The sequence below is a fragment of the Apium graveolens genome, chromosome 11 (assembly GCF_009905375.1).
Source record: "Apium graveolens cultivar Ventura chromosome 11, ASM990537v1, whole genome shotgun sequence".
In the NCBI taxonomy this organism is placed as follows: domain Eukaryota; kingdom Viridiplantae; phylum Streptophyta; class Magnoliopsida; order Apiales; family Apiaceae; genus Apium; species Apium graveolens.
This window is the reverse complement of record NC_133657.1, coordinates 153,881,963-154,026,141: the sequence shown is the minus strand read 5'-3', so window position 1 is coordinate 154,026,141 and position 144,179 is coordinate 153,881,963.

Here is a 144,179-nt window from a genome sequence, read left to right as displayed (position 1 = left end):
CAAACACAACATGTATAGATTCAACAACAATGTTGGTTCTTAGATTGTAGACTCTACATGCTTTACCAACAGCATATCCAACAAAAATTCCTTCATCTGCTCTAGCATCAAACTTCCCATTTTGATCAGTTTGATTTCTCAGAATATAGCATTTACAGCCAAAGACATGAAGAAAGTTCAGAGTTGGCTTCTTGTTCTTGAACAATTGATAAGGTGTCTTGCATTTTGCTTGATTAATCAGAGAGATGTTCTGAGTGTAGCATGCAGTGTTGACAGCTTCAGCCCAGAAATATGTTGGTAATTTTGATTCTTCAAGCATTGTCCTTGCAGCTTCAATAAGAGATCTATTCTTTCTTTCCACTACTCCATTCTGTTGTGGAGTCCTTGCTGCTGAAAACTCATGCAGGATCCCATTTTCCTCACAGAATGCTCTCATGACATAGTTCTTGAACTCAGTTCCATTGTCACTCCTGATTCTTCTAACTTTGAAATCAGGATGATTGTTAACTTGCCTTATGTGATTGATGATGATTTCACTAGCTTCATCTTTGGGCTTTAGGAAATAGGTCCAAGAGAACTTTGAGAAATCATCTACAATTACTAGGCAAAATCTTTTCTTTGAGATTGACAAAACATTGACTGGTCCAAACAAATCCATGTGAAGCAGTTGCAGAGGTTCTTCAATTGCTGAATCAAGTTTCTTCCTGAATGATGCTTTAATTTGCTTCCCTTTTTGGCAGGCATCACACAGTCCATCCTTTGTAAACTCCACCAGAGGAATGCCTCTAACTAGCTCTTTCTTTACCAGCTCATTCATGGTCTTGAAGTTCAAATGGGATAGCTTCTTGTGCCATAGCCAACTTTCATCTTGACTTGCTTTACTGAGAAGACAAGTTACAGATTCTGCTTTATTTGAGTTGAAGTCAGCTAGATACACATTTCCTCTTCTCACACCAGTGAGAACCACTTTGTTGTTTTGATTATTAATCACAACACAGGTTTCTTTGTTGAAGGTTACTGAGTTGCCTTTATCACAAAGCTGGCTGATACTCAACAGATTGTGTTTGAGACCATCCACTAAGGCAACCTCTTCAATGATGACATTGTCCTTTGAAATCAAGCCATATCCCACAGTATAACCTTTGCTGTCATCTCCAAAAGTGATACTTGGGCCAGCTCTCTCTTCAAACTCTGTGAGCAGGGTAGAATCACCAGTCATGTGCCTTGAACAACCACTATCCAAGTACCAAAGATTCCTTCTATTTCCCTGCACACATCAAAATCAAATCAAGTTGATTTTGGTACCCAAGTTTCCTTGGGTCCTGCCTTGTTAGATTTCTTCTTCTGTTTCTTAGGTTTTGACTCATTTGACTTAGGAATTTCAGATTCTTCCTTAGTCATTTGGGTTGGGCCTTTGAAACCACTAGGTGCTACAGAATTATTATGCATGTTATGGCTAACAGGAAATGGCATGCTTGGTACAAACATGTTGTTCCAGTAAGGCATGCTAAATGGCATTTGAGGCATATTATATGCAGCATAATATGGATTAGGTGCAAAAGGCATATTAACAAACTGTGCATTCATGTTCTGTGTAGGCATAGCATTAACAGGCATAGGAGGCATGGCATTCATGTTAGAGAATTGAGGCTGAACAGACATGGGAGTAGGCATGGCAGATTTGCAATTAATAGACAAATGATTTACACTACCACATTTGACACAGATTTTTCTAGGAGCATATTTGTCAGGTGTGTAGTTGTTATATTTGTTAATCCCTACTTTACCATTCCTATTATTTTTCCTTTTAGTTTCTGTTTTTACCTTTATCTTCTCAAGTCTGTCACTCAACTGTTTGACAGTCATGTGACCAACATTAGCCTTCTTCCCTTTCTTGGCTTGACTTGACTCCCCTGAAACAAAGTTCTTGGAAACAGACCCATACTTTTCATTAAGCTTGGTTAATTTGGCTTTACTAATGGGTTTGTTCACAGCCGACGGATGAGGATTTTTATCATTCGATGGATAACACATTTTGTTATCCGACGGATAGTCCTCATCATCCGTCGAGTCTACATCTGTCAGCAATCCATCTACCAAAATAGGTTCTAGTTTCTCCTTATTCTTTTTCCAGGCTTCATCACAAAAGGACTCAATTCCTTGAACCTTGGTGATTTGAGCATGAACATCTTTGGATGTTTTCCATGCCTTAATCACCTCCTGTTCACGATCGAGCTGCTTCTTTAAAATTTCTTCCTTTTTCAAGGACTCAGTTAATTCCTCCTTAGCAATTCTACACTCAATTTTTAGTTTCTCAAACTCAACAAACTGAGACTCAAGCACATTATTCCTCTCACTCAAAAACAAGTTATTTTCTTTGATTTTAGCATTTTCTTTAGTGAGGGACTTAAGTGTAACACCCAAATGATACAATTCTGTAGACATGTCATTTATTGCATCATTACACTCAGCTTTAGATAAATGTGCAAGGTTTGTAGTAATTACCTGATTGCTTGAGGAACTTGTCTCTGTTTCATCAGACTTGGCCATAAGGGCTAGATTGACATAGCTGATCTCCTCATCTTCATCCAAACCATCAGCTGCCCAGTCATTCTCTTGTGTAATAAAAGCCCTTTCCTTCTGTTTGAGTAGATCAAAGTATTTTTGCTTATAATCCACAGACTCAAATCTCTTCTTACTAGAATCTGACTTTCTACACTCATTTGCAAAATTTCCTGCCAAGCCACATTTGAAACACTTGAATTTTGACTTATCCACCATGTTTCTATTTGGCTTGGCAGCTCCAAAGTTCTTCTTGAACTTGAGCTTGGCAAATCTTCTTGAAAGGAATGCTAGGTGCTCATCAATGTCCTCCATGTCATCTTGACTCAAAGAATCTTCACTTTCTGCAGCTAGCCCTTTACCCTTGCTTTCACAGGCCTTTGAAGTTGATTCCACAGCTTCCATCTTCACTTTCTTCTCCTTTTCCAGTTCAGCAACTAGTGCAATGGATCCTCCTTTCTTCTTTCCTCTCTCCATTCTTTCATCCTGTTCTATTTCAAGCTCATAGGTCTTCAGAATGCCATACAGTCTCTCCAAAGTAAACTCCTTATAATCTTGTGAGTTTCTCAATGAGACTGTCATTGGTTTCCATTCCTTTGGAAGAGATCTGAGAAATTTCAGATTGGAGTCTTTAGTCTGATAGACTCTTCCATGCAATTTAAGAGCATTTAGTAGCTTTTGGAATCTACTAAAAATGTCAGTGAGTGACTCACTTTCTTCATTGTGAAAATGCTCATATTGCTGAATCAGAAGCTGCATTTTATTTTCTCTTACTTGCTCAGTACCATCACAGATTATCTGTATTGTGTCCCAAACTTCCTTGGCAGTCTTGCAGTTGATGATGTTATCAAACATATCTGCATCAACACCATTGAACAGAATGTTCATGGCCTTTTTATCTTTCCTGACTTGTTCAAGATCAGGATCAGACCATTCATGCCTTGACTTTGGAACTGATGGTTCATTTCCTGTTGCAGCTCTCATTGGAACATGAGGGCCTCTTTCTATGCAGTCCACATAGGCCTCATCTTGAGAAAGCATATGAAGATGCATCTTTACCTTCCAATGATGGTAATTATCTTTATCCAGAAAAGGAATCTTGATTCCAACATCTTTCTTGTTCATCTTGCTGAATTGTTTTGATCTTTAAACTCTTTGTAGATTAAGAGCTCGATCTGATACCAATTGCTAGTCCCTTAACAATATAGCAAGAATTACAGAAGGGGGGTTGAATGGAATTCTTTATCTTTTTCTTGAAATAAAAATGTTCAACTCGATTATAGATATGTCTGTTTTGATTAGCACAATGCGGAATATAAACTTTAATGAATCAAAACAAGAGTAATTAAAAACAAGAGTCTTTAAAAACTTTCTGGTGGATTTAAACAATTCCACCAGAGATATATATTAATATATCGAGAGAACTCTGTGTGTAGAAATGCTCACAGCTGCTTTTACAAGATAGAACAACTAAGAACACAGGAAATGCTAAAGATAGTGCTTACAAAGATTTCTCTGTGTTTGTTTCTAAGCTAACTTAGTTTTCTTAGTTAGTTTTCTATTTGCTACTCTCTTGGTTTATATATATTACCAAGATTACAAAGTCAAAAGAACTGAATAAATATAAAATCTAACAGTCTTGATCTTTGCTGCTTTTCGTCCTCTATGACCCAGTTAATAGGCTTCCACAATATTTGTATCCAATCTCGACGGTTGTGTGTCAGCTTTCACTGTTCAACTGATGTTTGAATCTTGATATTATCATCCGTCGACTTTCAGATCATCCGTCGATGACTTACTTGATCATCCGTCGACTGCTATTTTGAACATCCGTTGAGAGTCATTTGATCATCCGTCGAAGCTTTGTTAAGCATCCGTTGATAGCTATTTTGGCACTTGACTTCATTTCACTTATACAGAATTACAAGACATTGCTTATGTACAGTTAATCAACCTATTCTGCATATCTAGTTAAAGTCAACATGACTTATATGCTACTACAGATTCTATACAAAGGTGCATACAACACTGTGCCACAAACTTATCATTTTATAAGCTACTCACTCGATGAATAATAAATTACTCATCCGTCGGTACTCAAAATGAGTTATCCGTCGGAATTATAATTCTTATCCGTCGAGTGCTACATTATTTCACTAAGTAAAATCTACTTAGATGTTTTGTTTAGGTAATCATCAAGTGCACAACATATTCACAACATATGTTTACTGTTACTTGTTTTCAAAATTGATTTGATTGTATTCTACACGGTATTCAACCCCTTTCTACAGTGTTGTGTGACCTAACAAGTGGTATCAGAGCCTATCTATTAACACACATATAGTAAAGATCCAAAACAATCATGTCTGAAGAAGCAGAAAATCCAACCAAGCCCGCCAAAACTGAAGAAACTCAAAAGACTCAAAAACACAGTCGATATGAGACTATAAGGGTTCCCATACTAAGACCTTCTTAGTACCCCATATGGAAAGTGAAGATGGCTATATTTCTGGAAGCTTCAGATCCAGAATACCTTGACAGAATTAATGAAGGACCGCATAAGCCAACCAAGCTCTCTGTTGTAGTTGCAGATCAGCCAGCAAAGACCATACCAAAGGAGAAAAGTGAGTACACAGCTGAAGATATCTCATCCATTGCCAAGGATGCAAAGGTAAGACGTTTGCTGTATAGTGCCATTTATAATGTCATGTCAAACAGGGTAATTCACTGCAAAACTGCAAAGGAGATATGGGATGCTTTGGAGACAAGATGCCAGGAAACTGATGCAATCAAGAAGAACATGAGGACTATACTCACTCAAGAGTATGAGCACTTTGACTCAAAAAGTGATGAGTCATTAACTGACTTATATGACAAGTTTGTCAAACTCTTGAATGATCTGTCACTGGTGGACAAGGAATATGATCTTGAAGATTCAAATCTAAAATTCCTTTTAGCTCTTCCTGAAAGTTGGGATTTGAAGGCTACTATTATAAGAGACAACTATGCTCTTGATGAAACTACTCTTGATGAAAAGTATGATATGCTCAAGACTTATGAACTTGAGATGGATTAAAGAAGCAAGAGACAAGGGAGAAAGTCAAGGACAGTTGCTCTTAAGCCTGAGGAGGAATTCCCCAAAGTGGATGTCTCAAAGAAAGGCAAAGAAAAAACTCTCATCACAAAGTCTGATTCAGAATCATCAAGTTCTGATGTTGATAATTCAGAAACTGAAAGTTTATCTGAAATAGATGTTGATGAAGAGATGATGAAATTGTGTGCTCTTATGGTGAAGGGTATCACAAAGATAGCCTACAGGAAATTCAGAAGGGGAAAGAAGTTTTTCAAGAAAGGTGGAAGTACTGATAAGAAAGGTTTCAGAAAATCTGAAGGCAAAGGTGTAAAGTCTGACAGAGGAGACAACTCAAAAGTCAAATGTTACAATTATGGTGAAAGAGGCCACATATCTCCTGACTGCAAGAAAGAAAAAGTGATAAAGTCAAGGCACTTGTCACAAAGAGGAAAAGCTGGACAGACTCTTCAGATTCTGAAGATGAGGTGAACTATGCCTTGATAGCAAATGCTGATGGCAGCCCTGAAACTGCTGAATTAGGTACCTCAAACAACTTATGCCTTTCATACTGAAGATATTACTGAGTTGAGATTATATCTTAAAACCATGTTTATTAGCTACAGAGATCAAACTTTAACATGTGAAAGATTTACTTCTGAAAATATTGCTTTTAAGAAAAAGAATAATTATTTAGAAAAGCTAATTATGTTCCATCAAACTCAAAAAGAGAGAGATGATACTTTTTATGTTAGAGATGAATTGCTAAAATTGAATAAATCTCTCAAAACTGAGTTAGAAAAAGAAAAAGAGATTATCAGGACTTGGACTAACTCAGGCAGAACAACTCAGAACTTATTAAGTAGTGGAAACTGGAAAGAGGGCTTAGTTTATGGAGATGATAAAAGTGAAAAAGGAACTGAACAAATTGAGCCAATTGTTGTTAAACAAACTGTTAAGCCAAAGGTAAATCCTGTTAAGTTTTTAGGTAAAACTGTAAATTCTGATTCTGAAAAGATGAAAGAGTCTGTGACAGAAGTTAAGGAGAAGTCAACTTCTGACAAATTAGAACAGGATAAACCAGCTGAAGTCAACATAGACTTAATGACAAAGAAGCAGCTTAAGCATAAGCTGAAAGAAATAAGGAATGTCAACAAGATTAAGGCAGCTAGGAAAAATAGGAATGGAAAGGAAGGTGTGAATAAAAGTAATAATTATATGCTTGTTCCTAATACTCCTAGAAAGAAATGTTATAACTTTGGAAACTCTAACCATCTTGCTTCTTTTTGCAGGAAGAATAAGAATATAAACTCTTTACCTCCTAAGTCAGGAGTTAAGAGTCAGTTTGTTAGGTTTAAGCCACAAAATCCTTGTTTTCATTGTTATAATTTATGGCATTCCATTTATACTTGTAAGGAATATCATAGTTTATACTATGATTATTATCAAATAAAACCTTATTTAAAGAAAGTTGCTTTAATTCCTTCTAGTGTAAAGTCTGATGCAAAGCCTGATATAAGTTCTGATAAACAGCATGTTAGCATAAACTCTAATATTAAATCCGCTGCAAATGTTAACAAACTTAAAAAGGCCAAAGGATCCAAGCAAGTCTGGGTCCTTAAAACTAACCATTAGTGGTCTTTGTGATTGCAGGGCAACAGGAGAAACATCCTAGTACTGGATAGTGGATGTTCAGGACATATGACTGGAAATAAAGCCCTGCTCTCAGATTTTATGGAGAAAGCTGGCCCAGAAGTTTCTTATGGAGATGGCAACATGGGAAAACTCTGGGATATGGCAATATTAATCTTGAGAATGTCATCATTGAAATAGTAGCTCTCATCTCAGGACTTAAACACAATCTGCTGAGTGTGAGTCAAATCTGTGACAGAGATTATCACGTGAATTTCTTTGAAGAACACTGTGAAGTTGTAAGCAATTCTACAGGCAAAGTGGTTCTGAAAGGTTACATGCATGGTAACATTTATGAAGCAAGACTTTCAACAAGTTCTGATGGTTCTGCAATCTGTCTGTTGAGTAGAACATCAATTGAAGAAAGCTGGAATTGGCACAAAAGACTCTCTCATTTAAACTTCAACAACATAAATGAGCTTGTAAAGAAAGTTCTTGTGAGAGGATTTCCAAAATCAGTATTTGCTTTTGATGGCCTTTGTGATTTATGTCAAAAGGCAAAACAAAGAAAATATTCTTTCAAGAGCAAAACTGAGTCATCAATTCTTGAGCCTTATCACCTACTGCATGTTGATCTATTTGGTCCAGTCAATGTCATGTCTATTGCAAAGAAGAAATATGCTATGGTTATAGTGGATGAGTTCACAAGGTACACATGGGTGTACTTCTTGCACAAGAAGAATGAAACTGCATTTACTTTAACTGATCATGTCAGAAAGTTGGATAAGTTGGTCAAAGATTCTGTTAAAATTATAAGAAGTGATAATGACACTGAGTTCAAGAATTCAATCATGGAAGAGTTCTGCAAAGAGAATGGAATCAAACAGGAATTTTCTGCACCTGGAACTCCACAGCAAAATAGAGTTGTAGAAAGAAAGAACAGGACTCTCATTGAAGCTGCACAAACTATCTTGATGAAGCAAAGCTGCCAACCTACATTTGGGCTGAAGCTGTGCAGACTGCTTATTTTACATAGAATGCAACACTCATAAACAAGCATGGAAAAACACCATATGAGATGGTGAAGAAAAAGAAGCCAAATCTAAAATACTTTCATGTATTTGGATGTAAGTATTTTGTTCTTAAGACTCATCCTGAACAGCTATCAAAATTTGATCTAAAAGCTGATGAAGGAATTTTTGTTAGATATCCACTTTCCACAAAAGCCTTCAGAGTCTACAATTTAAGAACAAGGGTTGTCATGGAATCTATCAATGTATCTTTTGATGATAAGAAGATTACTGGACTTGAAGATTTCAATGATCACAATCAGTTGAGATTTGAAAATGAAGACTTTAATTCTGTAAATTCTGATGACTTAAACTCTGAACCTGTAAGTACTGATGTCATTAAATCTGTGGTAACAACTCCAAAGGAAAATGCACCCGTCCAGGGGGAGCAAGCTGAAGATCCTACCACATCTCAAGACTCTCATGAAATATCAGAACCTGTCACTGGCTCTTCAAGTACTGATTCATCTAGTTCTGATGAGCCAAATTCTGATAATTCTGGAAGCTCTGATACTTCAAATCCTGAAGGATCTAAGTCAAACTCTAAAGTCTCAGAGAGCATAACTACAGGGGGAGCATCAGAAAATGCTGATGGAGACAACATGGATCATGGGGGAGGATCCAGTTCTAGAAGTCAACTTCAATCTGCAAGGAAGTGGACCAAATCACATACATCTGACTTAATAATTGGAGATCCTGAAGCAGGTGTCAGAACTAGAACTGCAACATCAAATGAATGTCTCTATCATTCTTTTCTATCTCAGACTGAACCAAAGAAAGTGGAAGAAGCTCTTCAAGATGCTGATTGGGTGCAAGCAATGCAGGAAGAGTTAAATGAATTTGAAAGAAATAAAGTCTGGACCCTAGTGCCAAGACCAAAAAATAGATCAATTGTTGGCACAAAATGGGTGTTCAGAAACAAAACTGATAGTGATGGCATAATTACAAGGAATAAAGCAAGGCTGGTTGCTAAAGGCTACTCTCAACAGGAGGGTATTGATTATGATGAACCATTTGCACCAGTTGCTAGATTAGAAGCCATAAGGATCTTTTTGGCTTATGCTGCTAAAAAAAAGTTTAAAGTCTTTCAAATGGATGTGAAAAGTGCTTTTCTTAATGGAGAATTGGAAGAAGAGGTCTATATTGAACAACCTCCAGGCTTCGTAGATTCAAAATTTCGAAATCATGTCTACAGGCTTGACAAAGCACTTTATGGCCTTAAGCAAGCTCCTAGGGCATGGTATGAGACTTTAGCTCAATTCCTTCTGGAAAGTGGATTTCACATAGGTACAATTGATAAAACACTGTTCTACCTCAACCATGGAAATGACTTACTTTTGGTACAAATATATGTTGATGATATTATATTTGGTTCTACAAATGCCAAACTCTGTGAGAGGTTTGCAAAGCTAATGCAGTAAAGATATCAAATGAGTATGATGGGAGAACTTAGTTATTTTCTGGGCCTTCAAGTCAAGCAAAATGAAGAAGGTACTTTTATCTGTCAATCCAAGTACACCAGAAACTTACTGAAGAAGTTTGGAATGCAAGATAGTTCAACAACATCCACTCCCATGGCCACTGCAACCAAGTTAGATAAAGATACTGGTTCATCAGTAGATATTACTAAGGTATGATTGACTCTTTACTCTATTTAATTGCAAGTAGACCTGATATCATGTATGCTACCTGTCTTTGTGCAAGATTTCAGGCTGATCCAAGAGAACCTCACTTAATAGCTGTGAAAAGAATTTTCAAGTACCTTAAGGGTATAGCTGATCTGGGATTGTGGTATCCTAGAGAATCAGATTTTAAGCTAATAGGTTACTCAGATAGAGATTTTGCAGGATGCAAAATAGATAGGAAAAGCACTAGTGGAAGCTGCCAATTTCTTGGAGGCAGATTGGTTTCTTGGTTTAGCAAGAAACAGAAGTCAATTTCCGCATCCACCGCAGAAGCAAAATATATTACTACAGGAAGCTGTTGTGCATAAATTCTTTGGATGAAGAATTAGTTACTGGATTATGGGTTAAAATTTTCTAAAAATCCCTATTTACTGTGATAATCAAAGTGTTATTGCTATGACATGTAATCCAGTTCAACACTCAATGACAAAGCACATCAGCATTAGGTCCCATTTTATAAGGGAACATGTGATGGAAGGTACAGTGGAATTGCACTTTGTTCCAACAGATCAACAACTAGAAGATATCTTCACAAAACCATTATGTGAAGCTACCTTTACAAGATTGGTAAATGAACTGGGAATGGTTTCAGGTTCTTTCTCTAAATCTGCTTAGATTTTGTTCTCATGCATCAGACTTTATGATCAGTGTTTACAGATTATTTCATTTTCATATAATCTGTGCTTAAAATTAAAATTCATTAAATGCTGATTGTTATCTGATGTGGATCTTTAAACTCTGATAGTGTTTGGGATGTTCTGTGACTATTCAATCCAATGAGGATAACTGTGCTAGATGATGACCTAGTAGTTTTTAACATACTAGAAATCCCATGTTTGAATTAGTTGTTTATGTGGAAACTCATTAACACAAGCAAATTCTAATTTTGAGCTTAGTCAAGTTTACTTTGTGTATCTTATTACTAAGTCACAAACTAGATTATTGTTTCTTATCTGTGAGATTCTGATGTCGGTAAATCTTAAAGATGAACTAAATGCTGATAAGCCTCACTTATCAAAAGAAAAGAAAAGAAAATAAAAGTCAGGTACTCCTTTGAGATCTAGAGTAAATATGTGGAAGGGAAGACCCAAGTGCATTGCTGGTATTAAGTAATATGCATTAGAAAAGCAAATAAATTTTCTTGGTGACTTTTCACATTCTCTGATTACTGAAGAAATACTCCGACAACAGCATAAATTCTGATAAGCAGTCGTGACTCACTTATACTGAGAAGCCACTGTAAAAAGAAATTTCAAAAGATGCATAAAATGAGCACAAACAGTTGAGGTGGACTCTTGCATAAATTTTTTCTATAGTAGACTTCATGATTGATGACATATTTTAAGCACTTTTCTTAGTTATGCCTTACTTCTAAGATGTACTGAAGTTTATCAGACTTTAATCTTTATCTGATATTTTGCTAAATGCACACACTTTCACTCCATATGAATGATGAAAATTACTGTGGTGATTAAGTTGTTTTTGACAAATAGATATGTGTCATTTGCATAAATTCTGAGGACAAGTTCTGATGGAAGTTCTGATGATTAAACTCTGAAGAAAACAAGTCAGTATTTGTATGAAGAATCACAGAAAAAGATATTCACTTTTTGAGTTCAGAAGCCATATCCTGATGACTGTTAAAATCTGATATAAGTTAAGTTCTGATATTAAATCCTGATGGGATCTTTGATGCTTATGTGGCATTTCTCTTTACTTGACTTATTTGTGGTAAAATCTGAAACAGTCATATTTAAATCAGAATATATTTTGGTAAGATAAAAATAGTCATAATCATTTTGGGTTAATGATAAACGTGTTTGTCTTGAAAAACTGCATGTGCACAGTAATTATTGTTTATTTTACGTGCTCATTAACTCTTGCTTTAACTTTTTACTAACTGTTATTATTACACATCGGTTTAGGGAGACGAGGCATCATTATGTTTTACTCTTAATCGTAAAACAGTCCTCTCGTCCCTTGGTATTCCATTAGCTATTTAAATGACTGATCATCCTTCGATAAAATCATATCTTTTCCTTTCTCTTAAACAATGGCACATTTTAGTTGGTTTTACTGCTATGACACAGACACTGTGACCATTTTTAGAAATGGAATTCCGACTTCATATCCTATCAAAAATATTCCTTTCGACATCTGGATTCAACTTCCAGACAACATTAAAAATGATTTGTTATCTTTCCAAAGAGAAGTTTATCTCCGTATTCTTAAACAGCAGGAGAAAATCATGCGTCTTGTTGTTCTCTTTGTTGAAAGTAGGAAGAAGAATTAAAAGTCATCCATCCATATCTCTCCACCATCAGCTTTGTCAGACTTCTTAGACGAAGGCTGTTGATGTTAAGATTCTTAGAATAGGACTATCTTGTAATTTTTGCATGTAATCGATAAAGTTCATGAACTGTACTCGTTTGATATATTAATGAAATTTCCTTTAATTGCAAGATTTAGTCTTTGTTTCTCAAATTATGTGACTGTGCATGTTTTAATTACAATTTGTTAATCTTTACTTCATCTATTTTTAACTTTATCCTTTGATGAATGTTTTGATTACAATTATGGTCAATAATAAATTTGTTGATTTGAGGAAATAGTTGAAGCACGGGTTCATGCATCAGAACCTGTGATAATTGAAGCTGAGAATGTTACTTCTCAGAAAGAAACTGCAGCTCAAAGTTCTGATACTTTGAAGAAAAAATCTATAAGTTCTGAAGCTGCTGAAGCAACTCCTTCATTGGCAAGGGAGATTGAAGAAAATGAAGGCTAGGAGGTATTTGGCTAAGGCTCCATCAGAAGATACTGAAGAAGCTGAGGAAGGGGATCAAAAATCTCTGATCTCACAAGAACCAATTATAATTGAAGCCCTTCCAGCTCAAGCCAAAGACACTGCTACTGATACAGTTTTAACCCCTCCTGTCTCACCTATTAAAGCTACAGATGATGCTAAAGAACACACTGAAAATTCTGAAATATATATTTATAATTTGAATATACCAAATGTTCTTTATCTAGAAGCTACATCTACATAAGCTCAGCAATTTCCAACTCAATTTCCAATTCTAATTGTTGAGATACCATCTACATCAATCACACCAGCTTTGGAGATAAATTCTGATGTTCAGAATTTAAATGAAGCTATTCCTGAATCTCCAGTTGCTTCACACACTGTTGTGTTGTCAGAACATAATGAGTCTTCCTCAAGTTCTGAAGATAGTGTTTCTGCTGAGACTCCAGTTCCTATACTAGGAAAGGAAGAATTGGTGAAGAAATTTGTTGAAAAGGAAGTACCTATTCCTTGGAAAGATACTCACAGAGGTGTGGAGTCGACCAAGAAGTGGAATGACACTGATTTCATTCCAAGTTCTAACATTCTGACAGGGCATATTGCTAAAGCTGATGAGTTGCTCATAAATGCTGATTTAAAGACACAACTCAAGATCACTGCTCTATCTACCAAACATCTTCAAGGTCTACATTCTTCTACTCTTGAGAAGGTTGATACACTAAAGGAACATGCTGATAAGCTAGATCTATAGCTTAAGCTTGACAAGAACATATATATCAGACCCACTCTTGAGAAAATTGAAGCAATTGAGAAGATTCAAGAGAAGCAACAGACCCAAATTGATGAGGTCCTGGCTAACCAAGTTTCTCAGAAAGCTCAATTAGAAGAAATCCAATCTTCAGTTGAACTTCTTCTTTCTCTCTTACTTCCTGATGATGCCAAAAAGGGGGAGAATGTAGTTAAGTCCAAATGCTCACCTACTGAAATACTGAAGAAAAAGGATGATAAAAGTGATGACCATGGAAACTCTGATAAGAGTAGAGGTCAAGGAAAAGTTCAAGGAAAATCTTCTACACAGAACAAGTCAAGTTCTGATGCTGTGAATGCTAAAAGACTGAAGTCAAGTTCTGATAAACAAAGTCTGATGTCAAGTTCTGATATTCTGATTCAGTCAGGATCTAAAGACTCTCAAAAGTTTTTACAAACTCTGAAGCTAAAGGGGAAGCAGACTACTGTTTATTACAAAAATCCTTAAATCCAGACACTTGATGAGGAGATAGCTGGAATATTATTTCTGAAACAAAATCCAGGAATGGATTTGTAAACTCTCAAGGAGGAAAAAGCTAGATTTGCTGCTGAGAAGACAAATCTTAAGTCTAAAGCTTCTGATGCAAAGAAACCTCCAAGGCCTAAGGAAAAAGGCATTGTGATCAGGGAAAAGTCAAATTATGAGACTTCAAAGTCCATGACTAGATCACAAACTGAGATTGATCCTAAGTCAAAAGGAAAAGAAAAGGTTAGTGAACCTTTAAAGATTGAGAAAAAGATAAGTTCTTCCATTCCAGTCTATCAAACTATAATGCATGATGATGATTTGATAGAAGATGAAACTGTTCAAATTCTGAAGAAAAGAAAGATAAAGCTGGATTAGGTTCTGATGAAGAGAAAATACAAACATGAGTAGAAGTTACTCTAAGAGATCCTTTCATGTTGACAGACAAACCATATGAACAAATCAAACAAAAGCACCTTGACAAGGTGTTGTCTGCTCAAATCGTGATAGATGCTCATGATAAGGAAAATCTAAAGGAGAAATTGATTTTATTTCTCTATGATGGATTAACTTATAGACTAGCTGATACTGATGTGCTAAAGAAGTCTGTCAGAGAACTTCAACATATTCACTATCTTCTGGAAGTAAAATCTGATGTTACAAGAAGATGGTCAAAATATATTTTGAAGGCTATAAGAGATCTATTCAGAATCTCTGGTACAAAGACTTCTCAATATATACCAATGATTACTGAAGATGATGGAAGAGAAATCCCTATGCTGAAGAATTCTGCTAAGGTGGAAGTTATTCTGAAAGGAAAATGCTTATGTTATAATGAAAACGCTTCACATCCTAGAGTTATCAGACTTGGTGATGGACTTGAAAGAACATCAATTCAAGCTCTCAGAATTGCCATTTATCAGATTGGTGATAGTAAAGATGAAGAACTGATGCAGGTCAAAGCACAGTTAGTTGAAATTCTGAGGAAAGCTAAAGACAAACTGGTAAGAGATTTTGTTAAGAATCATTATGGATTCAGATTGATCCAGTGAAGTTGGTAAAGCTATAAGGACTGTAAGTTGTAGTTAATAGTTAAACTCTTATTCCATTTGAACTTAAATGTTTTTGACATCATCAAATCTATTAACTTATATATTTCGCAAAATTTACAAGTTGGGGGAGATTGTTAGATATATTTGAGATGTCATGTCTAATATGTTTCATGTTTAGTTTTCAGATCTTAACAAACAGGAAATATCAGTAATTACTATAATCAGTACTTACTGGAAGTCAGAACTTAAGGATATCATGACTTAGATTATCAGAAGATAAATATCAGAAGATGGATATCAGAACTTAAATACTGGAGGACTAACAGTTAAGGAAGGAAGCTAATTTATAGGAAAGAAGATCGAGACTAATACAAAAAGAAGATATGCATGGAAAGAGTTAGAGGACTTAAAGAATTGTATAAGATATTTGATTGATATATTTTAGGAGACAGAATTATATTCCATATTAATTAGAAGTTATCTTGTAACTGTGTACTATATAAACACAAACATAGGTTTATACTATATGTGTTATCATTATCGAGAAGATCATACATTGTAACCTAGCAGCTCTCGTGATATTTGTTCATCACTGAGAGAGAACAGTTCCATTGTAACAGAGTTTATTATATCGAATATATCTGTTTACTGTTACTTGTGTTCGAAATCAATTTGATTGTATTCTATACTGTATTTAACCCCCTTCTACAGTGTTGTGTGACCTAACATAAAATACCCACCATTTAGGGGTTTAGTGCCCAAAATACCATTTGGCGGGACGGGGTGCCCAAATTACCTGTTGAATACGTATGTTCAACATGCGAATTTCGCTTTTTAAACATTTATAAAGGATATGCATGTCTGACATGCGTATTCAGCTTTTTGTTTTCAGCGAATATGCATGTTGTTAGTCCCTAACAATACAACAAGAATTACAGAAGGGGGGTTGAATGGAATTCTTGAACCTTTTTTAGAAATATAAAATGTTCTAACTTCAGATATATATATGATAGTGTTTTGATTTACAAAGTGCGGAATAACAAGTTAAATATGAATCAAAACACAAAGTAATAAAAACACAAGTCCTTAAAACTTTCTGGTGGATTAGAAAGTATCCACCAGATATATATATATATATATATATATATATATATATATATATATCGAGAGAACTCTGTGAAGCTTGAATAGGTCACAGCTGCTTACAAATAAGAACAACTAAACTTACAGAGAAATGCTAAGGATACAGCTTACAATTGTTTCTCTGAGAATTTACTTTCTTAGTCTTCTTGTTTTTCTAATTTCTACTCTTGGTTTATATATCATCAAGATTATACAGTAATAAGACAAGATAATAAAAACAAAACCTATCAAGTCTAATACTATTCTACTTCATTACTCTATTCCAGCATCTTTGAATATCTTCATAATAGCATGGAAATGGCAATGCTTCTTTGTTCTAAAAACCCAGCTGAATAGGCTTCCACATTCCTTTTGCATACACTCGACGCATGTGACTATGTTGTCACTGTCAACAGATGTTTGAATTGATTATCCGTCGGGTACATGATCATCCGTCGGGTTGCCTTGTTGATCATCCGTCGGGTAGCTTTGTTGATCATCCGTCGTGTAGCTATTTGACACTTGACTTCATTTCATTTATACAAAATTGCAAGACATCATCTATGTACAATTAAGCAACCTATTCTGCTTATCTAATTAAAGTCAACATGACTTATATGCTACTATAGAATCCAAACAAATGTGTTTGCAGAAATGTGCTTCATGACTTATTATTACATAAGCTACTCACTCGATGGATAACAAATCATCATCCGTCGGGACTATATTGAGTCATCCATCGGGACTATATTCCTTATCCGTCGAGTGCTACATTTTTCACTAAGTTAAATCTACTAAGGTGTTTTGTTAATGAAATCATCAAGTCCACAACATATTCACAACAATCTCCCCCAATTTATTTCTACTAGAATTGTAGCCATAAATTAAGAGAAACTTGATGATAACAAAACACACTAAAAATACAAATTTAAATGGAAGTAGATAAAACTGTAAAGTGCTTCAATTAACAAAATATACAAAGATTTGCTCACAGTCATTTTCAAGGTGCTCCTCTAGCCTGAGCAGATTAATCTATTTCCTTGAAGATCTGGATCTCTTTTCAAGCTTTCTGTTGTTTTCTTCTATCTGATTTTGGAGCTGTCTGTGGAATTCCAGTTCATCAGATTCTGAGAGATTTAGCATTTCTTGCATTTCCAAAAGAGTCTCATTGCTAGAGATGCTCAATTGGTCTTCTAATATGAAGAATCTTCTAACTCCTTTATCATCCATGAATTCCATCAGCCAGTAGGGCCTTAGATGCACTCTACTTCCTGTGTAAGGAATAGTTAGAGTCTTTGGGAGTGCATCTTTGGCTCTAATACTCCTCAGTTCTTCAATCTTATTTAGAACAAGTCTTCTAGCTGTCACATTGAATCCAAAGTTCTTCTTGAAGGATGAATAAACCTTTATCAGCACAGATTGACTTTCTTGAAGGATCCTATGAAGTGGCCACTGTATCTCTTTTCCTCCCTTGTACTTGAATACTAACCTTTCAGGTAGATTCCTATAAGCATCAACCCCTCTAACTTCTTCCAGTTCATCTAGATAGAGGTTTAAATCTGAGAATTCCTTGATGTCACAGATGTACATTATATCTCCCTTGTTGACTTTGGTTTGGGCTTTGGTTAGGGACTTGGTTTTGAGAGTTGAGGACTTCACTTTCTTGACTGCTCTGATCTTTATCTTCTTTGGCTTCATGAAGTTAGGTAGATTGAGTTCAGGTATTGGTAGACTATCCTAGTCTATTGGCTCATCCTTTGGAATGATAGGTTCACAATGAAAGTTCTTGGATGGATCTATCTTGAGTTCTCCATGTTCTATAGAGGGCATGGATGTTTGAGTTGTTGCAGATATAGACTCTTTGGGAAAATACCCTTCCATCTCCTCATCACTGAAATCCAACTTTCTCTTTATTCTTTGCTTGGCTTCTTTGTCTGTGGAGGTTCATTTTGCATTACTTGATCTTGAGATTCAACTGTTTCAGATGGTTGTGCAGAAACTTGTTGTGTAGGTTTCACAGCTTGTAGCTTGGCCAAGATAGCAGCTTGCTCCTTCTTTTGTTTGACCTTTTTAGCATCTAGAGCAGTTTGCTTCTTTTCTTGCTTCAATCTTGCCTTTTCTTCTCTCTTTGCTTCAGCAAATTGAGGGTGTTCAGCCACCACACAAATTTCTTTACCATTCCTGAAAACTTTAGCAATTCTTCTTTTCAATGCTGAATCAGCTGGATCCTTATAGAATGCTATGGACCTGGCCAACAGCTTCTTTTCATCAGGCTTTGGTGTCTCATACACTGTATCCAAGGGGTTCTTTAGTGAAGGTTTTGGATAGTTCACCCTTAGCTTCAAAATTAGCTTAGTCTTTGGAGATTTGATGCATGATGGTTGTCCTCTTTCTAGATTCTTCATGCTCATTTCATTCACAGATATTTGCCTGACATGATAGTGATGAATGGCTGATTTTTCTGGCTTTTTTACTAACCCAAATCTCTTTTGTATATCCTCATCAATTTTCTCCCAGTTGATTGGACTCAACTGCTTCTTTTCAGCTGCTCTCAATGAGGCTACTGCTTCATTTATTAGATCAATACTATTTGTTGTTGGTGGCTTGGTGAAAGTAATTGTAGGCACAATTACTTTACTGACTTGAATGTTAAGTTGTTTCTCCCCCTCACTTGATCCTTTCTCCCCCTTTTTGTTATCATCAAGTTGTGTGGGAGGGAGTTGAGCTGCCACCAATTATTGGGGTAATGCAGTCTGAGCTTCTTGATTGTTTAGTATCTTGGCCATTGACTTCTCTACAGCAGATAGTCTTGTGTCCATGGCCTCAACTTTCCTGTTTAGATCAGCCTCCTTCCTGAGTTTGTGAGCAATTTCAGTCATGGTGCTTGTAGGGAGTCTAGCATCCATCCTTTCTATAACATCCTGCTTGACTTCAGAAATTTTCTGCTTGATGGCATCCACACTCTGACTATGTTGGAGGGCTTGAATCTTATGCAGCTGGAGTGCTTCAAGATGTGCTTTGAGCAGTTGCTTTGTGCTAGCATTTGAAGATGCCTGAATGGCTGCTTGGGTGTCATGAATCAGCTTGAAAAATGTTGATTGGAGATGTGAGTAGGAGCATTCTTTTGTAAGCATCCAGGCAGGAATATCTGCATCTCCCCCTATGTCCATGATATCTTCCTCATCATTACCACCATCATCCCCAAAAGAAGTCTCATCCAGTTCCAAATCACTGCCAATGTTGGAAGGCATAGCAATGATTGCATCCTTTGCTCTTTGTTAAGATTATGTACACCAAGTTCAACAATCTTTCAGCCTCCTCATTGCCCTGTACAGCTAGAGTTTGGTAAGCTGTCACAGGGTGAGTAAATATCTCAGCATCCAGGGAAATGGAATCTATAACAGCTTGATATTCTTGCTGAAATAGTCTTTTTCTTTCTGCATCATTGACATTCATTGACTCACTTGCAATGGTTTCCACCCTTATCACTCCTGTACCTACATTTCTCTCTTTATCTCTCTTTTGTTGCATCAAGGTCTCACCTTGGCTTTCCACCCTCACCTTCACCATCTAAGTTGGGACTCCTCACACTCACTTTTGCCAATCCTGAAGAAATGGATTGTATTTGTTCATTCTTTTCCTCTCCTTTTTCCTGGGAGCAACCCAGACTCTCACTCATTTCACTCCCTTCCCTCAATCCTAGGAGTGATTGCACTACCACTAAGTCTTCTGCACTTGTGATAATTGATGAAATTTAAAGCTGTACAGAGACACTCGGGTTAGCGGTTTGACTATCCGACGGATAACTGCTGTTAAGCTTATCCGTCGGGATACAATCACTACTCGACGGATGAACAATATCCATCAAGAGAGTAGAAATAAATGAATTTGGAGTGGAGACTATTGTAGACTTTGTGCAGATTGATGAAAATTTTGGCACAGATGTCTCAACAGTCTCAGAAAGAAATGGCAAGTGAGCCAACAAATCATCTAAAAGATGATGCTCACTTGCTTGAATTTTTGGCTTCTCCAAGAGAGTTAAAGATGGAGAATTTGGAAGTGATGTGTTTGTCATGTCAACATCCAAGGAGTGTGTGGGAGAGTTTGGTGTTTCAGGGGCTTCAATTGTTAGAGATTTTGGCTGTGACTCCATATTTGTTGGAGCCACATCAAACTGACTTTGAGAAGGTGCAGTGACTGTGTCTTTAGCACCAGTTTGCATAGTGTGTGAACCCTGTGTATCCCCAAAGTTCTTTGGTTTCTTCTTTCTAGTATAGGTTTGGGGTGAGCTTGTGTCCCTTACCCTTTTGGCCTGTGCTTTTGGTTGAGAGCTTTGTTCAATAGTCACATCCTTTTGGGAGGATGCAACTAGCAATGAGGTTATATCCTTATTAAGCACTACAGTTTGTTGGGAAACTGTAGTGTGGCTAGGCTGGGAAACACTCACCTCTCCAACCTTATCCTTATGGTTTCTTTGATGTTCATCCTGTCCCTCACCTTTCTTACCCACCTTCACACCCCCTCTTTTGGTTTGGTGGATTTTACAACTGACATCTTTTGAGAGACACCAGAGGGGGCTTTCTTTATCTTGGTTTTTGAAATATTGGGTTTGGCAGCTTGGGTAGTAAACTGTTGGGTCAATGACACAGTTGTCATAGCTACACTAGAATGCAAAGAAGTGTGTGAGACTGGAAGAGTAGAGACAGATGAACTTACCTCACTTACCTGAGGTGACTCCATAACAGGAAAATAGAAGAGTGACACCTCTTTCTGATGGTTTGCCCTGTTCAAATCTGCAATGATTCTTCTTTCTTGAACTCAACAATCTAATTTGTTGGTTGGGTTCTCAAGCACAATATCCTCAGAGAGGTGGTTAGCAAGCATCATTAAAAATCTAGCATAGTAAATATTTTTACCCCTCTTATTTAGCTCCGCTAACTTAAACCCCAACTCAATTATAACAAGATCTCTAAAGTTGAAAAATTTATCAGTTATAAGCATGTAAAGCATGTTAAGCATAGAGATATTAACTGAATCAAAATTACTGATTTTACCAGAAAATACCTTAGTAACTACATCACATAAATAACTCCATTCCTTCCTAAGACCCAACCTCCTAATTTTACTTAATTTAGAAGTAGAGAGTGCATAGCCCATGGAGTTAAGCATATTAACAATGTCAGTGTCTGTGTGTGGTGAAGTTACAGTATTATCAGGAATTTTGAAACATGCTTTAACAATGTCACTATTAACACAGAATTCCTTACCTTTAATAGTGAAAGTGATAGTCTTATCAGCTGAGTTGTATGTTGCAGTCGTCCACATCTTTTTAACAACTTCACAGTATATGGTGGGTGATTCCAGCATGGCGTAGTTTAGTTTGCAGTTCTTCACAAAATCCATCATCTTGTGGTAGTCGCCAGACTGTTGAATCCCCTTGTTCACAAGAGCAGTGAAGTTGTTTTTCTCATAGATAAATCCAGTTTGAGACATTATCTTGACGACTGGTGCCATTATTAGAGAGTAAAAACTTGCAGAGAGAGAGAGAGTATGTGCTTTTAAGAAAGAGAGAAGTTAGAGCAGATGATTTGAGAATGATAAAAGGAAAAGCAATGAAAATGAATTATGCTTTTATACTATCTCAAAAATAACTGTCAAAAATAATAAAGTAAAATAAAGTGACTAATAAGAATTGCCCAAAATAGCCATTTAAAAATAAACTATAAAAATTCCATCAATTATCCATCGTGTTATGCTTATAAACTGTAAGTATACTCGATGGATAATGTTCAGAGCATCAACGACTAAAAATAAGACAATTCGACGGATGGGGATAAATCAGTTATCCGTCGAGACATAAAATATTCTTGAAAAATAATTGATTTTATTAACAAATAGTATACCGACGGATGATCAAACTCGATGGATAATGATCATCCGTCGAGATGTAAATTTTGACTTTGCCAAAATTTCATCCAAGACTGAAAAATTAATTAAATTTCTGGCTTCATTACAACTTGCAAAATATCTATAAAGATTCAAAAGTAATTTAGCATACCTAACTCACTTACCAACCTTGAAAATGTGGATTCATCCAGTGGCTTGGTAAATATATCTGCAAGCTGCTTTTCACTTGGAACATAATGTAGTTCCACAGTACCATTCATTACATGTTTCCTTATGAAGTGGTACTTGATGTCTATGTGCTTTGTTCTTGAATGTTGTACTGGATTTTCAGTGATGGCAATTGCACTTGTGTTATCACAGAAAATAGGAATTCTTTCCACTTGCAGACCATAGTCTAGCAATTGGTTTCTCATCCACAAAATCTGTGCACAACAACTGCCAGCAGCAATATACTCAGCTTTAGCTGTAGAAGTAGAAACTGAATTTTGCTTTTTACTGAACCAGGACATAAGCTTGTTTCCTAAGAAATTGACAGGTTCTTGTTGTACTTTTTCTATCAATTCTACAACCTGCATAATCTGCATCTGAATAACCAGTTAGATCAAAACCAGAATCTCTAGGGTACCAAATTCCAAGTTTTGGTGTTCCCTTGAGATATCTGAAAATTCTCTTAATAGCTACTAAGTGAGATTCTCTACGATCAGCCTGAAATCTAGCACAAAGATATGTAACAAACATTATATCTGGCCTACTAGCTGTTAAGTACAGAAGTGAACCAACCATGCTCCTATAGCTTGAAATATCCACAGACTTTTCAGTAGTGTTTAATTCAAGCTTAGTTACAGTGACTATGGGAGTTTTTGTAGATGAGCAATCCATTAGATCAAACTTCTTTAAAAGATCATAAATGTATTTAGTTTGACTAATGAATATTCCATCACTAACTTGCTTAACTTGCAAACCAAGAAAGTAAGTTAGTTCTCCCAATATGCTCATTTCATACTTACTTTGCATCAATTTGGCAAACTTTTTGCAAAGTTTTTCATCTGTAGAGCCAAAAATAATGTCATCTACATAAATTTGAACAAGTATACTAGAACCATTAACATTTCTAAAGAATAAATTTTTATCTACGGTATCTCTAGTGAAGTGATTCTCTAAAAAAAACTTTGACAAAGTGTCATACCAGGCTCTAGGTGCTTGCTTCAGTCCATAAAGTGCTTTTAGAAGATAGTAAACATATTCTGGAAAATTTGGGTCTTCAAAACCAGGAGGCTGACTGACATAGACTTCCTCCTCCAAATATCCATTCAGAAAGGCACTTTTGACATCCATTTGATAGACCTTGAAGTTGGCATAGGCTGCATAGTCTAAGAAGATTCTGATGGCTTCAAGTCTTGCAACAGGAGCAAATGTTTCATCAGAATCTATTCCTTCTTGTTGACAATAGCCCTTAGCAACCAATCTAGCTTTTTTCCTGACTATTATGCCATTTTCATCCATCTTGTTTCTGAATACCCATTTGGTATCTATTGGATTCTTGCCTTTAGGCTTGGGCACCAGCTTCTATACCTTATTCCTTTTAGATTGATTTAGCTCCTCCTGCATAGATAAAATCCAATCAGGATCCAACAAAGCTTCTTCTACCTTCTTTGGTTCTTCCTTAGAGAGGAAGCTGCTATATAGACATTCTTCTTGAGTTGCTCTCCTTATTTGAACTCTAGAAGATACATCACAAATGATAAGCGCAAAGGGGTGATCCTTTGTCCATTTCCTTTGTTGAGGTAAATTAGCTCTAGATGAAGAGGCCTCATTGTTGTCTTAATGTGTGATTGAGTTTTGATTATTAGAAACTCCCCTTGAGTTTATGGATCTTTGATTTGAGAAAGGAGAACTTCTTGGTAAGTGATCTATTCCAACTTTCAGCTTCTTTTGATGACCCGGCGGATGGTGAATTTTGAGTACCGACGGATGAAACTGGTTGTCTCCCGACGGATAAAGCAGACTGTCTCCCGACAGATGAAGCATTTTGCAACTCAATAGATGTTGAATTTTGTGCTTCATTGGTAGTGGATTTTTCTGCATTATCCTTTGATACTGTTTCTTGATCACTTTCATCATCACTTTCATCACTAACCATCTCCACATTGTCAAATTTGAGGCTCTCATGATAATCTCCATCTTGCAGTCCTTCAATCTTTTTATCATCAAACACAACATGTATTGATTCCACAACAGTGTTGGTTCTCAGATTGTAGACTCTGTATGCTTTACCAACAACATATCCAACAAAAATTCCTTCATCTGCTTTAGCATCAAACTTCCCATTCTGATCAGTTTGATTTCTCAAGATATAACATTTGCAGCCAAATACATGAAAAAAATTTAGAGTTGGCTTCTTGTTCTTGAACAATTGATAGGGAGTCATGCATTTTGCTTGATTAACCAGAGAAATATTCTGAGTGTAGCATGCAGTATTTACAACTTCAGCCCATAAATATGTTGGTAACTTAGATTCTTCAAGCATTGTCCTTGCAGCTTCAATAAGTGATCTATTCTTTCTTTCTACTACTCCATTTTGTTGTGGAGTTCTTGCTGCTGAAAACTTTTGCAAAATCCCATTTTCTTCATAAAATACTCTCATGACAGAATTTTTGAACTCAGTTCCATTGTCACTCCTGATTCTTCTAACTTTGAAATCAAGATGATTGTTGACTTGCCTTATGTGATTGATGATGATTTAACTAGCCTCATCTTTGGACTTAAGGAAATATATCCAAGAGAACTTTGAGAAATCATCTACAATTACTAGGCAAAATCTTTTCCTTGAGATGGACAACACCTTGACTGGTCCAAACAAATCCATGTGTAGCAGTTGCAAAGGTTCTTCAATTGTTGAATCAAGCTTCTTTCTGAATGATGCTTTAATTTGCTTTCCCTTTTGGCAAGCATCACATAGTCCATCCTTAGAAAACTCCACTTAAGGAATGCCTCTAACCAGTTCTTTCTTTACAAGTTCATTCATGGTCTTGAAGTTTAGATGGGGTAGCTTCTTGTGTCATAGCCAACTTTCATCTTGACTAGCTTTACTGAGAAGACAAGTAACAGATTCTGCATTTGATGAGTTGAAGTCAGCTAAGTACACATTCCCTTTTCTTACACCAGTGAGAACCACTTTGTTGCTTCTCTTGTTTGTCACAACACAGGCTTCTGAGTTGAAGGTTACTGAATTGCCTTTGTCACACAGCTGGTCGATGCTCAACAAATTGTGCTTGAGACCATCCACTAAGGCAACCTCCTCAATGTTGACATTGTCTTTTGAAATCAAGCCATATCCCACAGTATAACCCTTGCTGTCATCTCCAAAAGTAATACTTGGGCCAACTCTCTCTTTGAACTCTGTGAGCAGGGTAGAATCACCAGTCATGTGTCTTGAACAGCCACTATCCAAGTACCATAGATTCTTTCTGTTTCCCTGCACACATTAAAATCAAATCAAGTTAATTTTGGTACCCAAGTTTTCTTGGGTCCTGCCTTATTAGCTTTCTTTTTCTATTTCTTAGGTTTGATCTCATTTGACTTGGGGATATCAGATTCATCCTTAGTCACCTGAGTTGAACCTTTGAAACCATTCATTACAACAGAATTATCATGCACATTTTGATTAACAGGAAATGGCATTCTATTAGTAAACATATGGAATATAATTCTGTCTCCTAAAATATGGAATATAATTCTGTCTCACAGTTACAAGATAACTTTTGATTGATATGGAATATAATTCTGTCTCCTAAAATATATCAATCAGATATCTTATATAATTCTTCTAGTCCTCTAACTCTTTCCATGCATATCTTCTTTTTGTATTAGTCTCGATCTTCTTTCCTGTAAATCAGCTTCCTTCCTTAAATGTTAGTCCTAGAGGTACTTAAGTTCTGATATCCATCTTCTGATAATCTAAGTCCTGATATCCTTAAGTCCTGACTTCTAGTAAGTCCTGATTCCAGTAAGAACTGATATTTCCTGTTAGTTAAGATCTAAAAACTAAACATGAAACATATTAAACATGACATCTAAAATATATCCAACAATCTCCCCCAACTTGTAAATTATGCAAGAATGTACAAGTTAATAGATTTGATGATGTCAAAAACATTTAAGGTCAAATGCAATAAGAGTTTAATAAGGCTATTAATTACAACTTACAAAACATCCAGCTTTACCAACATCACTAAATCAATCTGAATCCATAATGATTCTTAACAAAATCATTTATCAGATTATCTTCAGCTTTCTTCAGAACTTCAGCTAACTGTGCTTTGACCTGCATCGGTTCTTCTTCTTTACTATCACCAATTTGATAAATGGCTGTTCTGAGAGCTTGAATGGATGTACTTTCGAGTCCATCACCAAGTCTGATAACCTTAGGATGTGAAGAGTTTTCATTATAACATAAGCATCTTCCTTTCAGAATAACTTCCACCTTAGCAGAATTCTTCAGTATAGGAATTTCTCTTCCATCACCTTCAGTAATCATTGGACTATAATGAGAAGTCTTTGTACCAGAGATTCTGAATAGATCTCTTATAGCCTTCAAAATATATTCTAACCATCTTCTTGTAACATCAGATTTTACTTCCAGAAGATAGTGACTATGTTGAAGTTCTCTGATAGACTTCTTTAATACATCTGTATCAGTTAATCTATAAGTCCTTCCATCATTGAGAAATAAGATTAATTTCTCTTTTAGATTCTCCTTATCATGAGCATCTATCACAACTTGAGCAGACAACACCTTGTCAAGATGCCTTTGTTTGATTTGTTCATATGGTTTGTCTGTCAATATGAAAGGATCTTTTAGAGTAACCTCTACTCCTGTTTGAATCTTCTCTTCATCAGAATCTAATCCAGCTCTATCTCTAGGTTGCTTGGATTTCAACCCAAATGTAGCAAGTTGATTAATCATGAAATTGGATTTTGGTTCAACTGGAGTAGCTTTCTTCCATAACAGCTTCTTCTTATTAGAAATTGTCATTTTATCCAAATTAACTTGAGCATTGTCAGTAGTTGATGTCTTGATAGCTTGATCAGAATTTGCTGTTTCTTCTGTACCTTCCTGTCCTTTATTCTGAACAACAACTTGAGCAGTATCAGAGGTTGTTATAGAATCTTCATTTATCTTTCTTCTTTTCAGAATTTGAACAGTTTCATCTTCAACAAGATTATCATCAGTTACTTGAACCATTTTACACACTGGTTTCATCAGATCTTAGAAAGTTTTCAAGTCCAGCGACTTGGTTTGTTCATAAATTTTTTCTTTCCCTTTGTCTTTGGGATCACTCACAGTCTGTGATCTAGTCTTGAACTTTGAAGTTTCAGAATTTGACTTTTCCTTGAGCACAATGCCTTTTTCCTTAGGCTTTGGAAGTTTCTTTGCATCAGAAGCTTTAGACTTAGGATTTGTCTTCTCAGTAGCAAATCTAGCTTCTTCCTCCTTGAGAGTTTCTAAATCCATTCCTGGATTGTGTTTCAGAAATAATCTTCTTGCTATCTCCTCATTAAGTGTCTGGATTTTAGGATCTTTGTAATAAACAGTAGTCTACTTCCCCTTTAAATTCAGAGTTTGCAAAAACTTCTGAGAGTCTTCAGATCCTGACTGAATCAGAATATCAGAACTTGACATCAGACTTTGCTTAGCACCACTTGACTTCAGTCTTTGAGCATTCACAGCATCAGAACTTGACTTGATCTGAATATAAGATTTTTCTTGAACTTTTCTTTGACCTCTGCTCTTTTCAGAGTTTCCCCGGTCATCACCTTTATCATCCTTTTTCTTCAGTTCTTAAGTAGGTGAGCATTTGGACTTAACTACCTTCTCCCCCTTTTGGCATCATCAGGAAGTAAGAGAGAAAGAAGAAGTTCAACTGAAGATTGGATTTCATCCAATTGAGCTTTCTGAGAAGCTTGATTAACCAGAACCTCATCAATTTGGGCCTGTTGCTTCTCTTGAGTTTTCTCAATGGCTGCAACTTTTTCAGAAATAGGTCTGATACACCTGTTCTTGTCAAGCTTGATCTGTAGATTGAACTTATCAGCTTGTTCCCTGAGTGTATCAACCTTTTCATGAGTAAAAGTATGTAGACCTTGAAGATGTTTTGTAGGCAGAGATGTGATCTTGAGTTGTATCTTGAAATCAACATTTGTGAGCAACTCATCAGCTTTTCAAATATGCTCTATCGGAACTTTAGAACATGGAATAAAATCTGATTCATTCCACTTCTTGGTCCACTCAACACCTCTGTGAGTATCCTCCCAAGGAATAGGTGCTTCCTTTTCAACAAATTTCTTCACCAATTCTTCCTTGCCCAGAGTAGGTACTGGAGTCTCAACAGAAATACTGTCATCAGAACTTATTGAAGACTCATTCTGTTCTGATAGCTCAACAATGTATGAAGCAACTGGAGATTCAGGAATAACATCATCTAAATTCTGATCAGCAGAATTTATCTCCAGAGCTGGTGTCTTTGATGTAGATGGAGCTTCCAGATAAAGAACTTCAGGTATATTCAAATTATGAATATCTATTTCAGAATTGTCAGTTTGTTCTTTAGCATCATCGGTAGCTTTAATAGGAGAGACATGAGGGGTAACAACTGTGTCATTAGCAGTGTCTTTGGCTTGAGCTGGAAGGGCTTCAATGATAATTGGTTCTTGTGAGATCAGAGATTCCTGATCCCCTTCCTCAATTTCTTCAGTATCTTTTGATATAGCCTTAGCCAAATACCTCCTAGCCTTCATTTTCTTCAATCTCCTTGCCAATGAAGGAATTGCTTCATCAGCATCATAATTTACAGATTTCCTTTTCAAAGTATCAGAACTTTAAGCTACTTTCTCTTTCTGAGAAGTAACATTCTCAGCTTCAATTATCACAGGTTCAGATGCATGAACTCGTGCTTCAATTATTTCCTCTTCACTCTCAGACTCATCTCTGAGAATCGTCTTCCTTCTCTTTTGTAAAGGTTGAGGAACAGACTTTGTCCTCTTAGAAGGTTTGGAAGATGAAGGTCTGATTGTTTGTGCTGATGGTTGAGAAGTCTGAGGTGTTTGTGTAGAGGTGGTAGGTGCTGATGGTTGAGGTTCTGATGGTTGGACATCAGGATATAGTGCAATGTATTTAACTGGATCATAGGTTATTAAGGCTTGTTTGACAGATAAAGGAATTCAGAGGGGTCTTAACACAACCTTCTTATTATTAGTAGATAATAAGTCATTAAAAGCTCTTTTAGCTAGTCTAAATGGTTAAAGTGATTCACTAGCTTATTGGGGCTTATCAGAACAACAAGTACTATAGATAAGCTGACAGAATCTAGTAAAATATACAGTATTCCTATCTTCTGTCATCATGTCCCCAATAAAGCCTAAAACAGCACTTGCATAATCAAAATCAGTTTGATTAATGAGAGCATACCCGATTTGTTGACTGAATATGGGGATTGCATCGAAGTTAGAACATTTGTTTGCAAAAGCCTTTGTAATGCAGTCAAAGAAGAAACTCCATTCCCTCCTTATGTAAGGTCTCTTCAACTGACCCAGCTTAGCCAAAGTCTATTCATACCCCAGACTGGCCATCATATTTTGAAGAACTGGCTCCTCAACAGTAGAGTAAACGCAGTTCTCAGGCAGCTGCAGTGCTTGTCGAACCGTGGCCAATGTCACGACATGCTCATCCTCCCCTGATGAAAAGATAATACTTGGGGATCCTTGAGCACCGCCATCATCATATACTCCACTTCTCCAAAACTCCAGCACTTGGGTTCCAGAGATTACTTCAGGTTGGGTTAAAGCATACCCAATATCAGAATTAGCGAGAAAATCCTGAATGAAGTGAAGTTCCGATGGAGCTTCAGCCTTACTAAGAATGGCGGAGTAGTTGTTAGGAACAAACTAGCTCCATTGAAAATTACGTCTTTTGGTGCCATCTCTGTAAGAAATTAAGTGAGAAAGAGAGTGTTTGCAAAGTGTTTGTTAAAATTCCTGAAAGAAAACGCTTCAGAGAATATTAGAGAGAGAGAATAAGAGAGATGAAAAATAGAAAAGTAAGTAAAAGATTAGAAAATCTGCTAACTCCCATATATATACTCTCTCCACTCAACAGTTATATTTTTGAAGCATGATATACACTTTACACCTGGCACCGTGTGAACAGTCAATAAGCGGTTAGACCAGGAGTTAATGGGCACGTAAAATAACCAATAATTACCGTGCACATGTAGTTTTTCAGGACATACAAGTTAACCACTAACCTATAATGATTATGTCTATTTTTATCTCACCCAAATTTATTCTGATTTAAATATGACTGTTTCAGATTTTGCCACAAATAAGTCAAGTAAAGAAAAATTCCACGTAAGCATAAAGATTCCATCAGGATTTAATATCATAACTTAACTTATATTAGATTTTAACAGTCAGCAGAACATGGCTTCTGTACTCAAAAAGTGAATATCTTTTTCTGTGATTCTTCATACAAATACTGACTTGTTTTCTTCAGAGTTTAATCATCAGAACTTCCATCAGAACTTGTCCTCACAATTTAAGCAAATGACACTTAACTATTTATCAAAAACAACTTAATCACCACAGTAATTTTCATCAATCATATGGAGTGAAAGTGTGTGCATTCAGCAAAATATCAGATAAAGATTAAAGTCTGATCAACTTCAGTACATCTTAGAAATAAGGCGTAACTCCGAAAAATGCTTAAAATCTGTCATCAGTCATGATGTCTACTATAGAACAAATTTATGCAAGAATCCACCTCAACTGTTTGTGCTCATTTTATGCATCTTTTGAAATTCCTTTTTACAGTGGCTTCTCAGTGTAAGTAAGTCACGACTGCTTATCAGAATTTATGCTGTTATCGGAGTATTTCTCCAGTAATCATAGAGTGTGAAAAGTCACCAAGATTTTTTTTTGCTTTTCTAATGCATATTACTTAATACCAGCAATGCACTTGGGTCTTCCCTTCCACATTTTTAATCTAGATCTCAAAGGAGTATATGACTTTTATTCTTTTCTTTTCTTTTCTTTCGATAAGTGAGGCTTATCAGCACTTAGTTCATTCTTAAGATTTACTGACATCAGAATTTGACAGATAAGAAACAAGAATCTAGTTTGTGACTTAGTAATAAGATACACAAAGTAAACTTGACTAAGTTCAATATCAGAATCTTCTTGTGTTAATGAGTTTTCACGTAAACAACTAATTCAAACATGGGATTTCTAGTATGATAAAGACTACTAGGTCAACATCTAGCACAGTTATCCTTATTGGATTGAATAGTCACAGAACATTCAAAACACTTATCAGAGTATATAAATCCACATCAGATAACAATCAGCATTTAATGAATTTTCAAATTAAGCACAGATGACATAGAGATAATACAATTTGTAAACACTAATCATAAAGTCTGATGCATGAGAACAAAAACTAAGCAGATTTAGAGAAAGAACCTGAATCCATTCCAAGTTCATTTACCAATCTTATAAAAGTAGCTTCACATAGTGGTTTTGTGAAGATATCTGCTAGCTGTTGATCTGTTGGAATAAAATGCAATTCCACTGTACCTTCATCCACATGTTCCCTTATGAAATGGTACCTAATGCTGATGTGCTTTGTCATTGAGTGTTGAACTGGATTACCTGTCATAGAAATAGCACTTTGATTATCACAGTAAATAGGGATGTTAGAAAATTCTAACCCATAATCCAGTAACTGATTCTTCATCCAAAGAATCTGTGCACAACAGCTTCATGCAACAATATATTCTGCTTCTGTAGTTGATGTGGAAATTGACTTTTGTTTCTTGCTAAACCAAGAAACCAATCTACCTCCAAGAAATTGGAAGCTTCCACTAGTGCTTTTCCTGTCTATTTTGCATCCTGTAAAATCTACATCTGAGTAACCAATTAGCTTAAAATATGATTCCCTAGGATACCACAATCCTAGATCAGCTGTACCCTTAAGGTACTTGAAAATTCTTTTCACATCTAATAAGTGAAGTTCTCTTGGATCAGCCTAAAATCTTGCACAAAGACAGGTAGTATATATGATATCAGGTCTACTTGCAGTTAGATAGAGTAAGGAGCCAATCATACATCTTTAGTTAGTAATATCTACTGATTTACCAGTATCCTTATCTAACTTGGTTGCAGTGGCCATGGGAGTGGATGCAGTTGAACAATCTTGCATTCCAAATTTCTTCAGTAAATTTCTGGTGTACTTGGATTGACAGATAAAAGTGCCTTCTTCTGTTTGCTTGACTTGAAGGCCTAGAAAATAGCTGAGTTCTCCCATCATACTCATTTGATATCTTGACTGCATTAGCTTTGCAAACTTCTCACACAGTTTGGAATTAGTAGAACCAAATATGATATCATCAACATATATCTGTACCAAAAGTAAGTCCTTTCCATGGTTGAGGTAGAATAAAGTCTTGTCAATTGTGCCTCTATGAAATCCACTTTCCAGAAGGAATTGAGCTAAAGTCTCATACCATGCTCTTGGAGCTTGCTTAAGGCCATAAAGTGCTTTGTCAAGCCTGTAGACATGATTGGGAAATTTAAGATCTATAAAGCCTGGAGGTTGTTCAACATATACCTCTTCTTCCAATTCTCCATTGAGAAAAGCACTTTTCACATCCATTTGAAAGACTTTAAACTTCTTGTGAGCAACATAAGCCAAAAAGATCCTTATGGCTTCTAATCTAGCAACTGGTGTCATAAACAATACCCTCCTGTTGAGAGTAGCCTTTAGCAACCAGTCTTGCTTTATTCCTTGTAATTATGCCATCATTGTCAGTTTTGTTTCTGAACACCCATTTTGTACCAACAACTGATCTGTTCTTTGGTCTTGGCACTAGGATCTAGACTTTATTTCTTTCAAATTCATTTAACTCTTCCTGCATTGCTTGCACCCAATCAGCATCTTGAAGAGCTTCTTCCACTTTCTTTGGTTCAGTCTGAGATAGAAAGGAATGATAGAGACATTCATTTGAAGTTGCAGTTCTAGTTCTAATACCTGCTTCAGGATCTCCAATGATTAAATCAGGTGTATGTGCTTTAGTCCACTTCCTTGCAGATGGAAGTTGATTTTTAGAACTGGATCCTCCCCCATGATCCATGTTGTCTCCATCAGCATTTTCTGATGCTTCCCCTGTAGTTATGCTCTCTGAGACTTCAGAATTTGAATTTGATTTTTCAGGAGGTGAAGAATCAGAGCTTCCAGAATTATCAAAATTTGGCTCATCAGAACTAGATGAATCAGAACTTAAAGAGCCAGTGACAGCTCTGATGCTTCTCGAGAGTCTTGATATGTTGTAGGTTCTTCAGCTTGCTCCCCCTGGACAGGTACATTTTCCTTTGGAGTTGTTACCACAGTTTCAACGACATCAGAATTTAATCCATCAGAACTTACAGGATCAGGATTTAAGTCATCAGAATTTCCAAAATCAGAATTTAAATCTTCATTCTCAAATCTCATCTGATCATGATCATCGAAATCTTCAAGTCCAGTAATCTTCTTATCATCAAAAGAGACATTGATATATTCCATGACAACTCTTGTTCTTAAATTGTAGACTCTGAAGGCTTTTGTGGAAAGTGGATATCCAACAAAAATTCCTTCATCGGCTTTAAGTTAAATTTTAACAACTGTTCAGGATGAGTCTTAAGAACAAAACACCTACAACCAAATACATGAAAGTATTTCAGATTTGGCTTCTTTTTCTCCACCATCTCATATGGTGTTTTCCATGCTTGTTTATAAGTGTATCATTTTGTGTAAAACAAGCAATCTGCTCAGCATCAACCCAAAAATAGGATGGTAGCTTTGCTTCATCAAGCATTGTTCGTGCAGCTTCAATGAGAGTCTTGTTCTTTCTTTCTACAACTCCATTTTGCTGTGGAGTTCCAGGTTCAGAAAATTCATGTTTGATTCCATGATCTTTGAAGAACTCTTCCATGATTGAATTGTTAAACTCAGTGCCATGATCACTCCTTATTATTTTAACAGAATCTTTGATCAATTTATCCAGCTGTTTGACATGATCAGTTAGAGTAGATGTTGTTTCAGTCTTCTTGTGTAAGAAATACACCCAAGTGTATCTTGTGAACTCATCCACTATAACCATAGCATATTTCTTCTTTGCAATAAACATGACATTGACTGGACCAAATAGATCAACATGCAGTAGGTGATAAGGCTCAAGAATTGATGACTCAGTTTTGCTCTTGAAAGAAGATTTTCTTTGTTTTTCCTTCTGACATGAATCACAAAGGCCATCAGGAGCGAATACTGTTTTTGGCAGTCCTCTCACAAGATCTTTCTTTACAAGTTCATTTATATTATTGAAATTTAAATGAGAGAGTTTCTTGTGCCAATTCCAGCTTTCTTTAATTGATGCTCTACTTAACAGACAGATTGCAGAACCATCAGTATTTGTTGAAAGTCTGGCTTCATAAATGTTATCATGCCTATATCCTTTCAGAACCACTTTGCCTGTAGAATTACTTATAACTTCACAATGTTCTTCAAAGAAATCCATATGATAACCTCTGTCACAGATTTGACTTATACTCAACAGATTGTGTTTAAGTCCTGAGACAAGAGCTACTGATTCAATGATGACATTCCCAAGATTGATCTTGCCATATCCCAGAGTTTTTCCAATGTTTCCATCTCCATAAGAAACTCCTGGGCCAGCTTTCTCCACAAAATATGATAGAAGGGCTTTATTTTCAGTCATATGTCCTATACATCCACTGTCCAGAACTAGGATGTTCTTCCTGTTGCCCTGCAATCACAAAGACCACTAATGGTTAGTTTTAAGGACCCAGACTTGCTTGGATCCTTTGGCCTTTTTAAGTTTGTTAACATTTGTAGCGGATTTATCATCAGAGTTTATGCTAACATTTTTCTTATCAGTATTAATAGTATCAGACTTTGCATCATACTTTACACTAGAAGGAATTAAAACAACTTTCTTCAAAGAAGGTTTTATCTGATAATAATCATAGTACAAACTATGATATTCCTTACAAGTATAAATGGAATGCCATATACTACCACAATGAAAACAAGGATTTTGTGGCTTAAACCTAATAGACTGACTCTTAACTCCTAACTTAGAAGGTAAGGAGTTTATATTCTTATTCTTCCTGCAAAAAAAAGCCAGATGGTTAGAGTTTCCACAGTTATAACATTTCTTTCTAGGAGCATTAGGAACATGCATATAATTGTTGCTATTATTCACACCTTCCTTTCCATTCCTATTTTTCCTAGCTACCTTTACCTTGTTTACACTGGTAATCTCTTTCAGTTTATGTTTAAGCTGCTTCTTCGTCATTAAGCCTATGTTAACTTCAGTTGTTTTATCCTGTTCTAATTTGACAGAAATTGACTCTGCTATCACTTCTGTCTCAATATCTTTCATCTTTTCGGAATCAGACTTTACAGTTTTAGCTACAAATTTAACAGGATTTACCTTTGGCTTAGTAGTCCGTTTATCAATAATTGGCTTAACTTGTTCAGTTCCTTTTTCACTTTTGTCATCTCCATAACCTAAGCCTTCTTTCCAGTTCCCACTACTTAGTATATCCTAAGTTGTTCTGCCAGAGTTAGTCCAAGTCCTAATAATCTCTCTCCTTTTCTAACTCAGTTTTTAGAGATTTATTCATTTTTAGCACTTCATCTCTAACATCGAAAGCATCATCTTTATCCTTTTGAGTTTGATGGAACATAACTAACTCTTTTTCTAAATAATCATTCCTCTTTTTAAAAGCAAGATTTTCAGAAATTAATCTTTCACATGTTAAAGTTTGATCTCTATAGCTAATGAACATGGTTTTAAGATATAATCTCAACTCAGTAATATCATCAGTATGAAAGGCATAAGTTGTTTGAGGTACCTTTAACTCAGCAACATCAGAACTGCTATCAGCATTTTCCATCAAGGCTAGTTCTCCTCATCTTCAGAATCTGAAGTGTCTGTCCAGCTTTTCTTCTTTGTGACAAGAGCCTTGCCTTTATCACTCTTTTCTTTCTTGCAGTCAGGAGATATGTGGCCTTTCTCACCACAGTTGTAGCATTTGACATTTGAGTAATCTTCTCTGTCAGACTTTCCTCCTTTGCCTTCAGATTTTCTAAAGCCCTTCTTATCAGAACTTCTACCTTTCCTGGAAAACTTCTTTCCCCTTCCGAATTTCCTGTAGGCTATCTTTATGATACCCTTCACCATAAGAGCACACAACTTCATCATCTCTTCATCAACATCTACTTCAGGTAGACTTTCAGTTTCTGAATCATCATCATTAGAACTTGATGATTCTGAATCAGACTTTATGATGAGAGCCTTTCCTTTTCCTTTCTTTGAGATAGCCACTTTGGGGGATCCCTTCTCAGCATTAAGAGTAACTGTCCTTGACTTTCTCCCATGTCTCTTGCTTCTTTGATCCATCTCAAGTTCATAAGTCTTGAGCATTCCATAAATTCCATCAAGAGTAGTTTCATCAAGAGCATAGTTGTCTCTTATAATAGTAGCTTTCAAATCCCAACTTTCAGGAAAAGCTAAAAGGAATTTTAGATTTGAATCTTCAATGTTATATTCCTTGTCCACCAGTGACAGATCATTCAATAGTTTGACAAACCTGTCATATAAGTCAGTTAATGACTCATCACTTTTTGAGTCAAAGTGCTCATACTCTTGAGTGAGTATAGTCCTCCGGTTTTTCTTGATTACATCAGTTCCCTGACACCTTGTCTCCAAAGCATTTCATATCTCCTTTGTAGTCTTGCATTGAATTACCCTATTTGACATGACATTATCAATGGCACTATGAAACAAATGCCTTACCTTTGCATCCTTGGCAATAGATGAGATATCTTCAGTTATGTATTCACTTTTCTCCTTTGGTATGGTCTTTGCTGGCTGATCTGCAACTACAACAGAGAGCTTGGTTGGCTTATGCAGTCCTTCATAAATTCTGTCAATGTATTTTGAATCTGTAGCTTCCAGAAACATAACCATCTTCACTTTCCATATGGGATACTCGGAAGGTCTCAGCATGGGAACCCTGATAGTCTCATATCGACTATGGGTTTGAGTCTTTGGAGTTTCTTCAGTTTTGGCGGGCTTGGTTGGATTTTCTGCTTCTTCAGACGTGATTGTTTTGGATCTTTACTGTATGTGTATTAGCAGACAGCTCTGATACCACTTATTAGGTCACACAACACTGTAGAAGGGGGTTGAATACAGTATAGAATACAATCAAATAAATTTAAATCACAAGTAACAGAAAACAGATGTATTCGATATAATAAATTCTATTACAATGGAACTGTTCTCTCTCAGTGATGAACAAATATCACGAGAGCTGCTAGGTTACAATGTATGATCTTCTCAATGATCGTAACTCTTATAGAGTAAACCTATGTCTGTGTTTATATAGACACACAGTTACAAGATAACTTCTAATTGATATGGAATATAATTCTGTCTCCTAAAATATATCAATCAGATATCTTATATAATTCTTCCAGTCCTCTAACTCTTTCTATGCATATCTTCTTTTTGTATTATTCTCAATCTTCTTTCCTGTAAATCAGCTTCCTTCCTTAAATGTTAGTCCTCCAGTACTTAAGTTCTGATATCCATCTTCTGATATTATCTTCTGATAATCTAAGTCCTGATATCCTTAAGTCCTGACTTCCAGTAAGTCCTGATTCCAGTAAGAACTGATATTTCCTGTTAGTTAAGATCTGAAAACTAAACATGAAACATATTAAACATGACATCTCAAATATATCCAACATAATAGCATGAAAATGGCAATGCTTCTTTGTTCTCAAAAACCCAGCTGAATAGGCTTCCACATTCCTTTTGCATACACTCGACGCATGTGACTGTGTTGTCACTGTCAACAGATGTTTGAATTGATTATCCGTCGGGTACATGATCATCCGTCGGGTTGCCTTGTTGATCATCCGTCGGGTAGCTTTGTTGATCATCCGTCGGGTAGCTATTTGGCACTTGACTTCATTTCATTTATACAGAATTACAAGACATCATCTATGTATAATTAATCAACCTATTCAACATATCTAATTAAAGTCAACATGACTTATATGCTACTACAGAATCCAAACAAAGGTGTTTGCAGAAATGTGCTTCATGTCTTATTATTACATAAGCTACTCACTCGATGGATAATAAATCATCATCCGTCGGGACTATATTCCTTATCCGTCGGGACTATATTCCTTATCCGTCGAGTGCTACATTTTTCACTAAGTTAAATCTACTAAGGTGTTTTGTTAATGAAATCATCAAGTCCACAAAATATTCACAACACATGTCCAACTTGCGTATTCCTTATTTTTCAAAAACTGAATACGCATAGCACACATGCGTATTCTTTATAAAAAAACTGAAGGTTGTATACACACTGCTATAATGCGTAATCCGTCAGTATTTTGGGCAGTCCACGCGCATATAAATATTTTGGGCAGTTGGGACTGGAAAACGAGGTATTCTGGGCATTCTTTCGATTGGGTATTTGTCGTGGAAAATTCTAAAGCGAACAGGAACCATGAGGTTTTGGTTTAAAAAAAAATATTATTTATTTATATATTAACTAATGAAAACTATTAATATTTTGAGATGAAATTTTTAAGTTAATTTTTAATAATAATTTTTATATTAATAAAGAAAATCTTATATCAAATATTTTAATCGTTATATAGCTTATTTGATCGTATATATAATCAATTTTTGTTCAAAAAAATAATAATATATTTATAAATTAAACAAATATTTAAAAATAAAATACAAACTAATTGGTTATTTGGAAGTACTTCTCAATAAAATATTAAAATTGAATAAATTTAAATTATCTTAAGAATTTTTTAAAATTAATTGATATTTGCAAAAAAAAATTATATTTGTATAAAGAGTTGGTAAAAAAATTATGACTAAAATTATATTTTTGGGGCTTTTAAACATGACTGTGAACATAATTATTTATTTTTCAATTTATTAATTAAAAATATGTGTATAAGTACAAATTAGGGCCTTTGAAAATGAGGGGACTTAGATCACCGCCTAACTAGCCTATAAATATGGTCCACCATACACACACCCACCTTATTTTAAATATTGAACTTTTGACCTCCTATTATAAAGTAAGGGAACAACTACCGCTAAATCACGTGGTGTTGGGTATGTTTTAAGGATGTGGATGGTGTTGGAATGTGAAGATTTTGTCCTGTTTTGATCAAGAATGTTGTTTAGGTTCTCCCATCATTTTGTATATCATGCTTCTTGATTAGTCAAACTTTATATCATGAAATTGAAAAAATGCCAATAAATGGGTGTAATGGATGAATTATTATTTTTTAGGAGATCAAGGGTTCGACCATTGTATGTGCATGAGGTAAACAGTTACCGGTTAAGTTCAAAATCAACAAATAATAAACGTGTAAGATGGCTTTCTTGGGATAATATGAGCATGAAAATTAGTAAAAGGGAGTTGGGCTTTCAAAATTTACACGGTTGTAATTTTTCTATACCCGGTAAACAAGTTTGAAACTTTATTAGTAATCCAACTTCGCTAGTTGCAAGAGTACTCAAATCTAGATAACAATTTTATTTGATCGGATATTTATCGCTAAAGAAGCTTTGCGTATAGTTTTAGATGTAGTGTAAATCGGGGAAGATATTGATATTTATTCTGATCCGCGGTTGATGGATAAGGATGATTTTGCAAAAGAAGATAGGTTGCATAATTTATACGGAATTCACAAGGTTTGTAGTTTATTTAAACCTAATACTAAGGAATATGATGCTAGTGCCATTTTAGCTACGTTTATTCTTTGACATGATGCAAAATATACGATACCGTTGATTCATACTAAGGATGGTCAATAAACTGTCAGGCTATCACAAATGGCAGGACAATAACATTCATCATCTTCGGATTACTCAGTTAAACGGTTGAAAAAGACTTTAGATTTTAAATATCCCTCACAAGGTCAAGTTTTTCTTATGAATTTCTGCAGAAATAATATATCAGTTTGTAAAGAATAAGTAATTCAGTAACTAGCATATGTCCCATATGTGGGAACAATATTGATCACATTTTTCATGTATTTCTTGATCGTAATTTTTGTTTGCAGTGTTGACAACATGCAATCATACATGTATCTCCATGTATCTCCTGTATCATGTGGGAAGTGGAAGACGCTCATAACTAGTTACTATAAAAACTTAAATAAAAATTCCGGGAATGCTTTATTAAGATCGTTAGGGTATCACAAGGGGATGTGGTTTTTCACGAACAATAAGTTTGGAAAACAAAGCGGTTACTTTGTCATTTGTAATGGATTGGAGCTCTAATAAAAAAATGAGTGTATGAGGTAATATACAAGGAGAATAACAAAATCCATATGCAATGTAAGAACAGTCATATGACATAAAATAGGTTGATTGTGTAAGGAGTATAGTTTAAAAATTACCTGAAATCAAGAAAATAAGAACAAAATACAAAAAGAATAGTTTATGGCATGTGAACACCACGCTATCCTTAAAGCAGATAAGCCCCTTCCATGTAGTGCTTGAAGGTGGTATAACTTCCGTCTTCCAGGTTACAACGAACAAAGATAGTCTCAAATACTTCAAGACCTGCCTTCTATGAATCGATCAAACACAACTTTATATCTCATGGAACCCCCTAGGGCTCTAAGATGAACAAATTATATATTAAATGTTTAACGAATAATGTGTATAAAATCAAAAAGTTAAGATTTCCTTATATAGGAGTAAGATTGTGTAACTTTACACACAAAATTAAAATTGTAACCTATGAAAATAATGAGTTACAATAATGAATAATCAATATTATATCATTACTAGGTAGATATACAATTAATTTTATAAGTTATAAATTAAAACAATAGAAAGTAATTTAATTTTTATTCAAATAGTCTAACAATCCCCTACATGAATAAAAATTAGCTTTGAAAAATGACTTTTGACACAGAGATAGAAAGTCAAGGTTAAAATCAGAATATGTTATGTAGGTGCTACCCCTTAAACCTTCCCTTCTCTGAAACATATTTACATTTTTATAATTTCAGTAATCGCGTTGAACTTGAACTGCCATTCTGTATTGTGAAATGATGATATGTTAAGTATGAAATACACACAAAGGGGGTGAATGTGTATTTATTTATTTTTCTTTTAAAACTTTGTAAATTACTTTCAAGAAAATCAAATTTTGTGTTTAGGCTTTGGAACTCAACAAACTATATAAAATTTGCAGTGATAATCAATTGACTGTAAAAGAAACAGAAAATATTTATCAAAACTTATATAATCTTTATATTAAAAATCAAATATGTTGTGCTATAAATCTGTGTTCTTAAATATTTAAGAACTCAGCTACTTCTTGAGAGAATACAAAAAATCTTAGACTGTTTTGCTTCAACTAGAACTAAGGACCCGTGGCATGTTTTATAGATCAACATGCACAGTTTACAGACATATTTTTTTTAAGTCCTTTTGTCTATTTCTATTTTTAGTGCTACAAATATGCATACAATCTTTCAGGTATGTTACCCTCCTTTTTCCATTTAATCTTGACCCTTGATCTTGCACTCTTCAAGCTGTATTTGTAGAGTTTCAATTTTAATGATAAAATGGTTTGTTGAATGATAATCTTGAATCTTCAGGATAGATGCATTCTATAACTGAAGTTGTTATTAAGATCTTCAAAATGTGTAGAGATGTCTATATCGCGAGGAAGAATTGCTTGTCGATATCTCCACTTCTCTACATATGTAAATGGCTTGTCGATATCTCCACTTCTCTATATATGTTTTGACTTTTCAATATCACCACTTCTCTATATGCCAAACTGACTTGTCGATATCTTCATATCTCCATAGGCCAAATTGACTTCTTTACAAATAAAGTGACTTCTCTACAAATAAAGTGACTTCTCTATAGGCCAAATGAACTTCTCGATATGACTTCTTGATATTTTATTAGGTATGAAGTGCAATACAGAGGGGGTGAATATATTTTCTTGTTTTGTTGATGAATTGTCAACGTTTTTGGAAACAGAAAGATGTATTTGTAGTGATAAAAGACTATATGTAAACACACAAGTAATCTATCAAAAACTCACTTGATTTGTATTAAATCAAACTTGTTTTGCTACAAATCTTTATTCTTGAAAATAAGAACTCAGCTACTTCTCTTATGAGAATTATAAGATTTTCTAGATCTGTTTGTTACTTCTGAACAAAGGACTCGTGACATATTTTATAGATCAACATGCACGATTTACAAAATTTGCACTAAAATAGACTAACACATTTTCTAAAGCTCCTTTGTCTATATCTATTTCTAGTGCAGCATATCTATGCAGAATTTACTAGGTCTGTGACCCTCCTTTGTGCAGTTCATCTTGGCCCTTGATCTTGTATTCTTCAAGCTGCATTTGTAGGCTTTCCAATTCAGTGATATAATTGTTTGTTGACTGATAAATCTTGGATCTTCAAGTTGTCTGTATTCTGAATTTTAAAGTTATTTGTTGAGATCTCTTTTATTACGTAGAGATGTTACATATCGATAAGTAAAATGAATTATCAATATCTTCAGTTCTCTGCATACATTTTTGTTTTATCGAGGTCTCCAGTTCTCAATAAGTAGAATGACTTATCGATATCTCCAGTTCTCTATATAAGCTTTTGACTTTTCGATATCTCCAGTTCTTTACATGAGCTTTTGACTCGTCGATATCTTGTCGATATCTCCAGTTCTCTACATGAGCTTTTGACTTATCGGTATCTCCAGTTCTCTACATAAGCTTTTGACTTGTCGATATCTCCAGTTCTCTACATGAACTTTTTGGCTTGTCGATATCTCTAATTCCCTACATGTAGATTGACTTGTCGATATCTCTAGTTCTCTACATGTAGATTGGCTTGTCGATATCTCTTGGGACTTCTCTACAAGTCATTTTAGACTTCTCGACATACTTCTATATATTCCTTGATCTGTGGCTTGTCGATATTTGACTTAAAACATTTTTCTTAAAACAACATTATTCAACTCCAAGCTTCTACACTTCTCTCTGAGGCATGATCAGGATTGACCTTCTTCCAGAGTTTATTCCTTAACTTGATAGTTGTTCACAACAAAATCTTCCAGTTTAATCTACTTAGCATTTTTACAAACTCAACAAATACAATTACAAAATACAATGAGATTATCATACATCTTATCCTCAGAGTTGTCAAAGTGACTTAGTCTTGTTATCTATAGCCATGTCTTGCACAACAATTTCTCCTATTTTGTGAGAAGATTACTTGGCATAAATTCATGCCTGATAGTAAGACTAGCCCCTAGCTAAAATTAAATATAAAACTAAAAAATTTACTAAGTGCAAATTTTATAAATTCTTGCAGTTAAATATAGAGTTGAGTTTACATGATCATCTGAATTTCTTATAACCTGGTTGTTCTCTAATCAAATTTTTGAGTCTGACAAGACACTCAAGTTCTTCAATAATTTCAGTTCCAATTCGAGCTTCTACCAGTTTGAGCCATTCACTTAGGGAGTAACTGTCAAGATGTTGTATTTTGTACCTTGATCATTTATGAGTTTTGATATACAGAAATACACCATTTGGAGAAACTCTGCTCAACCTTTTAGCCTCTAGCTCATTAGACCTCTGCTCAAACATCTCAATTTCCTTGGCATATTTCATCTCATTTGCTTCCCTCTCAGCCTTTTCTCTACCAAGTCTTTCATTTCTCTCTCTCAACCTTTAAGCTAACTTAGCCTTTCTCATCTGGGTAAAAGCATCATTTGCATTCATCAAACTGATTACCCTTTCAAGATCTACAGTGGAGTAGTTCTAAATAAGTTAATTGTTTAGTAAATTGAAAGTTCTATCCTCAAAGTAAATTCTAAATTCTCCCAAAGATTCAACACAGACTTTGACTATTTCTATAGCTAGTTGTATGTGGTAGTCATCGTTTGTTATGTTTTCTGAGACAGGTAGAAAATCATCTTGATTAAAACAATTCTAAAGGGCAGCAACTTCAACTTTTATTAGCTTTGGTTTTCTCCAGTAGACTTGAAATGAGTTTTAGTTGGAGGTTTGAATGAAGGAGGTTTGAAGAGTTTCTTTATATAGGTTTGGTTTGTTATGATAGGAATTTTGAGTAGAGAGTTGGCTGTAGGTTTGTATATATACTTAGGCTTTGTGTTTGGATGTTTGAAATTTGTGTTTGGCTAGGTTTTTGGGTTGAGGTTGGCAAAGTTTTGGATACCCTTTTCATCTCTCTTATTTCCTCCATCATTTCCCTTCTTCTGACTATCCTCACTACCCTTAGCATCCTTATGACTCTCACTACCTTTTCTAGACTGACTTGGATTTGAGCCAAAAGATTTGTGTTCACTTTTCTTTCTCTCATCATCATCCAAGTCATTATATTTTTTATTTATCTGTGTTTTTGGTAGCATTGTGTCTACATTCTTCAAATATTTACCAAAAATCTTAATCATCTCCACATCCTCGTGAGTTTTTTTCATTTTAGTTTTCTACTCAGTCTCTGTAGTCATCATCAATTTCTTATTTCCCATGACACAGTGTTTTGGTAGTTGAAAGTATTTGCATCTTATGGTGTTGGGGCAAATGTAGGTGACTCCTTTGCTTGGTTGTAGGTAGGCTTCCTGGAAAGCTTCTATTTGACGATTCTTTAGTTTATGAAGTAAAAGAGTTTCCCCTGGACTCATCACCTTTACTTCATTGATGAAGATGTCCAGTTCTAAGGCTCTTCTTGATTGTAGAAATGAGAGAGAGAGGGGGAGAGACCTGCATGCACATATCAACACCTGAGTCATTTATGTTCACAATAACTCTCTTCTCTTTGAAGTTGTGTCTTGTAACCAACACCACTCTTAGGAAATTGACGTTATAGTTCACAGCCTTCTTGTAGGGGAAGTAATTTAAGTTGAGAGGGACTCTCAGGCCTTCAAGAAACTCAGCAAACTCCTTGTTAAGACAAAGCCTTCAGCTGCCATCTTGAGTCTTTCAATCCCAATATCATCTTCACTTTGGCTTGATTTTAGCTTGGGCTCCATCATCTCCCCCTTAGGGTTGGTAGCAGTCAAGGTGATATGTCGAGGGATCCGGGCCCTTACTATTTGTTGAGTTTTCTGTAGAGGGACCTTCAAAGCACCCATGATAGCTCCGAAAGACACATTTTTCTGCATTTGAAGATACTTCTGGGAGTCTATCTGAGACTTAGTATCTTGTTGTTGACTTTGAAACAAAGAGGTGAGCTGAAAGACTTGAGATGTGAGAGATTCATTTAAAGCTTTAAGTTCAGTTATTTGACTTTGAAATGCTTGAACTTGATTGGATGCAGGTGTGGAAGGACCAGGTGTAGATGTGGTAGAGATGGATGAACCAAATGTATCCTGCACCACTCCCTTGATTTCCTCCATTACCAAAGCTGAGGGCTCGTATCTTGCCTTATTTAGTTGATCCAATTTGACCTTGGTATCATTATTTTGAGAGATTTGACCCTGGATAACTGTATGATGAGCCATAAAGGACTCCATTAACTTCTTTACACTTGCTTCCATAGAATTAAGATCTAGCTTGGCTACCTTATCAGTAAATTTGCTGAATTTGTTCTTGATCTCCCTTTGACTGGGCAGAAGCTCATCTATTTTAGCATTCACCATGTGCTTGACTTGTTCTTGATGTCTGTACGGTGTCTTCTCTAAAGCCTTACCAATAAAGTTGAATGCCTTGAGTTGTGCTTTATGAATCTCTATGACAATATCATAGACCACTTGAGGTATAAGTTCTCTTGCATTACTACCAATAATTGTGAGATAGTCTTCCCTGAATATAGAAAGAACTTCCTCCATGTCAACTGTGAAAGATTTGGATACCCGAGCATCCACATTCCTATCTCTCTCAGCTTCATCTATGATCTTGTCTTGTTGTTTTTCAACTTCCTCCATGTAGCTTAGAAAGATTTCTTGATAGTCCTGGTTTGACATTCACATGTGAGTAATTGTTGAGCAATGTTGGCAAACCCTTCTATTTGATCTATAAGAATTTCATCTACAGTTTGGGGTTGAGCCTGTGTATCTTGAAGCCAACTAGTGAGAGGATGTGGTTGGTGGGTTGAGGTGGAAGGTTGGTCAGTGTTTGTGTCTATTTGGGTTGAGGTTGAGGTGGATGGAATGGTTTGAAGGGTGGTGCCTGTGACTAGAGTCAGAGTTGAACTCACAGTTGAAATTGTGTTTATGACAGTGTGTTGTTCACTTGGTAAGTGAACCTCCATTTGAACTGAAGAGGAGTTGACCATATTACTGTCATGTACCATGGCCTCAAACCCTTATTCTTCTTGCAAAGAATTGGCACTTGAATGTGCTATTATACTTGTCTACCTAATAGCTGGATCATTGGCAATGGAGATCCTAGCTTCAATTGTCAAGACAGTTTTAGCTAGGGTTTTCAGGGGAGTTATTTCTGCATGAGAAACCTCCAATTGAATTGGAGAGGATTAGTTCCCCTTCAAGAGTACTACCCTCAAACCTAGCAGTCTGTGAACACTGTTGTGCACATGAAGGTGTTGGGTTTCGAGCACATAAACGCAACAGAAACATTAATTAAAAATGTAAAAAATCAGAATTTTTGAAACCCACCGCAGGATCCATGCGAAAAACATATATTTAATTCGTAGATCAGATTGTTTACCTTAAGAAGCTTTACCAATTGGTTGACTAATGGAGATCCAAAGCTTGTTCAATCACCACGCATCTCGTTCTCGCGATCTATGCTCGATCGGTATCCACACGAATGTTTGAACTCAAGGATTAAATGTGTACTAGCATAAAACCCGTTTCTTCTTGCTCTTCCCATCTTCTCTCTTGGTGGCTAGGGTTTTATAAAAGTCTTGCACACCAAAAAATCAGCCACACAAGAGATATTATATAGAGAGTAGAAAAATGAATTATAACTCTTAACTAATTAGGAGTTATTATTAATTCGAAATTCCTATTTGTATTATAATTAAGTCTCACTTAATTATTTACCAAATAAATTTCATAATTAATATTAGTAAATTCGAATATCAATATTTATCTAATTAATTAAGTCATACTTAATTAATATTATAAATAATTCGAATTACTTTAATATAATTTAAATCCGATTTAAATTAAATAATCCTTCAAGAATTCTTAGTGTGTGACCCTATAGGTTATTATTACGTTGGCAACGAATTTTAATTCTAATTTAAAATCATAAACAATGAGCGGCATCTAGTAATACATCATTGCTACCTAAGTAATAATAATTGAATCGGTGATTGATTAAACCTTTTATGAATAATGTACAATGTAATATAATCCCTTAAACCAAATATTATAGATTAAATTAGAGGCATGTAATGTGTCATCCTCATCATAGTTTAATCCAAGTTTCCTTGATCAATGAGTAGACTATCATATCAAATCAATATTTGAGTGTGGCCACGCATTTCATAGTCTAGCTCACACAAGAGGCCAATAATATCACTCATAAAATAGGAGGGTTAAATCCCATCTAGATCATTCATATTTCTCATACAATTCATAATATACCCAATGTCCACTTTTATCTTTACCCGGTCAAGGATAACTTTTAATGAAATCAATGTATAATCACTCTGAAAATTACTGTGAGAATTACTTATGACACAACAGACATGTAGAATCTCACATTGGGTCTGTCCAACACCATGTACATATACATCTGCCTATGTTTTGACTTTAGTATCATTATACCTATGATCAATGAGATGTGATCATCAATCAACAAACACACCAATCTTAATGCATTATTATTGTCCCTTAATAACAATACTCGACTAGGGACCTTTAGGAATATTGATACTATTCTCATAATCTCATTTATAAGTCACGTACTTAGAGATATAGAATTGCATATCATATTCCAAGGACATTTATTAATCTAACATTTATATCACAGTAAATTAAGAATTAATAAATTATAAAGAGAATAATCGATAGAACATAAACTTTAATAATCCTAATGTCTTAAACTAAAACATCATAGTGTTGTCTCTAGGGCACAAACACTAACAATCTCCCACTTGTACTAGAGCCAATCACCCATGTATCTAATACTCATGGAATTAGTATTGTGGCGCTTCCAAACCCGGGTCAGAAGTTTGGGGTCCACAGACACACACACACACACCTTATTTATAACCTGCTTATAACAATAATAAAGGTAATAATAATATGCAGTAACCCTACTTACCAACTACCACATATCGCATCAGGTTAAAGTATGTATACAAGCCACACACACACACTTATATTACAAACGTCCAGATCCTAACTATTTAAACTTACAACTGAATATTAAACATTATTACAAACTTTACAAACTTAAACTATTCCAAAAGCTGTTAGCTAGCTTATTCAGATCAACCTGGAATCCTAGATCTCGCACTGGATTGGGGATCCTCGCTACCAACCAGTTCCTTCTTAACTGGAAAAGAGTATAAACAGAATTGCACAAATGAGCTAACTAGCTCAGCAAGTCACATTGACAATACTGAGAATAAGTAATGATCAAGTGAAATGAGTTAAGGTATCAAGTGAACAATGAATAATGATTTAGAATTGAATATTAGATTTTCATTTTAAAAAACAAGGTTATGCTGCTGATCTGTCACGCACTAACCCCGAGCAAGGCACACAACTCTGCTCTAATTACTAGATCCAAGGCACACATTGGCCTAACTTGACCACCAATCTGGTCTGACCACGAATCTGGTCCACAAATTTATAAAACAATCCAATTCTATCACAATAACAGAATAAACAATGTAAAGCAATAAACAGAATCATAAATAACATTGGATTTCCAATCATGAGATGGTTTCAATCTTCACAAGGAAACAATATGGCAATTACAAAGAATGGCTATCAGGTGGTGAAAGAATTGGATATGAAAATAATCAAAGTTTTAGAGTTACAAGGATTTGGTCTTTCAATGTATAAGGTACAATGGTTTGAGTATGTAAGAAATCCTGGTTCAGTGTTCAGTATTTAGTTTTTATGTATTTGTAGAGTAGTATCGTATATTTGTGGTTCGTATTTGGGTATTCAATAATTAATGGTTCAGAATAAGGTTTACGGCTCAAAGATCAATAACTGGAATTAAGGTTTAGGGTTCAGTGCTTCAAAGCACTTGCAATATAAAATAAAACTATCAACTATTCACAGTATATCTCGAGAAAGTTCAGAACACTTGCCTTGTATTAGCTTGCTACACTCTACTAGCTTTCAATCACAACCTCTTATTCCTCGACTACTTGATTCCCTTCCCTACTCCTTGCCTCTTCTGCTCACATAGCATAAGTACCTATCAATACTCAACTCAGATAATTTTACTCGATATAAACTTCTATCTACCCTTCGTTTTACCCAAATCCGATTTACGGATTGAAAGATACGATCAAAATAGTCATATAACGTACACATACGCATTTAACATGTTAATCAATGCACATATAACACATAACATGTTAGATATTTGATTGAAAATACTTTTTAAAGAAGGTTTGATGTTAAAAGAATTTTTCAGATACTTAATATGGATTTTTAAACATTTTTCAGAATTTAAATGGGCTGTTGAACCATTTTTGAAACAATAAACAGGGTTCGGTTGACCGATTCTGGCTTCAAAATAATTTTATAATAATTATCGAGTCTTGAAAACAATTTAGAATAATATTTTAAAGCTCCAAACTATTTTTCGGAATTTTTAAATCAAAAATAAATAATTAAATCTAATTAAATAATTAATTAAAATCAATTAATAATTAATTAAATCAATTAATCAATTAATTTTCAAATTAATTGACCAATTAACTAATTAATTATTAACTAAAATTAATTAAATAATTAATTCAGATTTATTTTTAAATTAAAAATATTTTTTGTAACTAAAATAATAATTTCTTAGAATTTTTAATAATTAAAAACGAATTTCTGTAATTAAAATAAATAGAAAAATATGATTTTTAAATATTTTAAAACAGGAATCCAATTTCTGCAAACTCTGGAAAGTTCAGGGACTGAACTTCATCGTCCACAAAAGTTCAGGGACTAAACTGTAATTTTGCAGTTTAGCCCGCCGGAAAATGACGGGTTCGCCGGAGAACTCGTCTCCGGCATCCTCACACCACCACCACCTCCAGATATCATCTACTACTCACCAGGAATATAACCCAACAATCAAATCATTTTTATAACCCCAGAAATGGCCGAAAAATGGCAGAGAAACTCGCCGGCTCCGGCGAGTTTTTTTTGCTTCGATTCGAGCAAACCAAGAATCGTCAGTTGTTGTAATATACATGAATCGATTGCAAATTCAACAAGGAACACGATACAATCAACAAAAACATCTAATAACCCCTAGAACAAAAAGCCCCAAATTTCAATTAAAAATATTCATACAGATTATAAATGCTAATTTTGAAATTCGAAAATTAAACCCAATTTTGAACATGTTATTGAACTCCAAATCAGTCATATAATATATCAAAATCATCAGGAAGAAAAGCTCTACAACATGCAATCATCAAATCATCCAAACAATCATCCAAACAAAAATTCATAATTCAAATCAAAATAATTCGAAAATAAATAAAAATATAGAAAATAAACCTTGATTTCTGCAGTTCTGAAATTTGTAGAATCTGAAAGAACACCTCAATCCCTTCGTTTTGGTTACTCGAGCTTCTCAAACAGAAATCACGAACACCTTGAAATTGTAGTTTGATTCTTGAAAGGTTATATGAATATAGGTATTTTCTCTGTAAAATTATATAGTTACTGGCTGCAAATGATTTTCTGTACAGAATAAAATACAGTAAGGGCTATTTATATTTACGGAATATTGGTACCCCGTTGGATCATTTCGGATATAAAATAATACGTTTATTTATGAAAACAGATCCAATACGGTACCGGTTTCGGGATAATTATCCAAATATGTACAATTTGTACTGCGGTCTTGGTCTCAGCGCATGGTTACACGTATTACGAGGTGATAATTATAATAGTTTAATAAAAAGATCCCGTTTATCGAAAATACGAGTTTTATTGATTTACCGAAATAAATTTTGTATCGAAAATATTGCACCGAGACCCGCACAAAACAAACCGTACGCCGGATCGAAAAAGTCAAAACATGGAAAATGCTCGGAATACTGCAATTAGGTTATGAAGGAGTTCCCGGAAGAGTTTCGGGTTATAAAAACGTAAAAACGGGTGAAGTCGGCTGGTTCCCGATTATATAAAATGATTTAAAAATAATTGGAAAAAGAAATTATTAAATCCATAAACTTTCTATAAAATCATAAATCAACATAAAAATAAGTAGAAAAATATGATAATTATCTATATTTTATTTTGGACATATAAAAATTAAAATAATCAATTTATATTATTTTTAATCACCCAAACACATATACCACTTAACAAATAATTTATAGAATACATACCGAACATGCATAATATTTATTTATTAACCAAAATAATTACTTGATATATCCCAAATATTACATCCTTCCCCCCTTAAAAGGATTCTGTTCTCAGAATCTCCTAAGAAAACAAATGAGGGTACTTTTCTCTCATATCACTCTCTAACTCCCAGGTTGACTCTTCAACCTTTGGATTTCTCCACAATACTCTTACTAACTTTACCACTTTATTTCTTAATACTTTCTCTCTTTCTTCTAGAATCTCTATCAGACTCTCTACATATGTCAAATCTGCTTGAAGTTCTATTGGCTCATACTCAATTACATGCATGGAGTCTGGATTATACTTCTTAAGCATCGATACGTGAAAAACATTGTAAATGTGCTCCATGTGCGGGGGTAACGCTGACTCATAAGCTACTTTTCCAACACGCTTTAGAATCCCAAAAGGTCTGACATATCTAGGGCTCAGTTTTCCTTTCTTCCCAAATCTTGTCAATCCCTTCCACGATGACACTTTCAGCAATACTAGATATCCTTCTTCGAATTCCATATTTTTCCTTGATTGGTCTGTACACTTTCTCTGACGGTCTTGTGCTGCTATTAATCTCTTCTGGATAACTTCAACAACTTCCTTTGTTTGTTGCACCAATTCAGGCCCAAGTATCTTGCGTTCTCCTACTTCATCCCAATATACCGGAGATCGACGTCTGCGTCCATAAAGAGCTTCATATGGTGGCATCCCAATACTAGCATAATAACTGTTGTTGAAAACAAATTCTACCAAGGGTAAATGCTCATCCCAACTTCCTTTGAAATCAATAGAACAAACGCGTAACATGTCTTCAATTGTCTGGATTGTTCGTTCACTTTGGCCGTCCATCTATGGATGGTAGGCCGTATTCATATTTAGTCTCATTCCCAAACATTCTTGAAAACTCTTCCAAAATCTCGAATTAAATCTCAGAACTCGATCGGATACGATAGACATAGGAACTCCATGACGAACTACGATCTCTTTCAGGTACATATGGACGAACTTGTCTAGTGAAAATCTTTCATTTATAGGCAGAAAATGAGTTGACTTGGTAAGTCTGTCCACTATAACCCAAATGGCATCGTGATTGGCTTTTGTCCTTGGTAATCCGACTATGAAATCCATGGCAATGTGCTCCCACTTCCATTGTGGAATCTCTAATGGCTGCAATAATCCACTTGGTCTCTGGTGCTCTGCCTTGACTCTCTGACATGTATAACATCTGCTAACCCATTCAGCAATCTCTCTCTTCATGTCGGGCCACCAATAATTTTCCTTTAAATCTCTGTACATTTTTGTACTCCCTGGATGGATTGAATACCTTGAATTATGAGCTTCCTGTAAAATTTCATTCTTCAATTCCGTTACTGGAGGAATCCAAATTCTAGAAGAAAACCTAAGAATACCTTGATCATCCTTTTGTGTGCACAACTCTTTACCTACCAAACGATTAATGTCGTGATCCATTATCTCCTCTTGACACTTCCTTATCTTTTCTAACAACTCTGGCTGGAAAGTCATACTATACACTTTTGCTTCATCAAGTTTGAAAACTCTGATCTTTAATTCCAATTTCTGAAATTCCTTGTATATCTCCTCGGGTACTGATAACACATTAAATTTCTCTTTTCGACTTAACGCGTCCGCCACAACATTTGCTTTGCCAGGATGGTAGTTAATCGTGCAATCGTAATCCTTAATCAACTCTAACCATCTTCTTTGTCTCATGTTAAGCTCTTTTTGTGTGAATATGTACTTCAAACTTTTGTGATCTGTATAAATCTCACATTTTTCTTTCAATATTGAAAATTCATATTCAATTACGTGTTTCATAAACACAAGAATCTCATGATAGTATTCATAATATTTATTGTTAAGGCAAGAAACGATTCCTATTCTAGATTTTCTAGAGCACGCCTTATATTGATTTAAGTTCACCTAAATCTATCATCGCATTGTAAACATAGACATATATCTCATATATAAAATTAAATAAACAAGTAAATGTAAAGTGCAATAAAGTAAATGTGTTTGGTTATGGCCCCATCCTATGAGAACTTTATCAAGCTCATGAGAAAGATCAAGGTCAATCTAATATGGTGATGGAAATAAATACAACTACTTATTACATAAGTCTTCTTCTTTGTTTAGACTTCTTGTATGCCTCGTCTTCTTCTTTGTATCACCTCCATTGGATAGCCTTCTTGAGTCTTCAATTACATTACATGATTGAAAGTAAAACTAATTTAATGAACTTACAAGAATAACTCGAGTTACATTCGAGATTTATGATTACAAATATTGACGACATGCAAGTCGTATTTAAAACCAAAACCATTACACTAAGGCCGAAAGGCCATAACCATCCACCATGCTCATATAACACATAAAAGCATGTTAAAACACATAATCTGATCTTAACATATCATATTATCAATGATCTAATCATAAAAAGAAAATATGACAAAAATCAGAAAAATCAGAATCAAATCAGAGAAACAAGAATCACTGTTTACGGGCAGTAAACGACGTCAAACGCCTTACAGACGAGTCGCTGATAGCTTCTGCTATCAGTTTTGTTTAGACGCTCGTTTACCTATGGAATAGGGTATTCATTTTCGTAAATCGGACACCAGACCCAGATTTCAGCAAATCTGCAGCAGCCAATTCAGAATCCATATCTAATATGATTCTCATAATTAGAGGAAACATAAATCATGTATATATCAGTATATATACATATTAAATAATCATCTTATGATTATACAACTCACATGAATATCATATATTCAAAACCATACATATATAAGCATATTATATCAACATCAAATCATGGCGAATCACGTACATGCTCATATATCGAAAACAGTTAAAGACATCAACGAATTAAAATTTTTCGCAAGTAGCTCTGATGCCATTGAAGGGTTTTTAGCACATAAATGCAGCGAAAACGTAAATTTAAATCTTAAAAAAAGACCGAAACCCTCTGCAGGATCCATGCAAAAAATAATATTTAATTCGTAGTTCAGTATATTTACCTTAAGAAGCTTTACGTTAATGGAAAGATGGAGGTCTTTAATGGCGATCCAAAAATGATGAACGGAGATCCTTAACAGCTGCTCCTCAAGTGTGAAGCACTCCACCGGTATCCACCAAGAAATCGATGTAATGAAGGAGGAGGAGATGGAGAGAATTAGGGTTTTGTAAATCTTTTTAGTTGAGGCAAAAATAGGGTCTATAATAGTATATTTATAGGCAAAATTTTTAGCTGAAAATTTTCCCATAAAATATTATTATTATTAACCCTTTATTATTCTCACTAATAATTAAAACACCTTTTAATTATTAATCCTTTTTCTAAACTCTTTAGAAATAATTCTCTCTCTTGATTTAATTTCCAAAAATTAAATTCTAAATTAATAATATTAAGAACCTTTTCTTAATTAATTTATATTCAATTAAAACTCATTTAATCAATTATTAAATTTGCCAATTAATTATTTATTTCATAAATAAATAATTATAAGCCATTATAATTAATTCCTCCACCATTAAATCATTCTCTTTTATGGTGTGACCCTGTATGTTCAATATTAAGCCGGTAGTAGAAATAAATAATAATAAAACTATTTTATCATTATTTATATAAATTCTCTAATTCATTAAATATAATTAATTAATTAATCATATTTATTCTACATCGTGAGGGATACTTCTCAGCATATCGCGACTATCCGGATAATACGAATTCACTGCTTAGAATACCAAGAACCTATTCAGTGAGTAGTTACCGTACAATCAATTCCTTCAACCCTGCAATGTCACGATTAAATACAAGGTATGGAACTTGTGTCAAGCCTATCTTATTTAATCACTTGCTTTCCCATTCACTATGCTTAGTTCTATTTAATGTAAATTAGAAACTCCTTTCTAATTTTATTCACTCTGGCCGGAGATTCCTGAACTAACATAAGTGGATCAGCATTGAACATTCTCTTCCTACACTGGAAGAGGTAGATCCTTTATTGATCATACACTATCTTCGTGTACAAATTCCTATACCCAGTAGAGCCCTTATAATTGTCCCTTGAGACTAAGAACTAAACCAAAGCATAGTTCAGTGTACACAAGATGACTATGATGACCTCAAGTCTAAGGATACTTGTACAACTATCACTATGTGAACAACTGCTGACACGTGAGTGAACTCCATCAGTTGTTCAGCTATGTGAGTCATGTTCAGTGAACTTATTCTATAATAAGCACCTACATACTAGTTATAGTGTCACCACACAAATGTCTATGAGAACAGACATCCTTCATAATGAAGCAAGCATAGTATGTACCGATCTTTGCGGATTATTAATTACCAGTTAGTAATCCTACGACCAGGAACTATTTAAGTTTAGAGTTATCATCTTTTAGGTCTCATTATTATGATCTCATCACAATCCATAAAAAACTTTACTCTAAACTGTGGTATATCTTATTTAAATATTTAAATAGATAGAGCCCGCAATAAAAACAAAACAAGTCTTTTATTAATATCAATGAAATCAAAACAGATTACATAAAAGTTATTCCTAAATCCTCATACATGATTGGACTTAGGACATATCTCTTTCAATCTCCCACTTGTACTAAAGCCAATCACTCTGGTATCTAATACCCATCTTATCTTTATGAAGATCAAAGTGACTCTGAGAAAGTGTTTTTGTGAGTGGGTCTGCTACGTTGTTATGTGTGTCAACTCTCTCGACGTTGACATCTCCTCTATTTTCAACTCAGATTCACCACCAAAAATAGAAAAATGTCCTGAGTCCTTCGCAAGTACTTAAGGACGTTTTTCACTGCTTTCCAGTGGTCTTCACTTGGATTGGACTGATATATGCTCATCACACTAATTGAATAAGCAACATCAGGCCTTGTACACAACATCGCGTACATGATAGATCCTATTGATGAAGTATAAGGAATCTTACTCATACGCTCTCTTTCCTCAGGTGTCTTAGGAGACATTTTTTCGGAAAGGGACACTCCATGGCTCATCGGTATGAGACCTCTTTTGGAGTTTTCCATGCTAAACCTTTTAAGCACTTTCTGGATGTATGTACCCTGGGTAAGACCTATCATTCTTCTAGATCTATCTCTGTAGATCTTCATACCGAGAATGTAGGATGCTTCTCCCAAGTCCTTCATGGTGAAGTTCTTTGATAGCCATACTTTGACTGATTGTAGCATCGGTATATCATATCCTATAAGAAGTATGTCATCCACATACAATACAAGAAATGTTACCGCGCTCCCACTAACCTTTTTGTAGACACATGGTTCATCTATGTTTTTGATAAAACCAAACTCTTTGATTGTCTCATCAAAACGGATGTTTCATCTACAAGAAGCTTGCCTTAAACCATATATGGTTCGCAGCAGCTTACACACTAGGTGTTCATTTCTCTTGGAAAAAAAACCCTCTGGATGTGTCATATACACTTCCTCCTCAAGTTCCCCATTGAGGAAGGCCGTTTTCACGTCCATTTGCCAGATCTCATAGTCATAGTAAGCAGCAATCGTAAGCAAAATCCGAATTGATTTTAACAGGGCTACAGGCGAAAAAGTTGCATCAAAGTCAATCCCTTGCCTTTGTTTGAATCCTTTTGCCATGAGCCTGGCCTTATAGGTCTCCACCTGGCCATCTGCTCCAATCTTTCTTTTGTATACCCAATTGCACCCAATAGGCTTAACACCTTCAGGCGCCTCAACCAGAGTCCATACTTGGTTGGTATACATAGATTCCATTTCGGATTTCATGGCACTATGCCATTTCTCTGAGTCAACACTACTCATAGCCTCATTATAGGTCACAGGGTCGTCATCATCAATGATTGACAACTCATTTTCATTCTCAATGACAAGGCCATAATACCTCTCAGGTTGGCAAGACACTCTCCCTGTCCTACGAAGGGGCTGTTCCACAGAAGGTTGTTCAGTCTGAACAGGTGTTTCCACTTGATCCGTAGTAGTTTGTGCTTCTTGAACTTCATCAAGTTCAATTTTGCTCCCACTGTTTCCTTCAAGGATAAACTCCTTTTCCAAGAAGGTAGCATGTCTGGAGACAAACACCCGATGATCGGTGTAAAAGTAATACCCCAAAGTCTCTTTAGGATATCCCACAAAATTACATTTTACGGATCGAGATTCCAGCTTATCTGGGTCAACTTTCTTGACATAAGCTGGACATCCCCAAATCTTAACGTGTTTAAGACTCAGTTTCCTTTCTTTCCATATCTCATATGGTGTTTGAGGAACAGATTTAGAAGGCACCTTATTCAGTAAATATGCTGAGGTTTCCAATGCATAACCCCATAGGAATACTGGAAGATTCGCATAGCTCATCATGGACCGAACCATGTGTAACAAAGTTCGATTTCTCCTTTCAGATACCCCATTTAACTGTGGAGTATATGGAGGAGTCCACTGGGAGACTATATCATTTTCTTTGAGATAATCTAGAAACTCTCCATTCAAGTATTCACCACCTCGATCTGATCGAAGAGTTATAATACTGTGTTTGGTTTGTTTCTCCACTTCATGTTTATATTCTTTGAACTTTTCAAAGGCTTTAGACTTGTGTTTCATCAAATACATATATCCGAATCTAGATCTATCATCTATGAAAGTAATGAAGTACAAAAATCCACCCATGGCTTGCGTAAACATTGGTCCACATACATCTGTATGTACCAATCATAGCAAATCTGCAGCCCTCTCTCCATGTCCACTAAATGGAGATTTGGTCATTTTACCCAATAGATAAGACTCACATATAGGATATAATTCAAAATCAAAGGGGTCAAGTAACCCATCCTTATGCAATGTCTGCAGTCTATTTTCACTAATATGACCTAGCCTACAATGCCATAAATAGGTCAGATTTTCATCATCTCGTTTTCTTTTATTAGTTTGTTCAATCTGAAGTAAATCATGCTCTACGTCACATACATACAGACCATTATTTAAAATGCCATGTCCAAAAAGAACATTATCTCTAAGGATAGAACATTCATTATTCTTACTAATAAATGAAAAACCATCCACATCCAACATAGGAATAGAAACAATATTCCTCACAATAGAGGGAACGTAATAACAATTATTCAAAATAATAGTCTTGCCCGTAGGCATATGTAAACTAAATGATCCTACAGATATGGCCGCAACCCTTGCTCCATTGCCCATACGTAGAATCACCTCATCTTTTTCAAGAGTCCTACTTCCCTTTAGTCCTTGCAACGAATTGCAAATATGAGAACCACAGGCGGTATCTAATACCCAAGTAGAAATTTGACCTAGTGACATATTAACTTCGATCATGAACATGCCTGAATCAGAAGCGGTAGTCTCACTACCCTTCTTCTTCAATTCTGCAAGGTAAACCTTGCAGTTCCTCTTCCAGTGCCCCAACTTGTTACAGTGAAAACAAACAACTAAATTAGGACCAGTCAACTTGTGAGCATCTAGTATGCTCTGGAGTGATAGTGCAGAAGAACATGACGAATATAGTAAATATGTAAATGATAAACACATAACAACACTTAGCAAATATTCAATTTCATTTCAAAACACTATATGAATCGGGTCTTTATTCATAAGTGTCTCCCACTAGTTTATCTAATTTTTTCAACCCCCTAAGTGAAAATTAAGCATTCATAATGCTAGTGGGAATAGGGATCCTACATTCCATCACAGAACCTCGGCTGTGGTACGAAACATCATGTGATATTTAATAGGCAGACAACTCTTGTCAATTACATCTTATGTTATTCCCTAATATAAGTTTAGCCTCTTGAATAATTGAGTCACGGATGTGGCACGACAAACTCAATATTCTAAGTCAAGTCTAACCCAACATTTCGTACAATTGAATCAGTCTCCAACGGCCCACGGCTGTAGCACGTACCGACCTTTAGATTCTAATTCAGTGTACACATCTCTATGTAATAGACAAGTATTTCTTATTTCGAAATCAAAGCCCTCGGCTGTAGCAGGAAACGACAATGATTTAAAAATAAGAACCACTTTCTACCATGTTGGAAGGCTATGACCGACACAAGCCCATTGTGTCATTGGCCAATTACTACTTGATATTATTTAATTTTAGAGGGATTATATTACGTTACAATCATAATAATATTATAAAGAGATTCTTCCTTTTAAATTAAATATTTCAAATCAATAATCGATAATCAGATGATTCCCAGATCGGGTGGAACATTGTCAAGAGGCGTCACTTAATAACCCTTTCTTACAGATAGAAATCTGTTGTTGACAGAATCATCCTTTCTCTCAATATTGAAAATTCATGTTCAATTACGTGTTTCATAAACACAAGAATCTCATGATAGTATTCATACTATTTATTGTTAAGGCAAGAAACGATTCCTATTCTAGATTTTCTAGAGCACGCTTTATATTGATTTAAGTTCACCTAAATCTATCATCGCATGGTAAATATAGGCATATATCTCATATATAAAATTAAATAAACAAGTAAATATAAAGTGCAATAAAGTAAATGTGTTTGGTTATGGCCCCATCCTATGTGATCTTTATCAAGCTCATGATAAAGATCAAGGTCAATCTAATATGGTGATGGAAATAAATACAACTACTTATTACATAAGTCTTCTTCTTTGTTTAGACTTCTTGTATGCCTCGTCTTCTTCTTTGTATCACCTCCATTGGATAGCCTTATTGAGTCTTCAATTACATTACATGATTGAAAGTAAAACTAATCTAATGAACTTACAAGAATAACTCGAGTTACATTCGAGATTTATGATTACAAAGATTGACGACATGCAAGTCGTATTTAAAACCAAAACCAAAACCAAAACCATTACACTAAGGTCGAAAGGCCATAACCATCCACCATGCTCATATAACACATAAAAGCATGTTAAAACACATAATCTGATGTTAACATATCATATTATCCATGATATAATCATAAAAAGAAAATATGACAAAAATCAGAAAAATCAGAATCAAATCAGAAAAACAAGAATCACTGTTTACGGGTAGTAAACGACGTCAAACACCTTACAGACGAGTCGTTGATAGCTATATCTATCAGTTTCTTTCAGACGCTCGTTTACCTATGGAATAGGGTATTCGTTTGCGTAAATCGGACACCAGACCCAGATTTCAGCAAATCTTCAGCAGCCAATTCAGCATCCATATCTCATATGATTCTCATAATTAGAACAAACATAAATCATGTATATATCATATATATACAGATTACATAATCATCTTATGATTATACAATTCATATAAATATCATATATTCAAAACCATACATATATAGACATATTATATCAACATCAAATCATGGCGAATCACGTACATGCTCATATATCGAAAACAGTTAAACACATCAACGAATTAAAAACTTCTCGCAAGTAGCTCTGATGCCATTGAAGGGTTTTTAGCACATAAACGCAGCGAAAACGTAAATTTAAATCTTAAAAAAAGACCGAAACCCTCCGCAGGATCCATGCGAAAAATAATATTTAATTCGTAGTTCAGTATGTTTACCTTAAGAAGCTTTACGTTAATGAAAAGATGGAGGTCTTTAATGGCGATCCAAAAATGATGAACGGAGATCCTTAGCAGCTGCTCCTCAAGTGTGAAGCACTCCACCGGTATCCACCAAGAAAACGATGTAATGAAGGAGGAGGAGATGGAGAGAATTAGGTTTTGTAAATCTTTTTGGTTGAGGCAAAAATAGGGTCTATAATAGTATATTTATAGGCAAAATTTTCAGCTAAAAATTTTCCCATAAAATATTATTATTATTAACCCTTTATTATTCTCACTAATAATTAAAACACCTTTTAATTATTAATCCTTTTCTAAACTCTTTAGAAATAATTCTCTCTCATGATTTAATTTCCAAAAATTAAAATTTTAATTAATAATATTAAGAACCTTTTCTTAATTAATTTATAATCAATTAAATCTCATTTAATCAATTATTAAATTTGCCAATTAATTATTTATTTCATAAATACATAATTATCATCCATTATTAATTAATTTCTCCACCATTAAATCATTCTCTTTTATGGTGTGACCCTGTAGGTTCAATATTAAGCCGGTAGTAGAAATAAATAATAATAAAACTATTTTATCATTATTTATATAAATTCTCTAATTCATTAAATATGATTAATTAGTTAATCATATTTATTCTACATCGTGAGGGATACTTCTCAGCATATCGCGACTATCCGGATAATACGAATTCACTGCTTAGAATACCAAGAACCTATTCAGTGAGTAGTTACCGTACAATCAATTCCTTCTACCCTGCAATGTCACGATTAAATACAAGGCATGGAACTTGTATTAAACTTATCTTATTTAATCACTTGCTTTCCCATTCACTATGCTTAGTTCTATTTAATGTAAATTAGAAACTCCTTTCTAATTTCATTCACTTTGGCCAGAGATTCCTGAACTAACATAAGTGGATCAGCATTGAACATTCTCTTCCTACACTGGAAGGGGTAGATCCTTTATTGATCATACACTATCTTCGTGTACAAATTACTATACCCAGTAGAGCCCTTATAATTGTCCCTTGAGACTAAGAACTAAACCAAAGCATAGTTCAGTGTACACAAGATGACTATGATGACCTCAAGTCTAAGGATACTTGTACAACTATCACTATGTGAACAACTGCTGACACGTGAGTGAACTCCATCAGTTGTTCAGCTGTGTGAGTCATGTTCAGTGAACTTATTCTATAATAAGCACCTACATACTAGTTGTAACGCCCCCAAATCTGGGGTCAGAGGATTTGGTCGTCATCATAAAACTGCAATCCAAATTAACCTGTTTAATTAATAAACAAATGCTAACGGAAGATATTTATCATTTATGACCCTAAACTACTCCAAGATCTTTTAAGGTTACAGTTCTAGAAACAAGAATTACAAATTCCATCAATAAATTTTTCACTTTCTTTTAAAACTCTTTTCAATAAATTCCAAACTCAAAGCTAAACCCCCGAGTATAACTTCGAAAAGAAGTATACTAGGCCCAAAAATAACACAATTATAATATAATATAAACAACTTTATACAATAAAACTTACACTAGTTCGTAAACCCTGGACCAACCAACTTCCAAAAGCTTCTTCTTTGCTTCCTAGAATTACGCAGCTTAACAGCGCAAGCTAATCCTCACTGGAGGTTAAATTTGAAAACAGGCAAATATGAGCGAAAGAAATGCTCAGCAATATCAATATAGCGAATATAGGGTCGTTTTGATTTAAAACCGATATCTGAATTAGAGCAGGACATTTAAAATCATAATTGCTGAATCATAAAATTTTAGTTGAGAAACCCCAAAATTGATTCATTAATTGTATTCAAAACCATTTTGATATTTTTGAGCGAAATGCTTCAGCAATCCTTTGAAACTTGACGAGAATAAAACTCGTAAAATAGTGTTTACGGAAATATCGTAAACAACAATAACATGAAACAATGATTATGGATTGAATCATAAACTTTACTCAAAAACAAACGCTTCAAATTAATACTTATTTTGCTGTCATATCAAATTAGATATTAATACGAACTTGGATGCTCACAACACCCATACTGAGGTCAACATCAATCATCTATACTAATACCACCTTTGATATTTATCAACAACGTAAGTATCAACATAAATCAGAATCTGAATCAAAACTGCATTTTCCTTCACCAAAACAGAAACAGTTGATGAATCATTTATTCTATGATTATCAAACCAATAAAGAAATTTAGATATCAATTTAGATTAGAACCAATAACATCTCATATTGTTCCCGATGATCAGTCGCGAAACAACACCGGTATCCCGCAGTCATACCGTAAATATAGGTACTACCCGTATCCCGAAGGCATACGGTACCTATAGGGCGCTAGAAAAGGCATAACTAGCCTTGAAAGATATTACAGCTGGACCGATATCTCGATCACCTACGCTGTAACCAGTAACCAGTAACCATTCCAATCTTAAAAACCTTTTTATTGATAAAGGAGCCGAATCAATCGATAAATAATTTTATTCCCCCATTCACTTGGGCAGGAAGACTCGCAACCAAATCATCTTTCTCAAAATCCAAAACATTTACAAATCCAGTAATTTGATAAGTAAAACATTTACTATTCTGAACATAGAATAGCAGAGGGTACTTGCATAAACAAAATCATTTAATTCAGCGATATGTAAAACATTTATCTATCTTCAACTGAATAGAGAAAGCAATACTTGCATGATAAGATTTAAAATAAATATCACTTGAACGATAAGTGATAATAGGGATACTTGCCTTTGGGTTTTTAGCAGTTAGTCACACTCATAGAAAAGCAATCCCTCATTCTAACATCTTATGGCATCACCCTCTTTTATTTCAACAATTTACTGATACGCCGCTCCTACGATTGCTAGAAGCCAGATATCCAATACCATTCCATTTCATTCTTTCCAATGTCCACACATTATATAATTAAAAGATACAACTTTAATTGTCTAAACGATAATTACTCGACGAACTGCGTGTCAAAACCATATCGTCTACCCATACGCTAGCCCACACATAATTACCACAGTCAACACAAGAATCTTGACCCACGTATGCACGTAATTCATATAGCACGTAAACACATAATCCACGTATCATATAATTCATATAACACATGACATGGTTCGTCAAAAGGTTAGACTAGGTACGTTTAAAACTGAAATCAGGTCAAAAATATGATTTTTCAGTCACTACGCGACTCAGAATCGATTTACAAAACAAGCGACCTTTTGAAACAAAAGGTTTTGGGTCTCGAAAGTATTTTTATTGAAAGCGGAATATATTTCTGAGTCTATACGCGTTTGTTTCGTATTAAACGGACGAACGGTTTATTTATTAAGAATAAAATCAGAATAAATAGGAATAAATCAATTAATAATAATATTAATTAATTTTTAAATACCAACATATAATTTTTAAAAGTTTAACAGTGATTTTTAGGAATTATTTGAATTAATTATAAATAATTGTATTTTATTTAACTATTTATAAATAAAATTAATTGATTAAATGAATTAACCAATTAATTAAATCTATAAATAATTAATTAAAAAAAATTATAAATAATTAAAACAAATATGGATTTTTGAAAATAATAAAAGAATTAATCTTTGGAATATAAAATAATTTAGTTAATTATTAAAATAATTAAGCAAACTAATTTATGGAATTAAAATGATTTTAAGAAATTCAAAATTGAATTTTTTAGTTAAATTTTAAAAACAAAATCTGCAATAACAGATTTTAGAAATTGAAATAGGGGTAAGGGGGATTAAACTTGGGTTCAGGGAAAAAGGTTAACGGGTCGGACTCCGGGTTAACCGGGTCGCCAAGAACGACCCTGACCCGCCGGATAATTCTGCAGATTCCAGCGAGAGGAATTCCCGGCGAAGCCCCGATGTCAGACAACAAGCACTGCTGTGATCGTTTCTTTTGTCACAATCGCACAAATACGACTCAGCATCAACAAACCCTGTAACAACAACGATATACGGGGATTATAGCCTCGATTCCAGCGTCTTCATTATCAAAACCGGCGAGTTTCGAGCGGTTTCCGGTGAAACAGCAAAAACATGAAATACTCAATCAATATTTGTAAATTACATATCAAAATGAAGCTCAGTTTATGCACAAACTAATCCCATCATCCTTATAATCATACAACTATCATATAAACAAAAAAATTGAAATTAAACATTCGATAAAACTCTTTGCTCGACCATGTCAAAATCGTTATGAAACGATCACAAAACTTACATAAAACCATTCCAAATAAGCTGATAAAGCTAATTATAACAATCAAAACGATGAACAAACATCAAATATGTAACTCCCAAATTCGAGGGTTATGAACAAAATCGAAGATTTTGAATCGAATAACCTTTGATGAAACAGAAGGTAGAGTATGATAGTACAAGTCTCAGGCTTCGATTTGGATATATGAGCTTTGAAAACGAAGATCAAAATCACCTAAAACAGCTAGTTTGATTTTCACAGTCGATCAAGAACAAGAACAAGAAGATAAGCTTCTTTTGATATTATCTGATTAACTTTGTATTTTTCTAAAAATAAAAATAATAATTTCAGGCTATATATATTTAACGAAAATAATACCCGATAAATCAACAATCGATGTTTTGATCTCATAATTTAAAACGGATATCCCGAAAACAATAATTTACGGGGAAAATTTTTAAAAGCGATCAAATATAAAATTTATATCAAAATTCCCCAAAAATTGCAAATAATGCAAAAATGCAGAAATACCGGGTATTTGAAATACGCATAATTTTATAAAAATAAAAACATAAATTTTGTGGGCTTTGACATCCCGTTGGGGTCCCAGTCCGTTGATTTTTGAAAAACAGAAACGATTCCATATTAACAGAAAACCCCGAAAACACATAAAATACGCTCAAACGCACATAACAAGGGATAAAACGAGTACCTCGATAAAAATGCTAATAAACACGCGTATAGATTGCAGATCGATTCATATAAATAAATCTTAAACACGTAACAAGTATCTCATTGTATCATATCAGATCCGAAAATTATTACTTAGCCGCTAAGTAATTAAAAAATGATACAATTTGATATCATATTTGGATAATTATCAAAACCGAACTTCTTATAAAACACCCTATGAGAAAATAATGTAAAAATATCCTGTCTCTCGAGAATACAGGTTTTATTGATCTACCGAAATGATTATCGTATCGAAAATTTTGCGTCGGGATGCACACGGGTCAAACCGTAATCCGGATTGAAAAAGTTAAAACACGGAAAATGTCCGGAATTACCAGATTAGGTTAGGAAGGAGTTTTCCGAAGAGTTTTGGGTTATAAAAATGCATAAACGATTGAAGTTGGACGATTCCCAGCTTTATAAAATAATTTTATAATTACTCAGAAAATAATTATTAAATCTATAAATCCTTATAAAATCATATAACACTCCAAAAATTACCAGAAAAATACCATAAATATCTATACTTTATTCTGGACATATAAAAATTAAAATACTTACACTTTATCACATATAAACACCAAATATAAATATCAATCATCAGATAATTCACCAAAATTCCCATAATAATCACATAATAATTAGTTATTGATAAAAGTAATTGCACAGTATTTCCCGGATATTTCAAAATAATTTCAATTTACCGATATCAATAAGATCGACTTTCAAATAACTTTTAAAAATAATACATTTAAAGAAATATTTTCAGAAATTAATAAGGATCGATATAACACTTAACAATTAACAAATTACCATATAATAACACCAACTCGTCAAACAAGAATAAAATATCCACCATTGTATTCCTTATAAATCATAAAAGCATACATATATATATTCAAATAATAATTATAATAATTCTAAAAATACGGAATATTACAATCTACCCCCTTATAAGGATTCCGCCCTCGGAATCAGCTGAAGAAAGCGCTAAGGGTCTTATTACCAACTTTCCAATCTTGCATATGTAACTTCTCTCAAAATTTCCAATAATACTGCAATTCCTTATACCACACAGTTATCACCTGAGCTTCACTCCGCACTATTGTTCCTTCCACATACCTTTTGACCAATCCTCAATTGAATCACTTCTTCTGATAGAGAGGAAGACGAATCGAGAGAAAGATAAAAAGAAAAAGAAAGAGAGGTATAGATAAATAGAAAGAGAAATAAAGAAACAGATTGACTTCGTTATACGCCACTGATATTTTAATCGCATTGCAGTCTACTGTCACTATTGGTAATCCCGTCACATAGCCTTACTTGACTTGACCAAGATAACTCAACCCAACTTAATTGTCATACCTTTGAATGTTTCAGATAATAAAATCTTGGAATTCCAAAAAGAAATGAATCCCATATCATAACAGGACCAAAATCTGAATTTGAGAAAAAGTATTATTGAAACAAAAGAATAACTGAGAGATCAATATGATCAAACGAACTTGGTGTTGCGTGCCAAAATCAAGACACTACTAAAGGTTGTTAACCTTCATGTATTCACAATACCCACAAGTGATGGCGTCCCATCCAACTCCTATCACATAGATAGGTATACCTTGTGTCCCCTATAGTTAGGGTTGTTCATCTCAGTCAGAATAAAAGAATATCAAAGGAATTCAAAATTAAATGAATAAAACTAAAAAGATTCCAAAGCTGATATTTCTAAAGGAAATGAAATCCAGAGAACAAAATTCTGGCATAAAATGAATAAATGGGTGTTAGGGAATATATCCTCTAACCGATACCCCTTTTTGAGAGATGTCAAAAGAAGTTATAGAAAGAGAAGGTATTTCCAAGGTCTTAATACTTATCTTCTATTTGAACTCCTCTGTTGACTCGCCATCTGATTCTAGACACTTCTTCATGTTCCACGAATATCGATAATCTTCATCGTCGTCGAACCGTAGTAGCCTTGGAAGATTCCATAATAGATATTCACAGCTGACAGGAGTTCTGTCCAGCTCAACACAACCATCTCAAACGAATGCACCTATTTTATCTTATTCGTTGGTATTATATCCAATAGTCCAACAAGAACTCGATATGAGCTCAAACGTACTCACATAGCTATACACACTCCTACACACTCTCGTTTCTAGTTTACTATAACCTCAGCTATGATACCAACCTGTAACGCCCCCAAATCCGGGGTCAGAGGATTTGGTCGTCATCATAAAACTGCAATCCAAATTAACCTGTTTAATTAGTAAACAAATGCCAGCGGAAGATATTTATCATTTATGACCCTAAACTACCCCAAGATCTTTTAAGGTTACAGTTCTAGAAACAAGAATTCCAAATTCCATCAATAAATTTTTCACTTTCTTTTAAAACTCGTTTCAATAAATTCCAAACTCAAAGCTAAACCCCCTAGTATTAACTTCGAAAAGAAGTATACTAGGCCAAAAAATAACACAATTATAATATAATATAAATAACTTTATACAATAAAACTTACACTAGTTCGCAAACCCTGGACCAACCAACTTCCAAAAGCTTCTTCTTTGCTTCCTTGAATTACGCAGCTAAACAGCGCAAACTAATCCTCACTGGAGGTTAAATTTGAAAACAGGCAAGTATGAGCGAAAGAAATGCTCAGCAAGATCAATATAGCGAATATAGGGTCATTTTGATTTAAAACCGGTATCTGCATTAGAGCAGGACATTTAAAATCATAATTGCTGAATCATAAAATTTTAGTTGAGAAACCCCAAAATTGATTCATTAATTGTATTCAAAACCATTTTGATATTTTTGAGCGAAATACTTCAGCAATCCTTTGAAACTTGACGAGAATAAAACTCGTAAAACAGTGTTTACGGAAATATCGTAAACAATAATAACATGAAACAATGATTATGGATTGAATCATAAACTTTACTCAAAACCAAACTCTTCAAATTAAAACTTATTTTGCTGTCATATCAAATTAGATATTAATACGAACTTGGATGCTCACAACACCCATACTGAAGTAAACATCAATCATCTATACTAATACCACCTTTGATATTTAACAACAACATAAGTATCAGCATAAATCAGAATCTGAATCAAAACTGCATTTTCCTTTATTCCAAAACAGAAATAGTTGATGAATCATTTATTCTATGATTATCAAACCAATAAAGAAATTTAGATATCAATTTAGATTGGAACCAATAACATTTCATGTTGTTCCCGATGATCAGTCGCGAAACAACACCGGTATCCCGCAGCCATACCGTAAATATAGGTACTACCCGTATCCCGAAGGCATACGGTACCTATAGGGCGCCAGAAAAGGCATAACTAGCCTTGAAAGATATTACAGCTGGACCGATATCTCGATCACCTACGTTGTAACCAGTAACCAATAACCATTCCAATCTTAAAAATCTTTTTATTGATAAAGGGGCCGAATCAATCGGCATCCTAAATAATTTTATTCCCCCATTCACTTGGGCAGGAAGACTCGCAACCAAATCATCTTTCTCAAAATCCAAAACATTTATAAATCCAGTAATTTGATAAGTAAAACATTTACTATTCTGAACATAGAATAGCAGAGGGTACTTGCATAAATAAAATCATTTAATTCAGCGATATGTAAAACATTTATCTATCTTCAACTGAATAGAGAAAGCAATACTTGCATGATAAGATTTAAAATAAATATCACTTGAACGATAAGTGATGATAGGGATACTTGCCTTTGGGTTTTTAGCAGTTAGTCACACTCATAGAAAAGCAATCCCTCATTCTGACATCTTATGACATCACCCTCTTTTATTTCAACAATTTACTGATACGTCGCTCCTGCGATTGCCAGAAGCCAGATATCCAATACCATTCCATTTCATTCTTTCCAATGTCCGGTCCCGATCAATTCGAGCGATCCGTATCTATAATTAAAAGATATAACTTTAATCATCCAAACGATAATTACTCGACGAACTGCATGTCAAAATTATATCGTCTACCCATACGCTAGCCCACACATAATTACCATAGTCAACACAAGAATCTTGACCCACGTATGCACGTAATTCACATGGCACATAAGCACATAATCCACGTATCACAGAATTCATATAACACATGACTTGGTTCGTCAAAAGGTTCGACTAGGTACGTTTAAAACTGAAATCAGGTCAAAAATATGATTTTTCAGTCACTACGCGACTCAGAATCGATTTACAAAACAAGCGACCTTTCGAAAAAAAGGTTTTGGGTCTCGAAAGTATTTTTATTGAAAGCGGAATATGTTTCTGAGTCTATACGCGTTTGTTTCGTATTAAACGGACGAACGGTTTATTTATTAGGAATTAAATCAGAATAAATAGGAATAAATCAATTAATAATAATATTAATTGATTTTTAAATACCAACATATAATTTTTAAAAGTTTAATTGTGATTTGTAGGAATTATTTGAATTAATTATAAATAATTGTATTTTATTTAACTATTTATAAATAAAATTAATTGATTAAATAAATTAACCAATTAATTAAATCTATAAATAGTTAATTAAAAAAATTATAAATAATTAAAACAAATATGGATTTTTGAAAATAATAAAAGAATTAATCTTTGAAATATAAAATAATTTAGTTAATTATTAAAATAATTAAGCAAACTAATTTATGGAATTAAAATGATTTTAAGAAATTTAAAATTGAATTTTTTAGTTAAAGTTTAAAAACAAAATCTGCAATAACAGATTTTGGAAATTGAAATAGGGGTAAAGGGGATTAAACTCGGGTTCAGGGAAAAGGGTTAACGGGTCGGACTCCGGGTTCACCAAGAACGACCCTGACCCGCCGGATAATTCTGCAGATTCCAGCGAGGGGAATTCCCGGCGAAGCCCCGATGTCAGACAACAAGCACTGTTGTGATCGTTTCTTTTGTCACAATCGCACAAATACGACTCAGCATCAACAAGCCCAGTAACAACAACGATGTACGGGGATTATAGCCTCGATTCTGGCGTCTTCACTATCAAAACCGGCGAGTTTCGAGCGGTATCCGGTGAAACAGCAAAAACACGAAATACTCAATCAATATTTGTAAATTACATATCAAAATGAAGCTCAGTTTATGCACAAACTAATCCCATCATCCTTATAATCAGACAACTATCATATAAACAAAAAAATTGAAATTAAACATTCGATAAAACTCTTTGCTCGACCATGTCAAAATCGTAATGAAACGATCACAAAACTTACATAAAACCATTCCAAATAAGCTGATAAAGCTAATTATAACAATCAAAACGATGAACAAACATCAAATATGTAACCCCCAAATTCGAGGGTTATGAACAAAATCGAAGATTTTGAATCGAATAACCTTTGATGAAACAGATGGTAGAGTATGATAGTACAAGTCTCAGGCTTCGATTTGGGTATTTGAGCTTTGAAAACGAAGATCAAAATCACCTAAAACAGCTGGTTTGATTTTCACAGTCGATCAAGAACAAGAACAAGAAGATAAGCTTCTTTTGATATTATCTGATTAACTTTGTATTTTTCTAAAAATAAAAATAATAATTTCAGGCTTTATATATTTAACGAAAATAATACCCGATAAATCAACAATCGATGTTTTGATCTCATAATTTAAAACGGATATCCCGAAAACAATAATTTACGGGGAAATTTTTTAAAATCGATCAAATATAAAATTTATATCAAAATTCCCCAAAAATTGCAAATAATGCAAAAATGCAGAAATACCGGGTATTTGAAATACGCATAATTTTATAAAAATAAAAACGTAAATTTTGTGGGCTTTGACATCCCGTTGGGGACCCGGTCCGTTGATTTTTGAAAAACAGAAACAATTCCATAATAACAGAAAACCCCGAAAACACATAAAATACGCTCAAACGCACATAACACGGGATAAAACGAGTACCTCGATAAAAATGCTAATAAACACGCGTATAGATTGCAGATCGATTCATATAAATACATCTTAAACACGTAACAAGTATCTCATTGTATCATATCGGATCCGAAAATAGATTACTTAGCCGCTAAGTAATTAAAAAATGATACAATTTGATATCATATTTGGATAATTATCAAAACCGAACTTCTTATGAAACACCCTATGAGAAAATAATGTAAAAATATCCCGTCTCTCAAGAATACAGATTTTATTGATCTACCGAAATGATTATCGTATCGAAAATTTTGCGTCGGGATGCGCACGGGTAAAACCGTAATCCGGATCGAAAAAGTTAAAACACGGAAAATGTCCGGAATTACCATATTAGGTTACGAAGGAGTTTTCCGAAGAGTTTCGGGTTGTAAAAACGCATAAACGATTGAAGTTGGACGATTCCCAGCTTTATAAAATAATTTTATAATTACTCAGAAAATAATTATTAAATCTATAAATCCTTATAAAATCATACTCCCTCTGTCCCTCCCATTTGTTTACACTTTCCTTTTTGGGATGTCCCTTCCAATTGTTTATATTTCAAAATTTTCCAAAAATAGTAAAGTTTTTATAATTTTTAAATTAACTACATCCACTACTTTCCTCCACTATACCCACTTTATACATATAATATTAATCGGTCCCACTACTTTACTCATTTTTTCAACTTTTCTCCACTACTTTATCATTTTTTTTAAACTCCGCGCTCCACCCAAATGTAAACATTTGGGAGGGACGGAGGGAGTATAACACTCCAAAAATTACCAGAAAAATACCATAAATATCTATACTTTATTCCGGACATATAAAAATTAAAATACTTACACTTTATCACATATAAACACCCAAATATAAATATCAATCATCAGATAATTCACCAAAATTCCCATAATAATCACATAATAATTAGTTATTGATAAAAGTAATTGCACAGTATTTCCCGGATATTTCAAAACAATTTCAATTTACCGATATCAATAAGATCGACTTTCAAATAACTTTTAAAAATAATACATTTAAAGAAATATTTTCAGAAATTAACAAGGATCGATATAACACTTAACAATTATCACATTACCATATAATAACACCAACTCGTCAAACAAGAATAAAATATCCACCATTTTATTCCTTATAAATCATAAAAGCACATATATATATATATTCAAATAATAATTATAATAATTCTAAAAATACGGAATATTACACTAGCTATAGTGTCACCACACAAATGTCTATGAGAACAGACATCCTTCATAATGAAGCAAACATAGTATGTACCGATCTTTGCGGATTATTAATTACAAGTTAGTAATCCTACGACCAGGAACTATTTAAGTTTAGAGTTATAATCTTTTAGGTCTCACTATTATGATCTCATCACAATCCATAAAAAGCTTTACTCTAAACTGTGGTATATCTTATTTAAACATTTAAATAGATAGAGCCCGCAATAAAAACAAAACAAGTCTTTTATTAATATCAATGAAATCAAAATAGATTACATAAAAGTTATTCCTAAATCCTCATACATGATTGGACTTAGGACATATCTCTTTCAAATAGGTGCCATGATTAATCTTCGCTTCAATTCCTGAAAACTTTCTTCACATTTGTCGTTCCATATAAACTTTTCATGCTTCCGTGTATGCTTTGTCAATGGTGTTGCAATCCTTCAGAAATTTTGAACAAATTACCGATAATATCCTGCTAATCCCAAGAAACTTCTTACTTCTGTCGGCGTTTTCGGCCTTTCCCAATTTGTAATAGCTTCAATCTTTTCCAGGTCCACTTTGATCCCTTCATTACTGACAATGTGTCCTAAGAACTGAACTTCCAGTAGCCAGAACTCAAATTTGAGAATTTAGCATATAACTTTTTCTTCCTCAAAATCTCTAAAACTGTCCTCAAATGTTTTGCATGATCCTCTTCTGTCTTTGAATAAATCAAAATATCATCTATAAACACAATAACAAACTTGTCCAAGTATTCCTTGAAAATTCTGTTCATCAGGTCCATAAATATTGTCGGGGCATTGGTTAATCCAAAATACATCACTAAAATTTCATAATGTCTGTACCTTGTTTTAAAAGCTTTCTTCGGTATATCCTCTAGCTTAATCTTTAGTTGGTGATATCCCGATCTCAAATCAATCTTGGAGAAGTACTTGGCTCCTTTCAACTGGTCAAAAATATCATCAATTCGAGATAACGGATACTTGTTCTTGATTGTAAGCTTATTGAGCTCTCGATAGTCGATGCACAGTCTCATGCTCCCATCCTTCTTCTTGACAAATAATACCGGTGCACCCCACGGGGATACACTAGGTCTGATTACTCCTTTCCCTAACAACTCTTGCAATTGCTTTGCTAATTCCTTCATTTCGACGGGCGCCATTCTGTATGGGGCCTTGGATACTAGTTCCGTTCCAGGTGCTAAGTCGATTATAAACTCAATTTCTCTGTCTGGAGGAAGTCCTGGTAACTCATCGGGAAACACGTCTGGAAATTCATTGACTACCGGAATATCTTCAAGTTTTGCTAGCTCCTGACTTCTATCAATTACATATGCAATGAAATGCTCGCATCCTTGTCGTAGCAACCTTTTAGCTTGAATCATCGTTAAGAACTTCTTTTCTTGCTGCTGGCCCTTAAACGTTACTATCCTTTCGTCTTGCGTCTTTACAATTACCTTCTTATTATGACATTCTATCTGAGAATCATGTTTAAATAACCAATCCATTCCTAAGATAACGTCAAACTCTCCTAGCTTAAATGGTATCAAATCCACAGAGAACTTATTACCATAAATCTCAATTTCATAATTCCCACAAACTTGATTAGCAGATACACGTTCTTGATTTTCTAATTCCACGGTCATTATTTCATTTAAATGCTCAACTGAATAATTTAACTTACTAACAAAATCTTGAGAAATAAACGATCGAGTTGCTCCCGAATCTATTAACACTTTGGCACATAAAGAATTCACATTAAGCGTACCGGCCATGACATCAGTGTCCTGAATAGCGTCCTTCACATACATATCAAAAACTCTAGTCCTTAGAGTCTTATTCACTACTGGAGTAGATCCCATAATCCTCAATGCATTACTGACTGGGGCTGGTGTCTTGCAATCCCTGGCTATATGTCCTGGATTTCCACATTTAAAGTACATAAATCTAATGGTTAGAACCTTAACTGTTGGATTCCAGGTAGGCTGATCCTTGCTCACTTGCTCTCTTGCTGGTTGGTTGCGGCACTCCCTCGAATAGTGCCCTTTCTGATTACACTTGAAACAAACCATACTCAACTTATTACAAACTCCTCCGTGCTTCTTCCCACATACCTGACAATCTGGAAAAGTTAGCCTCAACTGATTTGGCTGATTCATATTGGCTGGACGGTTGCCTTGACCTCCGTCGCCTGTATTCTGCTTCTTGAAATTAGAATTCCTTCCTGGATGAAACTTGCCCTTCTTACAATTTGGAAACTTCCCTGGCTGTGACTGTCCTTCGTTCCCTTCAAACTTTCTTTTCTTGATTTCCTTCTCTTTTTGTGACATCTCGCTCTCTGTTTCTGCAATTATGGCCTTCTGTACAACTCCTGAATAGGTATCCAATTCAAATATGGCTACCTTCCCTCTGATCCATGGCTTCAGACCTTGCTGGAATCTCTTGGCAGTCATCCTGTCAGTATCCACATATGATGGCACATACCTTGACAATTCTTCAAACTTACTTTCATAATCAGCTACTGACATACTTCCTTTCTTTAGCTCCAAATACTTCAAATCCATCTGGTCCTGAACAAACTGGGGTAAATATTTTTCTAAAAACAATTCTTTGAACCTTTCCCAAGTAATAGCATCTGTACCTTCCAATATCTTCACATTTTTCATGTATTTCTTGATCGTAATTTTTGTATACAGTGTTGACAACAGGCAATCATACATGTATCTTCATGCATCTCCTGTATCATGTGGGAAATGGAAGACAATCATAACTAGTTACTCTAAAAACTTAAATAAAAATTTCGGGAATGCTTTATTAAGATCGTTAGGGTATCACAAGGGGATGTGGTTTTTCACGAACAATAAGTTTGGAAAACAAAGCGGTTACTTTGTCATTTGTAATGGATTGGAGCTCTAATCAAAATATGAGTGTATGAGGTAATATACAAGGAGAATAACAAAATCCATATGCAATGTAAGAACAGTCATATGAAATAAAATAGGTAGATTGTGTAAGGAGTATAGTTTAAAAATTACCTGAAATCAAGAGAATAAGAACAAAATATAAAAAGAATAGTTTATGGCATGTGAACACCACACTATCCTTAATAATAAAAGCAGATAAGCCCCTTCCATGTAGTGCTTGAAGGTGTTGTAACTTCCCTCTTCCAGGTTACAACGAACAAAGATAGTCTCAAACATTTCAAGACTTTCCTTCTACGATCGATCAAACACAACTTTATATCTCATGGAACCCCCTAGGGCTCTAAGATGAACAAACTATATATAAAATGTTTAAGGGATATTATGTATAAAATCAAGAAGTTAGGATTTCCTTATATAGGAGTAAGATTCTGTAACTTTACACACAAAATTAAAATTGTAACCTATGAAAATAATGAGTTACAATAATGAATAATCAATATTGTATCATTATTAGGTAGATATACAATTAATTTCATAAGTTATAAATCAAAACAATAAAAAGTAATTTAATTTTTATTCAAATAGTCCAACAATCCCCTACATGAATAAAAATTAGCTTTGCAAAATGACTTTTGACACAGAGATAGAAAGTCAAGGTAAAAATAAGAATATGATATGTAGATGCTACCCCTTAAACCTTCCTTTGTCTCAAACATATTTACATTTTTATAATTTCAGTAATCGCGTTGAACTTGAACTACCATTCTGTATTGTGAAATGATGATATGTTATGTATGAAATACACACAAAGGGGGTGAATATGTATTTCTTGATTTTTCTTTTAAAATATTGTAAATTACTTTCAAGAAAATTAAATTTTGTGTTTAGGCTTTGGAACTCAACAAACTATATAAAATTTGCAGTGATAATCAATTAACTGTAAAAGAAACATAAAATATTTATCAAAACTTATATAATCTTTATATTAAAAATCAAATATGTTGTGCTACAAATCTGTGTTCTTAAATATTTAAGAACTCAACTACTTCTTGAGAGAATACAAAAAATCCTAGACTGTTTTGCTCCAACTGGAACGAAGGATCCGTGACATTTTATAGATCAACATGTACAGTTTACAGACATATTTTTTTAAGTCCTTTTGTCTATTTCTATTTTTAGTGCTACAAATATGCATACAATCTTTCAGGTATGTTACACTCCTTTTTCCATTTCATCTTGACCCTTAATCTTGCACTCTTCAAGCTGTATTTGTAGAGTTTCAATTTTAATGATAAAATGGTTTGTTGAATGATAATCTTGAATCTTCAGGATAGATGCATTCTATAACTGAAGTTGTTATCGAGATCTTCAAAGTGTGTAGAGATGTCTATATCGCGAGGAAGAATTTCTTGTCGATATCTCTACTTCTCTACATATGTAAATGACTTGTCGATATCTCCACTTCTCTACATGTGTTTTGACTTTTCAATATCACCACTTCTCTACATGCCAAACTGACTTGTCAATATCTTCACATCTTCATAGGCCAAATTGACTTCTTTACAAGTAAAGTGACTTCTCTACAAGTAAAGTGACTTCTCTATAGGCCAAATGAACTTCTCGATATGACTTCTTGATATTTTGTTAGGTATGAAGTGCAACACAGAGGGGTTGAATATATTTTCTTGTTTTGTTGATGAATTGTGAATGTTTTTGAAAACAGAAAGATGTATTTGTAGTGATAAAAGACTATATGTAAACACACAAGTAATCTATCAAAAATTCACTTGATTTGTATTAAATCAAACTTGTTTTGCTACAAATCTGTATTCTTGAAAATAAGAACTCAGCTACTTGTCTTATGAGAGTTACAAGATTTTCTAGATCTGTTTGTTACTTCTAAAAAAAGGACTCGTGACATGTTTTATAGATCAACATGCACGATTTACAAAATTTGCACTAAAATAGACTAACACATTTTCTAAAGCTCCTTTGTCTATTTCTATTTATAGTGCAGCATATCTATGCAGAATCTACTAGGTCTGTGACCCTCCTTTGTGCAGGTCATCTTGGCCCTTAATCTTGTATTCTTCAAGCTGCATTTGTAGGTTTTCCAATTTAATGATATAATTGTTTGTTGACTAATAATCTTGAATCTTTAAGTTGTCTGTATTCTGAATTTTAAAGTTGTTTGTTGAGATCTCTTTTATTATGTAGAGATGTTACATATCGATAAATAAAATGAACTATCAATATCTTCAGTTCTCTGCATAATTTTTTGTTTTATCGAGGTCTCCAGTTCTCAATAAGTAGAATGTCTTGTCGATATCTCCAGGTCTCTATATAAGCTTTTGATTTTTCGATATCTCTAGTTCTCTACATGAGCTTTTGACTCGTCGATATCTTGTCGATATCTCCAGTTCTCTACATGAGCTTTTGACTTGTCGGTATCTCCAGTTCTCTACATAAGCTTTTGACTTGTCGATATCTCCAGTTCTCTACATGAACTTTTTGGCTTGTCGATATCTCTAGTTCCCTACATGTAGATTGACTTGTCGATATCTCTAGTTCTCTACATGTAGATTGGCTTGTCGATATCTCTTGGGACTTCTCTACAAGTCATTATATCTCTTGGGACTTCTCTACAAGTCATTTTAGACTTCTCGACATACTTCTATATATTCCTTGATCTGTGGCTTGTCAATATTTGATTTAAAACATTTTTCCTGAAACAACATTATTACACTCCAAGCTTCTACACTTCTCTCTGAGGCATGATCAGGATTGACCTTCTTCCAGAGTTTATTCCTTAACTTGATAGTTGTTCACAACAAAATCTTCCAGTCTAATCTACTTAGCATTTTTACAGACTTAAGAAATATAATTAAAAAATACAATGAGATTATCATACAATTTATCCTTAGAGTTGTCAAGGTGACTTAGTCTTGTTATCTATAGCCATGTCTTGCACAACAATTTCTCCCATTTTGTGAGAAGATTACTTGGCACAAATTCATGCCTAATAAAAAGACTAGCCCCAAGCTAAAATTAAATATAAAACTAAAAAATTTACTAAGTGCAAATTTTATACATTCTTGCAGTTAAATATAGAGTTGAGTTTACATGATCATCTGAATTTATTATAACTTGGTTGTTCTCTAATCAAATCTTTGAGTCTGACAAGACACTCAAGTTCTTCAATAATTTCAGTTCCTATTCGAGCTTCTACCAGTTTGAGCCATTCACTTAGAGAGTAACTGTCAAGATGTTGTATTTTGTACCTTAATCATTTATGAGTTTTGATATACAGAAATACACCATTTGGAGAAACTCTGCTCAACCTTTTAGCCTCTAGCTCATTAGACCTCTGCCCAAACATCTCAATTTCCTTGACATATTTCATCTCATTTGCTTCCCTCTCAGCCTTTTCTCTACCATGTCTTTCATTCCTCTCTCTCAACCTTTTAGCTAACTCAGCCTTTCTCATCTGGGTAAAAGCATCATTTGCATTCATCAAACTGATTACCCTTTCAAGCTCTACAGTGAAGTAGTTCTCAATAACTTCTTTGTTTAGCAAGTTGAAAGTTCTATCCTTAAGGTAAATTCTAAATTCTCCCAAAGATTCAACACAGACTTTGACTATTTTTACAGCTAGCTGTATGTGGTAGTCATCATTTGTTATGTTTTCTGAGACAGGTAAAAAATCATCATGATTAAAACAATTCCAAAGGGCAGTAGCTTCAACTTTTATTAGCTTTGGTTTTCTCCAGTAGACTTGAAATGAGTTTTAGTTGGAGGTTTGAATAAAGGAGGTTTGAAGAGTTTCTTTATATAGGTTTAGTTTGTTGTGATAGGAATTTTGAGTAGAGAGTTGGCTATAGGTTTGTAAATATACTTAGGCTTTGTGTTTGGATGTTTGGAATTTGTGTTTGGCTAGGTGTTTGGGTTGAGGTTGGCAAAGTTTTGGATAACCTTTTCATCTCCCTCATTTCCTCCATCATTTCCCTTCTGTTGTCTATCCTCGCTACCCTTAGCATCCTTATGACTCTCACTACCTTTTCTAGATTGACTTGGATTTGAGCCAAAAGATTTGTGTTCACTTTTCTTTCGCTCATCATCATCCAAGTCATCATATTTTTTATTTATCTGTGTTTCTGGTAGCATTGTGTCTACATTCTTCAAATATTTACCAAAAATCTTAATCATCTCCACATCCTCGTGAGTTTTTTTCATTTTAGTTTTCAACTCAGTCTCTATAGTCATCATCAATTTCTTATTTCCCATGACACAGTGTTTTGGTAGTTGAAAGTATTTGCATCTTCTGGTGTTGGGGAAAATGTAGGTCACTCCTTTGCTTGGTTGTAGGTAGGCTTCCTGGAAAGCTTCTATTTGACGATTCTTTAGTTCATGAAGTAAAAGAGTTTCCCCTAGACTCATCACCTTTACTTTATTGATGAAGATGTCCAGTTCTAAGGCTCTTCTTGATTGTAGAAATGAGAGAGAGAGAGGGGGAGAGACCTGCATGCACATATCAACACCTGAGTCATTTACGTTCACACAATAACTCTCTTCTCTTTGAAGTTGTGTCTTGTAACCAACACCACTCTCAGAAAATTGACGTTATTATTCACAGCCTTCTTGTAGGGGAAGTTATTTAAGCTGAGAGTGACTCTCAGGCCTTCAAGAAACTCAGCAAACTCCTTGTTAAGACAAAGGCCTTCAGCTGCCATCTTGAGTCTTTCAATCCCAATATCATCTTCACTTTGACTTGATTTTAGTTTGGGCTCTATCATCTCCCCCTTAAGGTTGGTAGAAGTCAAGGTGATATGTCGAGGGATCCAGGCCCTTACTATTTGTTGAGTTTTCTGTAGAAGGACCTTTAAAGCACCCATGATAGCTCCAAAAGACATATTTTTCTGCATTTGAAAATACTTCTGGGAGTCTATCTGAGACTTAGTATCTTGTTGTTGACTTTGAACCAAGGAGGTGAGCTGAAAGACTTGAGATGTGAGAGATTCATTTGAAGCTTTAAGTTCAGTTATTTGACTTTGAAATGCTTGAACTTGATTGGATGCAGGTGTGGAAGGACCAGGTGTAGATGTGGAAGAGATGGTTTAACCAAATGTATCCTGCACCACTCCCTTGATTTCCTCCATTACCAAAGCTGAGGGCTCGTATCTTGCCTTATTTAGTTGATCCAGTTTGACCTTGGTGTTATTATTTTGAGAGATTTGACCCTGGATAACTGTATGATGAGCCATAAAGGACTCCCTTAACTTCTTTACACTTGCTTCCATAGATTTGAGATCTAGTTTGGCTGCCTTATCAGTAAATTTGTTGAATTTGTTCTTGATCTCCCTTTGACTGGGCATAAGCTCATCTAGTTTAGCATTCACCATGTGCTTGACTTGTTATTGATGTCTGTCTGGTGTCTTCTCTAAAGCCTTACCAATAAAGTTGAATGCCTTAAGTTGTGCTTTGTGAATCTCTATGACAATATCATAGACCACTTGAGGTATAAGTTCTCTTGCATTGCTGCCAATAATTGTGAGATAGTCTTCCCAGAATCTAGAAAGAGCTTCCTCCATGTCAACTGTGAAAGATTTGGATAGCCGAGCATCCATATTCCTATCTCTCTCAACTTCATCTATGATCTTGTCTTGTTGTTTTTCAACTTCCTCCATGTAGATTAGAAAGATTTCTTGACAGTCTTGGTTTGACATGTCACATGTGAGTAATTGTTGAGCAATGTTGGCAAACCCTTCTATTTGATCTATAAGCATTTCATCTACAGTTTGGGGTTGAGCCTGTGTATCTTGAAGCCAACTAGTGAGAGGATGTGGTTGGTGGGTTGAGGTGGAAGGTTGGTCAGTGTTTGTGTCTATTTGGGTTGAGGTTGAGGTGGATGGAATAGTTTGAAGGGTGGTGCCTGTGACTGGAGTCAGAGTTGAACTCACAGTTGAAATTATGTTTTTGACAGTGTGTTGTTCACTTGGTAAATGAACCTCCATTTGAATTGAAGAGGAGTTTACCATATTACTATCATGTACCATAGCCTCAAACCCTTGTTCATCTTGCAAAGAATTGGTACTTGAATGTGCTATTATACTTGTCTACCTAATAGCTAGATCATTGGCAATGGAGATCCTAGCTTCAATTGTCAAGATAATTTAAGTTAGGGTTTTAAGGGGAGTTGTTTCTGCATGAGAAACCTCCAATTGAATTGGAGAGGATTAGTTCCCCTTCAAGAGTACTACCCTCAAACCTAGCAGTCTGTGAAGACTGTTGTGCACATGAAGGTGTTGGGTTTCGAGTACATAAATGCAACGGAAACAGTAATTAAAAATATAAAAAAATTAGAATTTTTGAAACCCACCGCAGGATCCATGTGAAAAACATATATTTAATTCGTAGATCAGATTGTTTACCTTAAGAAGCTTTACCAATTGATTGACTAATGGAGATCCAAAGCTTGTTCAATCACCACGCATCTCGTTCTCGCGATCTACGCTCTATCGGTATCCACACGAATGCTTGAACTCAAGGATTGAATGTGTACTAGCATAAAACCCGTTTCTTCTTGCTCTCTCCATCTTCTTTCTTGGTGGCTAGGGTTTTAGTAAAAGTCTTGCACACCAAAAAATCAGCCACACAAGAGATATTATATAGATATTAGAAAAACGAATTATAACTCTTAACTAATTAGGAGTTATTATTAATTCAAAATTCCTATTTGTATTATAATTAAGTCTCACTTAATTATTTAACAAATAAATTTCATAATTAATATTAGTAAATTCGAATATCAATATTCATCTAATTAATTAAGTCATACTTAATTAATATTATAAATAATTCGAATTACTTTAATATAACTTAAATCCAATTTAAATTAAATAATCCTTCAAGCATTTTTAGTGTGTGACCCTATAGGTTATTATTACGTTGACAACGAATTTTAATTTTAATTTAAAATCGTAAACAATGACCGGCATATAGTAATACATCATTGCTACCCAAGTAATAATAATTTAATCGGTGATCGATTAAACCTTTTGTGAATAATGTACAATGTAATATAATCCCTTTAACCAAATATTATAGATTAAACTAGAGGCATGTAATGTGTCATCCTCACCATAGTTTAATCCAAGTTTCCTTGATCAATGAGTAGAATATCATATCAAATCAACATTAGAGCGTGTCCATGCATTTCATAGTCTAGCTCACACAAGACGCCAATAATATCACTCTTAAAATAAGAGGGTTAAATCCCATCTAAATCATTCATATTTCTCATACGATTTATAATATACCCAATGTCCACTTTTATCATTACCCGGTCAAGGATAACTTTTAATAGAATCAATATATATTAATTCTCGTATAGAAATATAATGACTTCAGGTCTAAGGACCATTACATCATTATCAATGTGAGAATTACTTATGACACAGCAGACATGTAGAATCTCACACTGGGTCTGTCCAGCACCATGTACATATACATATGCCTGTGTTTTTTACTTTAGTATCACTATACATATGATCAATGAGATGTGATCATCAGTCAATGGTTTAGAATGCTGTGATTCGTATTCGGGTATTCAATAATTAATGGTTCAGAATAAGGTTTACGGCTCAAAGATCAATAACTGGAAATAAGGTTTAAGATTCAGTGCTTTAAAGCACTTGCAGTATAAAATAAAACTATCAACTATTCATAGTATATCTCGAGAAAGTTTAGAACACTTGCCTTGTATTAGCTTGCTACACTCTACTAGCTTTCAATCACAACCTCTTATTCCTCGACTACTTGCTTCCCTTTCCTATGCCTTGCCTCTTCTGCTCACATCTTCTGCTCACATAGCATAAGTATCTATCAATACTCAACTTATATGATTCTACTCGATATAAATTTCTATCTACCCTTCGTTTTACCCAAATCCGATTTACAGATTGAAAGATACGATCAAAACAGTCATATAATGTACACATACGCATTTAAAATGTTAATCAATTCACATATAACACATATAACGTTATATATTTGATTGAAAATACTTTTCAAAGAAGGTTTGATGTTAAAAGGATTTTTCAGATACTTAATATGGAGTTTTAAACATTTTTCGGAATTTAAATGGGTCGTTGAACCATTTTTGAAATAATAAACAAGGTTCAGTTGGCCGATTCGGGCTTCAAAATACTTTTATAATAATTATCGAGCCTTGAAAATAATTTAGAATAATATTTTAAAGCTCGAAACTATTTTTCAGAATTTTTAAATCAAAAATAAATAATTAAATCTAATTAAATAATAAATTAAAATCAATTAATAATTAATTAAATCAATTAATCAATTATTTTTCAAATTAATTGACCAATTACCTAATTAATTATTAACTATAATTAATTAACTAATTAATTCAGATTTATTTTTGAATTAAAAATAATTTTTCTAATTAAAATAATATTTTTTTAGAATTTTTAATAATTAAAAATGAATTTCTGTAATTAAAATAAATAGAAAATATAATTTTTAAATATTTTAAAACAGGAATCCAATTCCTGCAAACTCTGGAAAGTTCAGGGACTGAACTTCATCGTCCCCAAAAGTTCAGGGACTAAACTGCAATTTTGCAGTTTAGCCCGCCGGAAAACGACGGGTTCGCCGGAGAACTCGTCTCCGGCATCCTCACACCACCACCACCTCCAGATATCATCTACTACACACCAGGAATATAACCCAACAATCAAATCATTTTTTTAACCCCAGAACTGGCCGAAAAATGGCTGAGAAACTCGCAGGCTCCGGCGAGCTTTGTTTGCTTCGATTCGAGCAAACCAGGAATCGTCAGTTATTTTAATATACATGAATCGATTGCAAATTCAACAAGGAACACGACACAATCAACAAAAACATCTAATAAGCCCTAGAACAAAAAGCCCCAAATTTCAATTAAAAACATTCATACGGGTTATAAACCCTAATTTTGAAATTCGAAAATTAAACCCAATTTTGAATATGTTATTGAACTCCAAATCAGTCACATAATATATCAAAATCAACAGGAAGAAAAGCTCTACAACATGCAATCATCAAATCATCCAAACAATCATCCGAACAAAAATTCATAATTTTAATCAAAATAATTTGAAAATAAATAAAAATATAGAAAATAAACCTTGATTTCTGCAGTTCTGAAACTTGTAGAATCTGAAAGAACACCTCAAACCCTTCGTTTTGGTTACTCGATCTTCTCAAACAGAAATCACTAACACCTTGAAATTGTAGTTTGATTCTTGAAAGGTTATATGAATATAGGTATTTCCTTTGTAAAATTATATAGTTATTGGCTGCAATTGACTTCTGTTACGACCGGCATTTTGGGTAATATTATTTGTGGACTTGGTATAATATTAGAGCCGAATGTAAATATACTTAATGATTGTACGTTGTGTGAATGAAAATTTCTGCATTATAAATTTGCTTTATGTAGTATATGATTTTTCAAAGCAAAAGTTTATTTATTTCCCTTATTTTTGATTTTTAAGGAATATTCTAAACCTTGGAGAAATTTTCTTTTAAAAGTTATTTTGTTCACAAATTTCGAAAGTGATTTTATAAAATTTCTAAAAATCCAAGTTATTTTATGGTATAAATTTTATAATTTTTGAACTTGTATTTTATTTTATAAAAATAAATCTTTACAAATTTTATTTGTTATAATTAGCAAATTACATAGAAACCCTTGCATGCAAATCACCCTTCTATTCTCTCAAAGGGCAAAGAAGACCTTTCCAACCCCACTAACTCATTTGTTGATTACCAAATTACCACACTAACCTTGCATGCAAAATGGACTAACTTTAGCTAGAGGTCATTTTTGTACATTCTCACTTCCACTCATTATTTTGTCAACCCAAAAGCATAAAACCAAAAACCAAGTGGGAGAAGTCATTTTCACTCACTCCACACTCCAACACACCTCATTTTTTCTCTCCTTCCCTCCCTCCCTTGTTGCTCTCGGCCGAAGCCCCCCATCCCCTACCCCCTTCCATTTTTCATTTCATTCATCATCTTCCCTAGTGTAAATCTTCTACCTACATTCATTTTATATACTTCCCAAGAGTTTTGTGACTTGGGAAATGAAGTTTCATGGTTGCATGTGTAGTTCTTGTGTGATCTCCAAAGAGAAACTCTTGATTTTTGTGAATTCAAGAGCTCTCTATGAGATACATTTTATATATGTGCTAACTAAGTGATTTATGAAGAAACCATGCTTTAAAATCCTTTGCATGCTACTGAAATTTCATTATATATTCATGTTTAGCCATGCATGCTAGTTTTAAGATATAAAAATGATGATCAACCATGTTTTGCATGCTACTCTTTTCGAAATCATGTTGCTATGTCTAAAAATCTATAAATTCGAAATATGTGTGCTTAAAATAGATTGTTTCCATGATAAATTTCTTATTAATAGTTAAGAGAAGATATATTTCATGAATATTAAGGATGAGTAATGGGTACAAGTCGAATTTGCAAGCATTTAAACTTTATGCTTTAGCCGAAATCTTGTTAAGTGTTTTCCATGAGTTGCATGTTATATTTTTAGTTGCATGTTGTTGTTATTGGGAATGGATGATCTCCCCTCCTGTTGGGGCACTATTTTAGGACATTAAGGCACTAGTTTGCTTTGGTAAGGGTTGGATGCTTGGTTATTAAGTGGGAGTTAAGGTGGAAAGGGATTAGTTAGTGTTTGCATTTTTCCAGATTTGATGCACTAGTTTATGGGAAAGTTTTGAATGAGCATTTGTTGTGCACTTTGAGGCCCAAGCCACCAGAAGCTATAACTAGGAGTATATAAAAGGTTTTAGGTGTTTGTTGGAGTTTTGTAAGTCGTTTGGTTGGGTGCACGAGTTGAATCACAAAATCTATCCAGCAGGGGACAGTTTTGTTGCAACTTAGAAATAGGAAGTTTTGACCATGTCATGGGTAGGCGCTCATTAGGCCCTGTTGGGCCTTAGTTAGAGGGAGTGTCAGAGGAGTTTTTCCAGCCATAGTTAATAAGATTTGAGTTAGAACCATGTGTTGCAAGTTAGTTCAAGTCAGGGCGTTTTCTGCCCAGAAAAACAGGGGAACCATGAACTTTAAGCTTAGGCCCAAGGAGGCCCAAGCTAGGCCCTTGAGCCACATCGAGTTTGGAAGATGCCTTATGGTCAGAAGAGTCTAGTGTAGATGTTTTGGAGGTAAAATTGTAGTTTATGAGTGTCTAATGCACTCAAGAAACCATAGATGTCATTCTGAAATTTACCTTAGTGGGCACTTTCACTTATCACATAGTTTTAGAGCACTTATGAGTGAGACCTAGGTTGACCACTATGGTTGCAAGATAGTATAAAGCCATTAGAGTGAAAGGCCCAATTGAGGGTCAATAGGTTTTGGATAGTTTAGTAAAGGCACATCGAGTTAGGAGGCCAAAATTTGGAGACTTTGCCTAGTTTAGCGATCAAGTGACTTAGTTGGGGATCGAGATCATCCAAGCCTAGTGTTGCATTACGGTGTGTGTGATATTATTTGGTATTAAAATATGGTATGTGAATATATGTGGCTATGTGTACTATTGTATTTATAAGGTGATTATAAATTTCGTGCATATAGGCCTAAGTGTCACTTGTGTTTAATTTTGGGTTGTAAATAGTTTGAGTTGGTGAGAATATATTATAATGAGGTTATTATTATTTATGTAGGATCTCGAGATGAGGGTAAACTTTCCATAAAGGTCGAGTAAAGCTTCCAGTTGCTCCTACCAGCCAGACCAGACCAGCCTTTCTCAAGGCAAGTGATTCAACCTGTTTTTCGTTTACACTGTAAATGTGTGATAATTAGTTCCTATATATATATATATAATGCGAGCATCCTGAGTTATCTTGATATACTTGAACCAAGTGATTCTTAAATCTATGTTCGTATTATATAGAAATGCCATGAACCCTCAAGTACATATTGCAAGTAGATCAAAAGTCGTATCACATAGCTAAGGAGTGCAAGACAATCGGACCAGTTAAAGCTCTAATGAATGTGGCAAGTACCAGTGCAAGCATGCCAGCCGAGGTATTGGCATTACCTCCACCACCTACAACAACCCCGCAAGCAACAACAAGGACATTCGATTTGAAAATGAAGGATGCTGTTCAGAACTCTGAGGTGATAGCAGGTACACTTTTACTAAATAATGTCAAAGCTAAAGTATTGATTGATTCGGGAGCAACGAGATCTTTCATATCAGAAACTTTTGTTGATAAACTTCAATGTGATAAAATGATTATGAGCGAGGTAGTAAATGTGGTAATTTCGAACCAAGAGAAGATTCTTGTGAATCAATTCTGTCCAAAGTGTGAGATTGATATTTCGGGGTATAAGTTTTTAGCCGACTTTATACTCTTCAAGTTGGGAGAGTTTGATATAATTTTAGGTATGGATTGGTTAGGGAAGAATAACGCCCAGATTAATTGTAAGACCAAGAAAGTGTATTTAAAGACGAAGAGTGGAGAGAAGGTAGTATTTAAGGGACAGAGGCAAGAGCAACTGTTTCTTACAATCGTTCAGGCTAAGAAGCTACTTAGAAAAGGTTGTGAGTCGTTCCTAGCTTATGTAGTGGATTCAGAAAAGGGCAACCCCATCATAGAAGATATCCCCGTAGTTAACGAATTCCCAGATGTGTTTCCAGATGAACTACCGGGCTTACCACCAGATCGACAAATCGAGTTCGAGATCACCCTTGCTCCAGGCACAGAACCAGTTTCAAAGGCCCCATATAGGATGGCACCAGCAAAAATGAAAGAGTTGGCGAGCCAGCTACAAGAATTGTTGGATAAGGGAGTGATACGGCCAAGTACGTCCCCATGGGGAGCACCTGTTCTGTTTGTAAAGAAGAAAGATGGAAGTATGCGGCTATGTATAGATTATCGGGAGTTGAATAAGGTGATGATTAAGAACCGCTACCCACTACCAATAATAGATGACCTATTTGACCAGCTGAAGGGAGCAAAGTGCTTTTCAAAGATTGACTTAAGATTAGGATACCATCAATTAAAGATCAAAGAAGAAGATATTCCCAAGACAGCATTTAGGACCTGATACGGACATTATGAATTCTTAGTAATGCCTTTTGGATTGACTAATGCCCCGACCGCATTTATAGATCTGATGAATCGGGTATTTAAAAAGTATTTGGACAAGTTCGTTGTGGTATTCATTGATGATATCCTTATTTATTCAAAGTCGGAAGAAGAACATAAGCAGCATCTATGGATAGCGTTGGAGATACTCCGGCAAGAGAAGTTGTATGCCAAGTTTTCCAAATGTGAGTTTTGGTTAAAGGAAGTTCAATTTTTGGGACATGTCATTGGAGATGAAGGAGTTAAAGTAGATCCGGCAAAGATTGAGGCAATTATGAGTTAGGAGAGGCCAAAGAAACCTACGGAAGTGCGAAGTTTTCTAGGATTGGCAGGGTATTATAGAAGGTTTGTCAAGGATTTTTCGAAAATCGCCACGCCATTGACTAAGTTAACCCGGAAGAATCAGAAGTTCGAATGGAGTGCAGAATGTGAGGATAGCTTTCAAGAGTTGAAACAGAGATTGGTAACAGCTCCGGTGTTAGTACTACCAGATGACCAAGGAAACTTTGTGATTTTCAGCGACGCTTCACATAAAGGATTGGGTTGCGTGCTAATGCAACACAATAAGGTGATCGCGTATGCATCAAGATAGTTAAAACCGCATGAATTAAAGTACCCGACGCATGATTTGGAACTAGCCGCCATAGTGTTCGCACTTAAAATTTGGAGACACTACCTCTACGGGGAAAAGTGTGAAATCTATACGGATCACAAGAGTTTAAAGTACATTTTCACTCAGAAGGAGCTCAATATGAGGCAAAGGAGATGGTTGGAATTGATTAAGGACTACGATTGCTCGATAAATTATCATCCTGGAAAGGCGAATATTGTAGCCGATGCTTTAAGTAGGAAGGAGAGATTGAATATGATGGCAACACCAAAGGAACTGTTTGAAGAGATTAAGAAATTTGGATTAGAACTTTGTGATTGTGGAATAGTTGAAGAAGTTTGTCGTGCAATGACTTTTCAGCCAACACTAGTGGAAAGGATAAGGAAATGTCAGGAAGAAGTAATGGAGAAAGAGAAGAATCAGCTAACTGGAGAAGAGATTGGCACTCAAAGGGATGAGCAAGGTATACTAAGGTTTTCCTCAAGAATTTGGATTCCTCATGTACCTGAATTGAAGAATGAGATCCTACAAGAAGCCCACAATTCAAGATTTTCAATCCATGTATCGGGACTTAAAGCAGAACTTTTGGTGGCCAAATATGAAGCGAGACGTGGCAGAATGGGTTGCAAATTATTATACTTGTCAGAAAGTGAAGGCAGAATATCAACGACTAAGCGGATTAATCCAGCCCCTAAAGATTCCAGAATGGAAATGGGAAAATATTGCTATAGACTTTATAGTAGGACTACCGCGAACGAAATCCGGACATGACGCTATATGGGTTATAGTTGATCGCCTTACGAAGTTGGCGCATTTCCTTCCAATTAATGAGAAGTCGTCATTGGATAAATTGGTTCATCTGTACGTGCGTGAAATCGTACTAAGGCATGGAGTACCCATATCGATAGTTTCAGACAGAGATCCCCAATTTAACTCGAGATTCTAGAAGCAATTTCAAGAAAGTCTTGGCACGAAGTTGAACATGAGTACGACGTACTACCCGCAGACCGATGGTTAGAGCGAAAGGACAATTCAGACAATCGAAGACATGTTGCGCAGTTGTGCAGTCGATTTTGCAGGAAGTTGGGATGACCACTTGCCATTGATAGAATTCTCTTACAACAACATCTATCACTCTAATATTGGCATGCCACCATACGAAGCTTTGTACGGATGAAAGTGTAGATCACCGACAAATTGGGATGAAGTAGGAGAAGGAAAGATTCTAGGCTCGGAATTGGTATAACAGTTATATGACACAGTCAAGTTAATTCAGAAAAGGTTGCTTGCTGCTCAAGATAGACAGAGGAAGTATGCGGATCCAGCGCATAAGGATGTTAGATTCCAAGTAGGCGAAGCCGTTTTGTTAAAAGTGTCACCAAGAAAAGGGTTGTCTAGATTTGGCAAGAAAGGGAAGTAAGCACCTAGATATATAGGTCCTTTTGAAATTTTGAGTCAGGTGGGGAAGGTGGCCTACGAGTTAGCCTTACCACCTCAGTATCAGCATGTGCATAATGTGTTCCATGTGTCGTTGCATAAGAAGTACAATCCTGACGCCAGCCATGTGATAGAATATGAACCTGTAGAAATTCAGGCAGACCTGTCATTTGTGGAGCAACCTATCAAATTACTCGACTGGCAAGTAAAGAGTCTTAGGAATAAGTCGGTAAAGTTAGTGAAAGTACTTTGGAGGAACCCCAAGGTCGAAGAATCAACTTGGGAGTTAGAGTCTGATATGCGTTCCCGGTATCCTCATCTGTTCTCTTAGATTCTGGGGACAGAATCCCTTAAGGGGGAGAGGATGTTACGACCGGCATTTTGTGTAATATTATTTGTTGACTTGGTATAATATTAGAGCCGAATGTAAATATACTTAATAATTGTACATTGTGTGAATGAAAATTTCTGCATTATAAATTTGCTTTATGTAGTATATGATTTTTCAAAGCAAAATTTATTTATTTCCCTTATTTTTGATTTTTAAGGAATATTCTAAACCTTGGAGAAATTTTCTTTTAAAAGTTATTTTGTTCACAAATTTCGAAAGTGATTTTATAAAATTTCTAAAAATCCAAGTTATTTTATGGTATAAATTTTATAATTTTTGAACTTGTATTTTATTTTATAAAAATAAATCTTTACAAATTTTATTTGTTATAATTAGCAAATTACATAGAAGCCCTTGCATGCAAATCACCCTTCTATTCTCTCAAAGGGCAAAGAAGACCTTTCCAACCCCACTAACTCATTTGTTGATTACCAAATTACCACACTAACCTTGCATGCAAAATGGCCTAACTTTAGCTAGAGGTCATTTTTGTACATTCTCACTTTCACTCATTATTTTGTCAACCCAAAAGCATAAAACCAAAAACCAAGTGGGAGAAGTCATTTTCACTCACTCCACACTCCAACACACCTCATTTTTTCTCTCCTTCCCTCCCTCCCTTGTTGCTCTCGGCCGAAGCCCCCCATCCCCTACCCCCTTCCATTTTTCATTTCATTCCTCATCTTCCCTAGTGTAAATCTTCTACCTACATTCATTTTATATACTTCCCAAGAGTTTTGTGACTTGGGAAATGAAGTTTCATGGTTGCATGTGTAGTTCTTGTGTGATCTCCAAAGAGAAACTCTTGATTCTTGTGAATTCAAGAGCTCTCTATGAGATACTTTTTATATATGTGCTAACTAAGTATTTTATGAAGAAACCATACTTTAAAATCCTTTGCATGCTACTGAAATTTCATTATATATTCATGTTTAGCCATGCATGCTAGTTTTAAGATATTAAAATGATGATCAACCATGTTTTGCATGCTACTCTTTTCGAAATCGTGTTGCTATGTCTAAAAATCTATAAATTTGAAATATGTGTGCTTAAAATAGATTGTTTCCATGATAAATTTCTTATTAATAGTTAAGAGAAGATATATTTCATGAATATTAAGGATGAGTAATAGGTATAAGTCGAATTTGCAAGTATTTAAACTTTATGCTTTAGCCGAAATTTTGTTAAGTGTTTTCCATGAGTTGCATGTTATATTTTTAGTTGCATGTTGTTGTTCTTGGGAATGGATGATCTCCCCTCCTGTTGGGGCAATATTTTAGGACATTAAGGCACTAGGTTTGCTTTGGTAAGGGTTGGATGCTTGGTTATTAAGTGGGAGTTAAGGTGGAAAGGGATTAGTCAGTGTTTGCATTTTTCCAGATTTGATGAACTAGTTTATGGGGAAGTTTTGAATGCGCATTGTTGTGCACTTTGAGGCCCAAGACACCAGAAGCTAGCACTAGGAGTATATAAAAGGTTTTAGGTGTTTGTTGGAGGTTTGTAAGTCGTTTGGTTGGGTGCACGAGTGGAATCACAAAATCTGTCCAACAGGGGACAGTTTTGTTGTAACTTAGAAATAGGAAGTTTTGACCATGTCATGGGTAGGCCCTCATTAGGACCTGTTGGGCCTTAGTTAGAGGGAGTGTCAGAGGAGTTTTTCCAGCCATAGTTCATAATATTTGAGTTAGAATCATGTGTTTCAAGTTAGTTCAAGTCAGGGCGTTTTCTGCCCAGAAAAACAGGGGAACCATGAACTTTAAGCTTAGGCCCAAGGAGGCCCAAGCTAGACCCTTGAGCCACATCGAGTTTGGAAGATTCCTTATGGTCAGAAGAGTCTAGTGTAGATGTTTTGGAGGTAAAATTGTAGTGTAAGAGTGTCTAATGCACTCAAGAAACCATAGATGTCATTCTGAAATTTACCTTAGTGAGCACTTTCACTTATCACATAGTTTTAGAGCACTTATGAGTGAGACCTAGGTTGACCACTATGGTTGCAAGATATTATAAATCCATTAGAGTGAAAGGCCCAAGTGAGGGTCAATAGGTTTTGGATAGTTTGGTAAATGCACATCGAGTTAGGAGGCCAAAATTTGGAGACTTTGCCTAGTTTAGCGATCAAGTGACTTAGTTGGGGATCGAGATCATCCAAGCCTAGTGTTGCATTACGGTGTGTGTGAAGTTATTTGGTATTAAAATATGGTATGTGAATATATGTGGCTATGTGTACTATTGTATTTATAAGGTGATTATAAATTTCGTGCATATAGGCCTAAGTGCCACTTGTGTTTAATTTCGGGTTGTAAATAGGTTGAGTTGGTGAGAATATATTATAATGAGGTTATTATTATTTATGTAGGATCTCGAGACGAGGGTAAACTTGCCATAAAGGTCGAGTAAAGCTTCCAGTTGCTCCTACCAGCCAGACCAAACCAGCCTTTATCAAGGCAAGTGATTAAACCTGTTTTTCGTTTACACTGTAAATGTGTGATAATTAGTTCCTATATATATATATATAATGCGAGCATCCTGAGTTATCTTGATATACTTGAACCAAGTGATTCTTAAATCTATCTTCGTATTATATAGAAATGCCATGAACCCTCAAGTACATATTGCAAGTAGATCAAAAGTCGTATCATGCTAGTACATTAAAGTAATTGGAATGCCATGATAAAAATAAAGATTTGTTATAATACTTGATTGATCCTCTTAATTAACATGCTATTGATTCCTAAAATCTTGACATCTCACCCTGATGCTTGAACCCCAATACTTTACCTTGATACCTAAAAGCCAGATATTCTTTAAAGTTGTTCATGATTGTTTGATAACCCTATCCTTACCCTAAAGTTCGACATCCTGATATACCTTAAGCTAATGATCACTTTCTTTATACCTTAATACCTCTAGTATACTTGTAACCAGTGATGCTTATCTTCTTGATGCTATAATACCTTTACCTTGTCTAAAACCATTGCTTTAAGCCTAGTTTGGTATTACTCCTTCCTATTATCCAAAAACCCTACTAAATCTTCTTGTCAGAAACCTTGTAAATAGAAACTGTGCAAGTACCCCGATAGAATAAAATCTAGTGAATCATGGCCCTGAGATTTGGTGACATATTTCTAGTGTTTCAAAGTTGATCTATAATCCCTCGATAAAAATGTTTACTATTTAAGAGATTTTATTATAAATCAGCATCGGTTTTTGAAATGATTAAAATGTGGATTTTCAGTCCCAAAGGGGGATAAATGTTTTCTTGAATAGTGGATCTGGACTGAGACGCGAGTCCTTTCCACAATTATATTGTAGGCTTAAAAGTTGCCTAGGGATCCCATTAATGTTTTAGAACCCAGCGAGGTTCGGGATTACTTCGCGGTTGATCACCGGCTGTAATCCGTAGCGTCATAAAATGATTTTGATTAAGATATGATTTTGAAAATGTTTTGATTCAAGCAAATGATGCCATCACCCAAAATTTCATCTCTTATTATTAGTTATATCTTCGCATTGTCAATCTTTAATATCTCGATTTATGTTTTGTATCATATTGTTTAGCACTTGTTGAGCATTTGGCTCACTTCTTGCTTTAACCCTGATATTTCAGCTCGCAGCTATGGTTAGATTCAAGCAGACAGCACCTAAGACTTGTGACGCTGATGCGCATGTCCGAGCTCAGGTAGAATAAGAGATAGTTTTGTGTGAGGACTCGATATTAAAATCAGTTGTAATAGATGGTAGTGTTGGGCTGTTCCAAACCTTAAACTGTAAGATCTTGGATTCGGTTATATTTACTTTCTTTTAAATATTGTAATAGTTATATATTATGTATTATTAAGTTGGGGGTGTGACAATTTCTGTACCAAATAAAATACGGTAAGGGCTATTTATATTTACGGAATATTGGTACCCCGTTGGATCATACCGGATATAAAATAGTACGTTTATTTATAAAAACAGATCCAAAACGGTACCGGTTTAGGGATAATTATCCAAATCTGTACAATTTGTACTGCGGTCTAGGTCTCAGCGCCTGGTTACACGTATTACGAGGTGATAATTATAATCGTTTAATAAAATGATCCCGTTTATCGAAAATACGAGTTTTATTGATTTACCGAAACAAATTTTGTATCGAAAATATTGCGCCAGGACCCGCACAGGACAAACCGTACGCCGGATCGAAAAAGTCAAAACATGGAAAATGCTCGGAATACTGCAATTAAGTTAGGAAGGAGTTCTCGAAAGAGTTTCGGGTTATAAAAACGTAAAAATGGGTAATGTCGGCTGGTTCCCGATTATATAAAATGATTTAAAAATACTCGGAAAAAGGATTTATTAAATCCATAAACTTTCTATAAAATCATAAATCAACATAAAAATAAATAGAAAGATATGACAATTATCTATATTTTATTTTGGACATATAAAAATTAAAATAATCAATTTATATTATTTTTAATCACCCCAACACATATACCACTTAACAAATAATTCACAAAATACATACTGAACATGCATAATATTTATTTATTAACCAAAATAATTACACGATATATCCCAGATATTACATCCTTCCCCCCTTAAAAGGATTCTGTCCTCAGAATCTCGTAAGAAAACAAATGAGGGTATTTTTCTCTCATATCACTCTCTAACTCCTAGGTTGACTCTTCAACCTTTGGGTTTCTCCATAATACTCTTACTAACTTTACCAGTTTATTTTTTAACTCTTTCGCTCTTTCTTCTAGAATCTCTATCGGACTCTCTACATACGATAAATCTGCTTGAAGTTCTATTGGCTCATACTCAATTACATGCCTGGAGTCTGGATTATACTTCTTAAGCATCGATACGTGAAAAACATTGTAAATGTGCTCAATGTGCGGGGGTAACGCCAACTCATAAGCTACTTTGCCAACACGCTTTAGAATCCCAAAAGGTCCGACATATCTAGGGCTCAGTTTTCCTTTCTTCCCAAATCTTGTCAATCCCTTCCACGACGACACTTTTAGCAATACTAGATTTCCTTTTTCGAATTCTATATCTTTCCTTGATTGGTCTGTATACTTCCTTTGACGGTCTTGTGCTGCTATTAATCTCTTCTGGATAACTTCAACAACTTCCTTTGTTTGTTGCACCAATTCAGGCCCAAGTATCTTGCGTTCTCCTACTTCATCCCAATATAATGGAGATCGACATCTGCGTCCCTAAAGAGCTTCATATGGTGGCATCCCAATACTGGCATGATAACTGTTGTTGTAAGCAAATTCTAGCAAGGGTAAATGCTCATCCCAACTTCCTTTGAAATCAATAGCACAAACGCGTAACATGTCTTCAATTGTTCCCAAACATTCTTAAAAAGTCTTCCAAAATCTCGAATTAAATCTCGGATCTCGATCTGATACGATAGACACAAGAACTCCATGGCGAACTACGATCTCTTTCAGGTACATATGGACCAACTTGTCTAGTGAAATTCTTTCATTTATAGGCAGAAAATGAGCTGACTTGGTAAGTCTGTCCATTATAACCCAAATGGCATCGTGATTGGCTTTTGTCCTTGGTAATTCGACTATGAAATCCATGGCAATGTGATCCCACTTCCATTTTGGAATCTCTAATGGCTGCAATAATCCACTTCGTCTCTGGTGCTCTGCCTTGACTCTCTGACATGTATAACATCTGCTAACCCATTCAGCAATCTCTCTCCATATCGGGCCACTAATAATTTTCCTTTAAATCTCTGTACATTTTTGTACTCCCCGGATGGATTGAATACCTTAAATTATGAGCTTCCTGTAAAATTTCATTCTTCAATTCTGTTACTGGAGGAATCCAAATTCTAAAAGAAAACCTAAGAATACCTTGATCGTCCTTTTGTGTGCACAAATCTTCACCTACCAGACGATTAATGTCGTGATCCATTATCTCCTCTTGACACTTCCTTATCTTTTCTAACAACTCTGGTTGGAAAGTCATACTATACACTTTTGCTTCATCAGGTTTGCAAACTCTAATCTCCAATTCCAATTTCTGAAATTCCTTGTATATTTCCTCGGGTACTGATAACACATTCAATTTCTCTTTTCGGCTTAACGCGTTCGCCATAACATTTGCTTTGTCGGGATAGTAGTTAATCGTGCAATCGTAATCCTTAATCAACTCTAACCATCTTCTTTGTCTCATGTTAAGCTCTTTTGTGTGAATATGTACTTCAAACTTTTGTGATCTGTATAACTCTCACATTTTTCTCCATATAAATAATGTCTCCAAATCTTCAAAGCAAATACTATGGCTGCTAGCACCAAATCATGAGTAGGATACTTTTGCTCGTGTGGTTTTTGTTTCCTTGACGCATATGCAATAACCTTATCGTGCTACATCAGAACACATTCTAGTCCTTTATGAGAAGCATCGCTATAGATTACGAAATTCCCTTAGCCATCTGGAAGTGACAAAATAGGTGCCGTGATTAATCTTCGCTTCAATTCCTGAAAACTTTTTTCATATTTGTCGTTCCATATAAACTTTTCATGCTTCCGTGTAAGCTTTGTCAATGGTGTTGCAATCCTTGAGAAATTTTGAACAAATCGCCGATAATATCCTGCTAATCCCAAGAAACTGCTTACTTCTGTCGGTGTTTTCGGCCTTTTCCAATTTGTAATAGCTTCAATCTTTGCCGGGTCCACTTTGATCCCTTCATTACTGACTATATGTCCTAAGAACTAAACTTCCTGTAGCAAGAACTCACACTTCGAGAATTTAGCATATAACTTTTTCTTCCTCAAAATCTCTAAAGCTGTCCTCAAATGTTCTGCATGATCCTCTTCTGTCTTTGAATAAATAAAAATATCATCTATAAACACAATAACAAATCCAAGTATTCCTTGAAAATTTTGTTCATCAGGTCCATAAATGCTGCCGTGGCATTGGTTAATCCAAAAGACATCACTAAAAATTCATAATGTCCGCACCTTATTCTGAAAGCTGTCTTCGGTATACCCTCTGGCTTAATCTTTAGTTGGTGATATCCCGAACTCAAATCAATCTTGGAGAAGTACTTGGCTCCTTTCAACTGGTCAAAAATATCATCAATTCGAGATAACAGATACTTGTTCTTGATTGTAAGCTTGTTGAGCTCTCAATAGTCGATGCACAGTCTCATGCTCCCATCCTTCTTCTTGACAAATAATACCGGTGCACCCCACGGGGATACACTAGGTCTGATTACTCCTTTCTCTAACAACTTTTGCAATTGCTTTGCTAATTCCTTCATTTCGACGGGCACCATTCTGTACGGGGCCTTGGATACTGGTTCCGTTCCAGGTGCTAAGTCAATTGCAAACTCAATTTCACTGTATGGAGGAAGTCTCGGTAACTCATCGGGAAACACGTCTGGAAATTCATTGACTACCGAAATATCTTCAAGTTTTGCTGGCTCCTGACTTCTATCAATTACATATGCAATGAAATGCTCGCATCCTTGTCATAACAACCTTTTAGGTTGGATCATCGTTAAGAACTTCTTTGCTTGCTGCTGGCCCTTAAACGTTACTATCCTTTCGTCTGGCATCTTTACAATTACCTTCTTATTACGACAGTCTATTTGGGCATCTTGTTTAGATAACCAATCCATTCCTAAGATAACGTCAAACTCTCCTAGCTTAAATGGTATCAAATCCACACAGAACTTATTACCAGAAATCTCAATTTCATAATTCCCACAAACTTGATTAACAGATACAAGTTCTTGATTTGCTAATTCCACAGTCATTATTTCATTTAAATACTCAACTAGATAATTTAACTTACCAACAAAATCTTGAGAAATAAACGATCGAGTTGCTCCCAAATCTATTAACACTTTGGCACATAAAGAATTCATATTAAGTGTACCTGCCATGACATTAGTGTCCTGAATAGCGTCCTTCATAGACATATCAAAAACTCTAGTCCTTGGAGTCTCATTCACAACTGGAGTAGATCTCATAATCCTCAATACATTACTGACTGGGGCTGGTGTCTTGCAATCCCTTGCTATATGTCCTGGCTTTCCATATTTAAAGCATGTAAATCCAATGGCTGTAACCTTAACTATTGGATTCCAGGTAGGCTGATCCTTGCTCACTTGCTCTCTTGCTGGTTGGTTGCGGCACTCCCTCGAATAGTGCCCTTTCTGATTACACTTGAAACAAACCACACTCAACTTATTACAAACTCCTCCGTGCTTCTTCCCACATACCTGACAATCTAGAAAAGTTAGCCTCAACTGATATGGCTGATTCATATTGGCTGGACGGTTGCCTTGACCTCCGTCGCCTGCATTCTGCTTCTTGAAATTAGAATTCCTTCCTGGCTGAAACTTGCCATTCTTAAATTTGGAAACTTCCTTGGCTGTGAATATCCTTCATTTCCTTCAAACTTTCTTTTCTTACTTTCCTTCTCTTTCTGTGACATCTCGCTCTCTGTTTCTGCAATCATGGCTTTCTGTACAACTTCAGCATAGGTATCCAATTCAAATATGGCTACCTTCCCTCTGATCCATGGCTTCAGACCTTGCTGGAATCTCTTGGCTTTCTTCCTGTCAGTATCCGCATATGATGACACATACCTTGACAATTCTTCAAACTTACTTTTATAATCAGCTGCCGACATACTTCCTTGCTTTAGCTCCAAAAACTTCAACTCCATCTGGTCCTGAACAAACCGGGGAAAATATTTTTCTAAAACCAATTCTTTGAACCTTTCCCAAGTAATAGCATCTGTACCTTCCAATGTCTTCACAGAATAAAATATAGTAAGGGCTATTTATATTTACGGAATATTGGTACCCCGTTGGATCATACCGGATATAAAATAGTACGTTTATTTATAAAAACAGATCCAAAACGGTACCTGTTTCGGGATAATTATCCAAATATGTACAATTTGTACTGCGGTCTTGGTCTCAGTGCCTGGTTACACGTATTACGAGGTGATGATTATAATAGTTAATAAAAAGATCTCGTTTATCGAAAATACAAGTTTTATTGATTTACCGAAATAAATTTTGTATCGAAAATATTGCGCCGGGACCCGCACAGGACAAACCATACGCCGGATCGAAAAAGTCAAAATATGGAAAATGCTCGGAATATTACAATTAGGTTAGGAAGGAGTTCTCGGAAGAGTTTCGGGTTATAAAAATGTAAAAACGGGTGAAGTCGGCTGGTTCCCGATTATATAAAATGATTTAAAAATACTCGGAAAAAGAATTTATTAAATCCATAAACTTTCTATAAAATCATAAATCAACATAAAAATAAATAGAAATATTTGACAATTATCTATATTTTATTTTGGACATATAAAAATAAAATACTCAATTTATATTATTTTTAATCACCCAAACATATATACCATTTAGCAAAAAATTCACAGAATACATACTGAACATGCATAATATTTATTTATTAACCAAAATAATTACACGATATATCCCAGATATTACAAGTATGAACATCGTACTTCTGCTGCATCAAAGCCTTAGTCAGTGGGTCTGCAACACTATCATTACTATGTACTTTACATTTATATCTCCTTAATCATTAATCTCATTAACAAGGCGATATTGCCTAAGGACATGCCTAAACAGTCTCCATGGCTGTTTCAAAAAAATATCAATATATTCGGCTTCCATAAAATCATCAATATTCTTGCTGTGAACTATTCAAGCTAACATCAATTATATTTAGACAAAACACAAAACATACATAAACTCGTAATCATTCTTGTCTGTCCAAAAATTAGGTTCAGAAACTAGTATCAGTGTAACCCTTTATAACCAGTTCCCTATCTTATCCATACACCAAAAATAAATCTTTAGTCCTTTTTAAGTACTTAAGAATATTCTTGAAAACTATCAAGTGACCCTCACCTGGATTAGACTGGTATCTGATCGTCATGCTCAAAGCATACGAAACATCAGGATAAATACATATCATTGTACACATTATAGAGCCAATTGCTAATGTATCTGGAACTTTCTCAAACGGCCCTTATCATCTAATGATTTAGGGGGAAATTATCTTTTGAGATCACTATCCCATGAGACATCGAAATATATCCTTTCTTTGTCTATTGTATCATAAAATGATGTAATACTTTATCAATGTATGTACTCCGAATAGGTCGATTAATCTTTTCAATCTATCTCTATAGATCTTGATCCCTAATATATAGGTAGCACCGCCTAAGTCTTTCACCGAGAAACTATTTCTCAACCAAGTATTAACAACCTGTAGAAAAGGTATGTCATTCCATATCTGTTATATGTTATCTACATATAATACTAGGAATTTCACATGGATCCCATTAACCTTCTTGTAAACACATGGTTCATCTTCATTTTGAATAAATCCAAACTCTTTGATCGTTTCATCAAAATGAATATTCATTCTCCTTGAGGCTTGATTCAATCTATAAATAGATAGAAGCAACTTAAAAACTATCTTAGCAAACTTTGGATCGACAAAACCCTCAGGTTGTATCATATATACATCATGTTCAAGGCTCCCATATAAGAAAGCAGTTTTGACATCCATTTGCCAAATCTCATGGTCAAAATAAGCAACTATTGCTAACAAAATCCTGATGGACTTGACCATAGTAACTAGTGAAAAAGTCTCATCATAGTCTATACCATGAATTTATTTGAAACCTTTTGCCACTAGTCGCACCTTATAGGTCTGTACTTTACCATCCATGTCAGTTTTCTTCTTGAAAACCCACTTGCACCCTATAGGTTTTACCCCTTCGAGTGGATCAACTTAAGTCAATACTTTATTTTGATACATGGATTCCATCACGGATTTCTTGGCCTCCAGCCATCTCTCAGAGTCTGGACTATTCATAGCATCTTGGTAGGTGTGAGGCTTAACCTTATCCGTAAGCATCACATCACCATCTTGAGTCAAAATAAATTCATAATTTCTCACAGACTCATGGTGAATCCTACTAGATCTATGAATAACCCGTGTTCCTTGGACAAGATTACTTTCAACATTTTGATGTACATCCTAATCTTATTCCAACTCTGGTTCAATGTTATCATGTGGTTCTCGATCTTCATCAAGATGTATTATCCTCCCACTGATTTTCTTAGAAAGTAGTTCTCTCTCAAAAAATACAGCGGCCCGAGCAACAAACACTTTGTTCTCGGAAGGATTATAAAAACTATACCCTAGTCTCACTTAGGTATCCCATGAAATAACATCTATCTAATTTTGGTCCAAGCTTGTCAGAGGCTAAACGTTTTACAAATGATTCACGTCCCCAAATTTTCATAAATGACATGCTATGATGTTTATCAGTCTATATCTCATACGGAGTATTTTGAACCGCTTTAGTCGAAACTTGGTTAAGTGTATATGCAGCCATTTCCAGAGCATAACCCTAGAAACTGAATGGAAGATCCGCTTGACTCATCATCGATCGCACTATGTCCAACAAGGTACGATTTCTCCTCTCAGAATCTCTATTCCATTGAGGTGTTCCAGAAGGAGTAAGGTATGATACACTATCACACTCCTTCAAGAAACTCTTGAAATTGAGGTTTAAGTATTCTCCTCCACGATCTCATCGTAAAACTTTTATACTTTTCCCTTATTTGCTTTTCTACTTCGGTCTTATTCTTTGAACATTTCAAAAGAATCAGATTTGTTCTTCATAAGAACCACATATCCATATCTTCTGAAATTATCAGTAAATGTTATGAAGTAGTATAAGCCACCCCTTTCCATCATACGCATTCGACCACCTACATCATTATGTATTAGTCCTAATTGTTCGGTGGCCCTTTCACCTGATCAGGTAAAAGAAGCTTTAGTAATTTTGCCAATGATACAAAGTTCGCATCTTCCGTATGATTCAAAATCCAACTTATCCAAGTATCCATCTATATGTAACTCAGAAATGTGTTTCTCATTAATATGGCTTAACGGCAATGGTAGAGGTAATATTTAATTTGAGTCATCTTAGAACATATAAATTGTTAACTAATTGTGCAACATTATAAGCCTTCTCATTAAAATAGAATAAACAACTATTGTTTATTTAATTAAAATGAAAACCTTTCTTGTCCTGACAAGAAATTGATTTAATGTATTCCCCAAAGGCAGGAACGTAATAACAATTTATCAAGTTCTCAATCTCTCCTATATGGGCAAAATTAGGTATCGAGTTCCTTCAACTAGAGCAACAATTTTTGCTCCAATTCTAACCCGATACCTGAAGCTTGACTATTGCTAGTCTTCTTCTTTAGATCTTCCAAACAAGCTCGACAATTTAACTTCCAATCATTCAGTTATTTCCACAAAAATGAAAATCATTTCCTTTAGCAACACCACTATCAGGCTTTAAAAGCTCTTTGGGATTGGATTTTAGTTTGGCACGGAATAAGATCAAATCTTCACCTTGCCTATCCACTTTCCTTTCCCATTTTCATTCCATGTGTACATCATCAGTATGGATGTAATTCATTCCTTTACCGTGTTATTTTCATCAGTTCTAAACATGCTTAACAACTCAGTAAATGTTCTGTTTATCTCATTCCTTTGGTTCTTAATAAACTAAGAATAGAAGTTGTTCAAAGATTGTTTGATCAAATCAATCTGAGTCTCTAGACTATTCTTGAAACCCAAAATATCAAGGTACATTTACCTATCATCTTTAGAACATGTGGTCCAACCAGATATCATTCTCCCATCAATGCAAAAATATGGTGCCTTATTATTGTCAAATCTTTCTGACGAGCCTATCCTTTAAACATCCTTTGAAGGTGCTCAATCATATCATAAGCATCATTATGCTCTTGTTGCTTCTAAAGCTCAACACTCATAATTATAAGCATGAGACATGAAACATCAGTTGCATAATTAATTTGCTTCTGGTAAGTATTTTGTTCTGGAAATGTTTCAATCTCAGCCAGAAGAAATAAGGGAGGGGTTTGATTGACATCCTTGAACCTGAGGACAATCCTCAAGTTCCCATGTCAATCGAGGAAATTATTTCATGTCAACTTGTCCTTCTTAAGGACTATTATATAGAGAATTTATTTGTGTTATTTGTCATTTGATATCTACAATATTAAAGTGCATAAAATGACTTAGTCTACAGATGATCATTAAATTATATTCAAGTGATTATTCATTATATATTCACAATATATATCTCCCACTATTTTTATCAAATCAATAGCCCTAACTATTAATTTATAAAAAATGTCTTCTATATCCTTTCTAGTGAGCCAAGATCCATATTTCCCCATGCGTTAGGTCAGCTTTGGCTTTTCTCCTAAAACACGATTATTTAGGTAGACAACATTTGTCAATTATATCAACTATATAACTCTTGGATAGCTTGGTGGAACAACATTTGTTCATATTTATCTAATAAATCTCACCAAACTCTATGCCTCTAAGTTCACAATCCTATTATGATAACTTAGTTAAGTCAAACCCAATAGTCAAAAAGTATCAATATACTTCAACATATCTCCCACGATAGATAGGAGTCCTTCGCTTTGGCGAACCCACTCCTGGTCGATCTAGGGGTTAACATATTGAACTCATTAGAAGGCATCTGATCAACTTAATATTAACTTTAGGGTTTTGTTAATTTTAAAACGATCATGATCCCATCATAAAGAGATTCCAATTTTTCCTTGAATAAAATACTTTAAATCAATATTCGTCAATAGTTTGATTTCCAGGTAGTGAGGGAGTCATCACGGTCTCGCTTAAAACCCACAACCTTACAAGTTCAATGAACTCGCTTTTGACAAAATCGCCCTATGTCAGAAACAAAGAAAATTTGTATTTTATTCCGTGTTTTATAAACACGAGAATCCCATAATCGTTTGTTCATTTTAAAATCTTGAATTGTTACAGATTTTATCATGTTTAGCAAGCATGGCATGGGTGTCGTATCTAATACATACATCCTTAATCTAATTAAGCATGCATCTTTATAAACTACTTTACACATACATTCATCATATGCGCATATATATGTAAAGTGCAATAAATAAATGTGGTTGGTTATGACTTCATCCTATGTGATCTTTATCAAGCTAATGACAAAGATCTAGGTCAATCTAAAGTGGAAAATAAATATAGGCTAACTATTACATGTCTTTTTTCTTGTATTGCTTCCTTGGATGGCCTCCGTGTGGGATTACCATTGATCTTCAAATCTTCATGTCTACATGTACATTACAAGAATGAAATATGAAAACTAATCTAATGAACTTAGAAGAAGAACTCGAGTTACATTCGAGATTTAATAATTACAAGATTAAACGACATGCAAGCCGTATTTGAAAAACCAAAACCATTAACCTAAGGTCATAAACCATAACCATCCACCTTGCTCAATTAACACAAAATAACATGTTAAAACACATAATCTGATCTTAAAATATCATACCCATCATGATCTAATCATAAAAACCAAATATTGAAAAAATTAGAAAATTCAAAATTAAATCTGATAACATTAAATCGCAGATTACAGGGCCTAAATGACGTCAAACTCCTTACAGATCAGTTGATAATAGATTTAGCTATCGGTTACGTTCAGACGCTCGATTCCATATGAAATAGCGTATTCGTTCGCCAAAATCCGACACCAGACACAGATTTCAGCAAATCCGCTGCATCCGATTCAGAATCGTATCAAAAACAATTCTTATAATAAGAACAAACACAAAATATGTATATATCAATATATATATACAGATTATATAATCATCATATGATTACACAACTCTCATGAATATCATATATTCAATTTATATATATACATACGCATATATAAACATAATAACATGTAAAACAAACAAAATCACATACATAACAGTTATGGAATATTGTATACATGTTATCATCATAAAACCAGTAAACACATAAACAAATTAAACACTTTTCGCAAGTAGCTCTGATGCCATTATTGGGTTTCGAGAACATAAATGCAACGGAAACAGTAATTAAAAATGTAAAAAAAATTAGAATTTTCGAAACCCACCGCAGGATCCATGTGAAAAACTTATATTTAATTCGTAGATCAGATTGTTTACCTTAAGAAGTTTTACCAAATAGTTGACTAATGGAGATCCAAAACTTGTTCAATCACCACGCATCTCGTTCTCGCGATCTACGCTCTATCGGTATCCACACGAATGCTTGAACTCAAGGATTGAATGTGTACTAGAATAAAACCCATTTCTTCTTGCTCTTTGCCATCTTCTCTCTTGGTGGCTAGGGTTTTACTAAAAGTCTTGCACACCAAAAAATCAGCCACACAAGAGATATTATATAGGGAGTATAAAAACGAATTATAACTCTTAACTAATTAGGAGTTATTATTAATTCAAAATACCTATTTGTATTATAATTAAATTTCACTTAATTATTTAACAAATAAATTTCATAATTAATATTAGTAAATTCGAATTATCAATATTTATCTAATTAATTAAGTCATACTTAATTAATATTATAAATAATTCAAATTACTTTATTATAATTTAAATCCAATTTAAATTAAATAATCCTTCAAGCATTCTTAGTGTGTGACCCTATAGGTTATTATTACGTTGTCAACGAATTTTAATTCTAATTTAAAATCGTAAACAATGAGCGGCATCTAGTAATACATCATTGCTACCCAAGTAATAATAATTGAATTGGTGATCGATTAAACCTTTTGTGAATAATGTACAATGTAATATAATCCCTTTAACCAAATATTATAGATTAAACTAGAGGCATGTAATGTGTCATCCTCATCATAGTTTAATCCAAGTTTCGTTGATCAATGATTAGACTATCATATCAAATCAACATTTGAGCGTGGCCACGTATTTCATAGTTTAGCTCACACAAGAGGCCAATAATATCACTCCTAAAATAGGAGGGTTAAATCCCATCTAGATCATTCATATTTCTCATACGATTCATAATATACCCAAAGTCCACTTTTATTTTTACCCGGTCAAGGATAACTTTTAATGGAATCAATGTATATTAATTCTCGTATAGAAATATAATGACTTTAGGTCTAAGGACCATTACATCATTATCACTGTGAGAATTACTTATGACAGAACAGACATGTAAAATCTCATATTGGGTCTGTCCAGCACCATGTACATATACATCTGCCTGTGTTTTTGACTTTAGTATCACTATACCTATGATCAATGAGATGTGATCATCAGTCAACAAACACACCAGTCTTAATGCATTATTATTGTCCCTTAATAATAATACTCGACTAGGGACCTTTAGGAATATTGATACTATTCTCATAATCTCATTTCTAAGTCACGTACTTAGAGATATAGAATTACATATCATATTCCAAGGACATTTATTAATCTAACATTTATATCACAATAAATTAAGAATTAATAAATTATAAAGAGAATAATCAATAGAACATAAACATTAATAATCCTAATGTCTTAAACTAAAACATCATGGTATTGTCTCTAGGGCACAAACACTAACAGAAGGTGCATTGGAGACTTGAGTCACAGGGTCTTTAATAAAAACTGATGAAACCCCTGTGTTTGTGATGGTGTAATCAAGGTCTACCTTAGCATGTAGCCTCTCACCATCTAAAGATTATTTCTGAGTGGTGATCACAGCTTCAAGAACTGTGTCACTTGATTTTTGGGAGAGCTTGGGAAGTGGATTCAAGCTCTTTATTGTAAGAAGAAGAAAATTAAGAAATAAGATTTTGAAGATCGGTATTGAGTGTTGGCAGCTCCCCCTGAATGGAAGAGGGAGTTTCAAGTGATGTGCTCTTACTCATGTGTGTGCCATCCAAATTGCTTCTTTGACCTTCTTAAGAGTGCTCAAAAGAGTGTGCAGACACTTTACAAGTGGCACTTCGGATGGGGCTTGATACAATAGTGACATCTTGTTGTGAAGATGTCACTAGAGTCTGTTTACTCCCCAGTTGTACAACTACATCTTTTTTAGAAGATGCAGAGGTGGTCATTTGAGTGGTTAGCTCTATTTTCCTTCGCTTCTTTGGCTTTTTGACCAAGAGTGACACTGTTTCACTTGATTCCTCACCAGTTTCACTAACTACCACTAAGTTGGTTTACTTCCTCTTCTTTTTACTAACTCCATCCTTTTGATAGAATGAAGCAGTTGGCTTACTACTAGCTAAGGATTGTTAAATGATGGTTGCAACTGTGTTATGCTCCTGTGGGTGTTCCTGTATTTGTGCTACTACAGACCCAAGAGCCATAGTTGACTTAGATATTGCACTACTTCTCATGTCAGGCATTGGTTAAGGGTAAGTTCTAAATTTCTTCAACTTGAAGTTAGTGATATTTAGACTGACCTTTACCTGGTTCTTTGTATTAAGTTATCCAAATAGAATTTTAGACACTTGTTTACAAATGCCTATTTGATTTACATCTATACCTTCTAGCAAGTGTATGTTAGTTCATTTATAATTTGAAGTTGACATAATAAACCTAGGGAAGAAAATTTCCTTATCCCTACTTACCTAAGACATAGTGAGTCTTGTGCTTAGCTCCTCTACTATCAAGCTTCCAACATCCATATGACCATTCCCTCCTCGGGTTATTTTTGTTTAGCATGTCCATGTCAATCTTTTCACTGTAGTTTATGAAGTCCATGAATTCAGCCAATTCCTAAGTTGTAGGAGATTCAACCAAATTGCCTGTAGGAATGCCTAGAGCTTTATTGATGTCATTTACATTGAAACTCAACAGCATACCCCTTATGGTGCAGTTAACCACCATGGAAACTGATTGATTGTCATGGACGTTGGTGTGAATCACTGCAGTGTTCCAGAAATCATTGAGAACATCCAAGTACTGCACTGAGTTGGAGGTTAGGGCTCCTGATAGATATGAATCACCGATGAACTTCATAAAATATTTGAAGTTGTCTGGTGCCTGAGTTGGGTCAATAAAGGCTAGGAAGTTGGTTCCATCCTTAGGGTTGGTTGCTCTGACAGTTTTTGTGTTTGATGCAATTATAAAGAGTTTTGAATTTGAGTGGGTAAGTGTTTTTGAGAGAGAGAAAGCTTGAACAGTTTGAGAATGGTGAAAAATTGCAGGAACTAGGTCAATTGAGTTCTCAAGAGCGTAAAGAGGGGTTATGTCGAGATGTCTGGGTATTTATAGGGCAGATATTTGACTTATTGACAAGAGAAGAATGAACGGTTGAAAATTACTTGTAGATAAGTCACATGACTTATAGAGATCTCATGTAGAGATTCCTGACTCTTATCGAGAACTAGATAATGACTTATCGAGATGTTGTACAATACCCGGTCTATCCTTTTGGACTAACTTATTCTATTTTATATTGAAGAATTTAATACAAAATTATAATTGATTTTGTATCAAAAGTATTTACTGAAATAATTTATTAAATTAAATTGTTTCAGTTCTGAGTTATCGAGAAGTCTAAAATTTGAATTGTAGAGAACTTTATATTGATAAGTATATCGAGATCTCTACAATACTTGTTGAGAAGTCATAAAAAACTTATCGATAAGTCTATCAAGAAGTCATGAAAACGACTTATCGAGAAGTCATACAATGACTTATCGAGAACTCTTTTCTCTACATACTTTTGATCTTTCTTGAATATGTCTTATACTAATTTCACATATTAACAATGTGAACTAACATTTGGACAGTTTTTCTTAGAATTAGAAAAATTCCAAGTTAGATTTATCTTTGAAGAATAAATATCTAGAGAATTCTTAAATATTTATGGATCATACTCCAGTTAATTCCTAATTAAATCAAATTTGTTTTGATTTATCAAGAATTAATCTGATGCAACATGTTAGTTGAGTTCTTACCTTTAGGATGAAGAATTTAACGTACCAATATTAAGTCTAGTGAAGGTTGTTTCATCCAAAGGTTTAGTGAAAATGCCTGCTAACTATTTTTCTGTTGGAACAAAAACAGGCTCAATAGTACCATTAGCAGCATGTTCTCTAATAAAATGGTACCTTACATCAATGTGCTTAGTTCTACAATAATTAACTGGATTAGTATTAATAGATATTGCACTAGTATTGTCACACATGATAGGAATCTTTTGTAACACTAGACCATAATCCATTAGTTGATATCTAATTCAAAACACTTGAGTACAACAATTTCCAGTAGCTATATATTCTGCTTCGGTTGTGGAAGTTGACACATATTGTTGTTTCTTACTATACCATGATACAAGTCTTTGACCAAGGAATTGACAGCTTCCACTTGTGCTTTTTCTGTCTATCTTGCATCCAACAAAATTTGCATTTGTGTATCCAACAGTTTCAAAACAAGTTCCCCTAAAATACCACAATCCCAAGTTTGGCGTTCCCTTCAAATATCTGAAAATACTTTTGACGGCCATTAAATGTGACTTTTACGATTTACTTGAAATCTAGCATATAGTCATGTAGCAAACATGATGTCTGGTCTACTTGGAGTCAAATAAACTAAAGATCCAATCTTTCCCTTGTAGCTTGAGATGTCTACACTTTTTTCTTTCTTATCTTCATCCAATTTGGTAGCTTTAGAAATAGGGGTTGATGCAGGTGAGCAATCCACCATTCCTAATTTCTTTAGAAGATCTTTGACATACTTAGTTTGACTGATGAAAATTCCATCACTTTTTTGGCTAACTTGAAGGCCAAGAAAGTAACTCAGTGCTCATCTCATATTCACTTTGCATGAGTCTTGAGAGTCTTTGACACATCTTTTCATTAGTAGAACCAAAGATGATATCATCCACATAGATTTGAATTAGGATGATGTCATCACCATGTTGCTTTAGAATAGAATTTTGTCAATTGTGCCTCTAGTGAATCCATATTTTATTATAAATTTTGATAAAGTGTCATACCATGCTCAAGGTGCTTACTTCAATCCATAGAGAGCCTCAAATGTCTATAAACAAAATCTGAAAATTCTGGATCTTCAAAGCCAAGAGGTTGTTGCATATAGAATACTTCTTCTAGTTCACCATTAAGGAATGCACTTTTTATACCCATTTGCTACACCTTGAAATTGGAATGTGAAACAAATGCAAGGAAAATTTTATTGCTTCAAGTCTTGCAACTGGAGCAAAAGTTTTATCATAATCAATGTCTTCCTCTTGTGAGTAGCCCTTGGCAACCAGTCTTGCTTTATTACTTGTTACAATACCATTTTCATCCATTTTGTTCCTGTACACCCATTTTGTTCCAATGATGCTTCTGTTTCTTGGTGCATGAACCAATTCCCAAACTTTATTTCTTTCAAATTTGAGACAGAAAGCATGCATGCAGGCATTCATTTGCAGTGGCACTTCTAGTCCTCATTCCAGCATTAGGATCACCAATTATAGCATCTTTCGTGTGACTTCTATCCCTTTTCTGGTGCGATGATTTTGATGACTAGAATTGTCATCCTTTTCTTCATTGTTGGCATGACTTGCAAAACTATCATCTCTTTCTCCCCCTGATTTTGTGCCAACAAATTCAGGTGTTCTTCTTTCTTGATATGAATTCTCATTGTCAATATTCACCAGTTCACTTGTCTCTTCCTCCACTTTATTGTCTGCATTATCTTCAACTTCATCTTTAGAATCTCTGTCAAGGTTGAGATTAACAAATTTTAAATTTTTAGCTTCATTTTTATCAAGACATTCCAAGCCTGGATAGTTGTCATCATCAAATGTCACATTCGTGCTTTCCATTATTTTCTTCTGCTCTAGCACATAAACTCTGTAGGCAGTCCTTTCTAATGAATATCTAAGAAAGATAACTTCAAATACTTTGAAGTCAAATTTCCCAACATGCTCAGAGTTGTCTTTTAACACAAAATACTTGCTTCCAAACACATAAAGATGCTTTACAGTAGGCTTTATTTTTGACATGATTGAGTAGGGTGACTTGCCAATACATTTGTTCAACAAACATCTGTTCTGAGTGTAACATGATGTGTTAACAGCTTCTTCCCAAAAACTGGTTGGTAACTTGGCATCCTGCACATCGTCCTTGCAGCTTCAACTAAAATTTTGTTTTTCCTTTCAACCACACTATTTTATTAAGGTGTTCCGGCAGCAGAGAACTCTTCAATAATGCCTTTATCTTTACAGAATTCACTTAGTATTGCATTTCTGAATTTTGTACCATTTCACTCTTCAGTCTCTTGATAGAATTTTGAATTTCAGCATGCTTCTCAATTTTCTTTATGTGTTCAATGATAATGTGTGGAGTTTCATCTTTTGAATGCATAAATTTTATCCAATTGTACCTTGAGTAGTCATCCATCATCATCAATGCATACTTCTTTCTAGATATGGGTATGACATTTTCAGGGCCAAATAAATCCATATGGATAAGCTGTAGTGGAGCATTGATGGAATTCACAACTTTGCTTTTGTGACTAGACCTCTTCATTTTGCCTTTTTGACAAGTTTCACAAATTCATTTTGAGCAAATTCCAAAACTGGCATATCTCTTACCAATTCTCTTTTCACTAGAGTATTAATTGCTTTGCAGTTTAAGTGAGAGAGCTTCTTGTGCTAGAGTTTGCTTTGTTCACTAGATGCCTTAGCGTAAAAGCAACATATCCTATCCTTGTTTGTTGAGTTCATCTCTGCAACAAACAAGCTTACTTTCCTTAATTCTTTCGGAGCAACTTCACCAGTCTTCTTGCTTGTGATTGAGCAGTCTTCTTTGTCAAAAATAGCTTTGAAACCTTTGTCTGTAAAATGACTGACACTTGGAAGATTTATTTCAAGACCTTCAACCAGTGATATATTTTCAATGACAATATTTCCATGGATCAAACTGTCATATCCCATTATGAATCCTTGTTGTTGTCTCCAAAGATCATCAAAGGGCCAACCATTTCCTCAAACTGTGATAACAAGTCTTTATCACTTGTTATGTGTCTAGAGCATCCACTATCAATGATTCAGATGACTTTATTCTTCTTGTCCTGTACACAATAAGGTTTAAGTGTGTTTAGCTACCCAAGTAGTGTAGAGCACTTTCTTCTTCTTCACAGAGTTAACAAAAGTAGAACTTGAATATTCAAAAGAAATAGCAGTCTTAGTTTGATTAACATTTTCTTCTTCGATCACAAATCCAAAGTTAACTTCTTTTAGATCCTTTCTGAGCTTATGACAGCTGGTCATCACTTTCATATTGCATGAAATGCAATTAAACTTATCACAGAAAGAGTATGGGTCATTTGTTTGAGCCTCATTATATTTGCAAGCTCCATACTTTGGCTCACTAACAACCTTTTTACAAAGTGAGTTAAATGATTTGTTGAGCCACATCTTTGACACTGCTTTCTGGGATCATCAGCAACATATGCATAATTATTGCTTTTTTACACATATCTTTCCATTTCTGTTCTTCTTTTTATTTCCAGCGCTTTCATTCTTGATCTCATTGATTGGTATCTTGGTAAATGGACTCGGGCTTCTTCTCACATTCAGTATTGAGAGTGAATTTTGCATTTTTCTTCCCATCATCTTCATCTATAATTTCTTGCTTGATGATAAGCTCCTCTTCACTGAAGTTCACCTCATGCTTTGACAAAGGGTGCATTTACCTTTTTGATCACCACATAAACTTCTTTGTTCACACTTTCCTCTCCCTTGTCCATATCACTTTTCTTGTGAGATGCACCGGCCTCATAGTCCAAACGAATAGCTATGTTAGCACAAGGCTTGTTCTTTTCATTGTATTGACCAACCAATTGAGATGCATTTTTGAATAACTTGAGCTTAATATCATTTTTCTCAACTTTGTCTCTTAGCACAACTTCTACTTCCTCTACACATTTCATCTTGTTTTTGAGATATTCATTTCTTGTATGACTGCTTCTAGACTATCACGCTGCGACAGTTCTTGTTTTTCAATCTCAAGTTTCTCATTCACTTTTGACAGCCTACTCACTTCCTCAGCAGTTGCCACCATGCTTGTATAAATGTGAAACATTTTTAAACTCATCTTTTCAACAGTTTCCTTATATTGTGAAGCATTCAAATCAATGATGGTTAGAATAAGTACATTATATTTATATGTATATGACTCTCCTCCTTCCAAGGCCATTAGAGCATAGTTTCCATATTCTTCAACATCATCTTCATCATCTGTGTCATCCAAACTCTTACCTTCAGCAATATAAGCTTTTCCCTGTTGCTTTCTCAGAACTGCTTCAAATAAGCCTTGTCCTTTCAAAATGGAAAAGGCTCCAAAAATCCTTATCCTTCTTCAATTTCTTTGGCTTCCTGCATTCTGTGGCAAAGTGACTAAGTTCATCAAAGTTGTAGCATCTAATCTTTGATCCGTCCACAGATCCTAACTTGTAACCACCTTTGTCGGTTGCATTTGTCTGAGTCTTTCTTTTCCAGTTATTGTTGTAGGATGTTTGACCTTTACCCTTGAAATACCTATGCTTCTTGACTCTGATGTTTGAAAATTTTCTTGCTAGATCATCCATAGTCTGGCCATTTCATCCAACTCATCAAGAGTTCATCTTCCAACTCCAAAATGACTTGTTTTTGAGGTTTCTTGTTCCTCTGCTCAATGGCTTAAAAAATTGAGTATGGGGTTCAATTTCATCTTCAGTCATTTTCTTGTCATTGGCTATCAAGGCACTTGATACATCCACAACATGCCCTTGACTCACTGTTAAAGACTTTTTTTGCATCATTTCCGGCTCATAAGTTTTAAGCATGCCATATAAAACCTCTAAGTTATGCTCCCTAGATCTCTTCCTTCTCTCATTGCAGAGATATTTTTTTTAAATGGTCAGGAAGAGTGAGCAAGGATTTAAGGTTAACTTCCCCAGCTTCATTGTATTTGTCATGAAGTTGCAAGTCATTTCAACTTGTTGAATCTTTCAAAGACTTCAAATGCCTTCTTTAGGTTTAGCCATGAAACCCTCATATTGTGAGACTATAATTCTTATCTGGTTTGATCTTACCTCTTCAGTACCTTCACACAAGATCTCTATCTTTTCCCAGATCTGCTTAGCTGACTTATAGTTGATAATGTTATTGTATATCATATTATCAAGAAATTCAATGAGAATGAGTTGCAAGCTACTGTCAAGCAAAACTTTCTCCTTTTTTTGTTCACTATATGTAGATGGATCTTTAGGAGCAAAGTGTCCAGGAATGACCATATCACCATCTATTGCTTCAGGCACCCTTACCATAGGAATGAAGAGTCCATGCTTAAGAATTTCAATATACAGTGGATTGGCCATCTTGATAAACAACATCATCTTCTTCTTTTATAAGGTGTAGTTCACTTTGTCAAAGATAGGGATCTTGATACTGCTAAGTTTCGTGTGCTCATACTTCCAAGATCTAATCTGTTTACTTTCAGCTTTTACTCTAATACCACTTGTTAGGTATGAAGTGCAATACAGAGGGGGTAAATGTGTTTTCTTATTTTGTTGATGAATTGTGCATGTTTTTGGCTTGTGGAACTAAACAACAAGATGTATTTCTAGTGATAAAAGACTGTATGTAAACACACAAGCAATCTATCAAAAACTCACCTGATTTGTATTAAATCAAACTTATTTTGCTATAAATCTGTGTTCTTAAAAATAAGAACTCAGCTACTTATCTTGAGAGAATTAGAAGATTTTCTAGATCTGTTTGTTATTTCTAAACAAAGGACCTGTGACATATTTTATAGATCAACATGCACGGTTTACAAAACTTGCACTAAAATAGACTAACACATTCTCTAAAGCTCATTTGTCTATTTCTATTTCTAGTGCATATATGTGCATAATCTACTAGGTATGTGACCCTCCTTTGTCCGGTTAATCTTGGCCCTTAATCTTGTATTCTTCAAGCTGCATTTGCAGGCTTTACAATTCAGTGATAGAATTGTTTGTTGACTGATAATCTTGGATCTTCAAGTTATTTGTATTCTGAATTCTGAAGTTGCTTGTCGAGATTTCTTTTATTGTGTAGAGATGTCAGATATCGATAAGTAAAATGACTTATCGATATCTCCAGTTTTCTATAAAGGCTTTTGATTTGTCGAGGTCTCCAGTTCTATATAAGTAGAATGACTTTTTGATATCTCCAGTTCTCTATATAAGCTTTTGACTTGTCGATTCTCCAGTTCTCTACATGAGCTTTTGACTTGTCGACATCTCCAGTTCTCTACATAAGCTTTTGACTTGTGGATATCTCCAGTTCTCTACATGAGCTTTTGACTTGTCGATATCTCCAGTTCTCTACATAAGCTTTTGACTTGTCGATATCTCCAGTTCTCTACATGAACTTTATGACTTGTTGATATCTCTAGTTCTTTACATGTAGATTGACTTGTCGCTATCTCTTGGGACTTTGATACAAGACATTTTAGACTTCTCGGCATACTTCTCTATATTCCTTGATATGTGACTTATTGATATCTGACTTTGAACATTTTTCCTCAAACAATATTATTTAACTCCAAGCTTCTAGACTTCCCTCTGGGGCATGATCATGATTGATCTTCTTCCATAGTTTATTCCTTAGCTTGATGGTTGTTCACAGAAAAATCTTCCAGTCTAATATACTTAGCATTTTTAAAGACTCAAGACATACATTTACTTAATATAATGAGATTATAATACAACTTATCCTTAGGGTTGTCAAGTTGATTTAGTCTTGTTATGTATAAGCATGTCTTGTACAACATCTTTGATATGTGACTTCTTGACATTTGACTTAGAAGATTTTTCAATCTACATCATTATTCTTCACCAAGTTGTTTATCTTCATTCTGAGATATGATCATGCTTGATCTTCTTCCAGAGATTTATTCCTAGCTTGTTGGTTGTTTACTAAAAAATAATCCAGTCTAGTCTATTCAAACATTTTTACAGACTCAAGAAATACTATTACATATTGCAAAAATGTTTTAAGTCAACTAAATCTTAGGATTGTCAATGTGACTTAGTCTTGTTATGTTAAGGCATGTCTTGCATAACATGATACATCCCCCACTGGAGTTTTTCCTATATTTGTCCAGTTCTCACTGTTAACCCCATTTTAGTTTTGACCTTGAGCCTGGTTTTGTGAGTTTTTCCCAGAATTAGCCCCCATAATTCCTTCTTGAAGCGAAACCACTTCACTCACATATGTGATCTCTAAAATAATATAAAAGTATTATCGTTTGACATATTGACACATAAGGATCATTAAAAGCATAACTTAAAAAATTTCCGTATTTTATCATTATTTTTATCATAGTAATGGACACGAGAGTAAAATCCCCACAGTGATCTCACTCGATCTTTATAATTAGGTTGTCCCATTAAACCAAGATATTGGGATCTCCAGTCAACAAGGTTGGTATTCCTTTATATCAACTTTTGTTATGGGCTTAAGTCTCATTCATTTCGATAATTTATCAACTAACTCTCTTGTTAATCCTTTGGCTAGCGGATCTGTAGTGTTATCCTTTGACTTGATGTAGTCAATAGTGATAACTCCAATAGAGAGCAGTTGTCTAACAGAAATGTGTTGTCGACGAATATGCCTCGACATTCCATTATATAGTACACGCTCGACTGTACCAATTGCTGTAGTGCTATCACAATTTATATAAAGTAGTGGTACCGGCATCTCCTATCTTGAAATATCCTCTAAAAATTGGCATAATCATTCATCTTGTTCACTTGCTTTATCCAAAGCAACAAACTCAACTTTCATCGTAGTTTTGTCATTACCATTTGTTTCGAAGATTTCCACGGGATTGCTCCACCTGCAAGTGTAAATACATATCTGCTTATGGATTTTGATCATTTTATACCAATTATCCAGTTTGAATCACTAAACCCTTCAAGTATAGGTGGATATCTTGTTAATTCAATCCATAATCATGCGTATATCTCAAGTACCTAAATACTTTAGTTATCACTTTTCAATGATCCATACCTGGGTTAATTGTGTATCGGCTTAGCTTACTAACAGTAAATGCAATATCTGGATGTGTACAATTCATTAAGTACATCAGACTTCATATTACTTTAGCATATTCTCCTTGAGAAACACCATCACCTTTATTTTTTTAAAGATGTAAAGTCGTATCAAAAGTAATTCTTAACACACCATCATCTTTGATAAATTCCTCAAGGATCTTATCAACGTAATGTGACTAATTTAGCACAAGTCCATTTGACATTCTAAGGATCTCTATCCCTAGAATTACAACAGTTAAGCCCATATCTTTCATGTGTAATCTTAAATATAATATGTCTTTAGTAGATTTTACCATTTTGTCATTACTACCAACAATGAGCATATCATCAACATAAATATACAGGGTCACATATCCCACTATTTTATCTTTGACATATACATATTTGTCACATTCGTTGACTTTAAATCCATTTGATAATATAACACTGTCAAATTTCTGATGACAATCTCAAGATGCTTGATTTAAGCCATATATTGACTTAACCAATTTACAAACTTTATGTTCCAATACTGGCACTACAAAAGCCTCAGATTTCTTAGTATAGACTTTTTCATGTAAATTTCTATCCAAAAAGGTCATTTTTACATCCATTTGATGCACTTTAAGGTTTTGTAATGCTGCAATAGCAATTATCATCCTTATAGATGCCATTCTCGTCACCGGAGAATAAGTATCAAAATAATCAATGCCTTTGTTGGGAATCTGTTGTGAACTTGATGATTACATTAACAAAACACCTTGGTAGATTTAACTTAGTGAAAAATGTAGCACTCGATGGATGATCAATTATAGTCCCAACGGATGATTCAATATAGTCTCGACGGATGACTAATTGATATCCATCGGGTGAGTAGCTTATGTAACAATAAGTCATGTAGCATATTTCTGCAAACATCTTTGTATAGATTCTGTAGTAGCATATAAGTCATGTTGACTTTAATTAGATATGCAAAATAGGTTGATTAATTATAAATATAAGATGTCTTGTAATTCTGCATAAGTGAAATGAAGTCAAGTGTCAAATAGCTACCCGACGGATGATCAACAAAGCTACCCGACAGATGATCAACAAGGCAACCCGATGTACCCGACGGATGATCAATTAAAACATATGTTCACAGTGACAACACAGTCACATGCGTTGGGTGTTTGCAAAAGGAATGTGGCAACAAAGGAGCATAACCATTTCCATACAAAATTAAGAAGATTTTCAAAGATGCTGGAATAGAATAGTGAAGCAGCATGGAGTTTGACCTAATAGTTTATTTTATTATCCTATCTTATTACCATGTAAACTTGGTGGTATATAAACCAAGTGTAGCTAGTAGAACAAACAACTAAGCAAACACTTTTAGAAGAGAATTAGAAAAAGCTGTAACTGTTAAGAATTTTTCTTTAGTTTGTTTGTTCACTTGTAAAGCAGCTGTGAGATAATTTATTCTTCACAGAGTTCTTAATTCGATATATATATATATATATATATATGTGGTGGATACTTTCAAATCCATCAGAAAGTTTTAAAGACTTGTGTTTTTATTAATTTGTGTTTTTGATTTATTTAACTTGTGATTCCGCATCTTGCAAATCAAAACACTTATATATATAGTTTGAGTTAGAACATTTTATAGTTCAAGAAAAAGTTTACTAGAATTACATTCAACCCCCTTCTGTAATTCTTGCTGCATTGTTAGGGACTAACAATTGGTATCAGAGCAAGCTCTTGAAGCACAAAGAGTTTAAAGATCACAACAAATAGCAAGATGAACAAGAAGGATGTTGGAGTCAAAATTCCTTTTCTGGACAAAGATAATTACCATCATTGGAAGGTAAAGATGCATCTTCATTTACTTTCTCAAGATGAGGCCTATGTGAATTGCATAGAGAAAGGTCCTCATGTACCAATGAGAGCTGCAACTGGAAATGAGCCATTAGTTCTCAAGCCAAGGCATGAATGTTCAGATCCTGATACTAAACAAGTCAGGAAAGACAAGAAGGCCATGAATATTCTGTTCAATGTGATGGCACTGAACAAGTTAGAGAAAATAAGATACAGTTACTAATTCAGCAATATGAGCATTTCTACTATGAAGAAGGTGAAACTCTCACTGATATCTTTAGTAGATTTCAAAAGCTACTAAATGCTCTGAAGCTGCATGGAAGAGTCTACCAAACCAAAGATTCTAACCTCAAATTCCTGAGATCCCTTCCAAAAGAATGGAAACCAATGATAGTCTCCTTGAGAAATTCACAAGAATATAAGGAGTTTACACTAGAGAGACTGTATGGCATTTTAAAGACTTATGAGCTTGAAATAGAGCAAGATGAAAGAATGGAGAAAGGGAGGAAGAAAGGAGGGTCCATTGCACTGGTTGCTGAGTTAGTGAAAGAGAGGGAGATGAAGATAGAAGTTGTTGAGTCTACTTCAAAGGTCTGTGAAAATAAGGGCAAGGGGCTGGTAGCAGAAAATGAAGATTCTTTGAGCCAAGATGATATGGATGATATTGATGAACATCTTGCATTTCTTTCCAGAAGATTTTCCAACCTCAAGTTCAAGAAGAACTTTGGAGCAGCTAAGCCAAATAGAAATATGGTGGATAAATCAAATTCAAGTATTTCAAATGTGGCTTGGCAGGGCACTTTGCCAGTGAGTATAGAAAGTCAGATTCCATCAAGAAGGAGTTTGAGCCTGTGGATTATAAACAGAAGTATTTTGAGTTTCTCAAAAAAAAGGAAAGGGCTTTTATTACACAAGAAAATGACTGGGCGGCAGATGGTCTGGATGAGGATGAAGATGTCAGCTATGTCAATCTAGCCCTAATGGCCAAGTCTGATGAAACAGAGATAAGTTCTTCAATCAATCAGGTAATCACCACTAACCTTGCACATTTATCTAAATCTGAGTGTAATGATGCAATTAATCACGTGTCCACAGAATTATATCATTTGTGTGTTACACTTAAGTCCCTCACTAAGGAAAATGCTAAAATCAAAGAAAACAACTTATTTTTAAGTGAGAGGAATAATGAGCTAGAGTCTCAGTTTATTGAATTTGAAAAATTGAGAATTGAGTGTAAAATTGCTAAGGATGAATTAACTGAGTCCTTGAAGAAAGAGAAGATTTTGAAGAAGCAACTTGAACGAGAACAGGAGGTGATTAAGGCATGGAAATCATACAGAGATCTCTATGCTCAAATCACCAAAGTTCAAGGCATTGAGTCCTTTTGTGATGCATCCTAGAAAAAGAGTAAAGAGAAGCTGGAATCCAATTTGGTTGAAGGATTGCTAACAGATGTAGACTCGATGGATGATGAGAGTCATCCGTCGGATAATCAAAAGGATTATCCGTCGAGTGACATAAATCCTTATCCGTCGGCTGTGAGCGAACCTGTGAGTAAAGCCAAATTTCCAAAAACTTTATTTCAGGAGAAACAAGTCAAATAAAGAAAGAGAAGAAAGTGAATGTTGGTCATCTGTCCATCATGCAATTGAATGACAAATTAGAAAAGATTGAGGTTAAAACAGAAGCTAAAAAGAAAAACAATAGAAATGGGAAAGTAGGAATTAACAAACAAAACAACTACACCCCTGATAAGTATGCTCCAAGAAAAATATGTGTTAAGTGTGGTAGTGTTAATCATTTGTCTATTAATTGCAAACTTGCCATGCCTACTCCCATATATGTACCACCTTCTTTTCCCAACATGAGTGCTATACCTTCTATGCCTATGAATGTTATGTCTGCACAGAATATGAATGCACAATTTGCTAATATGCCATTTGCACCAAATCCTTATTATGCTGCATTTAGTATGCCTCAAATTCCATTTAGCATGCCCTACTGGAATAACATATTTACAAATAGCATGCCATTTCCTGTTAATCAAAATGTACATGAGAATTCTGTTTTAATGACTGGTTTCAAAGGTCCGACTCAGATGACTAAGGTTGAATCTGATATCCCCAAGTCAAATGAGATAAAACCTAAGAAATAAAAGAAGAAAGCTAATAAGGAAGGACCCAAGGACACTTGGGTACCAAAATCAACTTGATTTGGTTTTGATGTGTGCAGGGAAACAGAAAGAATCTGTGGTACTTGGATAGTGGTTGTTCAAGACACATTACTGGAGATTCTACCTTGCTCATAGAGTTCAAGGAGAGAGTTGGCCCAAGTATTACTTTTGGAAATGACAACAAGGGTTATACTGTGGGATATGGCTTGATTTCTAAAGACAATGTCATCATTGAGGAGGTTGCCCTAGTGGATGGTCTCAAGCATAATTTGCTGAGTATCAGCCAGCTTTGTGACAAGGGCAATTCAGTAACCTTCAATTCAGAGGCCTGTGTTGTGACAAACAAGAGGAGCAAAAAAGTGGTTCTCACTGGAGTGAAAAAAGGAAATATGTACCTAGCTGACTTTAACTCATCAAATGCAGAATCTGTTACTTGTCTTCTCAGTAAAGCAAGTCAAGATGAAAGTTGGCTATGGCACAAGAAGCTATCCCATCTAAACTTCAAGACCATGAATGAGCTTGTCAAGAAAGAATTGGTTAGAGGTATTCCTCAAGTGGAGTTTACAAAAGATGGACTGTGTGATGCTTGACAAAAGGGAAAGCAAATCAAAGCATCATTCAGAAAGAAGCTTGATTCAACAATTGAAGAACCTTTGCAATTGCTACACATGGATTTGTTTGGACCAGTCAATGTGTTGTCCATCTCAAGGAAAAGATTTTTCCTAGTAATTGTGGATGATTTCTCAAAGTTCTCTTGGACATATTTCCTAAACTCTAAAGATGAAGCTAGTGAAATCATCATCAATCACATAAGGCAAGTCCACAATCATCCTAATTTTAAAGTAAGAAGAATCAAGGACAATGCTTAAAAAATCAAAGTTACCAACATACTTTTGGGCCGAAGCTGTGAACACTGCCTGCTACACTCAAAATATCTCTTTGGTGAATCAAGAAAAATGCATGAATCCCTACCAATTGTTCAAGAACAGGAAACCAACTCTAAATTTTCTTCATGTCTTTGACTGCAAATGTCATATCTTGAAGAATCAAACTGATCAACATGGGAAGTTTGATGCTAAAACAGATGAAGGAATTTTTGTTGGATATGCTGTGGGAAAAGCATATAGAGTCTACAATCTAAGAACAAACATTGTTGTGGAATCAATGCATGTTGTGTTTGATGATAAAAAGATTGAAGGACTGCAAGATGGAGATTTCCATGAGAGCCTCAAATTTGACAATGTGGAGTTGGTTAGTGATGACAGTGATGATGAAAGTGATCAAGAAACTACAACTAAGGATAGTGCAGAAAAATCTACAACTAATGAAGCTAATAACTCAAAATCCATCGAGTTACAAAATGCTTCATTTGTCGGGAGACAATCTGCATCATCCATTGGGAGACAATCAGCCTCATCCGTCGGAACTCAAAGTGCTTCATCCGTCGGGTCATTGAGAGAAGCTAAAAGTCAAGGTAGATCACTCACAGAAAGTTCCCCTCTCTCAAATCAAAGACTCACTAACTCAGGGGGAGTTTCTCATAATCAAAACTCAGTCACACATCAAGACAATAATGAGGCCTCTTCATCTAGAGTAAATCTATCACAACAGAGAAAATGGACAAGAGATCACCCCTATGATCTAATTATTGGTGATGCATCTTCTAGAGTTCAGACAAGGAAAGCAACTCAAGAAGAATGTCTATATATTAGCTTCTTATCTAAGGAAGAACCAAAGAAGCTAGAAGAAGCTCTGTTGGATCCTGATTGGATTTTAGCTATGCAGGAGGAGCTAAACCAATTTGAAAGGAATAAAGTATGGAAGCTGGTACCCAAGCCTAAATGAAAGAATCCAATAGACACCAAATGAGTATTCAGAAACAAGATGAATAAAAATGGCATAGTAGTCAGGAACAAAGTTAGATTGGTTGCTAAGGGCTATTGTCAACAAGAAGGAATAGATTTTAATGAAACCTTTGCTCCTGTTGCAAGACTTGAAGCCATCAAAATCTTCTTAGCCTATCCAGCCCATGCCAATTTTAAGGTCTATCAAATGGATGTCAAGAGTGCTTTTCTAAATGGAGATTTGGAGGATGAAGTCTATGTCAGTCAACCTCCTGGTTTTGAAGACCCAAATTTCCCAAATCATGTCTACTATCTTTTGAAAGCACTCTATGGACTGAAGCAAGCACCTAGAGCCTGGTATGATACTTTATCTAAGTTCATTTTGGAAAATCACTTCACAAGAGTTATTGTGGATAAAACTTTATTCTTTACAAATGTTAATGGCTCTAGTATACTTGTTCAAATCTATGTAGATGATATTATATTTGGCTCTACAGATGAAAAACTTTGCAAAAAGTTTGCCAAATTGATGCAAAGTAAGTATAAAATGAGCATGATGGGAGAACTAACTTACTTTCTTGGTTTACAAGTTAAGCAAGTTAGTCATGGAATATTCATTAGTCAAACTAAATACATTCATGAACTTTTAAAGAAGTTTGATCTAATGGACTGCACATCTGTAAAAACTCCCATGGCCACTGCAACTAAGCTTGAATTAAACACTATTGAAAAGTCTGTGGATATTTCTTATAGGGGCATGGTTGGTTCACTTCTTTACTTAACAGCTAGTAGGCCAGATATAATGTTTGCTACTTCTCTTTGTGCTAGATTTTAGGCTGATCCTAGAGAATCTCATTTAGTAGCTATTAAGAGAATTTTCAGATATCTCAAGGGAACACCAAAACTTGGAATTTGGTACCCTAGAGATTCTGGTTTTGATCTAACTGGTTATTCAGATGCAGATTATGCAGGTTGTAAAATAGACAGAAAAAGTACAACAGGAACCTGTCAGTTTCTAGGAAACAAGCTTGTGTCCTGGTTCAGTAAAAAGCAAAATTCAGTTTCTACTTCTACAGCTGAAGCTGAATATATTGTAGCTGGTAGTTGCTGTGCACAGATTCTATGGATGAAAAACCAATTGTTGGACTATGGTCTACAAGTGGATAGGATTCCTATTTTCTGTGATAACACAAGTGCAATTGCCATCACTGAAAATCCAGTACAACATTCAAGAACAAAGCACATAGACATCAAGTACCACTTCATAAGAGAACATGTGATGAATGGTACTGTGGAACTGCATTTTGTTCCAAGTGAAAAACAGCTTACAGACATATTTACCAAGCCACTGGATGAATCCACCTTCTCAAGGTTGGTAAGTGAGTTAGGTATGCTTAATTATTCTCGAATCTTTTCAGATATTTTTTGCAAGTTGTAATGCAACCAGAAATTCAATTGATTTTTCTGCCTTGGATGAAATTTTGGCTAAGTCAAAATTTACATCCCAACGGATGATCATTATCCATCGAGTTTGATCATCCGTCGGAAAAGAATATCTAAAAATCAATTATTTTTCTGGATTATTTTATTAACCCGATGGATCAAATGTTTTATCCTCATCCGTCGTGTTGTCCAAATCATGGCCGTTAATTCTCTGAACATCATCCATCGAGTTTACTTACAGTCTGTAAGTATATTTCTATGGATGGTTGATAAAATTTTGACAGTTTATTTTAATTTAAACGGCTATTTTGGGCAAATTTGATTGGTTCCTTATTTCTTTTGTCAGTTTATTTTTGAGAGAGTATAAAAGCAAAATTCATTTTCATTAATTTTATTTTATCATTCTCAATTCATCTGCTCTAACTTCTTTCTTTCTCAAAAGCAATTAACCTCTCTCTCTCTGCAATTTTTACTCTCTAACAATGGCACTAGTCGTCAAAATCATGTCTCAAACTGACTTTATCTATGAGAAGAACAATTTCACAGCTTTAGTGAACAAGGAGATTCAACAGTCTGGAGACTACCACAAAATGATGGATTTTGTATAAGGTTGTAAGCTCAAATATGCAATGTTAGGGTCTCCCACTATCTACTGTGAGGTTGTCGAGGAAATATGGACAACTGCAGTGTACAACTCAACTAACAAGACCATCACTTTCACTATTAAAGGTAAGGAATTCTGTGTTAATAGTGACATTGTTAAAGCATGCTTTAGGATTCCTGATAATACTGTCTCTACTCCACACACAGACACTGATATTGTTAACATGTTAAACTCCATGGGTTATGCACTCACCATCTCTAAATTAAGTGAAATTAGGAGATTGGGTCTTAGGAAATAATGGAGTTTCCTGTGTGATGTAGTTACTAAAGTATTTTCTGGAAAAATTAGCAATTTTTATTCTGTTAATATCTCTATGCTCAACATGCTTTACATGCTAGTAACTAATAAATACTTCAATTTTAGTGATCTAGGCTTGTTTGAGTTGGGGTTTAAGTTATGGGAGCTTAATCAGAGGGGTAAGAGTGTTTATTATGCTAGATTTTTCATGATGCTTGCTAACCACCTCTATGAGGACATCATGATTGAGAACCCAACCAACAAGTTAAATTGTTGGATTTAAGAAAGAAGAATTATTGCAGATCTCAATAGAGCAGATCACCATAAAGAAGTGCCACTCTTCTACTTTCCAGTAATTGAGGCACCTCAGGTAAGTGAGGTAATTTCAACTATCTCTACTCTTCCAACCTCAAACATTTCTTTGCCTTCTAGTGTAGCAGTGGCATCTGTGTCAATAACCAGACAGATGCCTACCCAAGCTACCAAAACCAAAGTTTCTAAACCAACGACAAAGAAAGCCCCCTCTGGTGTCTCTCAAAAGATGTCAGTTGTAAAATCCACTAAACACAAAGAGGGGAGTGTGAAGGTGGGAAAGACAGGTGAGGGACATGGTGAAAATCAAAGAAGCCCTAAGGATAAGGATGGTGAGCATAGTGTACCCAAACCAAGCCACACCACAGTTTCCCAACAAACTGTGGTTGTTAATAAGGAAAAAAGCTCAATTCTAGTTTCATCCTCCCAAAAGGATGTAACTGTTGAAACAAGCTCTCAACCAGGAGCACAGAACAAAAGGGGTATGGCCACAAGTTTACCACAAACTTACACAAGAAATAAGAAAACTAAAACCCTTAGGGATGCACGGGGTACACACACAATGCAAATTGGAGCTAAAGACCCAGTCACTGCACCATCTCAAAGTCAAATTGATGTGGCTCCAATAAATGTGGAGTCACAGCCAAAATCTGTCCAAATTGAAATACCTCAAACACCAAATTCCCCCACACACTCTTTGGATGTTGACATGATTCAAACATCTCAACCATATTCTCCATTTTTAACTCTGTTGGAGAAGCCAAAAATCCATACAAGTGAGCATCATCTTCTAGATGATTTGTTGGCTCACTTGCCATTTCTTTCTGAGACTGTTGAGACATGTGTGCCAAAATTTTCATCAATCTGCACAGAATCTACAATAGTCTCCACTCCACACTCATTCATTTATACTCACTCGGTGGACATTGTTCATCCGTCGAGTAGTGATTGTCTCCCGACGGATGTGCCTAACAGCAGTCATCCGTCGGATAGTCAAATTACTAACCCGATGGATATTTCTCATCCGTCGGGTGTCTCTGCACAACTCCAAAGTTCAACTATAGCTACAAGTGCAGATGACTTAGTAATTGTGCAATCACTATTAGGATGGAGGGAAGGTAGTGACTTGAGTGAGAGTCTGGGTTGCTCTCAGGAAAAAGGAGAGGAAAAGAGTAATCCAATGCAGTCCATTTCTTCAGGACTGGCAAAAGTGAGTGTGAGGAGTCCCTCCATAGATGGTGAAGGTGAGGGTGTGAGGGTGGGGAGCCAAGGTGAGACCTTGATGCAAGAAAATACAGAAAGTGAGGGAAATATAGGTACTGGAGATATAAGGGTGGATGTCATTGTAAGTGAGTTAATGAATGTCCAAGATGCAGACAGGGAGGGACTATCTCAGCAAACTCAAGTTGTTATAGATTCTACCTCCTTGGATGCTGAGACATTTACTCACCCTATTCCAGCATATCAACTTCTAGCTGGACAGGGCAATGACAATGCAGAAAGAATACTCAATTTGGTACACACCACACAGTCCATGCAAAGAGCTAAGGATGTCATCACAGCTTTGCCCTTAACAGCTGGTGATGTTGATTATGAGACTGGTGGTTCAGAAGAATTCTTTGGAGGTGAGGGTGGAGATAGTGAAGAAGAGCCATTGGACATAGGGGGAGAAGTAGGCCCTAGTTCAAGATCAAGCATGCCATCATGGGCGTTCTCCAAGAAATGTGATGATCACCATTTCAAGACCACACTCATCCAACTTATCATCAAAACACAGTATGCACTTTAATCAACCACAAATGCTAGCACCAAGAAGCTTCTACAAGCATATCTTGCTTCTCTTCAACTACAACAAATCTCAGGTTACTAACAAAGTCAAAATGTCTCCCTTATCAAAAATGAAGTTGATCAACTTAAGAAAGACATCTCTGACAAGTTGGAAGCTATACTTCCAGAAGCCACAATGCTTGACATCAAAAGACAACTCAGGAAAAACTCTGATCTTGCAACCAAGGTGGATTCCTTGGACAAAAGAATGGTTGCTATGGAAGCTTCTCTTACAGAAATCCATCTACACTAAGCTCAACAAACAGACTTGCTTCAGAAACTGGTGGATGCACAGACCTCCTCCTCTATTCAACTTGATGATAACAAAAAGGGGGAGAAAGAGAGTTCTAGGAGTGAGGGGGAGCAAAAAGTGCTTAACATTCAAGTAAGTAAAAACAATTGCTTTCACAAAGCCATTAGCTAAAGATAGCATTGATCTGATAAATGAAGCAGCAGCCACTTTGAGAGCAGCTGAGAAGAAGCAGTTTAGTCCAATCAACTGGGAGAAAATTGATGAGGATATTCAAAAGAAATTTGGTCTAGCAAAGAAGCCAGAAAAATCAGTCATTCATCACTCTCAAGTCAGGCAAATTTTTGTAAATGATATGAGCATGAACTATCTGGAGAGAGGCCAGACATCCTGCATCAAATCCCCAAAGGCAGATCTAATCATGAAGCCAAAGGTGAACTAGCCAGAATCTTCACTCAAGAACCCTTTGGACACAGTGCATGAGACACCAAAGCCTGATGAGAAGAAGCTGTTGGCCAGGTCTATAGCATTCTACAAAGATCCTGCAGATTTAGCTCTAAAAAGGAGAATTGCCAAGATTTTCAGAAATGGTAAGGAAATTTGTGTGGTGGATGGAAACCCTCAATTTGTTGAAGCAAAAAGGGAAGAAAAGGCAAGATTGAAGCAAGAAAAAAAACAAGCCGCTCTAGATACTAAAAAGCTCAAACAAAAGAAGGAGCAAGCTGCTATCTTGGCCAAGTTGCAAGCTGTGAAACCCACACAACAAATTTCTGTACAACCATCTGTAATTGCTGAATCTCAAGATCAAGTAGTGCAAGATAAACCTCCACAAACAAAGAAACCAAGGTACAAGCAAAGAATCAAGAGAAAATTGGATTTCAGTGATGAGAAGATGGAAGACTACTTTCCCAAAGAGTCTACTTATACAATAACTCAAACATCCATGCCCTCAGTGGCACATGAAGAATTCAAGATAGATCCATCCAAGAATTTCCATGGTGAACCTATCATTCCAAAGAATGAGCCAATAGAATGGGATACTCTACCAATTCCTGAACTCAATCTACCTCATTTCATGAAGCCAAAGAAAACAAAGACCAGAGCAGTCAAGAAAGTGAAGCCCTCAACTCTCAGATCCAAGTCCCTAACCAAACCAAAGTCAACAAGGGAGATATCATGTACATCTGTGACATCAAGGAATTCTCTGATCTAAACATCTATCTAGATGAACTGGAAGAAGTTAGAGGGATTGATGCTTATAGGAATCTACCTGAAAGGCTAGTATTCAAGTACAAGGCAGGAAAAGAGATGACATGGCCACTTCACAGGATTCTTCAAGAGAGCCAATCTATACTGATAAAAGTCTATTCATCTTTCAAGAAGAACTTTAGATTCAATGTGACAGCTTGAAGACTAGTTCTAAAGAAGATTGAAGAACTGAGGAGTATTAGAGCCAAAGATGCACTCCCAAAGACTTTAACTATTCCTTACACAGGAAGTAGAGTGCATCTAAGGCCCTATTGGCTGATGGAATTCTAGGCTGATAAGGGAGTTAGAAGATTCTTCAGACTAGAGGACCAGCTGAGCATCTCTAGCAATCAGACTCTACTGGAAATGCAAAAAATGCTAGATCTGTCAGAAGCTGATGAACTTGAATTGCACAGACAGCTCCAAAATCAGATAGAAGAAAATAACAGGAAGCTTGGAAAGAAATCCAGACCATCAAGGAAATAGATCAATCTGCTCAGACTAGAGGGCACCTTGAAAATGACTATGAGAAAATCTTTGTATACTTTGTCTTGTAAATTCTTTAGTAAATAATGTAGCACTTTTTAGTTTTATCTACTACCTTTTAAATTTGTATTTTTAGGGTATTTTGTTATCATCAAGTTTCTCTTAATTTATGGCTACAATTCTAGTAGGCATAAATTGGGGAGATTGTTGGGAATATGTTGTGAACTTGATGATTACATTAACAAAACACCTTAGTAGATTTAACTTAATGAAAAATGTAGCACCAGACGGATGATCAATTATAGTCCCGACGGATGATTCAATATAGTCCCGATGGATGACTAATTGATATCCATCGGGTGAGTAGCTTATGTAACAATAAGTCATGTAGCACATTTCTGCAAACATCTTTGTATAGATTCTGTAGTAGCATATAAGTCATGTTGACTTTAATTAGATATGCAGAATAGATTGATTAATTATAAATATAAGATGTCTTGTAATTCTGCATAAGTGAAATGAAGTCAAGTGTCAAATAGCTACTCGACGGATGATCAACAAAGCTACCCGACGGATGACAAGCATGTACCCGACGGATGATCAATTAAAACATCTGTTAACAGTGACAACACAGTCACATGCGTTGGGTGTTTACAAAAGGAATGTGGCAGCCTGTTTAACAGGAAATGAAGAACAAAGGAGCATTACCATTTCCATGCAAGATTAAGAAGATTTTCAAAGATGCTGGAATAGAGTAGTGAAGCAACATGGAGTTTGACTTGATAGTTTTGTTTTATTATCCTGTCTTATTACCATGTAAACTTGGTGGAATATAAACCAAATGTAGCTAGTAGAACAAACAACTAAGAAAACACTTTTAGAAGAGAAATAAAAAAAGCTATAAGCTGTTAAGAATTTCTCTGTAGTTTGTTTATTCACTTGTAAAGCAGCTGTGAGACAATTTGTTCTTCACAGAGTTCTTAATTCTATATATATATATGGTGGATACTTTCAAATCCACCAGAAAGTTTTAAGGACTTGTGTTTTTATTACTTTATGTTTTTTATTTATTTAACTTTTGATTCCGCACATTGCAAATCAAAACACTTATATATATAGTTTGAGTTAGAACATTTTATAGTTCAAGAAAAAGTTTACTAGAATTACATTCAACCCCCCTTCTGTAATTCTTGCTGCATTATTAGGGACTAACAGCCTTTCTTCTGGAAAAAACTTGAATAACAAGTCGGACTTTGTACTTATCAATAGATCCATCAACTTTCATTTTCCTGGTGAAATCCATTTAGATCCTAGTGGTTTACATCCCGGAGGAAGATCTACCAATTCCCGGTTATGATTTTGTATAATAGAATGAACCACACTCTTGATATTATCTTTCTAAAACAGACTATCAGGATGATGCACAACTTCTGAATAAGACTCTGGTTCATTTTCAATCAAGTAAGTTAAAAGATCTAGCTTAAAGGATTTTTAAACCTGAGCTCTTTTGCTTCGAGGAGGTGCATTATCTGTGTCAAGCTCATCCATATTTTCTCTTTCCTTCTATTCACTATATTCATTTTCAGAATTAGTTTCACATGTTCTTTTCGATAAACTTGAACTTTCTTTGGACTTGCGAGAAAATACATGTTCAAAAATGAAGCATTCCTCGATTTCAATATAGTATTCGTGTATATGTTAGGGATTTTTGACTCGTGCACGGGAAACCTATATGTTGTACTATTAGGCACATATCCAATAAAAATAAAATCCACCATTTTTTGACCGATTTTTACTTTCTTTGGTTCTTATGCGAGAACCTTTGCAAGGAACCCCCGCACTCATAAAAATTTATAGGGAGGCTTCTTTCTTTTCCATATTTCATAGGGAGTTAGCTCTTGATTTTTTCGGGGGATCTTATTTAGAAGATAATTTGCTGTCATTACAGCATATTCCCACATATTTTCAGATAACATGGACTTAGCAACATTGTATTACACATTTCTTTCAAGTAACTATTTTTACGCTCAGCAATCCCATTTGATTGAGGCGAATACCGTGCAGTGACTTGATATATAATTTCATGTTTCGCACAGAATTAACCAAAAGGTGATACATAATCACCTCCTTGGTCACTTCTTATTATTTTAATTTTTTCGCTTAAGTAGATTTTCAACTTCATTTTTATAAAGTTCAAACTTCTCTATTGCTTCATATTTGCTTTTAAGCAAATAGACATAACAAAAAATTGTATTATCATCGACAAAAGTAATGAATTACTTATAACTATCCCTTGTTTGATTTGATTTTAAATCACACACGTCACAGTAAAATAAATCTAAGGATTTTGTATGCCTCTCAATTATTTGAAACGATGATCTTATTAATTTTTCCTCAACACAAATTTCACGTTTGTGTTTTGAACTAATTTGAAATGTTGGTATATGGTTCAAGTTAATTAATCTACGCATTATTTCATAATTAACATGACCTAATCTACCATGCCATAAATTGGAAGACTCAAAAAGTAAGCAGAACAATAATTTTTCTTATTACTATTCTTTACAGTCATTACATTCAGCTTAAATAGCCCTTCGATTACATAACCTTTTACCACAAATATTCCTTTTTGGACAAAATAACTTTATTAGATTCAAACACAATATTGAATTCATGTTTGTTCAACAGTGAACCAGAAACCAAGTTCTTTTGGATCTCTGGAACATATAGGACATCATTTAGATTCAGCTCATTTTCAAATGTCATCTTCAACACAACCTTGCCTTTCCAAGGACTTCAAATGTTGTAGAGTTTCCCGTAAACAGCTTCTCACAGTCTCGGTCGGTGAAAAAGTGTGGAACAACTCCTTGCTAAAAAAAATGTGTCTAATAGCATCAGTGTCAATCCACCATTCTTTCGGGTTAGAATCGATCAGGTTCACTTCAAAAACCACATCAGAGGAACTTATATAATATATGTTTTGAGCCACATCATCCACCATGTGGACCTCATTCTTCTTTCACTTTGATAGTCTGGACTCATTTGACTTGTGACCCATCTTGTCACATTTGAAACACTTTGATTAAAATTTCTTCTCAGAAATTCCAGCTTTAGGTCCCAAATTAGGCTTTTTGTCTGGTTTCCCTTTCTTGAACTTGGAGTTCTTCTTGACTTCCAAAACATTAACATTTTAAGAGCCAACATAATAATTCTTATTGTCTTACTCGATACAGAATCTTAGGATAAGGTTCTCCATAGACATCTCTTTGCGCTTATGCTTCAAATAGTTCTTTAAGTCCTTCTAACCGGGGGTAATTTCTCAATAATAACGGCTACTTGGATGACGGCATTCATTGGCATTTACTCAGCTTCCATGTCATGCATGATCATCCGAAGGTCCTGAACTTGATTGACCACCCTATTGAAATCCACCATCATAAACTCAAAGAGTCAGGCCACTATAAACTTCTTAGTACCCGCATCCTCGTATCTATACTTTCAGTCAAGTGAGTCACATAGAGTTTTGGATTTTTTTAGCACACGAAACAACTTGTATAGTGAGTCCCTCAAATATTTATTTATTTAATTTCTACATAAGAAATCTGAGTGGTTCCAATCTTGGACTTCACTCACTAGCTGAATATCATACCCGTCTTCTTTCATCTTAGGTTGATCCTCAGTTAGGAACCTCGCAAGGTTCAGTGTGGTCAAGTAGAACAATAATTTTTATTGCCACGTCTTGAAATATAGCCCACTGAATTTCACTGATTTTTCCGCGTGAGGGGTTACCGGTATAGTCGTATTTGGCACCGCAAAGGTCACTGCATTAGGCACTGCCTCAGCAGTCTTATGCCCTTCATCAGAGAAGGTATCTCCGTCAACTCCAGTCATTTCTGAAATCAAGAATACAATATATATTTAGTTGCTAGATCAATTATACCAATTACATGTAATAGTAACATACACCATATGTACGTACGTGCCGAGACCAAATATGTTTGCTATTACTACCAACCAATAGGGCGTTCAAATATATGAAGTCTACACTCCATAATTTCACAACAGAAACCAAGTCGGACAACATTAACAAATTTTAGAAGAAATTGATGTATATGCACTCAAAAACTATAAACAATATAAGCAACAAAATAGAAATATGAAATTTAAAACACCTACCACACTAGCATTCAAATTATTCATATAATTAATGCTATAAATCGAAAATAATTTCAAAAATAATATGTTAAAACCATATATAAGAGCTAGACAAATAATTTCAGACAATTACGAAACTCACAGTTAAATTAAATAAGATAACAATACCAAAATAATATATGGCATTAACTCGTACTTAAAAACCTATAAATTGGACGATCAAAGTAAACATGTTATGAAAAGAAATACCAGCATGCAGTATGTAACGCCCTCTAGACCCGGGGTATAAGTCTGGGGGTTACTAACTACTCCCCAAACCTATACAACCTGTATAATAATTACTCAGATATATATTTATCCCCTTCATCACTATCCAGGATCTTTTTAGGTTGAAGTGTGAAAATACGAACCATATTCTACTTTTATTACAATTCAAATTTAAAATCTCATAAAACTTTCTTTATTACAAACCATTGTCTAACAAGTTTTAACTACATCTTTTTTTATTCAAACACATTTATTAACTATCTACACTACACCTGCTCAGGAAACTCAAAGTTTTCTTCCGGGATCGGGATCAACATATTTGGTATGAGAGGGTCCTGCGGATTGACTCGTTTCTTTACCACTCGAGTTCTGATAGGTTTCATTTTCCTTCTTAACTGAAAACAATAAGGTGAATAACAACAAAAAGTAGGTGAGCCATAAGTTGCTCAACAAGTCCTCAATGTATAAGCAGTGTTATAATTAAACTAAATGAACAAGTAATTTGGTTACATTTGCAAATATATAATCTCGCGAGAAAAGAACGAAGGCCACTATCGGTGAATATCAAATGAACTGGACACAAGTTCGCACCTATATCCTGCCGATCAGCCAGGATACAGTGTTGATCCATACCTCAGTGTATAGATCCATTCGGGTACCTAGAATCTACGGCCCAACAGAAGGATCCGGTTAATTCCCGGTCCTTAGGATCAAGTATATACCTGACCCTAATCGTCACCATCCAGTCCATCGGTGAGCAACCGGAACAATTGGTATGCTTTGATATATCCCAACATCAGAATATATCAATATATATATATATGTATAACTATTGGAATATGAATAGAGGATTTAGCGAATTTGGAGAAATCAAGAATCGAAACGAGATATGAACAAAGGAATAATAATTGTGTAATAGTGTTCGTGAACAAGAATTATAAGTGTGTAATTGCGATAAGAATCTGAAGCAATTCACTATTCTGAAATTAGAATAGAGGAAAACTTGCCTTTCATGCGATCTATTCCCAGTATATCACCTTCCTCTATCACCGGCTCGATCTTCCTTGTTGGTTTCATTTCTATCAAAGAAAGATGCTTATTTAGTTATCTCGCATATCAATCGTGTCTCAAACCGACTTCACATAGCCATTATCGTCTACCTGTACGTATATTATTGACTCGTATAATAATTATTAACAAATAAGACTCGATTAACCACATAATTCACATAACACATAAGTCACATAGTCATTTTAGGTTAAAAATAATATTTAGAATCAAAATTGACTCCCTGTTCGCTTTACTGAATAATATCTGGCTCGTTTCCTATTTTTTGGAATTTATTGGACTCGTCTCGATACACAATAAGGCTTAAAAGTAAATAAATATCAAAAGTCGACTCGCTTCCAAAAGAAATTAGGAGTTTAAACTATTTTTAATGAAAATAAATTATTATTCTGAGTCGAAGGCCTTTCGTTTTGCTCAAATCGGATAAATAGTTCAATTATTATTCAATAAATATAGATAAATCAATTTATTATTCAATATAAGTAATTATTCCTAATTATTAAACCCTAAAAATATTTTTAAATAATTATTTGGGAAAAATCAGAATTAAAAATGATTTTTTCATAATTTTTGGAATTAAAATGAATTTATATGATTTATTGAAAATAATTTGATTAAATATCAAAATAATTAATCATTTTTAAATAATTATTAAATAATATATAAATAAATAAATAATTAAAGAAATAAGTAATTCTGATTTTAATAAAATATTTTATAATTATTTAAAATATAAATTAATTAATTAAATAATTAAATAATCAATTTATAAAATAAATAAAAACTGATTTTATAATTAATAAAAATAAAAAGTAAAAATAATTTCCATAAACATTTGTCAGGAATCAATCTCTAACAAAAACGGATCAAAACCGGTTTCTGGAAACGGGTCAAATCCGGGTCATGAAGAACATGAACGGAAAATTCCCAGAATCCGGCGACCGGCCAGGATTCCGGTGACCCAATTTCAGGCAAAAAATGTAACCGTTTGGTTCATTTTTAAGCTGGTTTCATATCTAAATCATCCTGGCAATCTAACTTCGGCCATAACATCTCAAAATAACCCTCAGATCAATTTCTCCGATCAAACCGACTTCATCTCAGGCAAAACATCGAATTTCTTCATTTGTACATGAAACCTTGATTTTAATAGCTTAAATCAAAGCTTGATCAACACAGAACAAAGCCCTAACATCCTATATACCTTAGCTTTCTCAAAATCAAAAACGTATAAATTAAAAAATAACATTAATCCTAGAAATCGAATATACTTATACAGGAATCGTTTGTTCGATTAACTACCATGAATCGATTGTAAACATCACGGAGAAACTATATCAATCATCAAATCATCATAATAACCCTAGAATCAAAAAGACCCAAATCGAACATAAATCCTAGAAATCGAAAAAAATGAATTAAAACATGAAATTGATAGCAGAAATAGAAATAAGAGATCAAAACCTTTAATTTGAGTACTCGAATCACTCGATTTGGTGTAGAAATCAGATCAAAATCAACGTTTGATTTTTCAACCCGACCCGAAAATCCTAACTAGAATTTCAGAGAATTTACTGATTTTTCTAATTTTTAATTATTAATTATAATTAATTAAATAAAAATTAGGCTATTTATAATAAATAAAATAGTACTCCTAATTAAAATTAAGGCCCTAATTATACATCTTTTAAAATTAATTGGCCCCTAATTTTATAATTTTTGAGTATTAATTTTTAAATATTTAATATATACAATATATATGCCAAAAATTCCAAAAAATTGTGAATAATTCAAAAATACGAAGAAATGATATAAATGAAAGTCCTATAATTTTATAAAAATAAAAATGTGATTTTTGTGAGGTTTTTAACACCCAATGGGGCCTGAAAAAGTCATTTTTCGCGGAACGAGAAAATTTATAAAATACCTAGATGTTCAGAATAACGCGATGGTAAAAGCCGCTCTAAGAAAAATAAGGCCAATTATTTTATTTGAAATATCTGCTATTAAAACATAGTTCGGGTCGTATAACTTTTGATACAAAGGCTTTTATTATAAAATAAAATATCTGCTAATTACCCTAAAAATACCCTGACAATACGGAATATACATAGCACGTAGCAGTTAGGGTTTCATAGCTAATTACACGTAAATGACACAATAAAATACATAATTTATCTTTATTACGATATAGTACAAGCATAATTTCTCAGTCGTTACATCCTCCCCCCCTTAATAGGATTCTGTCCTCAGAATCTCACTAAGAAAATAACTGGGGATACTTTTCTAACATTTCACTTTAAAGTTTCCAGGTTGATTCTTCAACCATAGGATTTCTCCACAAAACTCGTATTAAAGATACAGACTTATTTCTCAATACTCGCTTTTGCCGATCTAGAATTCTTAGTGGCTGCTCTATATAAGACAAGTCAGGTTGAATCTCTATCGCCTCATATTCTATTACATGTCTAGATTCAGGATTATATCTCTTAAGTATCGACACGTGGAACACATTATGGATATGCTGCATGTGAGGCGGTAAGGCTAACTCGTACGCAACTTTCCTGACTTCCTTTAAGATTTCAAATGGACCAACATATCATGGCTTCAGTTTACCCTTGTTGCCAAATCTGGCCAATCCTTTCCATGGCGAGACTTTGAGTAGTACATGTTCTCCAAAGTTTCAGTGTGAACATGATTGCTGCTAGTTCCAGATCATGCATAGGATATTTCTGTTCATGAGGTTTTAGTTATCTAGAAGCATGTACAATTACATTACCGTATTGCATCAATATGCATCCTAGCCCTTCATATGAAGCGTCGCTGTAAATGACAAAATCTCCTTGCTCATCTGGTAACACAAATACAGGTGCGGTCACCAATCGATTCTTCAGTTCTTGAAAACTTTCTTCACATTTCTCATCTCATACAAACTTTTCATTCTTTCGAGTTAACTTGGTTAGCGGGGTAGCTATTTTCGCAAAATCCTTGACAAATCTTCTGTAAAAACCTGCCAATCCCAGGAAACTGCTGACTTCTGTCGGTGTCTTTGGTCTTTCCGAGTTCTATACAACTTTAATCTTTGCTGGATCAACCTTAATTCCTTCCATACTAATAATATGGCCTAGAAATTGTACTTCTTTTAACCAAAATTCGCATTTCGAGAACTTCGCATTAAGCTGTTCCTTACTTAAAATTTCCAAAGCAATCCTCAAATGCTCGGCATGTTCTTCTTCAGTCTTCGAGTAAATCAAAATGTCATCAATAAATAGAATCACAAATTTATCCAAATACCTTTTGAATACCCTGTTTATCAAATCCATGAATGATGCTGGTGCGTTGGTCAGACCGAATGTCATTACGAGAAATTTATAATGTCTATATTGAAGGGGTTTTAGCACATAAACGCAGAGAAAACGTAAATTTAATCTTAAAAAAAATTGAAACCCTCCGCAGGATCCATGCGAAAAATAATATTTAATTCGTAGTTAAGTGTGTTTACCTTAAGAAGCTTTACGTTAATGGAAAGATGGAGGTCTTTAATAGCGATCCAAGAACGATGAACGGAGATCCTTAGCAGCTGCTCCTCAAGTGTGAAGCACTCCACCGGTATCCACCAAGAAAACGATGTAATGAATGAGGAGGAGATGGAGAGAATTAGGGTTTTGTAAATCTTTTTGGTTGAGGCGAAAATAGGGTTTATAATAGTATATTTATAGGCAAAATTTTCAGCTGAAAATTTTCCCATAAAATATTATTATTATTAACCCTTTATTATTCTCACTAATAATTAAAACACCTTTTAATTATTAATCCTTTTTCTAAACTCTTTAGAAATAATTCTCTCACTTGATTTAATTTCCAAAAATTAAATTCTTAATTAATAATATTAAGAACCTTTTCTTAATTAATTTATAATCAATTAAATCTCATTTAATCAATTATTAAATTTGTCAATTAATTATTTATTCCATAAATAAATAATTATCAGTCATTATTAATTAAATCCTCCACCATTAAATTATTCTCTTTTATGGTGTGACCCTGTAGGTTCAATATTAAGCCGGTAGTAGAAATAAATAATAATAAAACTATTTTATCATTATTTATATAAATTCTCTAATTCATTAAATATGATTAATTAATTAATCATATTTATTCTACATCGTGAGGGATACTTCTCAGCATATCGCTACTATCCGGATAATACGAATTCACTGCTTAGAATACCAAGAACCTATTCAGTGAGTAGTTACTGTACAATCGATTCCTTCTACCCTGCAATGTCACGATTAAATACAAGGCATGGAACTTGTGTCAAGCCTATCTTATTTAATCACTTGTTTTCCCATTCACTATGCTTAGTTCTATTTAATGTAAATTAGAAACTCCTTTCTAATTTCATTCACTCTGGCCAGAGATTCCTGAACTAACATAAGTGGATCAACATTGAACATTCTCTTCCTACACTGGAAGGGGTAGATCCTTTATTGATCATACACTATCTTCGTGTACAAATTTCTATACCCAGTAGAGCCCTTATAATTGTCCCTTGAGACTAAGAACTAAACCAAAGGATAGTTCAGTGTACACAAGATGACTATGATGACCTCAAGTCTAAGGATACTTGTACAACTATCACTATGTGAACAACTGCTGACACGTGAGTGAACTCCATCAGTTGTTCAGCTGTGTGAGTCATGTTCAGTGAACTTATTCTATAATAAGCACCTACATACTAGCTATAGTGTCACCACACAAATGTCTATGAGAACAGACATCCTTCATAATGAAGCAAGCATAGTATGTACCGATCTTTGCAGATTATTAATTACCAGTTAGTAATCCTACGACCAGGAACTATTTAAGTTTAGAGTTATCATCTTTTAGGTCTCATTATTATGATCTCATAACAATCCATAAAAAGCTTTACTCTAAACTGTGGTATATCTTATTTAAACATTTAAATAGACAGAGCCCGCAATAAAAACAAAACAAGCCTTTTATTAATATCAATGAAATCAAAACAGATTACATAAAAGTTATTCCTAAATCCTCATACATGATTGGACTTAGGACATATCTCTTTCATATATCTGGTACAAAAAGCAGTCTTGGAAATATATCCAGCCTTGATCTTCAATTGATGGTATCCCGACCTTAAGTCTATCTTGGAAAACCATACGGCTCCTTTTAACTGGTCAAACAAATTATCGATCTAAGGTAAAGGATATTTATTCTTAATAGTCAGCTTATTTAATTCACGATAATCATTACATAGTCGCATGCTGCCGTCTTTCTTCTTCACAAACAATATCAGTGTACCCCATGAGGACACACTGAGTCTTATAATTCCTCTGTCCAGAAGTTCTTGTAATTGCTTTGATAATTCCTTCATTTCAATTGGTGTCATCCGATATGGAGCTTTTGAAACTGGTCCTGTACATGGTGCTAAATCGATAGTAAACTCAATTTCTTGATCCGGCGGTAATCCCGGAAGTTCATCTGGAAAAATGTCAGGAAATTCACATACAACTGGAATGTCGTCTATCCTTGGACTTTCTTTTTCAGTATCCAATACATAAGCTAGATAAACTTTACATCCCTGTCGTAATAATCATTTAGTCTGCATCATTGTCAGATATTTCTTTCGCTGTTTCTCGCCCCTAAATATTACTGTTGCATTTTCCACACTTTGGAGTTTCACTTTCTTATTCGCACAATCGATCTAAGCATTATAACAAGCTAACCAGTCCATCTCTAAGATAACATCAAACTCTCTTAACTTGAAAGAAATCAAGTCCACAGAGAAATGATGTCCGGCTATATTGATATCGCACTCTGGACATACTTGATCTACAGGAACTTGGTTGTCATTCGCTAATTTTATAATTAACATCTCGCCCAACCGTTGGACTTCGCGACATATTTTATCAATTAATTCTTCTGAAATAAAAGATCTTGTGGCTCCATAATCTATCAATACTTTTGCATCTACTGAATTCACAAAAAGCGTACTTGCAATCACACTAGGACTCCGCATAACTTCCTTCATTATCATATTAAAATTTCTCGCTCTGGGCTGAGTATGCTGTGGTGGTGGAGTTAATGTCAATACTTTCGGAACACTAGCGGTCATAGCTGGTCCTCGGCAATCCCTAGCAACATGCCCTTTCCTTCCATATTGAAAACAAGTAACTTTCATTCTTCCCGCTAGATATTCATTGAAGTAATGCCCTTTCTGTTTGCACTTGAAGCATGTCACATTTGCTTTATTGCAAACGCCCGTATGTTTCTGACCACATGTTTTACAGTATGGAAATGGGGGTCTGATGATTCCATGCTGGTTGGGAGCTTGGAAACGATTACCTGCTCTCTGGTTGCCTTGTTCTGTCCTTTTAAAATTCATATTTGTCCGAGCTTGAAATCCTGGAACGGTTCTGAAAATTTCCTTGTCCCTTTTCCTTTTGGGACATTGCACTTTCCCCTTCAATAATCATGGATTTCTGAACCACAGCGGTATAAGTCGTTAATTCAAAAAGTGCCACTCGACTGCGAATCCATAGCTACAATCCCTGTTGGAATCTCTTAGCTCGTTTCTCTTCTGTATCAACTTGCTCTGGAACAAACCTAGCCAATTCAGTAAACTTGGCTTCGTATTCAGTCACTGATATATTCCCTTGCTTCAGTTCTAAGAACTTGATTTCCATCTGGTTTTTCATATAGCAAGGAAAATACTTCTCCAGAAATAATTTCGTAAATCGATCCCAAGTCACAATGTCTTCACCCTCCAAAGCTTTCTTTGATTCCCAACAATAATTTGCTTCTCCTTTCAGGAAATAGCTAGCAAAATCAGTCTTCTGGTCCTCTCCAAATTTCACAAGTGCAAACGTGTTAGATATATTTGTGATGTCATGTCTAATCTGTTGTGTTTAGTTTCAAAACTTAATATCAGGACTTGCTAGAAATCAGAACTTACTGAAGTCAGAACTTATATCAGAACTTAAGGCCGTCAGGATTTATATCAGGACTTAAGTGCGGGTACTTCAGATGAGGAAAGCAGC